This window comes from Strigops habroptila, chromosome 20 (assembly GCF_004027225.2).
Source record: "Strigops habroptila isolate Jane chromosome 20, bStrHab1.2.pri, whole genome shotgun sequence".
Lineage (NCBI taxonomy): Eukaryota > Metazoa > Chordata > Aves > Psittaciformes > Psittacidae > Strigops > Strigops habroptila.
In genome coordinates this window covers 4,831,943-4,952,818 of record NC_044296.2, presented here as the reverse complement: position 1 = coordinate 4,952,818, position 120,876 = coordinate 4,831,943, and the positions used below count along the sequence as shown (strand labels likewise).

At 52.6% G+C, this 120,876-nt stretch overlaps 8 protein-coding genes, 2 long non-coding RNA genes and 2 other non-coding genes across 23 annotated transcripts; 5 read left to right on the top strand and 7 right to left on the bottom strand.

Moving 5' to 3' along the window:
• The first annotated feature begins 1,896 nt into the window (after nucleotides 1-1,896).
• Nucleotides 1,897-8,865, top strand: TNFAIP8L1 (TNF alpha induced protein 8 like 1). Of its 3 annotated transcripts, none has more exons than XM_030509686.1 (2): nucleotides 1,897-2,127; nucleotides 7,507-8,865. In XM_030509686.1, exon 2 carries the CDS (start codon nucleotides 7,509-7,511, stop codon nucleotides 8,067-8,069), a length of 561 nt encoding a protein of 186 aa, XP_030365546.1. In that variant the 5' UTR covers nucleotides 1,897-2,127; nucleotides 7,507-7,508; the 3' UTR covers nucleotides 8,070-8,865. The 3 variants fall into 3 exon arrangements, with proteins under 3 accessions (XP_030365546.1, XP_030365548.1, XP_030365547.1); XM_030509688.1 differs by lacking the exon at nucleotides 1,897-2,127 and adding an exon at nucleotides 3,168-4,008; XM_030509687.1 differs by lacking the exon at nucleotides 1,897-2,127 and adding an exon at nucleotides 4,047-5,416.
• A 1,551-nt stretch (nucleotides 8,866-10,416) lies between these two features.
• On the bottom strand, nucleotides 10,417-14,792 carry MYDGF (myeloid derived growth factor). Its single transcript, XM_030509689.1, has 6 exons — nucleotides 14,617-14,792; nucleotides 13,511-13,561; nucleotides 12,702-12,763; nucleotides 12,322-12,403; nucleotides 11,683-11,755; nucleotides 10,417-11,371 (listed from the first exon to the last, which is right to left on the bottom strand). The coding sequence occupies exons 1-6, from the start codon at nucleotides 14,770-14,772 to the stop codon at nucleotides 11,292-11,294; spliced, it is 504 nt and encodes a 167-aa protein (XP_030365549.1). The 5' UTR covers nucleotides 14,773-14,792; the 3' UTR covers nucleotides 10,417-11,291.
• A 534-nt stretch (nucleotides 14,793-15,326) lies between these two features.
• Nucleotides 15,327-19,634, bottom strand: LOC115618276 (cathepsin L1-like). Of its 3 annotated transcripts, none has more exons than XM_030509682.1 (8): nucleotides 19,535-19,634; nucleotides 17,604-17,724; nucleotides 17,374-17,496; nucleotides 16,837-16,986; nucleotides 16,392-16,616; nucleotides 16,149-16,317; nucleotides 15,945-16,059; nucleotides 15,327-15,522 (listed from the first exon to the last, which is right to left on the bottom strand). In XM_030509682.1, exons 1-8 carry the CDS (start codon nucleotides 19,537-19,539, stop codon nucleotides 15,423-15,425), a joined length of 1,008 nt encoding a protein of 335 aa, XP_030365542.1. In that variant the 5' UTR covers nucleotides 19,540-19,634; the 3' UTR covers nucleotides 15,327-15,422. The 3 variants fall into 3 exon arrangements, with proteins under 3 accessions (XP_030365542.1, XP_030365543.1, XP_030365544.1); XM_030509683.1 differs by having other exon boundaries at nucleotides 17,604-17,783; nucleotides 19,535-19,628; XM_030509684.1 differs by having other exon boundaries at nucleotides 17,604-17,811; nucleotides 19,535-19,614.
• Nucleotides 19,635-20,254: 620 nt separating this feature from the next.
• Nucleotides 20,255-40,401, bottom strand: DPP9 (dipeptidyl peptidase 9). Of its 4 annotated transcripts, none has more exons than XR_003994773.1 (22): nucleotides 40,238-40,401; nucleotides 38,296-38,383; nucleotides 35,411-35,664; nucleotides 32,602-32,714; nucleotides 31,384-31,557; nucleotides 30,993-31,161; nucleotides 30,717-30,830; nucleotides 30,289-30,417; nucleotides 29,727-29,788; nucleotides 29,082-29,182; nucleotides 27,477-27,654; nucleotides 26,909-27,074; nucleotides 26,721-26,800; nucleotides 25,066-25,218; nucleotides 24,721-24,856; nucleotides 23,904-24,049; nucleotides 23,485-23,631; nucleotides 23,186-23,338; nucleotides 22,486-22,628; nucleotides 22,057-22,168; nucleotides 21,172-21,585; nucleotides 20,255-20,889 (listed from the first exon to the last, which is right to left on the bottom strand). XR_003994773.1 is itself a non-coding variant. In XM_030509664.1 (22 exons), the coding sequence occupies exons 2-22, from the start codon at nucleotides 38,349-38,351 to the stop codon at nucleotides 21,493-21,495; spliced, it is 2,583 nt and encodes an 860-aa protein (XP_030365524.1). In that variant the 5' UTR covers nucleotides 38,352-38,383; nucleotides 40,238-40,401; the 3' UTR covers nucleotides 20,255-21,492. The 4 variants fall into 4 exon arrangements, 3 of the variants coding, with proteins under 3 accessions (XP_030365524.1, XP_030365522.1, XP_030365523.1); XM_030509664.1 differs by having other exon boundaries at nucleotides 20,255-21,585; nucleotides 35,411-35,465; nucleotides 35,562-35,664; XM_030509662.1 differs by having other exon boundaries at nucleotides 20,255-21,585.
• A 385-nt stretch (nucleotides 40,402-40,786) lies between these two features.
• On the top strand, nucleotides 40,787-40,858 carry TRNAG-UCC. Its single transcript has one exon. It is a non-coding gene; the product is annotated as a tRNA-Gly (tRNA).
• A 313-nt stretch (nucleotides 40,859-41,171) lies between these two features.
• Nucleotides 41,172-41,244, bottom strand: TRNAV-CAC. The gene has a single exon. It is a non-coding gene; the product is annotated as a tRNA-Val (tRNA).
• Nucleotides 41,245-41,284: 40 nt separating this feature from the next.
• Nucleotides 41,285-69,568, top strand: LOC115618280. 2 transcript variants are annotated; one of them, XR_003994776.1, is made up of 5 exons: nucleotides 41,285-41,989; nucleotides 42,710-42,785; nucleotides 64,536-64,740; nucleotides 65,719-65,905; nucleotides 66,547-69,568. It is a non-coding gene; the product is annotated as an uncharacterized LOC115618280 (long non-coding RNA). The 2 variants fall into 2 exon arrangements; XR_003994775.1 differs by lacking the exons at nucleotides 41,285-41,989; nucleotides 42,710-42,785 and adding an exon at nucleotides 56,668-56,751.
• Nucleotides 42,281-43,731, bottom strand: LOC115618281. Its single transcript, XR_003994777.1, has 2 exons — nucleotides 42,927-43,731; nucleotides 42,281-42,789 (listed from the first exon to the last, which is right to left on the bottom strand). It is a non-coding gene; the product is annotated as an uncharacterized LOC115618281 (long non-coding RNA).
• Nucleotides 69,569-78,591: 9,023 nt separating the features above from the next.
• Nucleotides 78,592-82,776, top strand: FEM1A (fem-1 homolog A). Its single transcript, XM_030509667.1, is given in 9 exon segments — nucleotides 78,592-78,836; nucleotides 78,838-78,927; nucleotides 78,930-79,127; nucleotides 79,129-79,227; nucleotides 79,229-79,321; nucleotides 79,323-79,361; nucleotides 79,363-79,438; nucleotides 79,441-79,551; nucleotides 79,554-82,776. Coding segments are annotated over 9 exon segments (2,043 nt in total). The 5' UTR covers nucleotides 78,592-78,797; the 3' UTR covers nucleotides 80,852-82,776.
• A 3,851-nt stretch (nucleotides 82,777-86,627) lies between these two features.
• TICAM1 (toll like receptor adaptor molecule 1) lies at nucleotides 86,628-89,424 on the bottom strand. Its single transcript, XM_030509666.2, has one exon. It carries the CDS (start codon nucleotides 89,005-89,007, stop codon nucleotides 86,932-86,934), a length of 2,076 nt encoding a protein of 691 aa, XP_030365526.1. The 5' UTR covers nucleotides 89,008-89,424; the 3' UTR covers nucleotides 86,628-86,931.
• A 1,304-nt stretch (nucleotides 89,425-90,728) lies between these two features.
• On the bottom strand, nucleotides 90,729-96,248 carry LOC115618269 (perilipin-3-like). Its single transcript, XM_030509665.1, has 8 exons — nucleotides 96,148-96,248; nucleotides 95,476-95,671; nucleotides 94,803-94,885; nucleotides 94,019-94,480; nucleotides 93,202-93,778; nucleotides 92,604-92,800; nucleotides 92,286-92,414; nucleotides 90,729-92,201 (listed from the first exon to the last, which is right to left on the bottom strand). The coding sequence occupies exons 1-8, from the start codon at nucleotides 96,205-96,207 to the stop codon at nucleotides 91,641-91,643; spliced, it is 2,265 nt and encodes a 754-aa protein (XP_030365525.1). The 5' UTR covers nucleotides 96,208-96,248; the 3' UTR covers nucleotides 90,729-91,640.
• UHRF1 (ubiquitin like with PHD and ring finger domains 1) lies at nucleotides 92,749-120,870 on the top strand. Of its 4 annotated transcripts, none has more exons than XM_030509671.1 (13): nucleotides 92,749-92,920; nucleotides 110,781-110,943; nucleotides 113,655-113,918; nucleotides 114,661-114,833; nucleotides 115,244-115,459; nucleotides 116,324-116,430; nucleotides 116,620-116,806; nucleotides 117,503-117,626; nucleotides 117,714-117,821; nucleotides 118,503-118,607; nucleotides 119,468-119,574; nucleotides 120,355-120,517; nucleotides 120,617-120,870. In XM_030509671.1, the coding sequence occupies exons 2-13, from the start codon at nucleotides 110,791-110,793 to the stop codon at nucleotides 120,806-120,808; spliced, it is 1,899 nt and encodes a 632-aa protein (XP_030365531.1). In that variant the 5' UTR covers nucleotides 92,749-92,920; nucleotides 110,781-110,790; the 3' UTR covers nucleotides 120,809-120,870. The 4 variants fall into 4 exon arrangements, with proteins under 4 accessions (XP_030365531.1, XP_030365529.1, XP_030365528.1 ...); XM_030509669.1 differs by having other exon boundaries at nucleotides 92,749-92,945; XM_030509668.1 differs by lacking the exon at nucleotides 92,749-92,920 and adding an exon at nucleotides 107,814-109,892.
• Nucleotides 120,871-120,876: the final 6 nt, after the last annotated feature.

Genomic DNA, 120,876 nt, shown 5'->3' with positions numbered 1-120,876 from the left:
GGGGTGATGCTCAGCGTGCAGGAGAGGAGCCTCTGCAAAGCACCATTTCATTTCATTGAAAGGAGAGGAGGAGGGAAGGGGGGAGAGGCAGCACATGAGCTGGCCCAGATCCTGTTTCTGCTCTTTTTTATTCTGTTTCCGTGCAGTGCCAGCTCCTATTCCCACTGATCCGTGATGGCTGCTCCATCCACACTGGCAGAGACGCAGCTTTGCTGAGATGAGCCCTGACGTGGCCCCCAGCCGCTGCTGGGACCCTGCGAGGGTTCGGGATCCAGCTCTGGGGTTGAGAGTGAGGTGGAGAACTGTGCGATGCAGGGAACTATCCCCGAGATGGTTCTCAGAGGCAGAAAGTGGGGGTTTGTATGCTGGGCACACTGGGGTGTACTGGGGGGAGCAGGGTGCACCCCACATGCCCAGCCCAGCCTGTCACCCTCCACAGAACCTTCAGCAATGGGCTGAGCGGGGTGAGCACAGCAGCCAGGGCTGCAGGGGTGCCCCAGCAATGGGGACAAGGGATGGGACAGGGATGGGGCTGCAGAACAGGACAGGAATGGGGACATAGGATGCGAAAGCAATGGGGACAGGACAGAAATGAGGCTGCAGAACAAGGTAGCAATGAGGACACGTGACAGAGCAGGAATGGGGGCACAGGATGGAGAAACGATGGGGACACAGGATAGGACAGCAATGGGGATGCAGAACCAGGCTGTGATGGGGACACTGCCACATTCTGCCGGTGCTTCCCCAGCTCCATTCACCGCCTCCCCCCGATCCATCCCCATCTCCTCAGCCCACAGGCCCGTGCTGTGCTGTTCCTGGCTAATGGCTTGTGTCCCATCGCTGGGATGAGCTGTGGAGGGTGATTTATGCCAGGCAGGTTGATGCTGCAACTGTTTGGGAGGGCGGCAGCAGCTGCTCCGGCTGTTCCAGCACAACGGGGGGACCAAGAGGGGGGACTCGGGGCGGGAGGTGTCCTGGGGGTGTCGTGGAGGGGGGTGGTAGGGCTGAAGGGGAATGGGGAGGATGGGGGGGCTGAGGTCGGCTTCCCAGCCGCTGTGTGAGACCAAGATTCAAGTCAAGGCTCCGGCTCACCCAGACTTTAATCTGCTCTAAATCCCACCTTTAATCTGTTTAATGCCACCTTTGGGAATTAGGATCCGGAGCAGTGGCTCCTTCCCACCGAGCTGGGAGGAAGAGGAAGGAAGAGGAGGATGCTCCCATAGTCTCAATGTTGGGGAGCTGGGATGGGGGTGCACTGCTCGGTGGGACCGCGGGGCTTGGGGGTCCCCAACACAGGCCACGACTCCCCAGTTGCTGCTTCCCGACCTGGAAACTCCTGCACCCGCCTCCACGGGCCGGCAGTGGGGGGGTACCGGTGAGACACAGCCCTGCGCCCACCGCGGGGGCTCCGGCTACCCCCCACCCGTGACACTGCCTCGGCCAAGCGGAGGGGATGCCCGTTCCCGGTTTGTACCGGCCGTGGAGGGTGGATTGGGGCCGGGTGGCGGTTCTAGGGTCTGGGGCAGCCCCCTAACCCTCCCCAGGGCCCCCCACGCCGAAGCTGCCCGCATCCCCGGTAGTGGGGGGCGAGAGGGGACTTTGTGAGACAGACCCGGTGCTGCCCGTGCTCAGCTCGGTCTACCGGCGCCCTCCTCATCACCCGGCCAGCATCCCGCGCAGTACAGACCCGAGGGAGGCCCCGCACACGGAGCCGTGCCCGATCCACGCCGCGCTAACGGGACCGGTCCCCGCACGCCGGGACCCTCGGGGCCCCGGTCCCTCTCCCGCCCCGGAGGACCCCCCGCCGCGCGTTCCTATTGGCTGCTTCGTAGCAAGCCCCGCGCTGCCATTGGCTGGCGCTGCCCGTAGGACCCGCCCCCCCACCCCGCCGCCACCGCCCCGCTCGGGACCTCGCAGCAGCCGCGGGCGGGAGGCCCGGACCCGGCACCGGGCACCGGGCACCGGCTGCGGGGGCACCGGGGGCAGCGAGAGGCACCGGGGGAAGCGAGACCCCCCCGCCCGGCCCCGCCCCGTCCCGTTCCGCCCCGTCCCGTTCCGCCCCGTCCACACCGGGGGCACCGGAGCAGTCGCGGTCCCGGCGTCGCGCTCCCCCGAGGCAGGCAGCAGGTAAGGGCCGGTCGGGCTCTGCTGCCCGCCGGTGCAGCGCTGCCGGGATCGGGTCCTCCCACCCGGTTCCTCCCGGTTCCCCCGGTCCGTGGGGGTGGCGGTGCGCGGTACGTGCCTGGTTCGTGTTTCTCGCTCCGGTACCGGCAGCGGGGCAAAGGCTTGCATCTGGAAGGCGAGCGCATCCTTCCCCGGGCTATCTGCCGGGCCTCCCTCCCTCCCGGTATCACCGGGCACCGGGGGTCTCACCCCGGGGCACGCGGGGAGTCCCCGCGGGGGACCGAAGGTTTGGGGAGCCCCGAGGGGAGGGAGCTGCCGGGTGGGCAGAGCCCGGGGGTGTTCCCAGCAGCCTTTGGTGAGTTTGACTCAGTTTCCCCAGGCAGGTAAAACATGGGAAGGGGAGATCACCCCCCAAAACCGGTGGGAAAACCGAGGGGGGCTTGAAACGCCGCTGGGTCTGGTGGGTTACGGCTAACGGGAGCTTGGAGAAGGCGGTGGAGTCCTCCACCATGGGGTCATCTCTGGAGCCCCTGTGCGAGGGCAAGGATGGGTGCCCCATGTCATCACCCTGCCCTTCCTCTGCACCCAGCCAGTGCCTGTGCTTGGGTCTCTAAGGGATGAAACTCCTCCATTCCCAGAGAGACTAATCCCTTTGGTGAGGCCGGATCCTGCCTGGAGCAACAGAGTTGAATGTAAAACTTCCCAACTCCCACCAGCCAAAGCTTTATCAGCTCCAGAACAGGCAAGGATTTGGGCCATAAACATTCTTTGCCAACCCCAAGCCCACCACGGGATCCAAATTGCCCTGTGGAGCTTTTCTTCCCTCCTGGAGCTGCTTTGTCCTCGCTGATCCCGGGGCAGGAAGCATGTGATGCACCAAGGCCTCCACCACGGGACGGGTGGACGGACAGACAGTCGGTTTGGCCTCTTCCCCCCTTCCCCGTCCTCCGTTCTCCACTTCCCCATGAGTCTCTGTCTGCTCTGAGCGGAGGAGAAAGGAAGTTGCTGCCGGAGAGAGCGGCTTGATGGCAGCTCGATAAAGAAAAGGAGGAAATGGAAGGCGACACAGATGCTCCAAAATAACCCCCCCTTCCTCCTCACCCTCCTCCTCTCCACCCTGCAGCTGCCTCCCCCCCCCGGGTACGGTAATCCCAGAGGGATTCCTTGATATGGCACCAGATCAGCTCCCTCATCCTGAATCAGCACTGGGGGTATCACCCCCACCCAATGATGGAGCACCCACAGTCAGCACCCTTTCATGTGCTAGGATCCCATTCCCACGTGGTGCCGGTGAATGGGAAGCGCTGGCGGGATTTACCACCTACGCCCGGGGTTGGAGCCCCCTTGGATCCGCTGCCTGGCTCCTTGCACAGACACGTTGGAGCTGCCGGGGCAGATTGACGTTCCCAGGCATTGGTGCAAAGGAGAAACCAAAAACCTTCTGTTCCTTCCTGTAGGTGCCCGCACCGGGGCTGCATTCCTGGGCACCTACAGGAAGAAGATTATGGGATGGGGTGTTCAGATCCCAGTGCCAGAGATGGTGAGGACAATGATGGGGACTTGGCCAAGTGCTTGGCATGAGCACCAGGAGCAAGCGGAGCAAGATACAACATGTGGTGCCCGGCTGAGGCGATGCCAGCGCTTCCCACAGCATCCCCATCCCTTGCTCCAGGGAGCCCTGGTGGCCTTGCCAAGAAAGGAGTTTTTCCTCGGGCGAGGTGTTTACTCAGTGGCTTCCTCCCTGGCCTCACCCTGCTCGGCACACACGCGCCGGACCTGGCGGCTTTCGGTGCTGTTTGCACCCATGGCAACGTGCGAGCGACAGTTGTTGCAAGAGGCGGTGTGTGTCCTTCCTCTTCCTCCTCCTCTGCTGCCCCAGCGCTGGTAAAGTGGGGGCTTGAAGCTGGGAAGGCTCATGGATGGGGAGGGATGGGTGGTTGGACTCTCCGGTTACATCCCTGTGCTCTGACCCGGCTCCTGTAATCCAGCCCGGTGCAGGGTTTAATTAATGAATAGGGGTTGGAGGTACAGGGAGCTGGTGGAAAGCGATGCCAGGGGATGGAGAGCGGAGCAGCGGGATCACATCCATCACGCCGGCATGTGGCCAAGGGTTTGGAGAGACCGGGGATGCTGGGGTGCGGAGAAGGGGTGTTTTCCGGAGCAGTGTGCATGGGACGGAGGGGAAACCAGGGAGAGCTGACCATGAAATGTTTACTTTGGCTGGGAGGAAGCTCGTAGCAAGCCAGCTACAAGTTAATATGGCCCTGGTGAGGAGGAAGAGGAGGAAGAAGGAGGAGGAGGAGGCAGAGATGACTCTGCTCTCAGCTGGAGCTTTGTGGATCCCTCCCCTTGCTCCTCACGCCTGCTCCATGCCCATAAATTATTTAAGTGCTTTTGCTTCCCTGCATGAAATATTCAGCCCGGTGCTGAGTGAGATGGGGGGGTTTGGAGGGAGAAGAGCACACGGAGCCACTGGTGGGTACTGGGTGATGGGGATGGTCAGGGGTGAGGGGTCTTTGGGGTAGATAGAAATCACCCTGGGACTGGCAGGGTGACGGGGTCTTGTGTCCCCCCCTGCAGCCAGGAGCTTTCATTGATGCTTTTTAAGGAGAGGGCCACACTCTGCTCATGTTTGTGCCCACAATGGTGTAAGAGATGATTTCTGGGGTGTCCTCATTTAGATGGGGGCTGAGTTTGCAGCCGGGTGTTGGATGAGATGCTCGTAGGTGGCAGCCTGGCACGTGGCTGTCCCCAGGGGAGCCCACGGCTGTGTCACCACATCCGCACCTCACACAGGACATCCAGCCCCCAGGGCTGCAACCTCCCCATTGAAACCTGCCAAATGGGTGGAAAACCCTCCAAAAAACGGTTGTGACTCCCCAAAGCCACCATTGGGACCTCAGCTCTTCCGGAGCAGGGAGGAACTCGGCGAAAGCAACGCCCGGCTGCTCTGTTTTGGGAGAAGAAGCTGGTTTTTGAGGGCGTTTTCATTAAAAAGAAGAAGGCGGGTAGGAAACAAACAAGGCCTGAGCAGGGCTGGGAAGTTCAGCAGCAGGAAGGAAACCGAGTGGTTTATTTCGGTCTCGAGTCTGCTCGGTGGGGCAAAGCTTTGCCTCTTCCTCGCGCCGATAGCAGCCCCTTGGCGAACAATGGGGCTGCGGGGCCCTTCCCGCCAGGAAAACAGCTCGTTCCGGTGAAACCTCCCGGTTGGTGCTGAGTCAGCAGGTCCTGGTGGGACAGACGGTGCCGGGTTCACAGGCCCGGTGCCGAGTGGGAGCGGACGTGCCAGGAGGTGAGCTGGGGTTTCCTTGGGGTTTGCAGTGAGTGACCTGCACAACAACCCAGTGGGGTGCTGGGGAAGGAGCAGGTTGTGTTTTGGGGGTCCAGAAGAGACCCCTCTGTACCGCTTTGTGCCTCAGTTTCCCCCCACTAGCGAGGATTGGGTCCCTGCAGGAGAGGGCTGTGGGCAGCCAGCTCTTATTCAGTGCCAGGAGCGGAGGTTGCTCTGTTATTACAGTTGCTAATTGGGAGCTGTGGGTGTGCGGGGCAGAAAGAGCTGGTGCTTCCTATTTTGTAAGGGCTCCGTAGGTGGGATTTGCACTCCCTTTGTGGCTGCAGTCGCTCCACAGAGAGCTCAGGTGCAGGAATTCCTGTTTATCTAGGCGTTGCTCCCAGTGGCGAGCACAGGGCACCCCACAACCGCCGCGCGATGCAAGGGAAGGGACTTCCATGGTGCCAACACCTTGGCAAAGCCATGGTCCTTCTGGAAGAGGCTGCTTGCTGTGGGCAGAGCGAGTCCCCTACGCAGCCAAAGGGAGCAGAGATGGAGCCCATCCTGCCCGTCCCTCCGGGCTCAGCTCCAGCAGCATCTCCTGCATGGAGCCGTCGGCATTAAGTGATCCCGGGAGCTGCCGACAGCTCAGCAGGAGCAGCCTCTGCTTTGTCATTTGTGTCTCATGAGCTTGAGCTCAAGGCTCACGCTGGCAGAAATCAATGTTTTCACATGGAAGGAAACACTTACAAACCTCCGTGTTGTTCCTCAGGGCTGTAAATAATGCTGCATGCGGCAGCTCGCCTGGTGCCGGTGGCTCTGTTACTGCTCGCTTAGTTCATGCCCTCATGGAACCTTGCCCTCAGGGAGCCGGTGGCTGGGAGATGCCCAGGAAACCGGGGCTCAGCTTGCACCATCACCCGTGCACTGTTCCTCTTGCACGACTGGCTGCAGTGAGATGGACCCTTGGCCACAACCGGGTATCCGAGCCCTGCCGAGGTTTGCTCCCATGTGCTCCGTGGTGGTAGGAGCAGGATTGAGGATCCCTGGAGGGGGTGCAGCCACAGCGCTGCCCATGCTGGGGACAGGCTCAGTTCTGCGCTAGAATAACCACCGGGGCTGCAGGCAAGAGACTCTCCATATCCACAGCCAGTTTATCCCCATCCATTCTCACGCTAGCAGCACCGTTTAGCTTAAATAGCTCCTCTCCTCTCCCTGGTGATGTATTTATAGCGTGATCCCATCCCCTCCCGCTCTCTCTTTGCCAGGCTGACCGTGCCACGTGCAGGCTCTTGCATAAGCAGCCGCCATCCCTGCCCATCCGTCCTGGCGTGGGAGCTGCTTGTTCTCACGCTGTTCTCGCCTCCCTGTGATTTGTAGCTCTGTGATTTCCTGGGGCAAAGATGCGTCTCCAGGGTCGGTGGCTTTTGATTCATTCACAGCACTTTTTAAAGCCATAAACTGCTGTATTTGGTCCCGCCGGGGCGCAGGGCTGTGGGTGAGCAAGGGGTGAGATTTCTTACTTGTTGAATTATTCACCTCCGTGCAACGCTCAAGAGGAAGCTCAGGAGGAAGCAGAACGAGTCTGAGCTCCAGCGACATGGGTGTACCAGGCCAAGGGCTTCAATACCTGGTGGTGGGTGCTGCAAACCGGCCATGCCATGTGGCTGCGGGTGACTCAACCACCACCTGGGTCGTCCCCAGCTCACCCTGCAGGAAATGAGTCAGGGTTTCAGGAAGACAAAAAGGTTAAAGTGATGGGGCAAGAGTCCTTCCTGCACCGGGAGCAGGCGGCGCCAGGGCAGGACGGGGACCGGGATGGAGGGTCGCAGGCGATGCTCAGGTAGGGAGACCTCACTCGCCTCTGACACTGCCCGTTGCACTGTAGCTTCTCCGCAGGGTTTGGGGCCAGGAAGGTGGGAACACCCTGTAACTCATCCAACAAAACCGAGGGTGTGAGCTCAGCTCCTGCCTTGGCACCTGGGAGCTCTTCCTTGTCTTGCTGTTGATCGGAGATGCTCTTTCTCCTCCCAAAAGGCTGAGTGGGAAGAAGAGATGGGGACTGATCCAGGGCATGGGCTGAACTGTGTGTGTGCCTCTTCCCCTTGCAGAGATGGACACCTTCAGCACCAAGAACCTGGCCCTGCAGGCCCAGAAGAAGCTCTTGAGCAAGATGGCTACTAAGACCATAGCCAATGTCTTCATTGATGACACCAGCAGCGAGATCTTGGATGAGCTCTACCGGGCCACCAAGGAGTACACCCACAACCGCAAGGAGGCACAGAAAATCATCAAAAACCTCATCAAGATTGTGATGAAGTTGGGTGTTCTCTACCGCAACGGGCAGTTCAGCCCCGAGGAGCTGCTGGTGATGGAGCGCTTCCGCAAGAAGGTCCATACCTTGGCCATGACGGCCGTCAGCTTCCACCAGATAGACTTCACCTTCGACCGCAGGGTCATGTCGGGTGTGCTCATGGAGTGCCGGGACCTGCTGCACCAGGCTGTCAACGGCCACCTCACGGCCAAGTCCCACTCCCGCATCAACCATGTCTTCAACCACTTTGCGGACTATGAGTTCCTCTCGGCTCTCTACGGGCCATCCGAGCCCTATCGCACCCACCTGAAGAGGATCTGCGAAGGGGTTAACAAGATGCTGGAGGAGGACAACATATGAAGTTGGCCAAGGCAGAATGTGTGCTTGTTTTGAGCATCACCAGGCTCGACATCCTCTTCTCTGCATCACTACCCCGTTTTCTCCTTGTTTCTACACCAAACTGAACCTCTTGACTGTGTCTAACCCTTGGCCAGGGTCTGCAAACCCTGCCCTGTGCTGGGCTGAGCCCTTCCCAGGTGATCCTGGGCTTCTGGGCTCCTGCTGTACAGTTTGATTTCCTTTGTCCACGAAGTGCTCTTAGCTCCGAGTCCAAGGAACTGGACTCCTCACCTTGAACTCTATCGTAACTCTTCTGGGGGAAACCCAAACCAAAGACTCTTGGTGTGTAACGCCTCTCAGGGGTCTCTGAGCGGGTGGGCATTTGTTTGGAGGAACAGTTGTGAGGGTTGTGGAGCCCTGTGGTTTTCTTTCAGCAGCTCCACGACATGGTGGGAGCAAATCATGGTCCAGACTTTTGTTGCACACAGGGTGGGAAGGTGTTTCTGCACCTTGCAGGCCTCTTCAAAGACGAGTCCTGGGGACCAGAAGGATCCCACGTCACCTGTCCCTGGGAGCAGGGAGGGAGCTGCTCCTTCCCTACATCCCAGGTACACCCCTTCATCCAAGACACAAATCCCCCCTACCAGCCTCCCGCAATGGTACCACTGTGACGGCTCCAGTGCTGCCTTTGGTGGTTGTTCAAAGCTCTCCCAAGGATTTCATACATTTCACGTGTCCTCGACTGAGTTCTGGTTGTGATTTTTAAGCAAACTGTAGCCCTGATGAGTTACTGAAATAAACTCATCTTTTAAATGGAGATTGCTCTTGGTGAGCTGGGTTTGCACTCGCCATCCCCAGCAGCGCTGCTGGCCAGGCTGCCCCTGCTCCACACACAGCAGCTCCCAGCACTGAGCTGCTGGGAGGAAAAGTGGTGCAAACCCATACCCACAGCAAAGGTCTGGGGTCCCAGGGGAGCTGCTCCCACGGAGACACCCGCTCATGCTCCTCTGCATCCCCCTGTCCCCTCACTGCACATCTCCACAGTGGAAAGCGGCTTTGCGGGATTCAGGGATTCAGTGTGGGTGTGTTGTGCTCTCGGAGCATGAATGCACCAGCCGGAGCCTGCTCCCAGCACGCTGAGCTTGGCTTTGAACATGGGAAATTGCCCTTTTAGCAATCAAGACACGGCACAATCTCATCTGGCCTTATCTCCGCAACCTCCTTGTGCCTCCTGTTCCATGGGATGTCTCCAGGCACAGGAGGATGCCAGTGCTGATGGGCAGAGCATCGTGGCTCCCGTTCGCTGCTACCATTCCACCGCTGGCTTGAGGCACTGATAACTTTCAGCCTTTAAGATTAAATAAAAGAAATCCCCCGCCATCCCTGTCATTCCACAGGCCTGGCTCCAGATGTCACAGCTAATGCAGTTGTGTGACACAGCTCGGGGCAGGGGGTAAAGCACGTTTAGAGGTGTGCATGGGGGAGAACGCGGCCGAGCTCCAGCGAGGTGCTGGTCCCTTGGGGAGGGCAGGGTGAAGTTGGCCTTTGGCACACGGTGGTTGGGAACAGACGTTCCTGGCTTTTTCCAGCTCGTGGCAGCTGTCAGGTACGTGCTGAAGAGGAGCCGGAGCTGGAAGCAGCTCATGGAGTTGCCAGCAGATGCAGGGAGCAGGCAGAGCAGAACGGGGCTGATGGATGCGGCGGCTGCACTGACAGAGACACTTCACTGTTCTGCTCTCAAGGTGCACGTCAGCATCAGCTGCAAGATGCTCCTTAATTGCATGGAACATCCCTGCTCAGATGAGCCCCGACTCTGTCCCCAGGGTTTTGTACACGCCAGGACCACGCTTAACCCACCAATGCCTGGTGCTGGTTTGCCTTCGCATACAGGTGTCTCATCTGAAACGTCTCCCTCACACCCCATGGCAAACACCCACCTTGTTCCCAAACTCTTCCCTTTCTGTCCCAGGGAAGCCCCGGAGAGCACAGTCTCAGCTTGAAGAGCCATCTTATGGCTTGGGTATCCCATCCCAACGCTGTCCCTTCAACTCCCTTTGGTCTGGTTCCCTCCAAGTGACTGGTTAAACAGGGACTGCCAAAAAACAAAGAACTCCCCCCCAAAATGGGCAAAGCAGCCACCAGTGTCCGCAACCATCACTGGCCACCAAACTTACTTTTGATAACAGTGCTGGGTTATGCAAATTTAGAGCTGGAGCCTTGTTCTCACGTGCTGGGACTCCTCTCGGGTGGACACAACCTCTGTGAACCCTCTGCAGCCTCCAAACTCCTGTGTGACATCCCGGCTCCTCCTGCTTGCTTGCTGGGCATCCAGTTGGAGAGGGCAGGACTCAGAACGGAGCAAACTCGGGCCAGAGCATGATGCTTTATTTCTTTATTGGTGGTGTATTTACACAGGAAAGGAATTCCACTTTCCCTCACTGTTATTACTCTAGATAAGAAAAAGATCCCTTCTGTACGTAGAAAATAGTCCTGCAGTTGTACTGAGGCATGGAAGTGGTGCTTGGATTGATTCCTGGGTTGTGTCAGAATAAGCAGCTCTGCCTTCCCCATGTCAAGTTATCTCCCAACCCGTGCTCTGCACTAGGTCAGGGCCGGAACATCCTCCCCAGCGAAGCCACACTCAACAAGGAGTCCAACAGCTTCGGCCAACTCTATCCCTTCCTTCCCCCTCCCACCCAACTGAATTATTGGCAGTCCTGGAGGAATGGTTGGAATTGATGACCTTAAAGGTCTTTTCCAGCTCAGTTGATTCTGTGATTCTGATTCCTCCTGTCACGCTCGCAGAGACAGAAATCCTGTCTTTCCCTCCAGAGACTACAGAGTTAACAACTTTCCTTTAGCAAACCTTGTTGAAATCCAGCCACTTATCTTTCTGTGCTTCTCTTCCTAGCAAGGGAGATAAGGAGCCCCCGTCTGAGGGGAGCTTTACCATATTCAGCAGATCAACCAAGCAGAAAGCGGGTGACAGAATGGCTGGCTGCAGATCAGGAGTCTCTGAGGAGGTTTCAGCTGCAAAGCACATTGTTACTCTGACACAAGACAGAATGCATCTGTCTTAACACCCCCAAGCCCCACTTTGTGTTGGACCCTAGCACATTTCAATATGGAAAACATAAAAAGGTTTGGCCAACCCCAAAATAAAACCCCTGCAGTTAAGAAGTAATCCTCTTTATCTGCTGTGCTCTTCCGACCAGAACACCCTGCCCAGCGCCGGCCCCGGGGTCACAGCTCGTCACGGGGTGTTCTTGCTACAATCATGAGTTTGGACAGTTCAAAACGGAACTTGCCTTCCCTGTGAGCCACTGGAAAGAGAGAAAACAAGGACAGGATAAGCAGATGGGAAGGCATGAACAAAACAGCCCTGCTGGGTCCTTTCCAGGACCATAAAGTCAGCAAGTCGGGCATTGCACTTCCTTCTTCTGCATGCGACAGGCATGTTGTGATAAACCCCTTCTTCCCCCATGGTAATTTAACACTTAAACTGGAAAATCCAGCTATGGATCAAGAGCACTCTACCCTGCCTGCATAGCACACACTGTCACCTATCTGCATTAACTACTCATCCCCAGGCTTGTCTCCCAGCCCCTTTCTCACAGTTCTCTCAGTCACAGACCTGTTGTTTCGGTGATCTCAAATTCTTCCTGTTTTAAGGGGACGTCGCTTTGTCCACCCACTGCAGCTTGAGACTGAAATGGGAAGGAAGAAGGTTTAACCAGTTGAGGCAATGCAAGAAGCTGTTATATTTAAAGGAAACAAGCAACAGCGCGTTTTGAAAGGGAATGAATTTGTGTTTTCATCATGTGGAGCGAAAGAATTACGTCCACAAAGGAAATCTGAAGGAAAATCTCTGGCTGTTTTTCCATTTCTTATTAAACCAAGAACTTGAGACTGAAAGCCTCACCTCAGAAGACTGGGAAATGGAAGAAGGAACCAGACAAAAGCACCAGCAGAAGCTTTATTTACTTTGTCACATGGGATTTGCTGAGGCAAACCAAGCCTCCCATGCAGTGCACCCGGGCAGGAGGGTCTCTTTTGGAGCCACCAGCAAACTGAGGGTGTTGGAGGGAGCAGAAATCCAATGGCGCAGGAGGATGTACCTGCAGCTGCTCTCCTGACTGCCACCGCTCTCTAATTAGGGATGTGATGGAGGACGTTTTATTGCACAGATGTCTAATAAATGTTTTCCATGTCAAATTCATGTTTTATAGCAGCCTCCCACACGCCTGCTTCCAAGTGATCAGCTGGGACTTACGTAAGCCATGGCATACTCTATCTTGGCTCCTTTCACTTCAGCTTTAAACTGGGTAAAGAAGAGATAAGACTTCCCCTGGGGCCTGAAATGAGAAAGCAGAGTCTTTGACAGGGGCAGAGAGGCTGGAGGTGCAGATGAGCTCAGGATTCACAGCTCCCTCCCTCCACAGGCACCTCTGGCTCTCTTGTAGCTCCATCTAGTGAGGAGGGTGGAGAGGGGGACACAGCGTTTACAAACCACCCAGCCGGAGCCACGGCATCTCTTGGGAGAGGAAAACCCTCCGGCGCTGCCCTGCAGAGGCAAACCCAGCATCCCTGGCCCAGACCCCACCTGCCTCATTGTTGGTTTTGCCTTAGAGAGTTTGGGGTTAAAGAACACACCTCCAGACAGAGCAGGAGAAGAGCTGGTTGTCTTCACTGACTCCAATGTTCATCTGCCATTGCTGCAGAGGGGAAAGGCCCATAGTTAGTGTGGGTAAGAGCCTTGTACTTCTCCCTTGCCCCAGAGACCAGGCAGCTCCCCTCCAGCTGCAGGCATGGCAAGTTTGAGCCATCCTAAAATAACACGACATAACTACACAACGCTTGCTGGAACACAACATAACTACACAACACTTGCTGACAGCCCCTTCTGCTTCGCGTGGCACAAAGGTCCAAGCCTGGTTGCCATCCCCCATCCACAGTTTTGTTAGTACAGCTACAGAAAAGAGTTAAAGTCTCACTTCTCTTTATGCTCACAGAAAGGGACCTGATTCTAACAGGACTTGCGGAGAAGAAAGTACAAACTGTGTATCTGCACAGCACTTACTGCAGCAGCGACACACGCTGCAAAAAGCCTCCTAAAGAACACAGAAGTTCCTCCTACGAGGTCCTTCCTACCAAGTGGGGTATGAAAATGGCACTCCCTGTTCTCCAGACACATCCAGCCCAGAGATTTGTTCAGCATTCCAAATGTGACGGCCTCGGGAGCTGCAGCACCTTGCACCACACAAAGGACACGTTCAGGGAGCACATCCACCGAGTGGCTTTTGCAAACAGAGAGCATGGGAAACGGTGCAAGCACCATTCCTCACAGCTCCAGGGCCCTGGAATCGGCTCACCACCAGCACCGCCATCCCCAGCAGCTTCTCACTCTGTGCAGCCACAGAGAGCCAGCGCAAGGGGAACACGTGGAGGTTTCCCCGTCTCACCTCGTTCGTTCCTCCCTGAGCTGAGTACGTGAAGGTGCAGGTGTAATCCTCCTGGAAGAAGAGGAGGAGATGACTCTTCATTAGTGATAGGACAAGGGGTGATGGGTTCAAACTTAAACAGGGGAAGTTCAGGTTAGATAAGGAAGAAGTTCTTTACTGTGAGGGTGGTGAGGCACTGGAATGGGTTGCCCAAGGAAGCTGGGAATGCTCCATCCCTGGCAGTGTTCAAGGCTGGATGGAGTCTTGGGTGACACGGTTTAGTGCAAGGTGTCCCTGCCCATGGCAGGAGGTTGGAGCTAGATGACCTTTAGGTCCTTTCCAACCCAAACCATTCTATGATTCCATGATGAGTGTCCTCGCTCGAGCAGGACCTTCCCTTGGTTCACTGCCAGCCACTGTGTGGCAATGATGGGACATGTGGGAACACCTCAGAGAGTTACCGGGGTGCTCAGCCCTCACCCCCCTGGTGCTGGGGAGAGGACTTGTGTCCTGGGGGGCCCGAGGACCCACAGCCCCCTTCTCCATGGGGAGACTCCTTCCCATGGGAACCCTCTTTCCCTGAGACCCCCTTTCCCCTGGTGACCCCTCCGTCTCCTGGGGGTACCTTCTCCTTTTAGAAACCCCTTTCTTCTCGGGGGGCATTGACCATGGCAAGCCTCATTCCCTGGAGATCTCCTTACCACAGACACTGTCCCACCTTGGGGACCCATTTTCCTTGGGGACCCCCTTCTCCTTCGGGACCCCCTTCTCCTTAGGAACCCCCTTCTGCTGGAGACCCCCTTCTCCTTTGGGACCCCCTTCTCCTTAGGAACCTCCTTCTCCTTCGGGACCCCCTTCTCCCTGGACCCCTCCCGCCTTTGCCGACCCCCCTCGGGGACCCCTCTTCCCACGGGGACCCCCCTCCTCGGCCCCCATCAGAGCCGGGGTCCCCCCGCCCCTAGCAACCAGCCCCCTAGCAACCGGCACCGACCCCCCTCCCCGCAGCAAGTCCCGCCTCCCCTCGCTGCCAGCCAATCCCCATGGCGGGACGCGGGAGCGACGAGCCCCGCAGCTAATCAGCGAGCGGCGCGTCCGCTCCCTTGGCCCGTTCCCTCGGCGGCCCTCACCATGCTCCGGGAGAAGGAGTGCACCTCCCCGCCGGGCCGCACATCGAACTCGGCCGCGCTCGGCTGCTCCGCGGCCCGCGCCGCCAGGCACAGCAGCGCGGCGGGCACCAGCGCGGCCCACAGCGCCCGGCCGCTCCTCCCGCTGGGCGCCGCCATCTTGGAAAGGAAGCCTGCGCTACGGCGGGCGGGAGGGGTCAGTGCGGGCGGCGGGCGCGGCGGCGGCCATCTTGGGTGCGGGCAGGCGGGTTAACCCCTTAGGGACCGCGGTGGCGACAAGGGGGGGACACCGCGATGGGGAGCTGTGGGGATGGGGGGCAAGGAGGGGACATGGGGGACAAGGAGAGGACATGGAGACAGCAGTCTGCCCCCAGCCAGCGCTCTGCTGTGTGCGGAGCCCTTCTCAGCCCACCCAGGCACTAAATCCCCCACCTGAGTGAGGGCAGAGGGGAAATAAAGAGCAGGATGGGGGGAAAAGGCTCATTTTCTGTCTCGTCACGCAGGTTGTAAAGGGCTATTTCTAACAGAGATGTTGGCTCAGCCCCCGCAGGGTCCAGCAGAGGAGCCCCAGCCCCGGCCTTTGGGATGGAGCTGGACGGCAAAGGGGCCGCAGGAGGGGAAGGAGCTGGCCAGGCTGGAGCAATGCCACGGGGAACGCGCCGCTGGGCATCGTGTGGAGGGAGCTCTGCCTTCCCCCCAGAGAAGGCCACGGAGCCATTAGCTGTGCTGCTTTTAATTGCTTCTCATCCCAGGAAAAGCTCATTTCCAGCAGGAAACAGGCGTGGATGCGCAGGCAGCGCTGTCCCGGCTCACAGCACCGGGAAGCTGGCCTGGTTGGCCACCCCGCACTGGTTGTCGGCGCCCTTCAGCAGGCGGATGTAGCCCTGCTCGCCCCACAGCTCCGACCAGCTGCAGGAAGAGATGGAGAAGGAGCACGTCCATGAGCACGTCCCTGTGCCCGCGCCCTGCTCGGGGAGGATGAGGAGGCAGGGACAGGGAGGCTCCTGCCACACAGCTCCAACCCTGGCAGGAGAGTGGGGACAGGCCCTGTGTGGGGGTGAAACAGGCAGCAGGTTTATAGAATCCCAGCCTGGTTTGGGCTGGAAGGGACCTTAAAGCTCCTCCAGCTCCAACCCCTGCCATGAGCAGGGACACCTTCCACTAGAGCAGGTTGCTCCAAGCCCCTGTGTCCAACCTGGCCTTGAACACTGCCAGGGATGGGGCAGCCACAGCTTCTCTGGGAAAAGTCTGTGCCAGTGCCTCAGCACCCTCACAGGGAAGAGCTTCTCCCTTAGATCCAACCTGGTTGTGGGGACATCCCCAGCCCCTACCTGTTCTTTAAGATCCAGTAGCTCACGTTGCGCCCGCGCTCCTGGCTCGTGCCGTAGCCCACAGCCAACATCCCGTGGTTCACCCGCTGGCTGCAGAATATGCTGCTGAAGATACCTGGGGAGAGCAGAGCTGGGGTGAGCGGGGGCCAGCCCTGACCGCTTCTCCGGGTGCTGGATCCCCTCCCGCAGGGGCTCACACCATACCCGACTTGTAGAAGTGGAAGTGGAAGCCGCTGGCATCCACCGCCACAGAGACGGGCCCCACGGCTGCCACCGCCTGCTCCAGCGCCTCCTCATTGCCTTGGGGCACCGTCCGCAGAGCGGAGCAGTTGGCTGCCCTGTCCCGGGGGTCGTACCGGCAGCCGGACGTGTCCTGGCAGGGAGGGACGGAGTGAGCGTGGTGCTGGCACCGCTGCGCCGTGCCCCGCGGCCGCCGCTGCCCCTCACCGTGCCCGTGTAGGGGTAGACGTGCTCCGAGTTCAAGCCGCCGTTGTCGCGCACGTACTGGAAGGCGCGGATCATGTACCCGCCGCGGCAGCCGGCGTTGCCCAGCTGCCGGGAGCAGTCAATGAGGTTCTGCTCGCTCAGCACCACCAGCTTCCCCGTCCGGTTGAAGACGAGCCCCTCCAAGGCCCCCGTGGCGCTGAAGGCCCAGCAGGACCCGCAGTGCCCCTGGGTGAGATGGGGACAGCAGGAGGGTCACAGCGTCACCCCAAAACCCGCTGTGACTCCCCCCCCCAGTGCTGCTCTGCAGCTCCTCAGCTATGGGAGCTGCTGCTTGATGATGAGCAGAGGTTTCGTGGTGTTCGAGAGGGTGCTGCTGGTTGTTTCTGCTGCCCAGACTCCTGTCACCTATCACACAGCCCTGGCTGGACCCGCACCCCGAGCCCACCTGGTTCTTTACGGGTGTCACGTAGCCCTTGGCCCTCCAGTCCACCTCCACCGGGGTCTTCAGGGCCTCTGACGGTTGGAAGAGCCGCGCTGGCTCCTCCTGCCGTGCTGGGGTGAAGCCGTTCAGGAGCTGGTTAAACTCCTCATCTGTCTGCAGGTTGCCAAGGGAAAACTTGTGTGATGCCACGAGCGGCACCACGGCTCCCCCCCAGCCCCTGGGGAAGCACCTGCAGCTCCCGCTCCCCATCTCAAGCCCTGGGTGCACCAAGAGGTCCCCAGTCCCCATCTCAAGCCCTGGGTGCACCAAGAGGTCCCCAGTCCCCATCTCAAGGCCTGGGTGCATCAAGAGGTCCCCGGTCCCCATCTCAAGCCCTGGGTGCACCAAGAGGTCCCCGGTCCCCATGTCCAGCCCTGGGTGCATGGAGAGGTCCCCAGTCCCCATCTCAAGCCCTGGGTGCATGGAGAGGTCCCCGGTGCCCATGTGAAGCCCTGTGGCACCGCGGGGTGCAGGAGGTGGCCCCAGGGAGGGCTGTGGTACCAGGTCCCCGTGGTGGTTCATGGCCAGGCGGAAGCTGTGCTGCCCCTGCGACTCCTCCCAGTTGTGCTGCTGGATGCGCCACAGGTTCTTCTCCCAGACCTCCCTGCGGATGGGCTCAGCCTCCTGCCATGGGGCAGCGGGATCAGAAACACCCCCCGGAGCACGGGGACATGGGATGGGTGCGCTTGGGTACCTCTGGGTGAGACCCCCCCTCGGGAAGCAGGACCTACCCTTGGGTACTCCTTGGCGTGGAGGCGCTTCCACCCTTCCCAGGCCTCCTCCAGGGCGGGATCCAGCGCCGTGGTGCAGCCCAGCAGGGCCAGCAGCAGCCTCAGCAGCACGGCCATGGCACTGAGCCGGCGGGAAGGGTGACAGCGGGGTCAGGGGGGGCCCAGGGCTCAGCCCCACGGCTGGGAGCAGGATGAGCCCAAATTAATGCTGAGAGTGGAGGCAGAGAAATGCAAACAGAGCCAGAGGACAGACGCGCATTGGCCTGCGCAGCCATGCTACTGTTGTGACGGGAGCTTCAGGAATCAGGGAATGGTTTGGGCTGGAAGGGACACCTAAAGCTCATCTTGTTCCAGCCCTCCTGCCACGAACACCCACGAAAGGGTGTTCGACACCCTTCGGGTGGCGTTTAACTGGCCTCTTTAGGAGAGGAACGAGCAGCTTCGCGAGAGAGCGGAGCCTGCCTGGCAGGAGGCGGCCAACACGCGAGGGCAGCGGGAGCAGCAGGGATGGACCCGGCCCCTTCCTCCCTTCCCCACCCGCAGCAGCTCTCCTGCACCACCAAGGAGCAGAGCTCACTCAGCACCCAGCAGGATCAAGCCTCAAGCAGAAGGATGAGCCGGGAAGGCAGGGTCACATCCGGACCCTCCGGAGCAAGGTCTGTCTGTTCCCTGCAGACACCTCAGCCTCCCCGCTCCAGCCCGGAGCAGCTTTGGGACTCGAGACAAAGCAGAAGAGCCCAATGGAGCGAGAGTTTCACTCCAAGCCAGCAGCAAAGTGCAATAGCAGCATCGGGCCCGGGGCTGAAGCTGGAACCGGAGATACGGGGTTTCTCTGCAGAGGTGGGGACGCGGAGGAGCCGCTCCACGGCGATGACTGAAGCCTCGCATCTGTCCCAGCACAACGTGCTTCCCCCGAATCCCTCCGGGAGGACTTTCCAGTATCGATTTCCACCCTTTCTTTGTGCCAGCAAACACCCCCGGCGCTGCCCCAGCCCCGGCACGGCTCCTGTCAGCACCAGCCCCCCTCCACCGCAGCCCTGCGCCTTCCTCGCACGGCTGCCGCACGCCCCGCACCTCCCCGATGGAGCCTGGTATTCCAGAGCAACTTCAGTTATTCCCTGCGAAGGGGAGGGAGAGCAAATGCCTGAGACACCACAAAACACAAGAGTTTCCACTGACGTGGTTGTCCAAGCGCGAGAACCATCGTCACACCTTTATTCCACACGCTTTGGGAATGGAGATGCTGGGAAGTATTCCCCCGAGCATCTTCCAGGGCAAGCGGTGGCTTTCCTGAGCTAATTCCATAGCTTGAGCAGTGGGTTTGCTGTTAAAATAAGCCATCAGGAACATCTGGTCCCCGTCCCCATGCTCCACCTCTAAATGAAGCCCCAGATGATGGGTTGTGGTGGGAGAAACACCTCCCGAGCCCCTCTCCCGCCTGGTCCCAATTCCCGAGGAAGAGCCGGTTCTCCCGCTCCGGCCGTTCCCACTCGCTCAGGAAATGAACTCAGCGTCATGCTACAGCTGCAGATCCTCTGTGAGGATGAGATACCCCAAGCCCAGCTCCACGCTCCCATTACCTTTCCCATAGGACACCTCCCACATTGTTTGTGTTTCAATCCCCGACAGAGGCTGTTACATATGGAAAAGCTCCGGCGTGCGGGAGGTGATTTTCCAGTTAATGCCTCTCAGGATCCTCAATCCCCCAAAGAAGAAAACCAACCTCTTTTTACAGCATCAAACAATCCTACAGCTTCAGAAGCGAGCGTGAAGGATCAAAGGAGCTGCCACGTTTGTAAACTCTTGTAGACAAGAGCGTTTGGGAAGCGCGGCACAGACATTTTAAGCAACACTTGCTCTTTTGGGACAAGAAAAAGCAGTTTAAATTAAGGCTGGCAAGAAACAAACCCTGCAAAAAGCAAGCTGCTTACCCCATCCACCGACCCCTTCCCGGCTCTAAAGAGAGTGAGGAGAAAGGGAGCAGCTTCTCTGGCTGCTGCTTCCTCGTGAGGAAACTTCAGAGATGTGCAACTTCCTTCATTGCATCCCCTTCCGACCTCAGGAGCTGCACATGGGGCTCCCCAACGGGGTAGAAGCTCAACCACGACTGGGGTAGGACAGTTAGTTGGGAACAAGGAGCCATACCCTGAAAACAAACCACTCCAGCTGTAAGACACTCGGCATTGAGAACAGAAGCCTCCAGCCTGCGCCCTCAGGGCATTTCAGAGTGGATTCATTGATGCCTGACTCCCACATAGGAAGGGGGGCAGCAAGGCCGGGGTTTGTGAGCGTGGGGCTGCAGAGAGGACGAGCACGGGCAGCCCCTGCCCGAGGCAGCTCCGTGGGTCCGAGTGTGGGATCAGCTGCACCTCCCCAGGTCACTGCAGGTACCCGGCGCTCGTATCAAGGCCACGCAGCGCCGCAGCCAAGAGCACAGCCCGGGATTCCCAACCCGCCACCCTGCAGCTTCCATGGCCTGGATCATGCTTCCCACCCCGGAACATCAGGGATTGAACATTCCCTGCACCGCTGGGTGCAGGAACTGAACAGAGCTCTTTGCCTTCCCCACAGACCCAGCTCTGGCTATTGGGAGGCGTCTCCTCCCGAGCCCTCTCCTGCGCCCCAAAGGCAGGCCCAAAGTGGCAGCAGGACTCTTTGCAATAGTTTAATGAGTCGCTACATCTTACACTCATAATTATAAAAGAATAAGAATCCATAAAAATATTTTCTTTTCATAATACGCACTTAAAATACTCCAGGGCAAGTCAACGTGGTTCATTTGGGTGGGTTTTGTGTGTTTATCCTTTTGCCCCCTGGCAGAACCCTTGGCTTGAGGGGTGGACGTGCTCCCCTGAGGTGCGATTGCTCAATCCCCCCATCCCCAGAACGGCAGTTCCCGTTGAGCAGGTAAAATAGAAATCAGAAGAGAGCGTTTGCTGAGGAGCTGGGCAAAGGGGAACAGTCACTGACCCGCAGAGAACTGAAGCACAGCCAATTTCAGTGCACATCTGAAAGCTCGGGGCGGGGGGGTCGGGGAAGGAGAAGGTGGGACCAAGAGGCAGCACAGAGAACAGAGGGGAGGAGGGATTTGCATAAATATCATCCATCTTGTGTTGCAAAAAACCCCAATGCTGCTGTGATCTCCGCAGAGATGATCTGTGGTTGGAGCCAGCTGCTTCAGCTGCCTGTTGGCACAACTCTGCTTGTGAGCAGCCATTAGAGGAAGGTATCGGAGGACGCTGTTACCGACCCCAGCCACTTCCTCCATCTGCTCTGCAAAATTCAACTGAAAAATAGAAAAGACTAGTGTTGCCATGCTCCTGTAGAGCTCCCTCCACATCCCAGGGCTCCACGCTGGGCCAGGACACAGCAGCAGTGATCAGCTCCCCTGGGCCTTAACCACAGGTAGTTCTCTCTTCCCTCCCGCTCCTGGCTTAAGGCAGCTTGCTGCTTCAGCTCTTCCATTTCCAACACAGGCACTGAGTTCTTGCAGGTAAAGAGTATGGGGACTGCAGAGGTGCAGTGGGAGGGGGGAAAAGGATGGGGGAAGAGAAAGATGGACACAAACCTCAGCCTCGGGAGACAGACCACTGTCCATTGATTCCCAGGAGAGAGGGAGTAGCAGCAAAAAAAGCATTAACAGCCAGGCTGGAGGAGAGGAACAGGATGAGCAGCCGAGCAGGGGCAGACCTCCAGCTTGGGAAGTGAGAGAAGGTGGCACTGTCCAAAGGGAAGGTGCCCTCCAGCCTCCCCCCTCGCGCGGGGGGACACCCAGCCCGGGTGGGCACTCGGCCACGTGTGCTCTGGGTGCTGGCTGTCGAGGGAGGCGGCGGCGGGCACGGCAGGGGAGGGTGAGCTGTCAGTGTCCAGCTTGCAGAGGCTTGTGCTCTCAGAGGTATTCTTGTAGAAAGTGCAGCAGCGTGATTTCATAGTGCTCCCCTGACTCAGGGCACCGAATACTGTGTCTCTCGTTGGGGTAGATCTGTGCAGAAGCAGAGAGAGGGGCCATTAGCCAGCAGCAGCTCGTTCAGCACGGACAGCCCTGCCCCACATCAGCCCTTTTCCCTCCAGCCCGTCTCTGGTGGGAACAAAGAGGTGCCAGGGCTGGCTGCAGCACAGCCTCCCTCAGTGCCCTGCTCTGCTCGCTCAGGCTGGCGCCTCTGCTGCCACCAGCCAACCCGGACAGCAAGAGTTCCACAGAGAAGACAAGTTCCAGGCCTGGGGGCAGCAGCCCCGTTTGTACACGCTTTTAGACACAGGCCACATGTGCCAGCGATGAAACAGCCACAGTGCCACCTCCCGGCCACCCCCTGGAGCCAAACTTGGCATCTCCACTGCAACAAGATGTGGAAGCATCTGCCTCCACCTTCGCCCGCCCCCAGAACACACAGCAGAAACCTTTTTCTCTTTCCAGATCTAAGGGACCTTCCCACTTCACTCTTGTTCCTCCTACCTGCAGCTGGTAAGGTTTTCCAGCCCGGATTAGCTGTGATACCAGGAAGTTGGTATGAAAAAAGTGCACATTCTCATCCAAAAAGCCATGGAGGATCAGCAAACGATTTGGCCTGGGGACGGGATCAGAGAGAGGAGGTGAAGCCACGTAAAAAGCTCTGCAGAGGGTCCAAGCAAAGAGCTGCCAGCTGGCAAGCCAAAACAGCAATGGCCAGGCAGGCAGCAGAATAAGGCCCCAGACATGGTCCTCAACCCACCCCTGGCACAGGGGCTGGAGGGGCAATGCCCCAGCTTGCTGCAGAAGGCAGCGCCCAACCGGGAGTTGAAATTCATTGGGATGAGAATCCATCCATTCTTTTAGGATTCAGCAGAGATGCGACCGGAGCTGGGAGCAGGTACGGAGCAGATCACTCAAGCCCGTGGTACTCACTCGTTGGGAAGCTTTTCTACGTGTAATGCCACAGAGCCAGCCTCATAACCTTGCTGGTTGTTTTCTGGGATATCCATGTACCGCTCAGTGTAGCCCGTGTCATAGGCCATCCAAACTGTGACAGGAGCACCTGCTATAGCAATCTGTCAAACAAATGGGTGGCAGGAGACAGCCTCAATTATCAAGTGCTAAAGAGTTCAAGCATTCCCTGTTTTCCTGAAGAGGAAGGAAACCCAGGTTCTGCTCTGTTCTGTCACTCAGGCCAGGCTGCTTCTTCAGCAAACCACACAAAGCCCAGATTCCTCCTCCTGCTATTCCCTCTTATGGTCACAATGCGGCAAATTCCTGCACACCAGCACTAAAGGCTTCCCCTTTTCAAGGAGGACCAAGTGGAATGATCCAGAAACACCGCTGGGGACTTGGGAAGGGGATTAGGAATAGCACATCAATTATCTCATTGGATGCTAGGCTAAATCCACCCTTAGCAATCACTAGGGAACGGCCTCATCCAGCCTCAGACAGGTATAAGCTGTAAGCAGAGTGCAGGACTGCTGCCAGGAGCTACGGGCAGGCAGGACTGAGGGACATGTTCATCTGTCTGCCAGAAACATCAAGCAAAAAACCCAATTCCAGATGCCAAGAGTGACAGAAGCTGAGAGAACCAAGTGTCCCGGGCTGACAGCCCCACGTCCAGACTCACCTTGAAGACATTGGGTTTACAGATAAGCCCCATGAGGGAGAGGAACCCCCCGTACGACCAGCCATGGATGGCCACCCGACTCAGGTCGATGAACCCGTATTTCTCTGCTACATAATGTAAACCTTCCACCTGGTCCTCTATCTCCACCTGACCCTAAAAGGCAACAGAAGCAGCTCAAGTTAGTGGCTTTCTACATCTAGAAGCTCAAGGCAGAAAAGACAAGAGCGACGCTCACACAGGCAAAGCGCAGCCTTAGGAAGAGCAAAGGAGCAGAGGCACCAACACAAGTGGTTTGTTACCATTTGGTTTTTCAGGGCCCCTTCAAATTTGAGTCCTCGCTGGCACGATCCCCTCCCATCAATCACGACCACAGCGTAGCCCAGGGACGCCAGTGTGTTCAGCCGCAAGTACTTGATTCCTTTGAAGGAGTTATTCACTAGCTGCACCTGCAGGAGGAGGGAAGCAAAGAGGCAGAGCTGAGCAGCTGCCTTCCAGCACTTTCCTCTGCCTGTCCCACTGGGTCGGATCCTGAGCTGGAGAGCAGCCACTGATGGAGTCACCAGAGCCATGCGAATCATCCTAAATGCTGGCAAAACCACCTGAGGTTTGAAGCAGAGGTCAGAGCAGAGGTCCAGCGCTCATTGCTAACCAAGTGTAAGTCTTAGTGCGTAACCAAGCTACGCAGAGCTCTGCCCTGACACCAGCAGTGGATTATTACCTGAGGGCCTCCGTACACAAAGAGCACCGTGGGATGCTTCTTCCCAGGCTGGACATCATGAGGTTTGTAGACCATTCCGTAGAGCTCAACATCGGAGCGAGTGCGGAAGTGGAAGATCTCAGGTGGGATGTAATCTGGGGGACAACCTGCAGAAGGAAGTTCAGACACTAGCAGGGCAGTAAGTGGCAGCAAGCTCTGCCTCCCAAACAAGCTCCTTCTCTTCAAACTTGACTTAGTCAGGGCTCTTTCAACACCAAACCACACCAAGTCGTAGCAATGCCTCTCAGAGAAGCCTCTCACTGGGAAACACACAGCCTCTAACTGCCTGCACAGGGCAACAGGCCATGCAGAGGGAAGGGATCACACAAGAAAACATCAGCAGCTGGGTGTTCTCTCTACCCCAACAGCAAATGTGGAAGGTTAAGAACAGGGGTGGGTCAGGTGGAGAAAACATCTGCAGGAAAGGTTCAGGTGCTGCTGTGAGCTGCATCTATAGCTTGAAAGCCTGCAGCCTTAGAATGAAGCAGCCAGATGCTTGCCCCCTCCCTCTTCAGACAAATCATGAATAAAGCAACACCTAAACCCACAGCTGTGTAAACCCTGCACCCTGGAGCACTGCTTTTGCTCAAAGCAACATCTTGAAAGCCCATATACCATTTCCTGGATGAACTATCCACTAGAGGTATCTCCCTGCACGATAACACAATTCATTTTCCCTTAGAGTGAAGCCACTTGGGCCACTTCCCTCTCCATCACCTTTGGCTACTGCTAGGAGGATGAATATCACAGACATAAACCCATGTTCTCCAGGACTTACTGGCTGCCTCCATCATGCTAGCCCAAAACTTGGGCTGCTTGTGGAGCGGGTCATCATCGGGGCCACTGAGCTTGTAGACGTGCACACAAGGCGGAGTGCTCACGCTGCTGTAGTGGCTGATGAACATGTCAAAGTTCTGCAGATGGGAGACAGGAGAGTTAGGGGAAGAAGGTCTTTCATTTCCCACATCTCCTCCAGAGTTCTCAGACAAGAGCTCCCACATCTCAAGCATCCAAGTCAAAGAAGCCCTCAGGACTTGTTACTGGTCACGACTCATCAGCGTTCCTAGTTAGGAACCCTGTCAGTCAGGAGATGAGGGCATCTTGTGGCTAAGAACCAACAGACCTGGCTCATTGAGCAGCTGTGGGAGAAGCCTGGAGTCGTGAGTCGCACGATCTCGCCAGGAGACTCATAGCTGACGACGTAGAGGTGGTGCTCCAACGGGGTGTCCTTTGTGCCTTGGAAATACACCAGCCTCGTGCTCTCATTGACCCAGATCTATGTGGAGAAGAGAAAAGGATGACAACTAACTGCTGCTCTGCCAGTTCAAACAGTCTGTCCCCGGGCAGAGTCAGCTTAAAACACAAACAGACCATGACAGACTGCTCCTGGCATTAGGGACCATGCACAATGCCTGTTGGAGGGATAGGCTAGAGAACACATTCCCAGCACTCATGGAGAACTGTGCACAGTCCAGCAAAGTAACAAAAAGCAGCCACTCAGCTTTTTTAACACACTCCAAGCATTTGCTCACTAATCAGCATAAAACCTGGCTCTGTTCTAGGTGAAACCAGGAAGATTCTGTGCTGAAGTATCTCTGCATTATAAGGGTAGAGGCGTATTTTTTCCAGCACTCATGATACTGAATTCCCAGCTGTGGAAGGATCGGTCTAACAACACCAAACTTCAAGCCAAATTCAAATATGGTTTTAATGTCCAGATAAAGCTGCTTCTAACCCCCCCCCGGCCAGCCAGGAATAGAGTCTACAGCTTTTGAATGCTGCATTGATCCAGCAACACTAACTGAGCTGTTTTCCACCCTCCAGTTTCCAAATGCTGAAGTCCAAATGCTATTTCTGGCTAACCCACAGTTTGAAGACCACTGTGGACAGCAAAGGGAAAAAAACCTCTCCAACTCAGTTGGCCAGGAAAAGCAGGCAGAGCCCTGTGGAGCAACAAATGCATCCAAATAATTGCTGCTAACACAATTTTAGCCGTAAGACATGCAGGGAAAGAGCTGCGGCCAAAATCAACAGCATGTACAGTGAGAATCCACATGGGGAGGGACAGCAGGTTAATTGCAGATTGAGGAAAAGCAGCAGATACCAAACACATGGAGCTGGAGGCCTTTTAAAAGCAGAAAGTGAAAATCCAGATTAATTGGCAATGATCAGACAAGGTCTTTATTTTGACAGGAATCACCCGGGAGCATTAAAGAGCAGACTCAGTTCCTGAAGCAGGAGTAAAACTCGGTTTCTACAAGATTAATACCAATTCATTCCTGGCTGTTCTGCAAGCAAGAAGAGATCCAGTTTCTCCATATTCTAAATTGCTTTCTATTCCCCAGCTGCCTTCTTCCTAAAGGCTCTACTGAGGGATCCTAAAGGCTCTGCTGAGGGAGACTGGGCGCTAGGACATCCTTCCAATTCACAAGTACTCATTGGGGTTAAAATGCTTCAGCAAAGGGAGCAATCCCAAGCTTCTCTATAAAAATAGTTCTTTGTTGCTCTCTTGAACCTCAGACTTATGTCCTTTTTTTATGGCCTGACTCACTCATGGGATTTACCTAAGGAGCAATCTGGAGGCTGATTAAAAAGGCAATGAGTTCAATGTGCACCGGACTACAGCCCTTGTGGGGAAAGCAAAGGCAGCCATAAAAAGAGAAACAAAATGAAGCTTAGTTTTAGCTGGTCCCTGGCGTACCAGAGGGCATAGGCCAGGCCTGTGGGCAGACAATGCAGAGCTGTAACACTGCAAGAGAGAACAAAAAGAACCACTACCTTCGATCCATGCCTCGCCAACACCTCCCATTCCCCACCAGTCAGCGCGACCTCCTCTTTGATGGGACATTTGAAATCATCTAGAAGAAATAAGAGCAGGATCTATCACTGCCTTCCCCCAAAGGCAACACAAGCAAACCAGAGAGGGAGCAGCCAAAGCTGAAATGCCAGCCAAGTGCAGCTCTTACCCTCGCTGTGGACGTATGGCTGCACCCAGTCATAGCTGCCCTGCTTCAGAACCGCTGTGACTCTGTACAGGTGACAGAAACCTGTTTTGCACTCGTTGGCTCGGATAAAGCAGAGTTCCTCCTCCTCTCCCTCCGGTTGGATGAAAGGATAGAAGATATCATGAACCTGTCCCGCAAGGCAAGAGACTGGTGAGTGATTGGTATTGAGACAGCAGAGCCAAAGCCAAAGGAGGCAGTGCTAAACTACCGAGCTTTCAAAGGAAAGGCAAGGGGGGAGAAACATCCCAGATGAGTGGAAAAAAGCCATTTCCTACTTCCCTGTTCCCACAAAGAAACTCTGGACCCACGTGGAAAACCACATGCTCTGGGCTTTCCACTGCTATCTCCAAAACCAGCACCAGTCTTGCCTCCAAGCTGGACATTTCAGCTATGAGAGTCCCACTAAGTGGTTGCTATTCCAACACCTTGGTGTGGACTTCAGGCCCCTCTATCACTCCGGTACCACGATGCTTAACTGTGTGGCAGGAAGAGGCAGCCTGTGTTCTCCTCCCAGCCCCGAGCCTCTTACATTTATCCACACATCAGTGGTTTCTTCATAGATCACAAATGGCTGGACATTTTCTGGCACAGTTTTGGCAAATTCAGCACGCTGTTCCTCATTTTCTGGGACTGGAATAAAGAGGGCTGGAGGTAAAAGGATTAGCTGCAGCCGCTGCTGAGGTCTGTCTAGGAACATAGCCCAAGCACTGGGGAAAGAAGTTAGAGGTGAATGTCAGTACCACAACGTAGCTGTCCCTTTCTAACACTCAGAACATGCAACCCTTTCCCCCCGCTGGCAGAAAGGATTCAGGCATCTCAATGCAAAGCTTTTCTCATCATTGCTGCTTTCGACTCCGCTGGCAGCTTTGCCAACACACACGTCTTGCCAGACAGCTCTGGTATTTCGCTGGGGTATCGTTCAGACGAGATGTCTGACAGGTTTGCCAGAGTGTCTATTCCAAGGGAGCACTGTTAACAGAACCCTGTCTCCAGAACATAACTCTTCCTTGGACAGCCCCTCCATCAGGAAGCACTGTTTGTTTTCTAGCAAGCTCCTGCCGAGCTGAAGCGATCGCTCTAAAAGCGATCCATTTGCTTCCTGAGCGCACACTGCACTAGCAGGGAAAGGCACAGACCTAAGACAACTGCCAAGTGAAGGAGTCGCTTCAGTCTCAGCCTTGTTCCTCTCCAAGGAGAGTCATTGGAAGCGGTGCTGCACTGCAGGCCTCTCAACATGACAGATGGCAAGCCACCGCTGCATAGTGCGGCCACCCCAAGGCCTGGAAGTGCATCAAGGGAAGTTTCATCATTAAGACAGACTTTCAAAAGAGCCAGTTCTCCCCTAGCATCTCAGTGACTGTGGATTTCACGGACTGATATATTCAGCACATTTAGATAAGCTGTGGTGCAGAACAGAAGATCACCTATGGGATTACCTTCTGTAAAGCTCTCCGAATTTCGCTTCCAGAGCAGAAAATTAATGAGTTACAGAACAGAGTCTTCAAAGACAGTGCAATCACCTTAACTTGATCTGCACAGAAACCAGTTAACACTCAAGCAAGCTTTTGAGGGGAAAAATTAAGAGCTTTAAAACCTCAAACCCATCAGGTTGGTGTGAGTTGTGTAACTCTTCAGGCAGGGCTGCCTGGTTTGGAGCACTAGCAAGCTATGGGAGCACACCCGTTACAGAGCAACCCTTCCCCTCGGACACACTGCACGAAGGACTAAGCACCATGCAGACTGCCCACCTTCCCCCGGCACATTTGGCATCGATCACAAACTGGGCCAATGAAGAATGCTAAAACTGCTTCAGCACATTTTCATTTGCAGCAGGAAGCAGACTGCACTTGTGCTCAATAGCTTCAACTCAAAGGAATTCCCTAGATCTGCCTGCTTAACACATCAATGTCATTTAAATTTGCGGTTGTGACTTAAACCTCACAGCTTGTCACTCTGCTCTACACTGGATTAATTGCCACTTTTAGGATGTTTTAACAGTGAAGAAGCCAAACTCATGTGCCATTTCTGGCACTCAGGGCTTTAAACCCAGGTTTTGACCACAATACAGAGCATATTGAGGGCCTGCAATAGTTCAGCCCTTGGGAGCATTGATTTGGAAGAAAAACTCATGTACTATTTGCCATCTCGGGTCCATCCGGCACGGGCAATGTACTCCACAGTGGGAAACAACGCAGCAAATGGTTGCACCAGCTCCTTGTCCTGAGCACACACGATCTGCAGCAAAAGGAAGGTCCAATATCAAATCAGAGTGCTACCAGACCTCCTCACCTCCTCCTATGGAAGCTCAGTGAAACGGGAGAACAAGGAAGTTTAACTGTTGGCATCAGCAAAGGGGCAGGCCAAGAGAAGCAAAAGCCCTTCTGCAAACGGCAGGAAGGGAAGGGAAAAACAAGCTTCAAAGCAAAATGCTTTTGGCATTCAGCCACAGAAAAGGCTACAGCCAGGGACTGAAGCCCAGCATTAGATTGGGCTTCAACCCTCCTGCTCTGCTGTTGACAGTGTGCTATACCCCGGGCGAGCCCTACTTCTCGCCTCCATCCCCTCTCCCAGCTGCTGCTCCACCAGAACAATCCTTCCCAGCATCTCCAAGTTTTTCTGTTTCTTGGATAAACACATTAGAGAACCAGGGGTTACAAGAGGGTGAAAACAAACACTAACACTATCTCGGGTTTCTTAGTGACCTTCTCTTCACTCTAGGGAGCTTCGGAAGCTGTCAACCCTCCTATGCAATATCCCATTCCAAGTTGTTAGCACTCACCTTCCCCTTGCTGTCTGTTTTAAATTCTGCCAGTTTTAATGTAATCTTGGGGTTTTTGCTGCCTGCAGAGGAGGGAAGGAATACCAAAATGACCAACTTGAACACTCCATGGTTATACACAGTCCAGTTTCTAGAGAAGAAAAACCCTGCTCCTACTGAAATGGCTGTGTGTGAATGTACAAATATCAGATTATGTATGCGAGCAAACCCCACTGTAATCACCAGAGTCATTCTGGGCATGGGAAAAGTTTGCTTTGGCCTTGTCTAATTGCTGTATGTCCTCAGGAGGGAAAGGAAAGACGGGATTCAAAACGTATTCCACGATACGCCACCAGATAGATTCCATTTTCTCAGCAATCCTTTCATTTAAGCTCAACTTGAAATCCCATTCCTTTCCTGCAGTAGATTCTGGGCTCAGAGACTCAATTAGACCTCAACATTCACAGCTTCTACATTCTAGTAAGTACCCAGATTAATCATGCAAAGTTTAGAGCACAAATTCCACCGCTGCTGCCAGCAGGAGCCAAGAGCTGCATTAGAAGCCCCACGGTACTTCACTTACCTGTCCTGGGGTACCGATACGAGTCTGTTTTTCTCTCCTCCAAGGCAGGTGAAGGAACATGAATTATCTCCACCTCTGACTCATCCACTTCCTCATACAGGATCCGCAGTGTTTTTAAATCCTCTGAACCTAGGACAGACAGCATCATGTTTGCTACAGAGTTTTCCAGCTGCTTCTGGCTTGCCTGCAGCACTGCAGCAGTACTCTGGTGCAGAGGGTACATCTCCTGCACAGCCACAGCTCCTGGAGACCACCTGCAAACACCCCTCGGAGCACAATTCTAACCTCTCAGTGTTCTGTTCCTTCAGGTGGCCTCCCCAGAACCAGACCAAACGCAGGCCAAAGGATAAACCTTGCTCAAAATATCATTCACAGCAGGGGCTGGCAGCAGGTAGTGTCAGACTTTGATAAGCAGAACAGTGACTGACCTTCTGTGGAAGCTGTGGGACACCACCAGTAGCCCGTGAACCGATCAAACTCCTCCTGAATGACAAAAGTGGCTACACCAGCAGACTTGGGGTCATCGAGAACATTGGATAAGCCTGGAGAGGAACAAAGATGAGACTGCATTTACATCTCCTTGGAAAAAGCTGATCCAAAAGAAGAATGTACGTGTAAGAAATAAGCCACGAAGACATGAGCCCTTCCAGCCCAAATCTGTCAGAAAGAATCTTCTTCCCAACCTGGCAAGAAGCACCAGTTACCTTTATGGCAGTATGTCATTCGCTTCTCCTCTCCTGTCTCAATATTTGCTACCCACAGGTCGTTGTTATTGATGAATGAGAAGAAGGCAGGGTCAGCAGGGCAGATTTTGGGATCCATTCGTGGCCCTGTGCACTGAGTCTTGATCTCGAGAGGCTTCATTGGAGACACCTACAGCAACAGACACACAAAGAGCTCTGTACCAAACCAGCTTCCATGTTCATGTTTAAAAGGCCTAAACCACAGATACAATGCAGCACACGAAACGATGGCAAACAGAGCCCTGACAAGAGAAATGACCATCACCAAACAGATGCAGATGTGCAGCCATCTCCAACCATACCCATTAAGTCTATTTCAGGTGATATTCACAAAAATCACTATCAGACTCACCATGAAACCATTCTTGCCCCCATCTCGACAATGAAAGAGGCTGTTGCTGGCCTGGAAGAGGAATAGGCCACTCTCACTGTGGAAATCATAAGATGTTATACCAAAGACACCGAGTCGCTTGCGTTCCCTCAAGAGTTCCTCTTCTCTAGAATACATCCCATGATGAGGGGTTGCCTGGTATTGAAGGAAAGGAAAATCTCAAAGAATCTGCAAGGAGAGAAACATTCACAGACCAGGGATGCTCCAAGGCTGGCACCAGCTACTCTGTGAGTGCCCAAAATACAACATGCCAACCCAAACTAGGCAGCAGTCTGACCACACAGGCCATGAGTACTGCACTCGAGGTTCTAGGTGTGCTCCAGGAGGACTAAACCCACCAAATGCCTCAAATACAGGAGAGGGCAATTGTGAATGTGTCCCTTCTGCACTTGGCACTTCAGCATGAACTGAGGAGAGCTGCACTTGCTCTGCTTATGCAAATCAGGTGTAACAATTAGCTTAATGATATTATCTCCAGCCTTCACAAACAGTTTCCATGTCAGACACTGCAAACAAAAGCTCTTCCGGGGATCTTGAATTACCCTGAGGAGCACTAGTGATCCACATGGGATCAAGACAGCTACAAGCTTTTCTACCAGGAACCTTTTTAGTAGGGAAGAAAGACCAACACCCTCCCCTCTCTTCTTCATCAATGCTGTTAGTGACACAGGGCATTAAGATACTGGTATCAGGGAGGGGAAAATTCACCCCCTTTCTGGTTTGCTCACAATAGAGCGTAGGGCAGAGGCAGCAGTTTAAATTCAACTTTCTCAACTTCCTTAAAAGCAGGAGAGCTGACAGGCAGGCATTCCCCTGAGCACAGCAAGGAGCACAGCAAGAGCCCAGCCAAGATACCCAGAAGAAAGGTGCACTGTGCTGATAGCTTGTAATCTGGGGCAGGCTACATGCTGCTCTACAGAGCCCTCTCTGCTAGGTCAGCCCTTTGCTTGCCACATCAACTGCTCTTTCACTGCTGCTTCACTGCACAAGTGACTATCTTGTATGGGGAAGCAAAGCAATTCTTGATACAACATTCCCACCACTACTGTTCTCCATGTCTTACACCCTGCCACGTTACGATCCCTACTGCTCAGCAGAGCAGTACCCACCACCCCAGCCCACAACATCACCCCGTTTCCCCAAGCACTGTCAGCCCAAGCTCTTCACACTTCAGCTTACCTGAAAGTGATCCAGCATCTGTTTCCATGACAAGAGAAGCAAAGCCTCCTTCCGTACCTTTTTGGGAATCTCTGAATAAAGAAGGGAATTCTCTCGGCTACCATATGGCATTCCTGTTAGGAGGACAAAAGCATCATCCTACTTAAGATTAGTTAGCCGGGACAAAGAGAACCAAGAGTAAATTGAAAAGCAAAGTCTTTTAATAGAGGGCTTGGGGCTGTCCCGAGGCTTTTACCAGCAGCTCTCAGTTCAATCACAGAATAATCTCTAAATTCTTTAGGTATTCATTACTTAGAAATCTCCCTGTGCAGATGTAACACTAGCCAAGCTCTGCACAAGTGCTTCTGGCCAACCTTGCTCCCTGTGGACTGCTCAGGCCATGCCCCAGATCCCCTCTAAGAAAGGCACTCCCTGGGCGGTGACTCAACATTACTCCCCACATCGCTCAGCCAGAAATTTGCTACAGGAACCTCACCGAGGCCAAGGCAGGAGCCTGCAAGAGGGGAAGGAAAAAGCTGGGAAGCTCCAGAGAGCCCATTCCCATGTGAGACAGTACACGACGATTTCATACAGTCTTTGAGAGACTTTGTCATTTTACATAAACCTTTGACTGTGGTTCTCAAACAAGCTACTGGCCACCCTCCAACTTCCAAAACAACCATGAAAAATAAAACACCCTCACACACGATTTTGGCAGCTCCAACAAAATCAAAGACCATGAACTTGCCCTCTACATCTGCTGTAGAGACTAGTGCCTAGATCAGAATGTTGCACGGGGAAATGTGCCCTGATATTGTCTACTCTGCACAGATTCTGGGCAGAACAGAAAGATTTTGGAGCCCGTTAACCCAGCACTACAGTTACTGCAAATTAAACCTGAAATATTAATAAGGACTCAGGAAGCAAAGCAATATGTGAGCATGTAATCCTCAGAGACACAGAACCACCAAAGTGCTGAGCATGTGGTGTTTAACATAAGCAGCATCTGCCATGATACAACATAGAATCCTATGGGGACAGCCCAGGAATGATTTAAGATGTCCAAACAGGAAAAAAATGCAGATAGGAACAAATGACTATATATACACCCAACTGACACTCGTGTGAGCGTGCTCTGGACCTCCTCTCTCCTTCTATTAGTACTTTCTACAATGACCTCAGGGTGACTACAGTCCATCAGCATTCACAAGAAAAATAGTGCCTTCCTCCTCAAAAGTGAGGAATTGTATCCAATCCCTACAGTAAAGTTCTTTGGGAGCCTTCATCCTCCTCCTTGGCATGCAGTCACTAACAGTGTTCATGTAAAAACCTGACAATGTTGTTTAACGTTGGGACAGGAATAGCACTCTGATGTTAAACCCTCATGAAGTGCTGAAATGGGGTCTGAGGATTTAATAGCAACGAGTATTCAGCTCAAATAGATGCTCTTTATGGTGAAAGAATCAGGGTTTACCCTCTATTAGGAACGCCTGAGAAGAGGTACCCTGGTACTACCTGGCAGATACTGATCTTAAATGATGGATCATTGCTCTATGCCCTGTTATCTCCCTAATAGAACACTGAAAAGACACTCGTGTGTCTTCAGTCTTGGTTCTGGCTCCTGTAACAGTCACACCCGTGCTGAACCCCAACCAGGAGGAGCTGGTCTGCCTGCTATTTCATACAACAGAACTTTAAAATATCTTTAAATAAGCCACTTAGATACTTAGTTCTTTAGTCATCTAGATCAAAAACTGTATCAAAGTCAACCTGGCCTTGAAATACATTCAGCTTTAAATCAAATCTCACTGTTCAGACTCGACAAGAAAAATATGCTAACTCTGGACGCTGCCCTTTATAGTAGCACTTGTGTCATAAGAATATATGAGGAACTATAACAAATCAAGTCAGTGGCACACAGGAGCTGCTTAATGACAAAACAAATCAGCCCCTCAACCCCAGCACCCTGTGTCCTACAGTGACCTCCACTCAACAACTCCAAACAGAAGAAAGAAAAGCAGGGTCACTTCAGGAAACAGTCGCTGTGTGGAGTTGCACATCAGGCAATTTCTTTACTGGCCCAGTAAGGATCAGCTCATGCCCCAGAGCATAAAAAACTCTTTATAGTCTATAAAGCTTCCCATGCTACCAACCACAGAATTATCCAGTTACTAAAATCCAACCACTCTGTCACTAATTACATTGTGGCTCCAACTAATGAGGGACCTGGACAGCACAGCACTCTGCTGCCTTTCAATCCTGCTGTAAGGAAGAGGATATTTCCCTGTGAATACCATTAACAGTTCATTCCCACCTAATCTCTTTTTTTTTTTTAATCCCCTGCTCTTAAAAGCATTCTACCTACACAGTACTTAATAAAGCAGGGAGACACCACCACCCTGCCATTCATACCTAAAACTTGCAACACAGAGTCATTACTGACAGCAAATTCCTTGGAAAGTCGGTCTGGTTGATCAAGCAAGTAAATCCCATTTCTCCTAAGCTACAGAGGCACAAGATAGTCCTGAGTTTGAGGAGCAGCTCCAACGCCTGGCCTGACTTGGGTTGCCAAAGGACACTGCATTGACACCTCTGGCATGAGGCAGCCAACACCTCCCCTTGTCACTAAGCAGAGGGCCTTGGTTAAAGCACTTCTCTGAGGCTGCAGAGGCCTCTACCCAGTTCCAGGCTTTGCTATATACTGAGTGTGCAAACCCAGAGCAATGCTACTTAATTCAGTTCCCCCATCTCATACACAGAGAGACTTCCCAGCCTTTTCCTGGCCTGTTTTGGCTGGAAGCTCTCCTGTCAGACATTCACACTGGCTTACCCAGGTAATAGAGGCGATGAGAGTGCGGGCTGGACTCTTCTGTTTTCCGGACAAACTGGAAATCATGGGGAGCTTTGTTCACTATCATGCCCGAATACTTCCTGCTGCTGTGAATAATGTCACGCAGCCCATCCCAAGAATGCTTTTGCACCTGGAATTGGGAAGGCACATCCTCCATCTCGACCACTTCAGAGCTGTCTGATAGCGTGTCCACTGCAGTCATCTTCTCTTCCCCTTCAGAACTGGATAAAAAACTGAGGGAGGAGTTGAGGGAGAGAATTAAGCCTTAAAAATCAAGCAAAGAAAGCTCTAAGCATGCAACAAGCTTAGGAGAACAGGCACTGCTTAAACTACAGCTCCTCGGATTCTCTGCACTCAAAGATTGTATTTTAAACATACACTGATGTATCGAAGGGAAAAGTCCATCTCCCATCCCATATCAAGTGCTGTAACTGAAGATATTAACCTCAAAAAACTCACTCTCCCAGGACTAATTCTAGAAATAAGCTGTTAAAGGAAGTACAAGCAGCAGATTCTGGTGCAGAAAACAACCGGCTTGACTCAAAGGAAAACCACCCCAGGAATTTGGATGGATAAGTCAAAGCTATGACCTATTGTAAAGGCACATAAACTTCTGCTCTGGAAGACCACAGAAGCGAAGTCCCTTTCCTGTCCTAAAGGAAAGCCTGCTCAACACTAAGAGAGAGGTTTAAGCCCACTTAAGCTCTTTGCTTACCTGAAGAGCCCTTGCAGCCAGGACTGAAGCAGGGGAGATGGTAAAACAGGAAGAAACCAACAGGAAGAAGAGAGCAGCAACAGACCCTGGCCGTATCCTGGAAAATGTGGCAGGCATTCCTCACACATTTCCAAGCTGGTACTTATTGAATGAGAGTCTCCCAGAAACCGCCTCCACAACAACTACAGCACATGTTAATTTGAGGAGAGGTGGGCCAACAGACTTGCCCAAGGTCAGTGATGTCATCTATTGCAAAGCAGGAGTGAGCCTAGGACTAGGGAAACCAGTTTTTGCCAGCCCATTTGGGAAGCTGCATTTCCTTCCACAAGGACATTTTAGTTCTTTTGGAGATACCTGGAAGAATGCTGCAAAGAATTTCAGGACAAGTTCAGTTTCCTGCAGAAATCAGGCTGCAGAAGTTTGCTGCACGGGGACAGAATTGTTACCTTTGACACAACATCAAGATGGCAAACCAGTGCCTGAGATTACACCAAAAAAGGGCCTCGTCCTCAGCAGACCCAAATCTCTACCTTCTACCAAACTCTCTAAAAGGAAGCCCTCACCTAGTTTGACATCTTATGCAACTATGGCAGGAGACAAGCAAACCTAAACCAAAGCACATCTGGACTTCCTTAAACTACAGGCACATGGTACAAGGGCTGGAACTAAACCCACGTCTTCAAACTGCTGAGTCCCTAAATTGTACAAAATGCATGATGAACAGCACAAGAACAAGCTCCTGAATTAAAGCTCTAGGTACTCCCTGTACCTACTGCCCAGCAGCAAATCCACATCCTGACAATGAACAGAGAAGAGCACTTCCCAATCAAAGCCAGGCAGGAAGCCCAAATAAAACCACAAAAGAGAACGTGACGGGATGTTCTAGGGCTGTGAGTGTGGCTGTGGCCTCTGCTGCCTATAGGCAGGGTCTCCATGACAGCAACTCCAATCACAGCTGAAGGCAGAAGTGTTGCCTGTCAGAAACACATGACAGGAAGCCCACAAACCCCCAGGAACCGGGTACAATTCTCTCAACCCACCCCCACTGCAAGTCAAGTCAGTCAATTCAAATGATCTGCCTTTGCCTTGAGGTGCCTGACCCATGGGTTACACTCACTCAGGTGGTGAAACCATCTTACTCAGCCAGCTTGACTCCTCACAGGGGAAAGTTGCACCTTTAAAGGCTTAAGAAGTCCACAGATGTAATAGTGGTTACTGCCCCACAATGAACTGGAGGCTGCAGCCCCTTCCAAACTCTAGTGCCATGGGTTTATGATTCACTAGGCAAGGGAACAGCACTTTTAGCTTGGTACTGTTCTCATCCTGGTGATTTTGACACTACAACAGAGTGGAATAAGTGGGATCCCACAAAACGACATGAAAGCATTGGGAAATGCCGCCATCACACCCGTGTGGGGGAGTCTCACAAACTTCAGTCCTGACGCAATAGAGAGTAAAAAGAAAATCCAATTGCTCCATCCATCACTACAGCCATCTCTTGGACAAAACACAGAAGTATTTGGTAGTGTTGCACTATATACACTATATACCTAAGTAAACAAGTATAAGGAGGAACTTATCTAACTGACATTGCAGAGGAAGTTTGGGGATTAAATAATTCAAAGGTAAGTGGGATTAAGACACCAATTTTAACCATCTTCCTCTTAGATGGTCTTGACACTTTGACATCAATATAGCACATCTGAGATCCACACCTGGCTGGAGAAAACACAGCCCTTTACAGTCCTCACGCCAAGGCACTGACTGGGATGATTCAGTGCTGTTGCAGAAGCGCTGCTAACCCCATTCCCAAAAGCACCCAGCTATCCCTTGGAGGTCTTTTTAATGCCTTTTCTGCTCTGCCTGGCCAGATTAGATGGATCAGGAGTACATCCACCAAGCCCTCCTTCAGGGGGAGTCTGAAGACAACAAGTACAGGTGGGACAGCAGCACAGGAATTGGAAGTCAGTGAAACAAGTTGTCTTCCTGAGTCACTTCCTGACCCACAGATCCTGCCCCAGAGCTCCCAGGGAAGAACGAGATACTTGGGATTTTTCAGAACCCTCCTTCACTCCAAGAGGTGATTACTGCTCTGCCCCACACAACCCTAAAGGTCAATAAAGGCCCTGGGAGGAACCAGGACACATACCTCCTCCAACTTCCTGCAGTCTCGTTTTCCAGACGAACCCTCTTTATCTTCTGCATTAACTACTCAGCAAGCTGGGCAGGACAGGAAACTGGGAAGGAAGAGGGAAAAAAAAAGAAAGCAGATTTCATTTAGCTGCAGTTTCTCTTGTCATAGGAGCACAGCTGTAGGAAGCATCCTCCCCAGGTCACATTTCCAACCGAGCAGGGAAGCGCAAACCAACCCCTTGGTTTGCACTTCAGAGTCCAGATCTGCTCTGCCAGCACGTGCTGGGTATTAATGGCTCACAGAGAGCTGAGAGACTTCTTCACCTGAACAATGGGACGTGGTGAACCCTGCAGCCTGCCTCTTTCTTGCCTAAAAAAATACTTCTTAAAACCCGAGCATCCTCAGTACCGAACCTTCCTTTCGTTCCCCTCCCCAAATCCTGAAATTCTCAGGATTATCAAGTACAAAGAATTGAGAAAGCAGAGCTTTGGTCCATACACTTACAGGCAGGAGTCAAACAAAGGACACCATAAGGAGCCAGCCAGAGGGTCAGCAGCCCCAGTACCAACAGCGTCACAGTCCCACCTGGGACATAAAACCCACATTTGTCTCCCAAGCCGGGCTGCTGCTTCCCTCTGCCTCAGGCTGGTGCCACAGAGGAACCCCAGCTCCACACACAAGCCCATTTTCCATGAGCAAAAGAAAGCACTACCATCACTATCGTCCTCTCTACCCAAGTACACTAAAGTACAAAGATCTTTGTCTCCTCTTCAAGAGAGCTCTGAATCACAGACACACCCGAGATCCGCCACTGCCTTTTGACGAGGCCCCTGCTCTGACCAAACAGCCATTTCTCCACCAAAACTGCACTCACAGAGGATCAGGAGAGACAAAACATCACAAAGAAGCCCCAGCAGTGAAGCTCTGAAACTGCAGAGGAGAACAGAGAGGGAATGAAGTAGCAGCATCCAGTAATTTAAGGGCAATTTTCGATGCAAGCACAAAGGGCAAGAGAAGCGATGCTCAGGAATGCTGAGTAACCTGGTCTGATCTCAGAGCTGACCCTGCTTTGAGCAGGGGGTTGGGACTAGAGACTTCCTGAGGTCCTTTCCAGTCTCAGTTATTGTGTGCTTTTAATGATTCAGAGGAACATCTTACCCTCATCCCGCCCGCCACAGCTCACACGTTTCACCGAGAAAAGGAACAATAACGTCCTCTGATGCTGAACCCAGAGCAAAAGAAACTGAACAAAACAGATACAAAAGATCAGAACCCCGCATGAATCATGATATCCATTTGTCAGCAGACCCCGAGGGGCCTGCTGGTGCATTCAGGAAGAGCCAAAGCAACACGGTCACCTAGAGGAGCCCTTACAAACGCATCCCTGGGAGCTTTTAAGACCTCTTTCTCCACAAATAAAAGCAACTGAGGGTGCAATAAAGCAGCGGGGATTTCTCCACAGAGGGATGAGCTTTGGCAAAGGCGCCAGCAGCCCACGTCCACCTCCTGCCCTTGCTGCAGAGGCAAGACCGGGCCGTGCCTTAGCAGGAGACGAGTGACAGAGCACCCTGTCCCCCCCCCGCTGCTGAGGAGGGCTCTTTGCCCGTGGAGACAGAGGAGCAGCAGCTCCTCACCCGCACAGGCTGCTCGGGGGGCACCCCGCACCCGGGGCAAGGAGTCCGCGCTCACCCCCTCGCTGTGGGCACGGTGTGAGGGGGTGAAGCACCAACACCCCCCTCTCACGGCGCGGTGCGGCCGCCCCCCACACCCGGGGCGGGGGGGGACAAGTCATGGGAAGGGGCAAACACCGACCCCCCCCCGCCCCGGGGGTACCCCCCGGCCCCAGAGAGCGGGAACGAGGCCCATGGATGGGGCCGCTCCTGCCCCACAGCCCCCCCTTCACACCCCACACCCCCCCCGCCGGTCCCGGCGGGCTCCCCGCGCGCTCCTCACTCACCGCGGGGCGCGGCGGCCTCCCGCTGAGGGCGGGCGGGAGGAGCGGGGCGGCGGCGGCTCCGTCAGTCCCGCTCCATGTCCCGGCTCCGGGGAGCGGAGGGGACCGGGTGTAAGGGGAAAGGGGAGGGGGGGGCGCGGCGGCCCTGCCACAGCGGGACCTTTCACCCGGCGGCGGAAGTGTCGGGAGCGCGCAGGGCGGGATGGCGGGAGCGCGCGGAGCGAGGGAAGGACCAACTCGGGCTAGAGAGAGGGGGATGGGAGGAACCACTGAAAGGTGGGGGGGGAATGATTGCGGGAAGACGGAACTACTCTCCCTAGTGAGGGGGGTAAAGAGAGAATTGAGGCTGGCAGAGGGTAAAACAAAGCACAAGGAGACTCTTATTTCGCCGCGCAGCCGCAGAGGTGGGTCCTTGATTCATCATTTATTGACGCCGTGAGGAAATTGGGGTGATATTCTCATCCCTCGCCACGCCACACCCCCCCATCGGGAGGATGGTTGGGTCCAATAGGTGAGCTTGCAGAGGGAGGACGGGGAAGGTCTTTTCACCCGGCGTTGGTGGTATAGTGGTTAGCATAGCTGCCTTCCAAGCAGTTGACCCGGGTTCGATTCCCGGCCAACGCAAGTTGTGTGTTTTTCATTGTCGCTTTTTTTTTACCCCCCTCTCCACCGGTTCCAAAGCGGGCTCAGAACGCGCCTGCACGCCAAGGGCCACATCCCGTCGCGCCCGGCTGCGTGGTACGCACCTCAGCCCCGGCGCTCGCCACCGGGGCGCGGCGGGACGGGGGTGCTGACCGGTGCTGTGGCACATGGCGCCGTTATTTCTCTCGCGCGGGCCCTACGAACCGCCGAGGGACGGCGGGGAAAGAAAGAAAGAAAGACAAAGGGAAGAAAAGAAAGAAAAAGCAACCCGCAAACAAAGCGAAACAAAAACTCGTGTTTCCGCCCGGGATCGAACCGGGGACCTTTCGCGTGTGAGGCGAACGTGATAACCGCTACACTACGGAAACCCGCTGTAATTGTGTGTCCTGGAGGGCGGGTGATGTTCGTGCCCTCCTGCGAGCCCGCGGGGCCGAACCCCCCTCACTTCATGGCAGCCTCAGACAAAACCTGCCCAAACCTCTGAGAAACGCGGGGTGTTTGTAAGCAATTAGTGTTAATTGCACTAATTAGTGCTTCCAAAGGCCCACCCGCCCCAGAAGGAGGCTGAGGCGCGTTCCCGCGCTGCGCTGGGCTGCATGGCGGCGGCGCTCCCCTCAGAAGGGGCCGGCTCCAAAAGGGACTTTGCCGCTTCGCGCTGACGGGGAGCCGAAGGGGCTCACCCCGAACCGGCCCCGCACCCTGCCCCGAGCCGCGGGGGCCACCGGCAGACCCGGGCCTGGCCTCAGCCCCCCGGCCCGGTTAAGGAGGCCGGGACGCGGGTTAAGAAGGACGGGACGTGCCGGTGCTGGGGCCACGTTGGAAGGAACAGCTCTTCCTGAGGCAGCTGCCAGCAGATGTCGGTAGAATAGTGCCAACAGGGAGCGGAGCTCCCCGCGGAGCTGCTCGGGCGGGAGAGGAGCAGCCCCGGCTGGGAGAGGACCGGCCTCGGGGCGCTCCCTTCGCTGGGGCCAATTTTCCCTCTCTGCAAACGAAGCTTCTCTAAAGCACAAAGGGCCGGAGTCTGTTCTCGTCACCGCTGTCCCCCCGAGGCGGTGCGAGCTGTGCAAGAGGACAGGACCGAGCAGGGCGACACGGTGCCAGCATCACCCTGCGGTGAGTTTGCCATCGCCGAGGTTTTGGGTCAATCCCACATGGTTCTAGGGATGTGTCAGTCCCGCTTCCTTTATCTTAACGCACCCATGGCAGTCACTTTTTTTTGAGTAAAACCTCAGCCCTTGGAATCAGGCAGTAAGATGAGAATCATTTTTCCTGCTTTGTTTTGTCTGTTGAAGTGTTTAATGCTCTGCTGGCCGCAGAGGAGAGCTTAGAAAGGGGAAATTTCTCATAAACCCAGATGGAAGTGAAAAGAACCTCGCTTTTAATAAAACTCGCTTTCAATAAAACTTACTTTTAACAAAATCTACTTTTAATTTTACAGTTTTGTAGCTGATCTGTTCATTTGGGGCTAAAAGGGATCGAGAGGAGGTTGTACCATGTCCTTTAACTCCAGTAATTTATCCTGATCTGACTTGCAATGACATTAGAACATGACATTAAAGTCCATGACAAACCTGCAGCCTTGGGACTTGTTTGCTTCACGCTGCTGTTGAACACCCTGTGCTGGGCTCCTCTTGCCTGCAGCTGGCAGAGCCTGCAGGGGAGGACTCTGGCAGCAACCTTTGCACTGTGCGTCAGGGGAGCGCGCTGGGGGCAAACCTAATCGATAGCAGCGAGCAAAGTCCTCTCCCTTGAGCAGGAGGAAGTGGATCTGTAAGTGACCCAAAACCATCAATGGAAAGACTCAAAGGCTTCTCGTTTTGTTTTCCTCCACAGGCCCCTTTCAGTCTGGTGATCCATGGAGAAAGGAGAGCTGCAGATCAGACAGCCCCAGGCAGGAAGCTCTTGGAAGGTACCTGTGGGAGGCAGAGGCAGAAATTAGATGAAACACATTGTGCTGCCAGTGTTAACTCCCAAACCTACAGAGTTAAGATATTCTGGTCATTAAGATATGTCTGGTCATTAAGACAGCTCTGGTAGCCTTGGCACATACCGTGTGGATGGGTTGCGGACTCTAGATCCTCCTCCTATGGGCAACTCTGAGGTCACAAAGCTCCCTCTGGGTGCTGGCTGCATCTTGCTGAAATGCCTCCTGGGGATGTTCTTGCTTTTCTTATGAAGATCCGTTGATAGTGGCCACTCAAACTTTGCCCTACAGGACAAAGAGACTGGCAGCATTTAGTCTCCAGCCCCTGACCTATCCCACTTACAACCCCTGCGGTGCTGCTCGCTGTGAGAGCTCTTCCCACCTCACCCCCCCTCCTCACTGACAGTCTTTAGAGCGCTAGGAAGGACTGTCACATAAACCCCCAAGGAAAAGAAAGCAGGGGGCTTATTTGGAGGTGGAAGATGGATCTTCTCTACTATTATCTGCCCTTTCTGAAGCAGGGAACCCTCCCCCTGCCAGTCCTTTCAGCAGCGCGCTGGAGGCGGCCATGCTGGGCTTTGTTTGCCTGACACGCTGCGATGGCTGTGGAGTCCCATCTCCCCTTTCCCTCCCTCTGCTCCCGAAGCAGCCTACATGGCTGTTCCAGGAGAGCGGAGCTCGGAGCACTGCCGAGCAGGAGAGCTGACAATCAGGGCTGGGAGACAACGCTGCCTTGCACAATACCCCCCCAATTAGCCATTCATTTCTGCTCCCTCTGAAATGGGGAGCACAGCCCTTGTGCTGGGAGATAAAACAAGAACGGCTTCAACAGCACTGATTTAAATTAGGTCAGGCTAGCTTTTGTGTGGCAGGGACCACACAATAGCAGTCACACGACTGTGGAGGGGAGCAGCATAAAGGAAAAGAGGCCAAGCAAGTGGCACAGATGCTGGGAGTCAGTGGGTGCTGGGAGATGAGGGGTGTATGCACAGGAGTGATAGCAGAGGGGCAGGCGCTCCAGCCAGCACGTGATGCTAATACATGAAAGGGCGCACATGGTCAGCGGGGGACAGAGAAGTCAAATATTGCCTCTACTAAACCAAACCTATCAGCTAGTTCTGCCATAGCAAGGGTGCAAGATCACAGCCGTGCTCTCCTCAGCCTTGGGCACTGGGCTGGTTGCAATCCTCAGCACTGACCATCACCAGGGTTTGCAATTTCTTTCCCCTCCGAAGTTCATCAAAAGCCCACACCTAACCTGAACCCCTGTACCATGAAATCCTGCACTCAAGTCTTTATTTATTGGCGGGTTTGGGGAAAAAACGCACCATTTTTCCCTCTAAATGATCTCTTAAGCCAGGTTCTCAAAGACCTGTTCAGTGAGAGGTCCTGGAGACAGTTGCCCAGGAGAGTATGAGCACTGGAGACTAGTCCCAGTTCCCACCCCAGTATCATTACTATTCATATTGCTGTTATTACAGTAGTTATGCAGATCCGTGTGTATCTGACACTGGGGGAACACAAGAGCTTTCTTTAGCAATAACACTGTGCTCAGAGCTATCAATAAGAGCCTGATCTTTTCAGGCCAGGCTGAGCAAGCTGTTGTCGTGGTCTAAATGGGTTTATGCAGTGAAGTCCATGTGCAAAGGAAGGGCAGGTGAGTTTAAAAGCAAGAGTTCACCCCTGCAAGTCTCCCAGGCAGAAATCTCTCACTCTGAGTGGTCTGTTGTGACCAAGATTGGGCTTCTACAGGTAAGAACTACTGACGAGAGAAACTGTGGCTGTGGAGAAGTTGAAAGCCATAATCAGCCATTTCATATGGCATTCTTCAGCCTTGTTGAATCAAAAGACAACCTGATACTCTTTGGCAGTTGCAAGAAAGAGTTCTAAAGATAATACTTTTAATTTAAGCCAAATGTTTAGTGTATTACAAAATCTTCATTTTCTTGCCAGAATAACAATCATTAGTTTCAACTCCTGATAGTAAAAAAGTGGGGGAGCCAAAGAACTGCGTGTGCCAGCCAGTGCCAAAAGGAGAAAATGAGGTTAAACCCTGAACTATCAGTTATTCTTGTTCTCTTTCATTTGTTTGTTCCCACCCAAATGACTTTTTTCAAGTCTAAGACAAGTTAGAGTCACGCTAAGGCCATCCTCAATGGCATGAGCAGTTCACAGGTTGATTTCAACCCACCAATTCCTCCATGTCTGCAGCCAGTAGAATATTCAGTGGCCAGAAGCTGATATTGGAAAGAGACACACTAAAAATAAGTTGTCCTTTTTTAAAGCAAGTGTAATTAAGCACTGAAATAGTGCCTGTTGCAGGGAGGTGGCCCTGAAGGCACCCAGCCAACAGGAGACATCTTGCTAAAAGGTATGTTCATGTTCAGCCAGATGGTCAGAGCTTTGATGCAAGAAGCTCCAAGTGAAATTATCTCCCCAGTTTATGTAGGGAGCCCGTCTGGAGCAACCATAAGAGCCCTAATTCCTCTCCAGATACAAATAGATGGTTGCTAGTTTTCACTGCTTTACTGCTATGCATATTTTTAGCCTTTTAGTTGTGAGAACACAACTAAACCAACACAACAACAAAGTCCCACTTGGGCTTTCATTTTGGTTTACTTTCTAAAGCCCTCGTCCACACTGCAGGGAAGACTGGAGGTGCCCGATGCCAAAAGCACTTCGTGGCAGCACAGAAATCTGTTACCTCATTTGTTCTGTCCCTTTGCTCACTTACCTCTGGTGCCTCTCCCTGCACATGAAGAGGCTGAAGAGGCAGGACTCCAGCTCTTACAAGTACCTTACAGATGTGAGCACTGTGGGTTCCAAACAAGAAGACATAAAAATTGCATCTAATCATGTTACTAGTACCCACATTCATATCTATAAATAAATCACAACCATACAATTAGGTATATGCAGCTAGAGATCAGCATGCTCAAGCAAAGAGCACAATTTGGGATGTTCCTGAGTGGTGATTTTGTACATGCCAGTATTACTGAGATGGACTCTATAACCCCAAACGCTCATTTGAGTGCTTCAGCTCTCCAGCACCCACCAAACCACCGCAGAAACAAACAGGTTTTGCAGAAGGCTGGTTTATTCCCTGGAGATTTATTTGCTGTTTGGGGTATTCTGATTAGTTTTTAACATTTATTTATTATTATTCTTATTGCTTTTGTTGATTTCTTCTTCTTTTATCAGCTCCGGCTGAGACGGGCGAGGGTGGGAGGAGGGTTTTGTTCCTCGGGAGATAACAGGAGGCTGTGTGTGTGCAGCCATGGTGACAAGATCCAGGGCGCTTGCTGGCTTCCAGGCGGTTTGCTCCCCAGCCCTGGCTCTGAGGGAAAGTGGGGCAGCATCGAGAGGAGCTTTTGTTGCTCAAGTGCTTCAGCTGTTGTACTAATTAAGCAAAGAGCTCTCGTGCCGTCCCACCTCCCAGGCCTGAGGAGGATCTACTTGGGCCCAAATGAGAGTCAAGAGGCTGTGCTGCTGCTCCTCAGCATCCTGCTCTCACTGGAAGGCTCTTCTGTTTCAGCCTTGCTGGGTGACCTGTGGCCAACCCTCCGCCTCAGATTCCCTGGCTGCAGGGGGGAGGAAATGAGAGAGACCAAGCTCAGCACAAGGCCAGATGGAAACTACTACCCTGCTGTTCGAGGTGTTATTATCGCTTTAATGCAATATGTTCCCAGCTTCTCAGATGTGCTGACTATCAGCAGATTGCTCTTTCCTTCTTCTCCAGCCTTCCCTGGATGTTATCCCTTTCTCCCTCTGAGATGCCAGCCCCTTTCCCTGAGCTCTCACAGCATTTCGACAGCCTCCCCAGTGTGCCTCTTTTGAGCCCCCTCCGGTGTCTCCAGAACGTGCTGAAGATCTGGTTCATCTCCAGATGAACCCTCAGCAGCAGGTATTGGGCAACCTGCACAGGGTGCTGTGGCCAGGAGAGCAGGGTGGGCAGAGGGCAGAGTTAGTGGGAGCTACACAGCCTCTGCTTGGCTCTGCGACAGGGATTACACACCTTACCAAAGCCCTGCACGTGTGTGGAGAGGAGAAGAGGCTGGAGATGTGGAGAGAAACAGATAAATAGTGTATGGAATAGGAATGCTGCAGGAATCCAGCAGCCCATGGAACTGAGGTCTCAGCTCTGCAAGATGCCCAGCCTCCAAGGGCTGAAGGTCAAGGCTGCTCCCTGTGCTCACTGAACTCAGTGGGATCCATCCCAGGATCTCACAGGGAGAAGTTTAGGGCCTCGCTGAGGAACAGATGGTCTCCTCTTGGGCCCCATCTGCCAGGCAACACTGGAGCAGTTGGGCTCTGCAGTGCTGAGCAGAATCTTGTTTGCTTTCCCTTCGTGTCAGCAAGGTGAAACTCAGTCCTGCTGTTACATCCCAGCTTTCCAGGAGCAGCCAGGAACTCGAAGGTGTAACCCAAGAGAGGGACAAGGCACCGCGGCATCAACCAGCCCTGATGTGAGTCAGAGTCTAGCCTGAGAAGAGTTGCAAGAGGTCAGGATGTTGATGGGAAGCCCTTCCTTCATGTGCAGCAAGAAAGCACGTGGCCTAAAGGAGAAATGTGGAGTAAAGTTTCACAAGGGAGGTGCCAGGAGCAACAGGCACGTGAGCCTCATCCGTGATGAACAGGTTAGTGCCTGGACTGCTCAGAAACATGCTGAGCTTACCTGGAGCCAAGTCCTGAGCGTGCACTCACAGTTCCTGAGCTGAAGGGGGAATGCCAAGGCAGCAGTCTGCCAGCTGAGACCCACATCAGTGTGATTTTCAGGGTGTCTTGGAATCCTGGGGAGCTCACTCACTGACCCGCAGTGTTTCTGGGCAGGCAGAAAGCTAGTGGCTGCTCTGGAAAAGTTCAGCCTTAATGCTGGGAAATCTCTGGTAGAAATCCTTGTGAGCAGGAAAGCAAGCCAGGGCCTGAACTGGCCCTTGTGCTGCGCTCTTCCCTCGCCAGCATTCAGACGTGAGGCAGAAGGAGTTGGAGAGATGGACCCAGAGCTGCTCCCTCTGTCTCCACTTGGGCACAAACAGTCTCCATCCGCCGGGGATGCGAAGTGTCTCGAGACAGTATTAAGCACACACAAAAATAGCAAGCGAGAGCAGCTCCTGTTTAGCAGCACCAGCCAAGATTGCTGCAGCACGGCTGAGAAAAGAACTTCACCACTTCTTTTGTAGGTTCTGGTCCTGAAGCCCAGCATCAAGCACTGCAGAGATCATGCAGCCGTGCACTAGCGCATGTTTTCCGGAGACCTTGGCCCCAGCAGTCGGGCTGCTGAGGTCCTGCTCTCCCGGGTTGCCAGGTTAGGCAGGCAGAGCTCTAATGGTGCTCGGTGAGTAGAGGGCACGGAGCACCACTTTATCCCCTCCCCTGAGGGTTCCCATCCGCAGAGGCTCGGGCTCAGGATGCTGCCTCTGTCAGCTCTGCAGTAATCAGCCCAGAGGCAGAAAGTGGAAACTTTCTGGTCGCAGCCACTTAGTTTCATTAGAAGCATCGAAAGAGAAAACAGGCCTCAGGTTGGGCAGTGAGAGACGTGCAAGAGGAGGGGGAGAGGGGTTTGCAGCTTTGGTTTACATGTCCATTAGCAGGTAAGCTTCAGCTAAGGGCTGGAGGAGGGAAAGAGGGGCAGAGAGACAGCCTGGAGCTGGGGCTCGGCACCTGTGTTGTTGGCATTGCTATCAGGAGATCATACAGCTCTGGAAAACCTGCTCTAACTCATGAGACCAGAAACAGGCCTGAGCAGAATTCCCATCCTGCTGCCCTGAGGCTCCCTCCTGCCTCACATCCCCTCTGGAAGAATTTTGTCTGAATTGCTTTCTAAAGCCTTGCGCACTAGAAATTGTATCCCCTTTCCCAGGGCTCTGTTCCAGGGCTAAATTATCCTTATCACTGCAAAGAATTTTCCCTCATGTCTAGCCTAAGGCGTCCTCCTTCAACACAAACATGATACTCTTCAGAGGTAGAATATTAAGGGCTGGAGTCGCTTCCTAATCACATATTGATTTCAGTGAAGCTGAGCTCAATGGGGAGGAGCCTGCTCAGCCTTGCTCCATCCCCCTTGTGCCCCAGGAGAATGTTTTGTGTTAGGCTAAATGCCTCTGTAAGTGCCTCTCAGCTTTGCGCTCCCTGTGAGCCATTCTGCACAGACACATTGAAGCATCGAGCACACGAGCAGGCCTGTCATCACATTGCCTGTTGGCAGCAGGGATGTTATCCGCCTTGGTCTCCTGGGCAGTGTGTGCCTGTAGGCCCTCCTTAGCAGAGCCAGCAGCACAGCCAGGCAGCAATTCTGCCTCCAGCAACAGTGCTTTACCCCTCAGCTCCACTTTCATCCAGGTCCTCATCCAAGAGCACAAACCAGTTCAACTGCAAACCTCTGAGCCCTATTTCCCTGCTTGGATTTTCCACTGAGCCACCTTTATAAAGCAACATGTGCAGCCCAGGGGCTTTGGGAAGGCTTTGGGAGGGCTTTGGGAGTGGGGCAGAGCTGTGCACATCTGGTAGGCAGGGAGTGGTTGGGGGTTTGCTCACTGACCAAAAGCAGCAGCTCGGATCTTGAATCAGAGATCTATCATTTGATGTCTTTTGTGGTTAAAGCTGCCTCACAGTATCTCCAGAGCTGAATCCTGTATCCAGCTCCTCTTCCTCTATGGGTAGCAGCATCTCTATCCTTCTTTCCAGCTTGGAAAGGGATCTCTTTGGCTAGGAGGGGAGCCCAGATCTATAAGATGCCATAGATCCTGCAGACCAACATCTGCATCTCTAGTTCTCACTGCCTCTGCAACAGCTTTCTATCAGATTGAAAAGGAGAGCTGAAGGGTTGATGATGACCATGACATAGCAATGTGGTGACTGAGCTTGCAGTTGAACTACACTTACTGACATAGAAGGCAGGGCACAGAGTGGGGTTGTGGCTCCTGGATTCTGCCTCTCTTTCCACCAGTGGCCCTGGCCAGATCCTCTTGCCTTTATATTTCTCTTTGTTCTGTAGCAGAACAGGGATCTGCAGCCGGGAAGCAGTAGTTATTTCAATAAATAGGGCAGGAAAAAGTGACCAAGAGGTCCCCAAAGAGCAGATCCCACATTCCTATGAAAAAGTACTGCCTCTTGTTCCCGATCTGTGCCTAGTTCATGGACACGGATATTCTATTATTCCCACATGGATAATCAGCTGCTTTTACGTGAGCTCCTGTCCACGAGCTAATCTTCCAGATAGAATAGAAGGTTGGTTTGTTAACCTTGGAGTTTTCAGCAGGATTAATCCCGTTGGGAGACACCTGAACCATTCTGGAACCAGCTCTGCCCTGAGGTGAAGAGGGGCTTGGCCAGGGAGCGCGGGCAGCCGGGAGCTGGAGCAGCTCCCCTCCGCAGCATGGAGCAGCAGCAGAGCAGGGGCAGGAAGCTGGGCCCCTGGCAGGGCTCTTCTCCTGAGTGAAGCAGATGTGAGTGCTTTTTTATGCCACGACCACGGTGTGCTCGTGAAGAAGCAAAAAGGCTCACCCAGATTTGCGGCCCGGGGTTGGGGCGCAGCGTCTTTCATTTTCTTCAAGGGCTCTCGAGGAAGATCTCATTGTACCTGCTTGGAATGAATCGTGCCAATCCCTGACCTGCTCACAGACTCCCCACGCTGGAGCTCATGAGATGCCATCCATTTTCCTCCTTCTCTCTGGAACAATTGATATCCTGGGATGGAGCTGCATCAACAGCCAGGACCTGATTCTAGGGAAGGAAATAGGCTGGCTTGGAGCCTCCAGGAACTGCATTCTCCAAGTCTCCCTGCCTGACAGCTCTGTCCCATTCCCCAACACACAGCCCTGTCCCCAAAGCCTCCTCCGTGCCCCATCAGCTGCAAGTGCTGCTCTGTTTGGGGCTACCTCAGAGCTGCTGACACAACAAAGCTGTTTGGGGTTTGGGCTGAGCACTCGGCATCTGAGCTCTCCTGTGGCTGCAGCCCATTTCTTTTGCAAGAGTGAAAGCAGTGGATGAATGAGCTGCTTGTGGCTAATTTTCAGGGATCCTCAGAACTGGTGCTATTAGAGCCCCGCAGCATGTAGGAGGTAAATGGCAGCACACGGTGAATAAAGCAGTGATATAATAGGTTTAAGTAGTCCATTTCCCTTTGGAGTGTTACTGATAACATGCCCAAATGTATACAAGACCATTCCCTTTATGAATAAGACCACTCTCTGGCAAAGCACACACTGCAGCTCCTCACAAAGGGGCTATTTTCCGTCATTTTTAGTCAAAAAAAGGCTTGGGTGTTTGAGTTGGAGTGGGGTGCAGGGACAGAGACAGAGGAGAATAAATGCAGAACAGGCGTGTTGGGGTTTGGACCAATGTGGTTTCCAGGAACCCCAATAAGAGGAACTCGTACACACAGAGAGAACACTTAGCACACATTTGACCTCCTATGTTAGAAGGGACGCTTCTTTCTTTGGAAGCATCATTGTCCACTGCCAGAAGTGAACAACTCTGATGAAACCCTAAAGTAACTGTTTGGAATTCACCGTATGAGGTGATTTCCACGGAGGGGTAACTCTGTTGGGATCTGGGGGCAACAGCATCTCATTTGTAGCAGAATAAATTAGATGAGGCTCACTAAGGATCAGGGTCCTAAATGGTAAAGATCCTGCTGGAAACCCGAATTGGTGATCCGTGGTATGTTTCGGTGTATAAACGTGGTCTGACTGATCCAGAGCAGACCATGTGTACTGGGATATTGTACCTACTACCTTGTAGTCAGTAGAGGCAGATACTTAGGACAGTGTACAAGGGAATGTAAAGAATAAGGCTTCTCCTACCTGTAGTCCTGTAACTTCCAGCAATCCACAAGGACTGCCTGGACGTTGCATCCAGACTATTAAGTTTAATCGCCGCTGATAGACCAAACCTCCATAAACTTCTCTAAACCCCTTTGAACCTCCTTATACTGTCAGTCTACACAATATCCTGTGGCAAATGAGCTCCAAAATGTAATGATGTGCTGTGTGATAAAGCGCTTCTTTCTGTCTGCTTCCACCTTCCCTGGTAATTTCACCAGGGCACCAACTTCTTATATTGCGTGAAAGAGCATCTGGGATGTCGAAGGGACAGAGGATCCCAGATTTTAGTGAGAGGTTGTGTGATTTTGCCTTTTAAGTGTTAAAACCATTTCTGAGAATGAAGCAGAGGTTCTACTTGTAACGCTGATGAAAATCCTGCCTCCGGAGCTCCTGTTGGTTCTTCAGCTTGTTTTTATTTGTTTCCTTTTTTCCTTTCACCTCTTCTTGCACACTGTGCTGGTCCCTGACAGAGCCACTTCTCAAGTTCTTGTTTACTCAGTTAGCAGGGGCTTTCTCTTTACGATATTCCCCTTTTAACTGCTCCAGCAGCTGAGGGTCTGTTGCTGGAGACACGAACACAAACTCAACCAAGGCCAGGCACGTTTGTCTGAATGACCTCTCTCTCCTCATTATATTTGTGATGGTCTCAATGTCACAAGTTCAAGTGCATGCACATGGGGTTTAATACAACACAGAGATGAAGGCAGGGAGATAGACTTCCCCGCTCTCCCTTGAGGCGTGAACATACTCTGCTGCTACTTGAGTGTGCCTTTTGCAGACAGCTCATTAAAAGTGTGTTCATTACACATCCCCCCAGCCTTGTGCGTCCTCAGGCAGACGTGCTCACACACCCCGTGTGCACACGCTGAGGGACAGCTCACCCTGGCACAAACACATCTGATTCCTCACTCAGACGGAGGCCTTGGCTCTAACAAGCGGTTGTTCGTTCGTAGCCTTTCTGCCCTCCACGGAGTTGGATCTTCCTGGTCACAGTGTTAATTTTCACTTCGATGCAGTTTTGAATGTGCCACCTCTTGCTTAAGCCTTTGAGCTGAGTCCAAATACCATTCCTTCTGAGACACCTGTATCCAATGTTCTGAGGTGGTGTAAAAGTGAGGTAAGAGGCAGAGGAAGCAGACCCTTTGAATCCTTCTCTTCCCATCAGGTACATCCAGTTTGCTACATGAAGCCATTCTCATCTGGCATTCTTGCAGGCACATGCTCTAGTCTGGAATATTAGGTAAAAGATAGTGGATAAGCATCTCCTGAAAGGAGTTTGATCCAGACAGTTAGTGAGGATGCATTACCTTCCTGGGAAAAAGGACACCAAGAGGAAATGGGGTTGGAGCTGGATGATATTTAAATGTCCCTTAACCAACCCAAATCCTATCATTCTGTGATTCTGCATCTTGTGGCCTCCTCCTGCCGTGTTCGAAGCTGCGATTCAGTGCTTTGCAATGCAGCGAGTTTTGCAGGGCTTGTCTGTGCCTCAGTTTCCCTTCGCGCTGAAACCTGGTTTAGCGTTGGACTTGGCAGTGTTAGGTTAACAGTTGGATGATCTTTTAGGTCTTTTCCAACCTAATGATTCCCTGATTCTGTGCCCCGTGTGCAAACAAGCAGGAACAGCTAGAAACAAGGATGTGAGTGTAAGCCTGCAGAGTGTGGGCACAGAGGATACAGTGCAAGTAGTGCAGAGTGTGTGTAAGGACACGGGTCTGAGGGAGGTGTGAGGAGCGGCTGTGTATGTGGAAGCCACCACGCGGGCAGCACTGTGGCTGCGTGTGCGGGGCAGGGATTTGAGGGAGGAGATAAGGTTGGTTTATATGGGAGCTCTGCAAAGGTTGGGTCTGTGCATGCAGTGGTGGAAAGCTTTCTTTCCTCGGCGGCTGGCTCTCCAGCCATAAAGGTGTCTGTAACATGAAAGAGAGTTTTTAAGCACACCTCTCAGATGCATGCTCTCGGCTGAGCTGCTCTGTAAAGAGGAGACCCCCCCGGGGGCCGGGAGCGTGTCTCTGTGAGCACGGAGCTGTTGTGTTGTGTGCGAGGTGTCTCTGGGTTGATGGGGGGGAGCAGGATTGGGCACAAGCAATGCGTGTGTGGGCTGGTATCGAGCACAGCGGGGTGAGCAGAGGCAGGGCTGTGCCGCGGGCTCCGAGCATCACCGCCGGGCTCTGCCCAAAGGCTCTGCTGTGGAGCATCGCTAAATTCAGCATGGTGCTGTGTGTCTGGGGTGTTTCTCCACACACCTTTGGTCCTGGCTGGGCATCGGGCCCTCCAGAGCCGGCACTTGTTGAGGAGCATCGGCAGGAGAAGAAGCGGTTCCCTTGGAAACCTCTGGATGCCCAGCAACAAGTCGCTGGCAGCTGCCATGTGACCTGGTGCATTAATCAGACGTGGTGTATGAATCAGGTCAGCCGGGGCCAAAGTCCAGCTCGCTCCCCCTTCACTCCGTGGCTAATTACCCATCGGCGAGGGCTGCTCGGAGTAGGGGGTGGAAAAACAACTTGAAATCATTAAATCAAACAGTGACCTTTTTCCTGTTGTGGCTTCTAAGTTCATCCCAGACTTTCTCCATGGGAAAAATCTGTCTAATCCCGTCTTCCACTGAAATGAGTTGAGAATGCAAATGAGTGAGGCAGAGGAGGCTCCCAAGGTGGAAAAGCCAGAGGGAATGAGGCTGCCACAGACACAGTGAGTTTCCAGGTCTCTTCTTGCAATAAGCCCTACGTTTCAAACGCATCTTCTGAATGAGTAACTCAGGCTTCAGGCAGTTTGGGCTTGACAGGTACATCTCATGTTCACAACTTAGATCCCTTTGAAAATCGAGTTTCTGAAGTCTCAACTGAAATTGCTGGCCAAAATGCCTGGTTAGATGGCCTGGAGAGGACTTGAATCCAAAGTCCTGCCTTATACAAAAGGCTACAGCTCCCAGGAGAACAGGCAGTGCCTGTGCATTTCTCACTCCTTCTGAACAACTGCAAAATGACTCTCCTTCATGGATACAGAGCTGGAGGGTTTATTCTTCATCACCCCTCGTGGGCCATTTCTTTAACCTCAGCGGGACCTTCCTCCACTTGACTTAGGAGCAGAGACTCAAAGGCTGGGGGGAAATCAATGATGTTGTAGCTGCAGCTCTGGGCCAGGAGATAGCAGCAGTTAAGACTAAGCTGAGAGCAGGTTGGGAGAATCCTGGTGAGCAAATGAGGTAAAGGGATCCAGCCGGGGTAATAACAGCCACGAGCGCTGAGCTCGGTCCCTTGCTTTGGATTTCCTTTTGAGTAGGCTCCTCGAAGGGAGTTGGGTGCCAAGTCTCACTGTCCTTTTGATGTATGTTCTGGAGGGACTCAGGCACGCTCAGCCTTTCCCATGAGATGCTGTTTACAGTTTCAGCTCCCATTCTTTTCACATTTCCCCCCAAATTCCTCTTTGCCTGGACAAAGCCAGAGCAAAACCTTCCAGATTTGGCTCCTGAATGAAACTCTCTCACAAACACACGCTCAAGGCCAGGCACTAGCCAGGCTGTAACATCTCCTTTTGCCCGTACACCGGTTGACATTCTTTGTGCTGAGAGGAACGCATTGCAAGGTCGTGGGTCTCCATCACCTCCTTCAAGAGGTCAGTGTTTGAGCCTCCCAGGTACTCCCTGGTTCACGTCAAACACGGGGGCATTCTGCTCAAAACCATCTTTTGCCTTTGCCAACAACAGAAACGTGGCAGTGGCTGCTCGATTCTTGGCTGAGGTGAGCCAAAGGACTTGGCTGATAATCCACAAGCAGGAAAAACAAGAGTTGGAAACAGAGCCCCTGGCTTTATTCTGGTGGTGCTGTGGTCTGAATAGCAGCCAGTACCACTTGAAAATGGGCTCCCTTCACGTCATCGGCTTTTAGATCTGGATCTCAAGAGCCCAATATTCATCCCCAGGAGATCCAGCCATAGCAGGCAGCAACCTCCAAAACCAGACCTGAATGTGGATCACAAGTATTACCTTGACCAAGCCTTTAACTTTGGCTCATTTTGATTTCTATCTAATTGATGTTACAATCATTATTTTCCCTTTGGTATCGTGTGATAATACATCCTGTGCACAGGATGCAGCTGAAGACAAAGCTTTACCCCAACACACTGACCATCTAGGACAATCTAGGGCAGCCTTGAAGAATTGCTGTCTGCCACCCGTGTATTTGCAGTCTAACACAAATCCATGCCAGCTGATGCTCCCTGCTCCAAGTCACAAACCTACGCCTGTTCCTGGATGTAAGGGTTAGGAAACAGGTTTGTTTTCACTGGCAAGTGATTTGTTCTTTGGCACACTCGAGGGAATAACTGTCTGACCTCCTTGCTCTCGCAACACGAGAGCCAGGTGGATTTTAGATACTCAGATCTGGTCTGCAATTCAGCTCACTATCTCTGGGAAGAAACGGAGGGCTGGGGTTTTATGTAAGCTCCGAGAATGGGACAATAAAGGCTGAGAATTGAGGGTGAAACTTGGTTTGTCCATTGGGCTGGGAATGGAGAAGGCATGAGCAATGAAGGCTGTGGGACACTAGTAGGATGGAAAGATCAGGCTGGTTTGGGTTTGGTCCTGGGAGGTACTGAGCAACTTACATCCACAAAGCAAAGGTCCCTGCCCATGGCAGGAGGGTTGGAACTGGATGATCTTTAGGGTCTCTTCCAGCCCAAACCATGAAACATGCAGCTCCTTGCTCACATTGGAGCACGGGAAGAGCCTCGGTAGCTCTCTGGGCACAGACGCAAAGCCTGTGTCCCCCGCGGGGATACATGTCCCCCCTGGGGATACCTCCCCAGCCCTCTTCCCCACCACTGCTCTATTTCCAAGGGGTCCAGGCGCCGCCAGCCCAAGGGACAGACCTGTTGCTGTCTGCCATCACTCCTCCGGCCCGCCTTTACGCCGGGAGGAGACTCTTACACTGAAGCGCAGGCAGCTCTCCATGATGTAATCTGTGCAATCTCGGCATTTGCAAGGAAAAGCAGCCTCCCGTTGGCCGAAGCGGCGAGTCCCCGCCCGGGTGCTCCTCCCGCCGCCCCCCCGGGGGCTGATAAAAGCCCCGAGGCAGAGGCCGGGCAGCTCTCCCAGCCCCTCTGCTTCCAGAGGTGACCCGGGACAGGTGAGCTCCGCGGCTGCGGAAGCGGCTCGGCCGAGGGCGGAGCGGGCTGAGCTGAGCCGGGGGACGCTGCAGGTGCCCGGGGGAAGGCGAGGGGCACCCCGGGCACCTGTGGAGCCGGTCCCGCCTCTGCCGGGGAGCCGGACAGCTCCTCCAGCGGCAGAGGGACCCCGGGTGGCTGCAGTGTCCCGGGGGAAGAGCCCCGGGGCAGAGGGGAAGGGCGGCGGGGGTAGGCGGGCTGGGCTGCCCGCCCCGCCGGAGCCGCGGATCAGCACCACGGACAGGGCCCGAGCCGCGCGTCCCGCCGGGGACGGGGCGGGCACCGGGTACCGGGCAGGGGCACCAGGTACCGGGCAGCAGGCACCGGGTACCGAGCAGGGATACTGGGCATGGGCACCGGGCACCAAGCACGGGCACCGGCAGCGGGTACTGGGTATCGGCACCCCCCCCGGCGGGTCGCGGCAGGACTCTCCCCCCGGGGAAGCTCCGCCAGGTCCCCACCCCGAGCCTGGGAAGCGACGCTGGACGGTTCACCGGGGCCGGAGGGGGCCAGGGTGAGTCCAGTCCCGGAGGGGACAGCGGCAAGTGGTTTCTGGCGGGAGAGGGAAGGAGCTGGAACGGGGAACGGGGAGCAGGCACGGCCCCGGTCAGCCCGCACGGTGCCCGGTGGCGGGGCACAAACACCGGTGTGGTTTCGTGGTCCGGCTGCTCTCGGGCAGGTACACACAGCGCTCCAGGATCACTCACTGCTGCACCCAGCAACGCTGGGTCTGCCGAGAGCCAAGGGCTGAGCGTCGGTGGAAAGGGAGATTGGAACAGATTTACCTGCACCTCCGCGGGCAGCCCTGAGCGCCCCCGGTGAGACACACGCTCTGATGCAGGTCTGGGGTAGGGCAGGGACAGAAACACTTCGGGAAGCCAAGAATGACTCTCTAGATCTGCCCCGTCTCCTCCAGTGTCAAAGCTTTATGCTGGGAAACTCCAAATCCCTGCTTTGAAAATGTGCCTGACTGGTGGTTCATCTGTAAAGTTGCTCTTAAATTCTCTAGTTTATAGGAGAAATGGGATCTTTCACCAAGATGCTGTTGGGGGTAAATTCTTCAAGAAACAGTTCTTTGAAACCCGTTTTTCTTCAGTAGTTTCTTCTGTCTGAGCACTCAGAATTGGTCTTGCTTTAGTGGGACATTTCAGGTCCCTCAACAGACATCTTTAAGTGCTCAATGGCTATAGCATTTTCCCAAAATGCTGACTGCCAACCCCCTCCCCAAAAAATCGAGTGGAATCAAATGAAACCAAGTTTTTCTTTTCTAATTTTGATAAAACTAAAAGAATAAAGTCTTGAACTCTGCCTCAGCGCAGATATTTGAACAATACGATGTAGTTTAGAAAAGATAAAATGTGAAAAGTCTGAAGTTAATGTTAAATGTTAAAAGTCTTGAAGCCCTTTGGAAATAAAGCATTTCCCAGCACTATTGTCAGCTGAAGTGACTTTGCTGCATTGGCTTTATCTCCGTTTTTGGAAGGTGAGACTATTCCCTGTTCACTGGAGATTCTCCCCCAGCCCTGTCAAACAGATGTTCCAGCACTTTGCTAAGCAGAGGCTCAGCAGGGAGAGGTAATCCAGGGCTCAGACTGGCCCCATCTCCTGCCTTCTCACCCCTATTTCTCTTCAGTAACATGGATCTCCGAGAGGAAAAGGAAACCAACTGGTCTCCATTTTAAGGAAATTCCTATTTGCTGTTTCAGACTTAAATATTTGGGGGGAAAAAAGAAAAACACTTGAAAAGAAAGTAGCTATTTCATTTAAGGCCTTGAATATACCACAGACTTCAGAGATATACATTCTATATGTTGAACAAGCTAATGGTGGAAGTGCTTGCCTGTGGAATTGGAGTGGAGAGATAAGAGATGCCTTTGTGTTATCTATCTGTAAATCCTTTAACATCTTCCATCAGTTGGGTGGCTACACAGTGGCTCCGTCTGTGGTCGTTCTTCAGTGCAACAGAACACGGAGGCTCCGTTTGTGCAATGCCTCCTCTCGCACATCAATAAAAGGGCTTTTTCCTTTGAAGTTCAGCTGTAACGTAAGGGCAAGAAATGTTGGCCTTTAGCTCCTGTCCCCAAACGGACACACAAAAGAACATGAGGAGAAGCCAGAAAATAATATTGCACCAAATCCCTATTCCTGCTTTTATGGGTTTGTGTCCGCATCCTGGGAAACTGATCAGCTTTCAGATTTCATTTAAAAAATAGGCTGGCAGAGGAGATCAGATCCTCCAATAACTGCATTTTGCATTGTGCATCATGTATTGCTTATCAAAGTCACATTTCAATTTGTAAGGGGCATATTTTGTCACCTTGGTTTTTACTGGCAGTTCTCTGGAGCTCTCAAACCAAACCCATCTCATAGAAGGACACGAGCCTGTCTTTCTTCTGAGAAATGCTAACAGAGAGGGCTCTGAAGAACAGGGCATTCAGGGTGAGATTTGAACTGAGCTCAATGTAATTCCTAAGCCTTAAAGTATTTAGCAAAGTGCATAAACTGGAAATCAATGTGGCAGGAGGTAACCACGCTGCCTGCTCGAAGGAAACAGTCTGAGCTTTGCTAGAAATGAGCACTCTATAGATTTTTGCTATTTAATTCTGCTGAAGGCAAGATCCTCCTTCCCTTTCCTCCTCCCATCAGAGACAATGTGTTCCAGCCACTGGGCTCTCTATGCCTTGCACAAATATTTATCTGTGCGGCGCCTGCCACTCCAGTAATGAGCTGCTTTTCCACCACAATCGTGGCACCTGGTGGGGTTTTGGGGCTGGGAGTAGCTGGGAGACTGGGAGGTGCTTGGGAATCTCAGCAGGAAAAAGAAGAGAGTGGATTTCAGAGGCGAGATCTGCTTTCGAGCTTGGATAAACATGTTGAGGTTCTTCTCTCTTTGGCAGAGCTTTGTTCCGCCGCAGACACCTGAACTTGGCAGAAGACCTGGGCTCTCTCTGCCTGCTCCAGGCACCTGCACTCACATGCGTTTTACATTCAGCCTCTTCCCAACACCTGCATTCATGCACACGGAGTGTGTGCGTGGCTGGGTGTTTGTGCCATGGCCCACCACTGCACTGTGACACGAGCGCGGTCCTGCCTAACCCCATCCTCTCTGCTGGACAACAGGGGACCAGGGGCTGCCTCAGCTGGGCATTGGAGCACCCGCTTCCGTGTAAGCACCTGCAGCCACCTCAGGTCAGCAAACACTCCGCAGGGTTTAGGTACCCAACTGAACCAGGGCCGGAATGAGATCTTAGGGCACAACTCCGAGCAAAGAGGTTGCGTTTTCTGCTAGCTGAAATCAATGGGAATTGTCTCTGTTAAGTTCCTGAGGAGGACCCAAAGCACAGAGGAGATGAAAAGCAGGTGATCAGGTTGATGTAGACATTCTATATAGGCAGGGCCTTCCCTCCAAGACTGTGCTGAGAGTTGTCTGGCCTCAAAGTGGGTCATTGTTTAAAGGCTTTTTAAAACTGAGTGAGTTTAGAACAAATGTGAGGGTCCTGGTGGGAGGAGTAAAACAAGGCACATGCACCTCACCTGAAAATAAGTAGGAGTGGGGCTCCAAATTCCTTGGTAAATCCTAGTAAAATGATCTGTCTTTAGATGCCAAACTATCTTTGTAAATCACGTCCTTAGGAAAAGAGATGCTGGGATAGATAGTGAATAAAATTTCCAAAATTTAAGCCTAGAGACAAAACAGACAAAGAAAAGTTAAATAGCTAAGGAACAGTTAATACAATACTCAGTCTTGCTGTTTGTGCTTGAGTATCCTAAGGCTGCCCAGGCTATCCAAGGTGTTCAGCTTTGAAAATCCTAGTTCACTGTTGCCAGATGAGCACTGTCCTGGCTCCGCGTGCACAGAAAGCACCCAACTCGTGCCTTAAAAGAAGCTCAGTCCTGAACTTACAGGTTTGACCCTGCACCAGGGAAAAAGCCCTTCCTGCCAGGTTTTGTTTGACTCAGCAGAGCCTGGAGCACGCTACTAGCTCAGCTCCTGCTATACTACTTGCACGAATAGGGCTATTCACGTGTTCCAATCAGAACACGCTCACACCCTGACTCCAGGAGCCCTTATTTACAGAGAGCAGATGGCTCCTGCGAGGTTTGATTGGGAGATACGGCCCTTTCCTAGTGGATAATGAGTGTGGAGTTCTTAGTTTTAGCCTGTTTACAAACAGACCGTGCCGCTGCATGTGTAGAAGCGCAGCGAAGCGTCAGTGCCGCGACTTTGCCTCCAGCAGCCTCTGAGCGGGAAGAGGAGGCTCTGACCCACGCCAGGATTTCCAGCTGGGTGGGTTTTGTTTGCATCGGGGCTTGTTTGCTTTTCAAGTGCATGTTTGCAGCCGTGTGGAATCTTGCATTCATTCAAGTCCCCAGTTCCAGCCCCGCCGTGAGCACGGGGAGCAGCCCGGCTGCCTGAGGCTCTCACCTCTCTGTTTGTTCAGCGCTTAACACAGGCTGTGGCTCAGGCCTGGGGGGTTTGTGAAGTGCATAGAATAGACATTTCATGGTACAGTGGGGGGCTCTGCACGTGAGTGCATGGATGTGCAGAGAGGTGGCAAAGCCTTGCGTGTCCTACTCAGCATCCCACTTCAGGCCAGGGGTTGGAACTGGATGATCTCTAAGGCTCTTTCCAACCCAAACCACTCTGTGATTCTATGACAGAGGGGAGACTTTTGCCTTTTGTTTTAATTTAATGTGAAGAATGACTCTGAAATGTTCATCAAACAAACCCACAGCAACTCACACATCAGGCCCCACTCAAGGCAAATACTAACGCACTTGCAGAAACTTCAGCACTTACCTCCCACAGGACTCAAACACATGCCTGAAGTTAAACACTTGCCTGAACTGAGGATTAAAAGATGTCTCCATAATGTTATGCAGAGGTCTTCTTCTTCTCCTACATTACTTAAGGCTGTGCAGTCTTCCCAAGTCATGTTCGGAAACAGAACACCCCCCCGCCATGATTTTCCAAAGCATTTCATGTTTTCGGGTGCCAAGCAGGATGTATTCCCATTAGTCCTGATTTTCAGGGACCTCTAAGCACCTGCTTAGACAAATAGAAGGTATCCAAAATTGCTAACTTGTTTTGAAGATCTAGAGCCACGATGAACAGTCCACCTACAAGATGCCAGCATGGATTGAAGCCCCCCAGATCAGCAGGAATAGTCAGTACCTGCTACTGTAAGCTGACAACACACCCTGCCGTTAAAGCAGAAAGGAGAGTTTCTCTTTAGAAGAAGGAGAATATTGCCCAGTTCCCAGAGAGAACAACTGCAAATCTTTTCAGTTCGACTCCTGCAGTTCTGAAGGTTGTGGTCTGGAATTCTGGGGTCTAATCAAACATCCCATTGCTTCGTGGTGCCAGTTGAATGTAAGTGGAGAAATCAATGACATGAAACAACAACAAACTTCACTTAGGCCCTTCCAGTCGGTTGAGATGTCACCGTGTGGAAGGCAAAGGCTCCAGAGCTTTGCAGGCTGCAGACCTCGCACTGCATTTCACAAAGGGGATCTCTCCTGGGTGAGGAGAGCACAGGACAGCTCAGATGAGCCTCCTCTGCACCCAGAAAGCACCGGCAGGGTCCTGTGTGTTTAACGTGCTGATCAGTTCTCACCCACGGTGTTTAGATCTGCTCTAAAGCACAGGGACAGGAGGGAAGTGCCCTGATCCCATCGCCAGGTGCTGCTTTCCAGACCCCAATGTGATAAGGGAGCAGGAAAGCTGCAGCGGCTCCAAACACTGCCTGGCTGCTGTGCCAGGAGCTGGGGATGGGAACAGGGACATGCTGGGAAGGAGAGGACAAGGCCTGGCTGTGCTGTGAAAGGCGGCTATAGCTCTCTGGTGTCTCCAGCTTGTCTTCAGTGTGCCCAAGGCACGGGGGTAGCTAAGAGCAGACCAACAAAAGAGAACACTTGGGTTGATTTTTGCAATCCTAATCTGAAGATCAAACCTATTCCTAAGTAATTGCACCTCAGATCCCTTTTCTGTGAAGATGGGCATTGTGATAGCCATTTCCCAGGGGTACCAGAAGACCAAATGAAGTGATATTCATAAAGCCCTGGAGTTCTAAGAGCACGTGGGACTAGAGAAAAGAAAGAGGTTATTATCTTGTCATGTTTGGCCCAGGAGGAAGATTATCCATCTGTCTTGCCAGACCTATTTATCATCTTATTTTCTCCTCCTTGATCTTTTATGATCTTTCTAATCCATGTAATTCAGCTGATGTTTTATTTTAGCACAGTTCTCACTACACGCTGATGAAGGTGTGTTTGGCAACAGAGGTACAGGCAGATTTCACACAACCTGACACGGTGTCACACAGGTAGGGAGAACAATAGATGCCAACTACTGGGTTCACAATAAATCAGCTGATTTCTTTTCCTCTAAAAGACAGCGATTCTATCTTTCTGCCAGCTTATCCGTGAGAGAATGGGTTGGAAGGAACTCCTTTTCCTGAATTGTGATAGAACAGGCTCCATCCTGTGTAACATACCTCAATAATGCATGGATGTTCTGCACTCTGACATGTGTGTTTGATACACACACACACAACCTGTATTGAAGTGGATGTAACGTGTGAAATAGGTGTCTGTGGTGGGAAGTACTGGGATGCCTCATTTTAATCATGCTGGACTCTAAGATGAATTCGAGGTGGACGATGTTTTTTCAAGCACTGCTTATGATTTGGCTGAACTGGCTCAGAGAAAACAATGAAGTTCAAGGGCTTCCAGTCCCTGACAGGGTTCAACAACCAAATCACAGCATGCTGGAGGCTTTTCTCAATACCAATGCATTCTCAATACCCTTGCATTTTTCCTTCTCACTTATAATCAAACATCACTTCCCCCCCCCCCCCCCCCCCCTTCTTGCTAGTGAATGCATTAGGGTCTAAACTTCATAATCTCTGGAGCTGCTTCCTGGAATAGATGCAAGCAGAGCACTTGGTTAGGGACAGCCAGGAGGCTGGGAGAGATGATTACCTCCAGGCAGTCTCAGTGGAACATCCCAGGGTTCCTACAGGCACAGCCTAATGCGGGACTTACAGTGCTGAACAGACTTCCATTATGGGGGCTGGCTCTGTTGATGCACATCCACACATAGAGAGCTCCTTGTTAAAATGCACACCAGTGGCTCCAAAATACAGCAGCTCAGCCAGGGTTCATTAACAGCCAAATCATCCCAAGGGACATTGTTTCAGAGAGGAAAGAATTTCATTTCTGTCAGGATTGGGGTTCAGTTGCATATAGGCTGGAGATTTTGCTAAGGATTGTGTTGGAAGTCTACTCAGGCGAGGGCTGGAGCTTGCTTGTGCTGCCATGTGCCATGCTGAAGGCTTTAGCAAAGGGTTAACTGGAGATATATGTGCAGCATCTACCACAGTGGGGCCCCAGCTTACATGGGGACATGTTAAAATAAAGTGGTAATAAAGAGGTGGCTTTAAAGCCCGTGTGTATGGCAAGAATCAGCAGCTGATGTGGGAAGTGCTCAGGTAGGTGTCATAGACTTCACCCTGCTGGTGGAGGATCTCTGCCCATGACAGCAAGCGTGCTTTGTTCTGCTCTCAATAGTCCCTTCCAAGCAGGCCCACCAGCAAAGACCTGTGATGGTGAAGGGCTGCTGTGATGAGGGAATCTTGGTCTGTTTTGATCAGCAGGTATTAAGCAAACAAAAGAATTATCCCTAATAGACACAAATGGGCTGCTGCACAGCTTGAGTGTCAACTTCCTCTTCCTTGATTACCAGGGAGGACGCACTGGAACACACAAGACATCTAATGGCTCAGCAATGCACTGCAAGTAAACGCCTAATTACCAGGTCTAAGAGGGGAAGGAATAAAAACCAACCGGGATGAAGCCATCAGTCGGCATAGCTTTGATTTCTTGTATGGAGTCTTGCATGAAACATCCTGGGAGCTCCCACCTCACACATATGCTGCTGCTTCTCAGGGGTAAGTCTGGTGCCTGTTCATTCACAGCTCAGCTCTATATTTAAAATCTACTCTCTCTAAAAGGGCTGTCTTTAAAAAAAAACAACCAACAAAACCAACAAAAACTGTTCAGCAAAAGGGACAAAATTGCTCCTCAACAAAGGGGCCTATCAAAAGCCTGTCAATAATGTGCCAAAGGCCAGAACCTGCCTTTCAAAGAGACTCTGCAGCCTCCATGTGTACTTTTGAGAGCAATTAAGGGACGTGAGCAACATGATGATTATCTCATGGGTGACATTTTCATTGGCTCTTTGGGAAAAGAGAGCGATGGGTTTGAGATGGCTGTGATCAATGTTCATCCCAGTCCTACAGAAACGGCAGGAGAACATGTGGTAGATGGGCCTGGAAAGCAAAATGCACAAGAGAAGGAAGGGGGGTGGTGGCGGTAGAGGAGACGATGAAGGTAGAAGGATTTTTAAATCCTACAAGGTGAAAGAAAGCTACAGTGAGAAGTAGGACAGATTCTGAGACATGAGAGTGGGAATGTCAGGAGGGCTGGTGGGTCTGCAGAAGCTGGGAAGGGCAGCAATAGGAGAGAAAAGGACTGCAGGGCTCCTGGTGGAGCAGTACAGGAAGAAAAGGGAAACAGCTCCCCCTGAGTGAAGAGAAAGTCCAGAGGCAGGAGCACAGAACACGTGGTGCTTGCACAGGGAGAAGTCTCTTGTAGGGCACATCACCATGCCTCTTCCTTCTCCCATCATGGATCCTGTGCCAGTGAGAGGCGCCATCCCAGACCGAGCCCGAGGTGTCATGCACCTTGTTACTTCATCAGGTCACAGCTGCACTCTGAGCCTAAGGAAGGAGGACCAAAACATCCCACATGGAGACTAAAGCAGAGACTTAGGACAGAAGTGCAATTATGATTACTCTGGTTTTTAACAGCGTATTCCCATCAGTGTTATCCATCTGTCCTTCCCTCGTCTCTTCTTCATGCTGCAGGTACCAACAAAAGCCCAGAGCTGGGAGCAGGCAGGAGCACACAGAGGTGGACTGCATCGGGTGGGATGTGAAGGCCATTTGGGTGCAGAGACATGACTACACATAAGAACCTCACTCCAGTGTGTGAGTCCCATCACCTGGCTGCTAATGCCCATGGGATACGAGGAGCCTGGCTTCTAACCCAGAGGTACAAACTGGCTCAGTGGGATGGATGCAGGAGAGCTCAGCACAGGCTGTGCTGCACAGGCAGGAGGGGCAGAGCAGGGCTCTGAATTGCCCCCTGACACGGGCACTGGTGCATGCACCAGGAGCAGTACAGAAGTGGTGCCAGACAGATATTGCAGTGCCCGGATGTTTTGGAGCTAGGCAAAATATTTCATACGCAAAAATGCAGATTTGGTTACACTATTCCCCCCCCCTTTGCTGAATTGCTTGTTTAGGAAAACAAACTTAATTTTAGCAGAAGAAAATGTTGCTCAATTTGCTATAAAACAATCTCCTTCCGGCTTGTCATTCTATGAAGGAGAATTAAAAATGTTAATGTTCAGCAAAAGCAAAATTCCTTCTTGAATATTTGGAAATCTCCCCCAAAAGACACCATTCCATTTCCAGCTCCTGCCTTTTCCTGTGCTGCAGGTATCAGCGTGTGCATACATCTCTGTGTGCATCTCCATCTCTACACAAGTGCATGCTCACATGCTGTGCAGTTTCAAGCAGATCCAGCAGCTTCTGCTCTGCATTCTTCAGGCTTGTCTCTTGATGAGGATCTTAATAATAAAACTAATGCTATGTTACTAGTTAAACATTGGGAATAACTCTCCATCATAGGAAACTCTGCTGAAGGCAGGAATCAACTGAGATCTTTTCTCTGGAGGAATCCCCGGGGTACCAGCAGGATGCATTTACTGAGCATTTCTCCAGTGAGCTGTGATGGGAAGAGCATGGAGCAACAAAGAAGGTAAAGTGCTTGAAAACAACTTGTATTTTTAGACCCCAGTCTCCCATAGAGAGCTTTGGAGATGCTTCTTATTTGCAAGCAGAAATAATGTTTGAGAAGAGACTGAGACTCCCGGGTTTTTTAAATTGTCCATAATACGTTTCTTTAGACCTATTTGCCATCCTGACAATTAATCTACCTCATGGCTGGAGGGTTTTTTATCCCTCAGAAGCAGTTTTTGTTAACACAAGCAGAGACAACATGAAGCAACAATCTCTCGAAGGATGCAGCCTGACAGCAATATTGCCATTGGACTGAAAACAACTCAGATATAGGCATAATCCTCAGAAAATTCATCTCCAGCCTCCCAACAGAGCCTGGTGAGAGCCCTTGAAGTGGTAATTAAAGTCTATTGAGTGGCAACTGCACCTGTTTAGAGAGGAGAGTGCAGGGAAGAGGTGCACAAAGGGAGATGAGCAGCACGGAGAGGGAGGCGGGGAAGGAGAGAAGTGGAAAGAAGAGAGCAGAAATAGTGTTTGTTGGAGAAGTCAAGCCAATAAGATGCGTGGTTCCTGTTCTTCCCTTTCCTTGCTTTCTGCACCCCTTCACACACGCAGCCGGCTCCTACCCCACTCTCACACCCACTGATGGAAACGCCAGGGGGTTTCCCCCAGCCAGCTCTTCTGGTGTAAATCAACAGAGTTCCACTCAAGTCCTTGTGGACTTCGAATCATTTACGCCAGCTGAAGATCTGGCCCAGTGACACTCATTAACAGCCACTGGGCTCCTCAGACGGGCAGCCGGGACATGCCAGTTCTTGTCTTTTTTCCCCTAGAAGAAAGCACATCCCTTTGTGTTGGCTTTGTCACCCCAGTGCGAATCCCACGGCACCTGGGAGGAGGAAATCAACGTGTCTGAGAGCAGAGCTCAGGCAGAAACCAAGGGCAATGGGAGGAAGTAGAGAGGTGCAATGCCGTGGTACCAGCAAGGCTGCTGGTTTTGTATCCATGGCTCCCCTGGATGTCCTGAGCCAGCATCTCCTCAAACACCCCCAGGATCTATGGGTGAAGCCATCAAAGTGGCCTTATTCATAAATAATCACAGAATCATGGAATAGTTTGGGTTGGAAAGGACATTAAAGCTCACCCCCTGCCACGAGCAGGGACACCTTCCACTAGACCAGGTTGCTCCAAGCCCCATCCAGCCTGGACTTGAACACTGCCAGGGTTGGGGCTTCAGTAGACCAGTGCTGACTTTGTGCTGCCAGAGAATTGCACATTGCTTTGCTGATGGCACAAACCAGCAGATGAAGTGGTAACACCATGCAGAAAGAAGGACACACAAAGTGGTAGAGGGAAATCCTCCAGTGTCTGAGCAGGAGAGTAACAGAAAGAGGACATTCTTTGGTATAGAAACCTGGCCTGCCCTAGCAACCCGAGAGCCAGGCACCAGCCCTGCATGGAGGTCTGGATGTATGAGCCAGGGAAATTGTCAGCCTGAGACCCATGGGCTGATAGCAGAAATCCTGGCTTCTGCTGCCATAATCCCAACTTCACCTCTGATGCCAGTAAACAGGGTTTGCTGCTGTTTGCCCTACTGAGCATCTCAGATGAGGCTATAAAAACTTAGTCAAAGACCCTAACGATAGCTTTTTCTTTGTAGAAGTAAATAACCATCCCTTACACTCTCCATGTGCACCCGCACTACTGAAGCCTACTCACTGAATTCCCTTTATCCAGCCTAAACCCAGCTTTGTCTTCTGTGGTACTACGCACTTGCAAAGGCACTACAGCGATAGAAGCAATCCCTTGTCACTGCAATTCTGTATGTGCCCCAGCAACCAACTGGGCTAAACTAGGACTCCTGGGGTGAGAAGAGAAGAGGGAAGAGGTTCATCCTGAGAGCACCCTGAGGCTGAGCCGAGCAAATGATTCAGGCAGAATAATTTAACTGGTGTTTGCAGATTGTTCTCCCTGTGAATCCCTGACCTCCAGACTCTGCAGGCTGCCTGGGGTGGGTGATGTGAACCCTGTTCCCCGATTGTCAGAGCCCACAACAGCTCTGGTGTAAATGTTGTTGCATCTGCTTTCTACAAATACTATTAGCAATGCCTCTCTAGCATGTCCCGAGAGCTGTGCCAGGAAATGCCTCCTTGTGAATGAAGATAGAAAGGAACATGCATTCAGCAAAAGCCAATTCCTTTGGCTGGTCCGGGTGGGATTTGCAATTAGTTTGGTATCTGATCCAACCATTTAGCTCCAGTTAACAGAGGCAGACAGATAGCCCTGGACAACAAGTCAACCTCCCAGTCAACTCCTGTCTTAGGGTGAGATGGATTTTTGCACTGACTGCAAAGGGAGCTTACATGACTCTAACACTGAGAGCATAAGTATTAATAGGCTGAAGTTACAGGAGAAGAATCATACCTAAAATACCTCCTAAATTCTAGCCTTGTGCATTAGAAAAATCATTGGGTAGATGGATACCATAATGCCTCACTTCTATCGTTTTGCTCCCCAAACACTCCTCTCTCATTTTCCCCTCTCAGCCCTCCTGTTCCTCTGCCTTTTTCTCTTCCCACCTTCCCCCTGATTGCCGAGCAGCTTTTTGACTTTGCCATCAATAAGTCTAAAGAGCATTTGAACCACTCTGCTCCCCCCTTCTCTCCTCCCTCCACTTCCAAGTCGGGCAAGCTCATCGATCAGAGGAGCTCAGGAAATATCTGGTGTTTTGTTGTCAGGATGATAATAACATTGCAGTTGTGAATGGGCTGCTGCAGGCCTGATCATGGACACCTGCAGGGTTTGTTTAATTGCATTTAATGACAAATCCCATACAGAGGAGCATTGCCAGAGAGATTTATTATCCGCCAAAGAGGCAAAGCACAACAGCTCAAAATATAATTTGCACTGAGCATTTTTCCCCCTGCCTCTTTTTAAACCGTTGCAATAAATAACCAATCGGGTAAAGTGGGCAGCACTGCTTGGAGAAGGAGGTGGGGGGCAGAGGACAGAGATTGAAACCAAAGGAAATAACAGCAATAAGGCTGCGCTGTTCTTTCTTCCATCCCTGTGGTCTGCTGTATAGGAAATAGTGTTTGTTTAATTTACAGCCTGGAAGTGCAGCTGGGGATCACTCTGGGATGTTCAGCCTCTTCTAACATAGCTGGAGGCTAAGCCCTTGAGTCCCCACTCTTCCTACCCAGGCTTTTTTCCCTTATGTTCTGTAGCTAAGTTTAGATCCTATCTATACAAACAATTACAAAGGAACTACAGCAGCCTCTCAGCACCACGGGGTTACAAGCAGCTGTAAGCTTCCAATGGCTGAAAACGATGGGACAAACTCAAAGTGGCAGATGCCATCCTGAAAAATACCACAGTGAGAAATACAGCCCTACGGAGACAGATCCTCTATGTGCAGTCTAGACAAGAGTCTCGCACACCCTGAGCCTGGGATGTGTGTCTTCTGCTAAATACATTGCTCCAACTGGTGTAGAACCAGCAAGAGGACCTCATCCCTTGCTCACCCTGAGCAGTTTCTTCTTCTGCCTTGACTGTGACGTGATTGTCCAGCAATAATCTGTGGCAATTCCTGGACCTGGTGTATCACTGTGCTGCGCAGTGCCAGAACAAGGACTGGGATGTGTTCCTGTCACCTGAAACTCCAGGTTAGCACTTCCCAAACCATCTTCTCTCCTTCTCAAGTTTATTCATCTTTACAATTCATTCTGTCTTCTAATGGCAGAATGTTGAATGGATCTGGGCAGCTTATTTCTAAACACTGTCTCACCCCCAAAACGTTTTCATTTGAGAACACTTTGCGCTAGGGCAGACGGGAAAATACACGATGGTTTAGAGGAAATTCCTTAGTTTAGGAAACCCAAGCCCAGGGCAGGCAGAGGCAGCTATCTGAGTAAAGTGTGAGCAAGGAGTGCGCACTCACTGCTGCGTTCAGGTTCAATTTTGCACTTGAAAGGGTAGTTTGGGGGTGACGACAACCTTGTGCAAGCAAATACCACCCTCTGCAGCGCTTGGGCTCTGTTCTGCTGTAGGTGGCAAGCAGCAGTTGGCGATGGCGTTGGACAAACAGGGTGCAGGGTAGCACCTGGAGCACAGCGTTATCTGATTTCCTGGACAATGGCAGTATCACTAATACCCCTGTCAAATAAGACCACCTGGACATCTCCTGGTATCAGCTCCAGCTATCACAAACACACTCGCTACCTCGGCCAGCGCAAAGCGCTGTTATCTCCCGAGCAGCACAAATCCCCAGACTGAAACAACCCATCTGGAGTTTGATTAAAGTGCCCATAGAAAGCACATATGTCAAAAAAGGCAACGAGAGGGAGAGGGAGGGAGGGCAGAGAGACTGCGCTGCTCCCTCGGAGCTGACGTGGGGCACAACCTCTGGCAGCAGCAGCAAACCTGCTCCTTTGGCTGAATGCTCTTTCTCCTTCTATGAAAGGAGCCTTTCACCGCAGCAGCTCCGCAGAGCCGAGGCTGCTGAAGGAGACTTTTGTTTCTTTCCTTTTGGTTTGAAGACAGGGAGGATGCTGCCCCTTGTCTGACTTCAGTGGCTGAGGTACATAAGGCTCGCTCAGACAATGGCAGTCGGAAGGAATAATGGAAGATCCTTTCCACGGATGTGAGGCAGCATTGTCCTTTCCCACCTTATTCATGCCATCTGCGAGGTATTAAGAGAGAAAAGCCGGGTAGTGGAGGCAAAGCTAAACCTGGCATGAAATAAAGATTGCTCATCAAAAATTCAGAGAAAAGGCAACTGCAGTGAGGTTTTGTTTTTCTTGCTTAAATCAGTCTCTCAGTGGGATTCCAGGAAACTCGGCACTATCATTATCTTCTTCTTTGCTGATTCCTTTTCTCCAGCATTCCCGAGCCTATATTACATTTGCTTATTTCAGTCAGGCCAAAATACAACTGATAGACAGGTTGACGGAGCACTCCTGGAGAAGTTTATCATAGGGTAAGGGAAAAGGAGACCCTGCTGAGCCCTGATATCCCTGCAAAAAACATTATCTGACTTTTTATATGCATATATAGCCTCCTGAGCGAGACAATGGAGCAGAAACTCACAGGTACAGGTACAGTCATCAAATTGCACGGATGATTGTAGTGAGGTTTGACACTGTCTCACAAAGAACACTGCTTTTTTTTGCACTGCAACAGGCAGCGTCCAGCCCTGAAATGAGAAACAGCATTGAAAGCATGAGAGCAACTGAGGAAGGATAAGAGGAGGGTGTCCCGGAGGAGGAAGCGCTGCTCTCGGTGGTCTGGCTCTGTGTGGAAGACTAATGATTTTGTTGTTCTGATTTATAAAGGTGACAACAAATCATAGCCTGCCATCCAGCACAGACCTGCACCCTCGCTGTGCCATGGGGCAGCGGTCCTGCTGCCCACAGAGAGCCCTGTCTGCGATGCAGCCGCTCCGGACCTGGAGGCTGAGTATGTATTTAAGCACTTTGGTACACCGGAGGTCGTATCCTGACTTCTTCTGCTCCTCAGTTCCCTTTCCCTTGAAGGGATCCCAAATCTGGGCTCTGAGCAAAGCAGCAGAAGCGTCTGTGAAGAAGCCAAGCCGTGGGGCTGCTGCAGCAGCCCTGAGCAGCCCTCCCTAAGCACAGAACCCACCTGAAATCCACTATCGTGATGTGTCTCAACCCAAGACCCCACAGCAAACGTGTGGCAGGGTCAGGACTCACACCCCAGCTGCTGAGAGCACCGAGGTGTGCTGGGCATTCCCAGGCTCTGCTTGTACCTCGATGCCTGGAGGGGATTGTATTGAAAATCAGGCCCTTTGCTTCCAAGAGGGTTTTTAAACGTAAAAAGAGCAAACGTTCCACACCACCCAGAGCCTCTCTTCTCCAAGGTGTTTAGGGGGGAAAATGAAACTCCTGAAGTGCACCGAGGCCAGCGGTGACAGTAAGTGCTGAAGTCTTTAACAATTTGGGTTGTTGGTGCTGTCGAGCATTTTCTTTCTTTCTTAGTTTTTAATAAGCTAAACAGGAGATGCTCAGCATCACACACATCATTGTTATTATGGCATATGGAACCTAAGTCCTGTCAGCTTTACCTTCACCTAGGTCACTTAGCTTGGAAAACAGAACCCTACCTGGACAATTATCTGTGGAGCTGGTGCAGCAGAGCACCAGAGCACGTTACAGCAGATGTCTACAAGGCAAAGAGTCCATTGGCCTCCAGATCTCTGTGCTTTGTGGTTTACAAACATGCTTTAGAGTCCTTGAAGCCAGTTAATAACATCCAGGTTCTTAGAGGGTCTAATACTTCTTTGGTGAACAGCTCTTATTGAACAGCAACCGGGACTCCCAGGTTCTATTTCCTACTTGTCATGCCAGCCTCTGCCTTACTTGGTGCCTCTGTAAAAGGAAATAGTGATTCTTGCCTTTTAGGAGGATGGCTAACTTGGCTCTCTATCTGTCTAGGAGTTCATATCTCCCTCATCCTTTTGTATTGGAGCCCCTTATTCCATCATGACTCCTATGAGGCAGCCACACGTTACTCAGGAAAACTGTGGCCAGGGATAGAGGTGATGACTTGCCAAAACACACAAAAGCAACCTGAGCCTAAGGTTTAGATCCAAATCTGATTCTCCTCTATCTTACTGTTAGCCTCAGAGCCAGTCTGTTGTCTTTTCCATCTGGGAGAGGGAGGGATCCAAAGCTGCTATTATCACCTTGGCTAATCTGGGAGGCAGGAGCAGAGCAATGCTTCTCCCAGGAAATCCTATTGCCAAAAGAATTGAGCAACTGTGCAAACCGCTGCCCTTTGATGCTGGCTGAAAGAAAAGATCCACGTATCATAAAGTAAGAAGGACCCACACTCCCCCTCTCCTCCACTCCCCCACTGATCTGTTAAACCTACAAAAACTCCGAGGGCAGCAGTGCGACCATTAATGTTGGAATTGCCAGGCTGGTGTCTAATGTAAATGAAACGACGTTGATTTAGTGTTAACCCAACCTGCCTCTCTGCTTGTTCATCTTCCGCAGTCTGATCAAAATCCTTCCTTCCAGGTAGCTGTGGCCTCATGTAAAGCACAAGAAAATAATGTCATCACAAGCCTTAATGATGAAGGTAGTTATAGGACAAAAGCCCCTGCAGCAAGTTGGGGATTGGCTCATTGTTCCTCCTAATGTCATGTGGCCATTTCTCACTATTTTTAGGCTTGTTCCCTTTGTACAGCACATTTCTCATGTAGTTGCTTAAGGAGATAGCTCTTGTCTTCAGTGGGCCTGGCAGCCCAGAAACCATCATCCTCTGGCAAGTGGAGATCAGGCAAACCCCTAAAAGCTGAAGAGATTGAGAAAAACCTGGGACAGAGCTGCCTGCAAAGCTCCAGTTAAACTTGGGGAAGACGAGGCTCTCAACTCAGCCTGCTGCCGCCCCTCAGTGCAGGGACAGGCCGAGCACAAAGCCCTTGCAGGAGATTTTGCAGGGCATCTAAATCATCTGCTCACACTTTCAGAAGTAACTCAGGGATCCAAGAAATCATAGAATCACGGAATGGTTGGGTTGGAAAGGACCTTAAGATCGTCCAGTTCCAACACCTTCCACTGGAGCAGGTTGCTCCAAGCCCCTGTGTCCAACCGGCCTTGAACACTGCCAGGGATGGGGCAGCCACAGCTTCTCTGGGCACCCTGTGCCAGCGCCTCAGCACCCTCACAGGAAGAGCTTCTCCCTTAGATCCAACCTGAACTTCCCCTGTTTCAGTTTAAACCCACCACCCCTTGTCCTATCACTGCAGTCGCTGATGAAGGTCTCTCTCCAGCATCCTTGTAGCCCCCTTCAGTCACTGGAAGCTGCTCTGAGGTCTCCACGCAGCTTCTCTTCTCCAGCTGAACAGCCCCAATGTTCTCAGCCTGTCTCCATACGGGAGCTGCTCCAGCCCCTGAGCATCCTCGTGGCCTCCTCTGGACTTGCTCCAGCAGCTCCATGTCCTTCTTGAGGACACCAGAACTTGCACAGTGCTGCAGGTGGGGTCTCACCAGAGCAGAGCAGCAGGGTCACTTCCTTCGACCTGCTGCTCACGCTGCTCTTGACGTTGGCTTTCTGGGCTGCGAGCGTGGACTTTGTTCCTAAATTATCCATATGCTTTTGGAACCCTTAGCACAGATCCAAACTTTCCCACATTTGGAGGGAAGACCTGTGGAACAACGGATGAGGAACTCCTGAGCCTTTAATGCTAAAGATGTTCCAAACCATGTAACTGAGCCCTCATATTATTATCAGCGTTGTATATTGTGTTATCCCAGGCATGAATTGAAGCTTTTGGCTTTGGCTGCCCTACAAGCGGAGAAATCCAAGCTGTAAATTCCGAGTTCACAGTCTAAATAAGCAGACAGATAAAGAACAGTTATTATTCCCATGTTATTGGCAGGGAAATAAGACTGAGGAAGATTAAATGACCAGCCCAAGGTTGCAAAAGGAGTCTCTAGCAAAGGTGAAGTCTCAGCCTGGACTTCTTAAGTCCCTGCCCAATACTTTAGCCATCCATTCACTTGCTTTTTAAGTACCCTGTCATTATTTCTGTGAAGAAATTGCTGCTGCTCCTGCAGCACTGTGTAATTCAGCCTGTCTGAAAGGGAATATGAAATGGCAGCTTCAAAAAGAATTAACCCTCCTGCCACACAATCTGGCAGCCCTGTCACAACGGCTCAGGTTTTATCTTCTCTTTCCTCTGGTGGGTATTTCATTTCCCTCTATACCCTCAGAATACTGACTAAGGCTTTATCTGCATCGCCCTACAAACCCTTCCCGGGAGTCTCCAGGGCCTTGTGGAGGATATTCTGTAGATGAGGGATGTGAGAGTTCCGAGTCCTTCACTTCTATCGCGGGTGCTCAGACCCACCCTGTGTTACTCGGAGCTCTCACTCGCATTGGAAGCTTTCCTGCCTCTGCAGGACACGGAAGCTCCCTGTGGGTGGTCACCCATCCTCACTCAGCCACACTTTTGGATGGGGGGATACACACCAGCACATTCTGCTGTTCCTGATGTTTGTGTCAGTGGAAGCAGAACGGCACCTTCTGGTGGCGAACCTGGCCCAGGAGACAGCCTCCCAGCTCCAGGTGACGTCTCCATCACCCTCGTGCCCTGCTTTAGGACGCTCTTTTGGCGGTGACCTCAGCAAGAGAAGCCAAAGACGCAGGAGAACCGTGACAAAGGGATTTGATAAGGATGAAGCAGAGTCCCTCTGGATTCTGCCCCTCACATGGTCCAAATCCTGCCCCAGAGCTTTCAGGCTGATGCAGGTACAGGCGAGGGGTGGCCACAGCTCTGAAGGCCACAGCCTTTGGCTGTCTGTGACTTCCCACACCAAAGAATCCATTTAGAGCTGGGCTGGGGGTGAGCTACTGAGGCTCGAGTACGTTTCGTGTTCTCGGATCTACAGGGAGAGGCTGTTGTGACACTCCTCCTCGTGCTTTTTACTCATTACTAAGCAATTTCTTTATTCATGGAAAAACCCATTTTCATCAGCTGCATTTCTAGCCTGTGATGTTTCTGACAGCCCAGGCGAGAGCCAAAGGCAGGCTCTGAAGTAAATTGGGACCTAAAAAGCCTACCTGGTGTTCCGGTGAATTCCATCTGCATTCTATGGAGGGGAAATTAATAGGAAGCTTTAGTTAACAGATACTTCAGATAAAAGTGGAGTGCATCTGGTCACCATGGCAAACAGCAGAGAGCCAGCAGGGAGGGGAAATGTCACCGTGTCTCGCCTTGACCTGCAGCATAAACAGCCCAAGTGCCGTGGGTTTCACACACGGCTGTTCACAAGCAGCGATGGAGGCACAGCCCCTCGTGCACACAATGTGCACACAACACACACAGGTCAAAATGGGCCACACGTGCCCAAGGTCGTTGCTGGCAGCTCTTTACTTAGAACCATAGAATCCCAGCCTGGTTTGGGTTGAAGGGACCTTAAAGCTCCTCCAGCTCCAACCCCCTGCCACGGGCAGGGACACCTTCCACTAGAGCAGGTTGCTCCAAGCCCCTGTGTCCAACCTGGCCTTGAACACTGCCAGGGATGGGGCAGCCACAGCTTCTCTGGTTAAAGCCATTCCCCCTTGGCCTGTCCCTCCAGGCCCTTGTCCAAAGTGCCCTCTCCAGGTTTCCTGGAGCCCCTTTAGGCACTGGAGCTGCTCTAAGGTCTCCCCTTCAGGAGCCTTCTCTTCTCCAGGCTGCCCCAGCCCAGCTCTCTCAGCCTGGCTCCAGAGCAGAGCTGCTCCAGCCCTCGCAGCAGCTCCGGGGCCTCCTCTGGCCTCGCTCCAGCAGCTCCACGTCCCTCTTGTGCTGCTGCCCCAGAGCTGGATCAGGACTGCAGGGGGGGGCTCCCCAGAGCGCAGCAGAAGGGGCAGGATCCCCCTCCCTGAGCTGCTGCTCACGCTCTGGGGGTGCTCCCAGCAGACGGGGGGTTCTGGGCCGGGTCATGGGGAGCTTCTCCTCACCCAACACCCCAAGTCCTTTCCTTCCAGGCTGCTCCATCCCGTTCTGCCCCAGCCTGTGTTTGTGCTGGGGCTGCCCCTGACCCAGGGCAGGACCTTGCCCTTGTTGAACTCCATGAGGGTCCCACCAGTCCCACCTCTCCAGGTCCCTCTGGATCCCACCCCTTTCCCTCCAGCGTGCTCACACAGACACACAGCTCAGTGTCACCAACCTACTTAAGAGAACACAACCGTTATCTTGTGACCACGGGTGTGTATTCACGGGTGTGTGGAAGGGACACGGGAATACTCCCTGTATTCCAGCACAAAGGAACCACACTCACACAACACGGATACACCAGAAATGCTCCGAATACATTTGCTCCTTTTCCAGCATGGAACTGCTGCATCCTGAGCACATCACGCACGTCAATGACAGGTTCACATGCAGCCCAGAGCTTGTGTGGGAATCCTGCCATGGACATTCCGGCTCTCAGGAGCTGCTCCTGTTGACTTCAACAGCTGCTGAAGGGAAAATGAGCCGTTGATGCAAAAAGCAGTTTCTTAGCAACAAAAATGCTATTCTATGTGAAGGCAACATGCATTAGCAGGATAATCCAAGGTAATTCAGACAGGACCTAAATGGGTGGATGGCCTGAATAATAATAATGACAGACAGAATAATAATAGTGGCAATAACGAGGCTGATTTGTTTTCCTGGAAAGGAGAAGAAACACCTATAAATAAAACACAACAGGAGGAACCCGGTGCCAATTCCCATGGAAAGATTAGAGCTGCTTAAATTCAACTTATGCCCTAAAAATAGGTTCTGGTAACTAAAGCTTGGCTCAGCTCAGCCTGGCTATTTACTGCAGGCAGGAGCAGGGGCAGGGACAGGGTTAGGGGCAGGGGCAGGAGCAGGGCAGGAGCAGGGGCAAGGGCAGGGATTAGGGGCAGGGCAGGGCAGGGGCAGGGTTAGGGGCAGGGTTAGGGGCAGGAGCAGGGGCAGGCAGGGCAGGCAGGGTTAGGGGCAGGGGTAGGGCAGGAGCAGGGGCAGGAGCGGAGGGTTAGGGCAGGAGCAGGGGCAGGGATTGGGGGCAGGAGTAGGGGCAGGAGCAGGGGAGCAGGGCAGGGTAAGCAGGGGCAGCGGCAGGAGCAGGGCAGGGGCACGGGCAGGGGCACGGGCGCACGGTCCAGGGGCAGGTGACCCCGGGCCCCCCGCTCCGCCCGCCCCGCCCCCGCCCGCGGCGCCGCCGCCGCTCGGTGCCGCCCCTCTCCCTCCCCGGGACTACACTTCCCATGGTGCCCCGCGCAGCGCCGCGGAACCGCCGCCGCTGCGGCCCCGCCCCTTTCCCGCTGCCTTGCCGGGAAGCCCGAGTTCCGCGCGGGGCCGCACCTGCGGGGCGGCCGGCGTTGCGCGGGGACTCCATTTCCCATCCTCCTCCTCCCGGCCCGCCCCTCGCCCAGCAGGCGCCATTTTGTTTTCGCGGTCCAACCGTAAGAGGCGGCCGGGCGGAGGGATCGGAGGTTGCTGCGCTGAGGTGAGCGGGTTCCGGCCGGGCGCCTCCGGCCTCGCAGGGCTCCGTCCCCCCCGCCCCGGGGCCCGCCCGCCGCCGCCCCTCGCCCCGGGCCGAGTTGGGAGCGCGGAGGAGCAGCTGGTCCATGGCCAGGAGGTGCCCGGTGCGGTCGCCATGGACCTGCGCACGGCCGTGTACAACGCGGCCCGCGATGGGGAAGCTGAAGCTGCTGCAGAAGCTGCTGGGCAGCCGGAGCCGGGAGGAGCTGGAGGCGCTGACGGCAGGGCCCGGCGGCGGCGATGGCCCCCGGCGGAGGGGAGCACCCCGCTGCTGATCGCCGCCCGGCACGGGCACCTGGAGGTGGTGGAGTACCTGCTGGATCACTGCGGAGCCCGCGTGGAGGAGGGGGGATCCGTCAACTTCGACGGGGAGACCATCGAGGGGGCCCCGCCGCTGTGGGCAGCTTCTGCCGCCGGGCACCTGGGGGTGGTTCGCAGCCTCCTGGGATCACGGTGCCTCCGTGAACCAGACCACGCTGACCAACTCCACGCCGCTGCGGGCCGCCTGCTTCGATGGGCACCTCGAGATCGTGCGTTACCTGGTCGGGGGAGCGCGGGGCAGATCTGGAAGTAGCCAACCGGCACGGACACACTTGTTTGATGATCTCTTGCTACAAAGGGCACCGGGAGATTGCACGGTTACTTGTTAGAGAAAGGGGCTGATGTCAACCGCCGGAGCGGTGAAGGGGAATACAGCCCTGCACGACTGCGCCGAGTCCGGCAGCCTGGAGATCCTGCAGCTCCTGCTCCGCTCCAAGCCCGCATGGAGAAGGATGGCTACGGCATGACCCCTCTGCTGGCTGCCAGTGTCACCGGGCACACCAACATTGTGGAGTACCTCATCCAAGGAGGGCTGCAGCAGGAGGACGAGGGTTGCGGGGAAACCAAAACGGGACCTGTGCATCAGGTGGGAGCCATCAGAGGTGCTGTGGCGCTGGCAAGGAAGCTCCTCAGGGCTGTGGTGAAGAGACGTGTGAGAGATGTTGTGCCTCAGCTTCCAGTCAGGATGAGCAGCAGGTCCCTAACGTGTTCTGCACTCGAGAGGCTGCTGTGGAAGCGCTGGAGTTGCTGGGTGCCACGTTTGTGGATAAGAAACGAGACCTTTTGGGAGCCCACAAGTACTGGCGAAGGGCGATGGAGCTTCGCTGTGAGGGGGGGCAATACCTGCCTAAACCTGAGCCCCGGCAGCTGGTGCTGGCCTATGACTATTCCCGGGAAGTGAGTTCTCTGGAGGAACTGGAAGCCTTGATCACTGATCCGGATGAGATGCGCATGCAGGCGCTGCTGATCCGAGAGCGCATCCTGGGGCCTTCCCACCCTGACACTTCCTATTACATCCGTTACCGAGGAGCCGTCTACGCTGACTCCGGCAACTTCGAGCGCTGCATTAACCTGTGGAAGTACGCCCTGGACATGCAGCAAGGCAACCTGGAGCCTCTCAGCCCCATGACTGCCAGCAGCTTCCTTTCCTTCGCTGAGCTTTTCTCTTACGTGCTTCAGGACCGCTCCAAAGGCACTTTAGCTACTCACCTGGGCTTCTCAGACCTCATGGGAGTCCTAAGCAAAGGGGTCCGGGAGGTGGAGAGAGCTCTTGTGCATGGCAAGGACCCTGTAGTTGACTCAGCACAGTTCACCAAGACACTGGCCATTATCCTTCACCTGGTTTTCCTGCTGGAGAAGGTGGAGTGCACCCCGGAGCAGGAGCACCAGAAGCGCCAGGCCATCTACCGCCTGCTCAAGTGCAGCCCCCGGGCCAAGAACGGCTTCACTCCCTTGCATATGGCTGTGGACAAAGATACCACAACAGTGGGACGTTATCCCGTGGGCAAGTTCCCGTCGCTCCACGTTGTGAACTTGCTGCTGGAGTGTGGGGCTGACCCCGACAGCCGTGACTACGACAACAACACCCCGCTGCACATTGCTGCCCGCAACAACTGCCCGCTCATCATGAGCGCCCTGATGGAGGCTGGAGCCCATATGGATGCCACCAATGCCTTCAAGCAGACTGCTTATGAGCTGCTGGATGAGAAGCTGCTCACCAAGAGCATGATGCAGCCGTTCAATTACATCACCCTCCAGTGCCTTGCTGCTCGCGCCCTGGACAAGCACAAGATTCCCTACAAGGGTTTCATCCCCGAGGAGCTGGAAGCCTTCATTGAACTGCATTAGAGAGGGAGAGCTGGAGTCCCCAGCCTCTCCCATCACCTCTTCCACCCCACGGAGGTCGTGCAGCCTGAGATCTCAGGCCGTCCTTGCCTAGCTGCCGAAGGCCGTTGCTGTGCTGAGGTGGGATGTGAGCTTTGTCCTCAGCTGTCACCATGAAGCTGGCGTGTGCAGGGCTAGGGGAAGAGGAGGCTCGAGAGCCCATGGCTGCCCCTCGGTGGTGTCATCTGCAGGTACCAGATAGCTCCAGTGCACTGTATCCAGAGAAGGCTGCAGCCCCTGGCCTCTCCCATGCCAACCGTCTTGTCCTGAGAAGGAAGGACCATGGAGATTCCCTGGGACCTGCTGCCTCTCCCGTTAGTGCCGGATTAACTCAGCATTAAGCTTCGGAGCAGCTACCCATCACACATGTGCTCTAGCCCTTCCCATCCCACGTACCGAGCAGATAGGAATGCAAGTGAGGAATAAAACATCTTCCAACTAATTCTTTTCCCACCCCCTTTCTCAGATTTGGGACAGGCCGAGCGGAAGAGCCGAGTGGCTTGTGCTCTGCTGAGGTAGTCGCCTTGCATGGCAGTAGGGCTGGGTGTGCTCAGGATGGGGTTTGTTTCTCCCTTGGTTGGCCAAGTAGCAAGTGGTGGTAAAGGCCGGAGATGTCCACGATGGTGCATAAAGCTGGGTTATTTTTTCTCTTTTAGAGCCAGGCCCTATCTATGCTGCAAGACTTCTTCAATCCTGTAAGATAGAGTAAGGTCAGTTCTGGTTATAGAGTTTCATCAAGAGATGGTGGGTTTTATGACTGGGGAGGGAAAGCTGCTCCCTTCAACACACAACATTACCGTGGCATTCAGGCTCGTGGCTCGCCCGTTCTTGCAACGTTCCCTCCCTCCCCTGCCCCGAGGTCCTTTAGCTCCCAAGGGCAGCAGGGATCGAGGTGGATGTGGCCAGGTTCAGAGCCAAACCAGTGCACCTCGAACCATCTTTGAGGATGTGCTTTGGCAAACCCTCCAGGATGGGAGGGAGCTGTGGGTGGGGTGCTTGGATGGGTGTTAAAGCAGGTGAGTGTTGCTGGCACGTTTACATGAGGGTGGTCTGAAGGAAGAAACAAGAAAGAAATGAAAGTTAAAGGTGCCTCCTTGTTCTGCTGAGGTTTGTTGGTATCAATCAATTGGGCTCTTCCTTATCCCAGTCTGGAACCCTGCCTGGGGGGGGTTGTTAGCTTCTGCTTTTGGCTTTTGATTCTTTTTGCGACTTCACTGAGGATGGTGCTACTTCAAAGGTTGAATTTGGAATCTCACTTGGCTACTGTTTGGGCAAACTCCTGCTTGAGTTAGGATGTGCACCCAGCCCGGTCTCCTCTTGAAGCCCTCCCTGTCGGGGTGGTGGTGGCCTCTCTGAGCAGCACCCTCCTTGGTGGTAAACACCCAGTGGTGGGGAACATGAGGCTGTTGCAGCAGTTGATCTTGCAGGGGGAGAGACTGGGCTTTGGCAGCCTGTGGCTCAGTGCCTGGCCCTGGGCAGGCTGGAAGCCACAGTTGGGGGTGAAGCAGCTGCTCTGAGCTCGGAGAAAGGTCAGGAACTGGGAGAGCAGAACCCTGGCAACCAAGCATGCACTAGATGCTACGGAAGCTTCTCTGCTTGTATTTATAAGCCAGCCTATCCACATGCCTCACTAACCCAACGCTCTGCCCCTTCGAGCTGTTGTAGATCTGCCGTTACAGTTTTGCAGTGTTCACTATAACCTTTATTTATAAAGCCAGGAGGTCTCACTTGTCTGGAGCTGTCAAGTGCAGAGTTAGTTGAGCTGCCTTCTAGTTTCTGTTTCCTTTTGGCTGAAACCTGAACTCGACTGCAGGAATGGAAATTTGTTCCTTTGTGAGCTGATGAGCGCTCTTAACTTTAAATAATAAACCAACAAATGGCTGCTAGAATGCAAGTGCCTTGGCGTTCTTGGTGGTGAGCCTCCCTTTTCACCTTGTTTCCTAAGGATGCTACACTGGTGGCTGTGGAAATGCTGGGGGTTTGCAATCAGCAGATGGGATTGTTTCATGTCATCGTTCCTCCTGGGAAAAGCCAGTCTGCCCTGTGATTGCAGGCATCTCCCTTGGCAATGACACTGAGGTGACACCTCTCTTCATGTACTTGCCTTATCTATATCCAGGACTTGTAGCAACAGGACAAGGGGTGATGGGTTTAAACTGCAACAGGGGAAGTTCAGGTTAGAAATAAGGCAGAAGTGAGGGTGCTGAGGTGCTGGCACAGGGTGCCCAGAGAAGCTGTGGCTGCCCCATCCCTGGCAGTGTTCAAGGCCAGGTTGGACACAGGGGCTTGGAGCAAGCTGCTCTAGTGGAAGGTGTCCCTGCCCGGGGCAGGGGTTGGAGCTGGAGGAGCTTTAAGGTCCCTTCAACCTAAACCATTCCGTGAAGCTGTTCTGCTTCCTCAGGTGTGACCTGCCTCAGCTGGGCACAGCAAGCAGGAAGAGGGCTTCATCAGTTCATGTTGCTCAGCCCTACCTCTGTCAGTGGGAGGTATGAAGCAGACAGAGGAATCAGAGGTGCTGGAGTTAGTTCCACACAAGGATTTGCATTTCCAAAGATCCACTCGTGTAGAAGAGCCTCAAGGAGGAGAGAGTACTTTGTGTGATAGAAAATGGCTTTAATTTTTGCTCTCTTTTAACACATAAAGGATCTGTAATGACACAGGAAGGACCCAGCAATCCAACGTTGATGGTGATTACTGGCTGGGAGAAATGACTGCATGAATTCAGGAGTAATTTCAATGAACAGTCCATAGTTCTTGTAGGTGTTGTCTGGGCCAGCTCCAGTCCATGGGGCAAACCAGAGGCTTGTGGGGAGCAGGGAAACGTTTCAGGCATGGTTGTATCTGAGTAACTCTCTTGGGCAGAGAGTGGAGGGTGGTTTTGTGCTGAGGTGGCTGCACACCCTCCTGTAGCTCTCCAGGAGCCCTGCCATATGCTGCCATGGACAAACCAGCTGCTTTTTGTTCCTTTCTTCAAACCCAAGATGTCCCTTTTCTCTCTTGGATCCCGGTGATTGTCCCTTGGGAAAATAAAGCCTCTCATTGATGCAGGTTTCCTTAGCAATGCCACAGGGGTGAGGGATTCACTGGGCTTTTCCTGCAGGCAGTTGCTGGTGCCCTTCCATGGATGTCTTTGGAGCCTCCTAATGCCATGAGATCCCTGTTGACAAAGTGGCCTGGAGCACAAAGCTGGAGGTGCCGTGCCTGCACTTCCCATGTTCCCAGAGAAACTGGGGAAGGACGAGGGGGGGTCACAGGCACACGTGCGCTCTCCCGCTGAACACAGGGTGGCAAAGCTCCTTTCCAGGGTGAGCAACAGCAAAGAGGGCCCTGAAAATGTGGGAAGCTCTTCAGTGGAATCTGCTCCCAGCAACCTTCGATCTCGTTGAACACACAGAGAGGGCTTCAAACCCCAAACCCTGCAATCCTTTACGGTCTGCTGCCACGGCTTTCCCTGGCTCCAGGGCAAGCAGGCTGGATGTGACTCTGCCGAGGTTGTTTACAAGCTGGAGCAACTTCCAGTTGCCTTGTTTTGCATGAGGTTGTATTAATAGAAAGCTGAGGAGCGGGGAAGGAGTGAGGGGTATGTCTGCTCCCCACGGGAGGAGCACAGCAGCAACTGCAGCGTGACGGGGAGAGCAGTAACACAACACCTACAGAGCAGGGGTGACGTAGAGGAGGCTAAATAGGGATGGAGAAGGAATCCAGGCACTTGGAGGACTCCAGCAGGCTCTATGTAAAGAGTAAATGGGTTAATCCATTGTCACTGGGTCCTTCCAAGTTAAAAGCTGAACTGGTTCAAAGCTGGAAGCCAACAACTGATGGCAGGTTTTAAATAGCAATGTTGTATTTATGGGGTTCTTGTTCTGCTCAGGACAGAGAGGGCTTGGATTTGTCCAAGCCTGGCCTTTTGTTCTCTACCAAGGACGTCCAGGAGGAGTTCAGCCTCCTTGAGCTGCTGGGGAGGGAAGCAGAGAAACCTGTGGCCAGACCCATGAGGAAGGACCTGTGGCCTCTTGAAGAGGAAATGCTGTGGGACTGAGCTCCAGAACTCTTGCCACTTATTTCCTTGTTGCAGTTTAAGAGCAGGGGCACATCAGCTCTGAGCTCCTCCATCTGGTGGTGCCCAGGAGCTTGCTCTGAGGTTGGGTCAGTGCCTGGGCTCTCCAGCAGCACCCTGCAGACACCCTCAGCCCCTCCTGAGGGGCAGGAGCTGCTGGGAAATAGAGGCAGCAATTGCAGCTTTCCCCAGGGCGGGTGGAGGGGACTGTCCCCCTCATGGTTACCTGCTGTCCTCTGAGGAGCCAGGACTAAGCAGAGACTCCCCTTGTGTTCTCCTCTCATGAATGCGGGGATTCATGTCTTGCTGTGAGCTTTCTTTAGTAGGCTGGTACTTGCTTGGGAGGGTGCTCTTGGTGCAGAATGAGCTTGAGGCAGACGGAGCCAAAGAGGAAGAGGAGTGGGAATTGGACAGTCTTCAGCCCCGTGAGCAGTCTCCCCGAGAGGGGATTAACATCAGCTCCACAGTCTTTGCTTCAAGGGCTTAGTAACGTCTTACATAGGTGTTGGGTGTAAGGCGTGGATGGTTCTTGGGCACAAGACTCCAATCCAGAAGTGGGCCCTGTGAGTGCCCACCGTGGGCAGTCCCAGCTCCAGCCTGGCCTGTAGGAGCCCTGTGCTTTGGCTGCCAGACCCTGGTGACTCCTCTCCCTTTGAAACCTTCGGGACAGGGTTTCAGAGTGACCTGAGTGCACACACCCCTGCAGAAATAGCCCAAATGGGGTCCCCTCCCTCTTATCAGTCACACTGGCCTTTGAGGTCCACCGTGGTGAGGACCTGGCAGCGCCGGGGCTCCTTCCTCACAGCGGGAGTTGACTCCAGAGCTCTGCGGTCCCATCTGCAGTGGTGGCTTTGGGCTGACCTCTACTGACGGAGCAGGCAAACGGCTGCAGCAGAAGCTGTTGGAGGAGGAGTGTGGGGCTGGGGCTTTGCTTCAGCTGCCTCCTTGTGTTAAAAGCTCAGGAGATACCTGCCAGGTATATCCCTCCCCCAGGTCCTGCAGGATACCTCCCCCATTCCTGCCTTTCTCCACCCCTTCTGCATTGCTCCGCTCAACGCTTTCAGTTTCTGCTCAACGCTTTCGCTTTCCTCACAGAAGCTTCCCCTCAAAGGAAGTTACACAGAGGGGGGGAATGTGCACAGAACACTCCTCTGTGCACCCCCAGGCTGAGAGCACCCTGCTCCCACCTCTGACTTGTACAAGCAGGTGAGAATGGAGGAATGGACACGCAGCTTCTGCCTCAAACCTCCTCCACATTTCCCCCTCTCATTCCACCTTCATGAAGTAATTGTCCTCCCTCCTCTCCAAGCCCTGCTCTGCTGTAAAGATCCTTCTTTCCCCTTGGTCCTGGTGGGTAATCCCAGTTCTTTGATAGTTTTCTTCAATACAAAACCCTTTCAAGCCCTGCCGAAGGGGTCCTGGGCAATTCCATCTTTCACCACCCAAACTGCTCTCGCTGCAGTTCCTGAGGGGAACCGGGAAGCGATTCCTGCTGCCCCAGGCGGGGGTCTGCAGCCCCTTGGGAGTCGGAAGCTGCTTTCCTGAACCTCCCTGGCTCTGATGTGAGCGTGTGCCATGTCCCAGCCCCCTCCACCCCCGAGGTACAGACACACACCCCAGTTTTCCAGCTATTCCTGGCTGCCCCTTTGGGAATTCTACAGGGAAGAACTGGAGAAACACAAGTCAATTAATTAGAATTTATTTCTAAACCCATCCAGAAGCCTCAAAATCAAGAGTTTTCTCAGTTAAAAAGTCTTTTCTCATTTACTTACAAAGAAGCAGAAGGAAAATAGTCTCAGGAGACTGCAGCCTCTTTCGTCCAACACAAAAGCAGGTCATTTTCTCCTGTGCTCCAGGAACGTGGCACTTTTAACCCCCAGTGAAATAAAAGCAGTGCCAGTCCCAGCAGAATCACTCATTTTGGGTTTAAAACTAAGCGTGAGCAGCTCCAGCCTTGGCTGACTTGCTGCTCCTCTGATCAAACACTCTACCTGGAGTCTTCCTCAGTGGCCTTTGGACCTGGTGTGACAGTTTCGACCTGCATCACGTTGTGGTTGCCGATCTGAACCATGCGGGCGTTCTGGATGATGAGGGGTGGGATGCCTCCTGCACCCGGCAGCACGTTGTAGTGGCCTGAGGGGGGCTGGCCAGGAGGAGAACCCATGTGAGCAGGCCTGTGGCCACCTCCAGCGGGGGGGCACCACTGGTGGGGTGGGTGCTCCAGCAGTGGGGGCCGTGTTGCCGATGGAGGGATGGAGCCAAGGTTCAGGGCAGCCACGTTCGGCAGCGTTCGGTACCGCTCCTCTCGCAGCTGCAGTTTCTTTCTCTGCAGCAGGTCCCAGGAGTCTTTCTTCTCATTGATCCTGCTGGTGGTAAAGGTGTTCCGCACTGTCCGGGAGAAGCCAGGAGATTTCTCATCCAAAGGTGTGAGCCCACCAAGCACAGCAGGAATCTGGCTCCACTGCAGGGGGTTCTCCTCGGGTATAAAAGGGATGACTGAGTCGCGCTTGGCTGGATTCATGATGGACTCCATCAGAGCAGTGTTTGTCTGAAACATACAGAGGTCGCACGGGAAGTTCTTGGTCAGCAGAAGGATGATGAAAGCAGAGTTTTCCATAGCATCCTGGAAGCAAGTCATATGGCTGCGTCCAGCAATGGCAAAGTTCTCACAGAGTGTAGCACCGTTGGGAACCCCCATGTTCTCCAGCAGGTCCTTGACCCGATGGGCAACGATCTCATCTTCACTAGCATGCAGGACAACAAAAGTGAAGAACTTTCCACCATCTGGCTCTGATGCGGGACCTGGTTCTGCAGTTTGGAGAGGAGGAGGCCAGGCAAGAGAGGGGGATGAGTGGGAGCGTGGGGGATATGGCAAGTTGGAATGAGGTCCCTGAAGAGGGGGAAGGGTTGAGGAGAAGGAATAGGTCGGAGGAGGAAGTGAACGAGTTGAAATGGAAGCAGATGCAGAGTTAGAAGGAATGCCTCCTGGAACATGGGACTCCTCCGTGAACACGTGGGCAGGACCAGTACCCACTGCAGCCCTTGAGGCAGGAAGACCTGTAGATGATTGCTTTTCCCCTTGCTTTCTGTCTGTGTTTTCTTTTGGCACCTGAGGTTCTGCTGCCACTGTGCTGGAGACATCACTGCTTTCAACAGGTTGGTTCACAGCACCCATCGTGGGGTCAGGAATGGGGACAGTTGGATGACGTGAACCGGCCTGTGGCGCGTTCTCCGCTGGGAGGACTTGGGCAGGATGAGAGCTGGGTCTGGTGCAGGTTGTTCCCTGCAGGCCACGGCTCTGCCTGTCCCCGTCAGGCTGTTGTGCACGCGCCGGGGGGGGGGTCTGGCTCTGAAGAACGACTGTTGGTGACGCGCTGATCTCGAAGTGACTGGGGAAAGAGGGATCCTCCAAGGAGCACGAGGGGCTCTCCGAGGAGCGCAAACTCCGCGGGCCTGAAAGGCGTGACAGGTCTGAGTTGATGCCTGTCTGCACCGGAGAACTTCTCACCACGTAGTTTGGGGTGGCTGGAAGGAGAAATCCTGCGGCCGCATCAGATCTCAGCGTCTGCCGTTTGTCACCTGAGGCCCTGCTGGCAGCAGGGCCGTGTTCTCCCTGCTCCCTGGGTGGAATGCTGCTGAGTGGTCCCGGTGGAGTTTCCTTGCAGGCTTCGCTGGCAGCCTGGCAGGCTTTCTCCATGGCTTCATGGCTGCACAGTTTCTCCTTCACCAGCACTGTGTAGATCTGGGCCAGAAGCTCCATGGCACCCGCATCCAGCTCGGGAGGCTGCAAATCCTCCCCATCTTCCTGCACTCCTGCAGCGCCCAGTTTGGTCTGGTGGACATACTGGGCTGCCCGGTTATCTCCCAAGGCATCCAAACAAATTCTTGCTTCCGTTTCTTGCCCCAGAGCAAGCAGAACCATGGCTTGCAGCAGTTTGCTGCTGGGCCCAAATACCAAGTGCTTCAGTTTATGTTTGAGGTTCAGGAGTTTTTCTTGAGGGATCTGGGATAGAATATGAAAAACGTCCTCAAAGCTGGGCTGGAGCTGGGTGCTCTGCGCCATCTCCTCAGCTGCTGGCCTGGACCATTGACCAAGGCAGCATGGATGGAAGGGGGGTTTCACAGCACTTGAAGGTTTGTTTCTCTGTGATGCTCTGGCCACACGTCACGTACTGCCCAAGCGATGGCTCTTTGCTGCTCAGGAGCTCATCTCAGAACTGGCGTGTCTCTGTCCTGAGGAACCTGTGAGAAGAACACAGGACAACGTTCAAAACTCGTGATGTGGGGCGCTGGGGGGATGCTCCAGCTCTCCCTCGCAGCTTTAAAGTACTTTCGCATCTCTTCAGCGCTTGCAGGTCTGCCGGTGCTCCACACGTTATCCCAAGCCTGTTATTAAGCAATGAGCACGTTCTCTGCGTTCAGGTCACGTTAATTACAACTGTTTTGAACTAATTGCTCAACTAATAATACATTGAGGTAAATCCAAGTGTCTTGTCTCCTCCAGGCAGCTGGTTCCAGGGGCCTCGCAGGCTCCTTGTGGTGGGCAGTGAGGAATAAAGCACACTTACAGGAAACCCTTTCAGATTGCTCCTGCCGGGAGGGTTGTAACCTCTGCCAGGCGGCCTCATGTAACTGGGGACTTTGTATCTCCATCTGCTCCCTGAGCCCTGTTAAACCCTTGCACTCACCAGAGGCCTCTGCCCAGGGTTGAATTAAACAGCAGGATGTGCCTGGAGCGGGGCAGCGGGTGCCTGGAGGGTCCCTGCTCACAGGCACTGACTGAGCCGGGCAGAAGAGTTTTCCCTATTTAAAGGGAAGGGCAGCAAACGGGCCGGAATCGCTCGGGACGGCGGAAAGTTTGTCATTTCAAATGGCTTCTTTTTCCCGTCTCATAAAAATCCTCCCATTGCCCAATGAACGAGCTCAAGCCACGCGTGAGGAACTTGCCGGCTCTTCCCATGAAAACCTCCCGGGTCACTGAAACGGTGGCAGGAGGCGAGGGCGGCCCCGGGACCCCCCCACCCCCGGCAGCTCGGGGCTGCGCTTCCGCCCGTTGACTCACCGCGGAGCCCCGTCCCCTTCCTTGTCCCGTTCCTCGCTCCGTGTGCCGGGCGCCCCCCGCTCCCGGCCCGGCTCCGGGGCTGCCCGCGGGGGGCCGTGTGGCGGCGAGGCCGGCTCCCCCCGGTGCCCGGGCCGGGGCCAGGCGGGAGCGATCCGGGCGGCCGGAGCCCGCAAGCACACGAGGAAGCGGCGGGGAGCGGGGCGGAGCGTGCGCGGCGGGGCCGGGCGGGCCGGCACCCGGGTAGGAGCAGGTCGGGCCCGCGGGAAGGGACCCTCCCCCCGGAGCCTTGGCACCGGCTTTTGCCTGTAGCGAGGGGCTGGCGGCGTTACCGACCCCTGTGTCCAACCTGGCCTTGAACACTGCCAGGGATGGGGCAGCCACAGCTTCTCTGGGCACCCTGTGCCAGCGCCTCAGCACCCTCACAGGGAAGAGCTTCTGCCTCAGAGCTCATCTCAATCTCCCCTCTGGCAGGTTAAAGCCATTCCCCTTGGCCTGTCCCTTGCCCGAAGCCCCTCTCAAGGTTTCTCAATGAAGATACGTTTCTGCTCAAGCCTGAGGCAGAACCTGGTACCTCCTGAGAGCAGTGGGCTTGGATTTTCCTCCAGCAAGATCAGGGAAACAGCAGCTGTCCAGGGAAGTGATTCATTAAATGCAAGCTTGCTCACACCTCAGGCTAAGGGAGAACACAGCACTGCATCTTTAGACACACACAGACACAGGTATTTCTTTAGACACAGGTCATGCTTTATTCTGACGCCTGCTTGCCATTATTCCAGCCTTGGCATAGGGACCATGCCAGGATAGGAGTTACCAAAATAAGTTACATTAAAAATGATGACAAAGCATTGTTTGCTAGGAAAATGCCCAGCACTTATCAGCCCTATTTTAATAGTAGGATATCCTGTCACTGTGCAGAGTAACTCCTGGCAAAAGCTGCCTCAGTTACCAGCTTCCCGATGGCTGCAAAGCGTGTCCTGCATGGCGTTACTCACACACAAACAGATCATCCCTGAAGTCAAGATAATCCCCCTGCAAATTGCCATGCTTAAAAGAAAATCCCACCTTGCTCAGTGTTTCTCTATGAAAGAAAGTGTTTGATCCATAAGGAGAAGCCCCTTTTTGAGGCAGCCTCTTCCCCCCTCTGCCCCAATCTGGGGCTGAGCCTCGCTGGAAGCACAACAGGCAGAAAGGAAGTTAACCTGTAACATGGATGTTTAAAACTTGCAGGAGGAGGGAAACTCTCCAAGGTGAAGCACATCCTCCCCAAGAGCTCTGCAGCTTGGATGAATTAAAACCAAACCCAACATTAACCTGCAGCTGAGATCACTGCTTCTCTCCCACAGCTTGTTTCAGCAAGAAACCCCCATTCGCACACATCTGGGCTGACTTAAGAAGCCAAAGTAGAGGGAGGGCCCCATCTTCCCTTTCAGTGCAGCAGCAGGATTTACAAAGAATAGCAGATCAAGATACAGAATCACCCCACTTTGCTTTGAGTCTCCTTCCAGACTACATCTTACTGTAAGCTCAGTGAGGGAGCAGGAGGCACTTCTGGCACGATTGGCAGTTGGGCACATGCTAAAGAGACAAAAGTGGTGTTTTAGCCAGGGAGCCATGGCCAGGAGAGCTGGAATTGTTCAGAGATCCTCCTCTGGTGCTTTAGTTTTTACCTCCTTTGCAGCCAGTGCCACCTCTGTGTCTTTCTCTGCCTTCTCTTCCAGCTTCTCTAGCACCTCACACCCTTCCCCCAGGATCTCATGTGCTCCCTTTGGTTCTTCAGGTGTCTTTGCCCCCTCCTTTGGTGATGTGGCCTTTTCCAGCACAGGTGATTTTATTGGAGTTGCCAAATCCTTCTTCTTCTGCTTTCTGCTCCCCTGTGACACATTAGCTATTGCCCTGAAGGGCCCCACAACCCAGTTTAGAGGAGTGTGCTGAGTTACATACTCAAAGAGTTCATCTAGGGACCTCCGGGCTTCTGCCACACGGTCCTGGCTCTGGGTCAGGGTGGTGCTGGAGAGGTCCTGGAAAGACACAGCACTGGAAAAAGATCTGTGGAGCTTGTGGATGTTTCGAGTGGCCTGATACACAGCTTCTTGGATGTTGCTGGGGAGGCCTTGGATGCTGGCTTTCAGGTTCTCATAAACAAGTTGTAGCTGCTGGGTGATGATATGCAGCATAGCTAGAGTCCGTGACTCTACCTGATGGGAAAGAGATAGAGCTCAGTTACTAGAGCAGGTGAGAGGCATCAAGAGGCCTGGTTAAATACACCCTTCTAGGGATACCTCTACTTGGGAGGCAGTTTTGACTTGGTTTCCTTTGGGTTGGGTCAGGCTCCAGTCCACCCACAGCCGATAGAGCTTCTCCTGCGCGTCCAGAAGCTTCTGGCCAATCTCCCCTTTCACAGATTCAATCTGAGGGGAGAAAGTGAGAGGAAGAGCCTGGATTGCAAGCACACACAATCAGAGCAGCACCAGTGCTTCCCTCCCAGGGAGGGATCCAAGGTGACATACAGCTGGTACAGGATGGAGGAAGAGCTTCCAGCTGGAGAGTAGGGCAGGAAGGCTACAGACAGGAGGAAAGAGGGAAGAGCAGGGTTGTACCAGTTTTATTGTGAGCTGGAGCCGTGAGAGAGTGTCCTGGGTGCTTTGCCTGACACGCTGCAGTTTGGCCAGGGAGAGGTGGTAGGCTCGGCGCCGCACTTTGTTAGACAGGGAACCCAGGCGCACAAAGTAACTCTTGTTCTGTCTCTGCTCCTCCACAGAAGCCATCCCAAATCCCTCAGAGGTGGCCAGTTTACCTGGAGGAAACAAGAAGAGAGCTGTAGCTGTGCTCCGCTCGCCCAGCTGGAAGGGGAGGAAGAGGGAAGATCACCCATTGAAAATCACGAAGGCTGAAGCTTGCTGTGCAAACAGGCGAGGTTTGTAGTTGCTCAGATGTTAAAGGTAGGTTGGTCCCTGCTCAACGTGTTCTCTTCAGATAAGCAGACTTGACAGATAGGTTGAAGCATGTACCCACGTGTGTATTTGCCTTGAGGCTGATGGGCAAGGACCAGCTAGCAAATGCTTGCTCTGTCCCAGCATTGGTGACAAACTCAGAGCTACCTGGCTACTTCAGAAGATGAGCCTTGCAGTGTCAGCTGCTCTCTAGTCAGCCTCTCAAGGCCTTGCATTTACAACCGCCAACCAAGCATTTTCTCACCTAGTTCCTCCTCTGTCATGGGGAGGTAGTGATCCACCAGGTCTTCTGATATACCCAGGACAGCTTCCACACCACCTCCCACTGCTTGGCTCACTGCCTTGGCTTTGCTTATGCTGTTGGTCACCACTGAGTTGGTCATTTCCACACCCTCCTGGAGAGCCTCTCTGCCCTGCTCCAGGGCTGTATTTATTTTGTTAGTAATGGTGCCATATGCAGCATCCAGAGCTGTACCGACTGTGGAAGTGACCACTGATTTGGTCTTCTCAACACCATCTTGAACAGCCTCTTTGGTTAGGTCCATGGCTTCAGTCACCTTGTTGGTCACAAGGTCCTTGGCACCCTGGGCAGCCTCCACAGCAGCAGTAATAGTAGAAGCTACAGCAGACTTGGTCTGTCCAATGCTGTCCTCCACCATGTGTTTACTGAGGTCCACTGCTTCAGTCACCTTGTTGGTCACAAGGTCCTTGGCACCCTGGGCAGCCTCCACAGCATTGACAATAGTGGAAGCAACAGCAGATTTGGTCCGTCCAACACTGTCTTCCACAATATGTTTACTGAAGTCCACTGCCTCTGTCACCTTGTTAGTCACAAGGTCCTTGGCACCCTGGGCAGCCTCCACAGCATTGACAATAGTAGAAGCAACGGCAGACTTGGTCTGTCCAATGCTGTCCTCCACCATGTGCTTACTGAGGTCCACTGCTTCAGTCACCTTGTTGGTCACAAGGTCCTTGGCACCCTGGGCAGCCTCCACTGCTTCAGTCACTTTGTTGGTCACAAGGTCCTTGGCACCCTGGGCAGCCTCCACTGCTTCAGTCACCTTGTTGGTCACAAGGTCCTTGGCACCCTGGGCAGCCTCCACTGCTTCAGTCACTTTGTTGGTCACAAGGTCCTTGGCACCCTGGGCAGCCTCCACTGCTTCAGTCACCTTGTTGGTCACAAGGTCCTTGGCACCCTGGGCAGCCTCCACAGCATTGACAATAGTAGAAGCTACAGCAGACTTGGTCTGTCCAATGCTGTCCTCCACCATGTGTTTAGTGAGGTCCACTGCTTCGGTCACCTTGTTGGCCACAAGGTCCTTGGCACCATGAGCAGCCTCCACAGCACTGTTAATAGTGGAGGTGACCACTGACCTGGTCAGCTTGACACTGTCCCCAACAACATTTTTAGTGAGGTCCACAGCTTCAGTCACTTTATTGGCCATTGCTTCTTTTGCCTCGCAGGCAGCATCCATAGCAGATGTCACTTTGGTGGCAACCAGCTGCTTGGTGTCTGAGATTACCTACAACAGGGAGAGGCAGAGAAAGTGACTTTGTTTTTCCCTGAAATAGGTTTTCCCTCCCTGTAGTAGCTTTTCCCTACAGCTAAATTGTGCTTGCAGCCTTGTGGGAGAGCGGGGAAGTCTGTACACTGTATTTACACGGACATGCTGAAGGCATCTCTCCAGCTTTCATCAGTTCACAGTGCCTCCTCTAGCCCATCCCAGGGCCTGAGCTGACAAAGCAGTGCTGCTGAAGTTTGTTTCCCCATATTCTGTACCCATAACAGTTCCATCAAGCAAGAGACAAGTCATGGCTTCCCATAAGGAAAAGCCTTTCATTTACCTTATCTGCTGGCTGTTGAAGAAAAGGCAAGTTCTCCTCCAGCTGATCCAGTCCTTTACAGGCATATTCATTTACAAGTGCAACTAGAAAATACAACAGATATTGGTTTATTCTTCAGTTGGGAGAGGAGCTTTTGACCTTACAATGGCCAACACTGGATACTCATGAAAGCAAGCTCCCCCTCAGATCATCTTTCCGGGGTGGGGTGGCTTGTTGGAAGAGTGAACAAACCCTACAATTAGGCAGCTTTAAATAGCCTCCATTTTGCCTTCTCATAGCTATTGGCAGCACACTGCTCCAGCTGGAGTGTAATACTTGCCCTGGGTGGGTAGGACAATCAGTCTTAAAGGGTTGAGAAGTGCTGGGATGGGACAGACTGAGCTATATCCAAGGCAGACACTGCTACTACCAGTTGGGATGCTCATAGCTTAGAGAGATAAAGAGCAAGGAGGTTTTGGTTGGTGATTTAAAGGAAGCACAGACAAGAGGCCAATCTTTGTTTCGGCTGTTAACAATGTTGTGTCCATTGAGCAGCTGGGAGCTGCCGAGTGGAAGACTCAGTGCTACAATTAACTAGAACAATGTGCTATAGGAGATGGATATCACCCAACAGGCACATGAAGGTCCCCTCCCCACCTACTTGTCTGTGTAGAAAGGGTCACTCTTCACTTACTTTGGGGCTCAAGCTGGTTCAGGATGGGCTGTGCCCCACCAACCACGCTACCTACTGCAACAGCAGCCACGGTCTCAGCCACGCTGCAGACACCACTGAGGCAAGGATGTGTCTCCTTGGTGTAGTTGTAGGCAGATGAGACCAGGTTAAATGCAGAGTTGAACAAGGGCAAGCTGGTTACTCGATTGACAGCACTCTAAAACCCAAGAGAAATAAATGACATTAGAGACCCCAGCCTCAAGCTGTGAGTGAATACAAGCCATGTGCCTATGCAGAAGGGTCCTAAGGAGATATCCAGTTCATCTCCTCATCCTTCTTAAACTCAGAGTTGAAGAGACTCATCCAAAAACTGACAGCACGTCAGTGAGAAGCCAGGATTAAAAGTTCAGGCTCCGGGCCCATGAATTCTGAGTCACTCTGAGTTTCAGCACCAAACCCAGATGTGGAAACAGGACCTGTAAGAGCTCATGTTTCAGAATTACTTGAGCCAGCCCTGAAGTTCTCTTGAGCTTCTCTATCAAGTGAGTTTAGATTTAGCCACAGCTCCATATGGTTAATCTTTCTGTTACTCCCAGCCTGGTTTTGAGGTGCGGACAGACATGAGCTCACTCGTGTATCTCAGCAGGGAGTTTAACTGTTGCATGTTAGAGTTCTATCTGCCCTGGCACCTACCGCTTGCTGCTGTTCCTCAGACTTCAGCACATCCTTTTTTGTGGTCTTCTCTGATGCCATACTGAATTCAGCTGCAGCTGAAAGCAAAACCAAGAGTAGAACAGCGTGAGTACAGCTTCATTTCCTCCAGTGAATTCAAGTCCTAGCAAAACTGGTGAAAAGCAGAGAGCACCAAAGTTGGGATCCATCATTCAGCATGTCCTAGGAACATCAGTGTGGCATCACTCACCTTTCTTTGAAGGGTAAAGATGTTTAAGAGGCTCGAGGATTTGTGATGTGCACATATTCATGTAGGACAAGGAGTATACTCAGTCGCCTCCCTCAATCCCCAAGCAGCCAAATACTTTAAATAACCATCCTACTTATTTTATTGCTGATAACATTTACCTGGCTTCAAAGTAGCAGCTTAGAAGTGGGTGAGAACTCTCTTAGCTGTCCTGCATTTTGTGTGTGGGGGGTTGACCCTGTCTGGATGCCACATGCCCACCAAGCTGCCCTATGGAGAGCAAATCTAAGTGAGGAATCACTGAATGTTGTCTCACTCAATTACTGTCCTTCTACAAGCCCTGCTGAAATGGAGCTGCAGCAGGGCAGGTTGTTACAGTAATCTAAATAGGTTTTGTTTTTAACAGGTGGCAAATTCAAACAGTTTAATAATGGAGCTTAAACCCAGAAATATTTGTTTTGAGAAAAGCTAAACCTGTCAAAACTTGCTTCATCCCCTTTAAGGGGCAAAAGCTCTCAGAATCCCCCCACTTTGTCTGAAGTAGAGATGGGTTTTCAAATGGCTTCATCCCTTTTCCTCTTTGGGAGAAAAAAAAGAAGAGACTGGCAAGACTTCAGCTCCCCTCCAGAAAGGTGGCAGAGACTGCCCAGAGATGCTGAAACAGCAATGGGCTTATTTCACCTGATTTCACCTTCAGTGTTGATAGCCCCTTTCCTCTAGAGGATCCTTTGCAAAGGATGTTTAGCTGAGAGTCATTTAGTCACCCCACTGCGCCCGTGTTCAGGGTGGGGAACTTCTGTCAACTTCCCCACCACTACCAGCTCCAGCAACAGGGGCAGACGCAGCTCAGGGAAGGATACGAAGATCCTTTGAAGCTTTCCTGGTGTTCTCATCCTGCTGCCCAGCGAGGCAGGAAATCTCTCCTCACTTCCTGTGAAACCAAACCTCAGAAGTGTTCTCATGACATCACGGGATTAAAGAACTTCAAGTATAAAAATGATGCAGTATCTTGAGTGGGTATTGGCTTCCCCAGCATAGATTTAGGTCGGTATCTGGACATTCCAGTATCGGGTGATAATCCAGAATTGCTTCTTACCCGTAGCCAGGCACAGCAGGGATTTCAGCATATTTGTTCTTCAGTGCAGCATCTGCTTTTCTCTCCCATGCCAGTTAATCCCTATTCTTAGAACTGCTATGGCATTTTCCAGTGGAAAGCCCCCAAACCAAAATTCCTCACAAACTGGATTCCCAAGGCAAGCACTGCTCCAGGCTCACTGGAAGACTCTACCCCCCAAAACTTGCCATCTGACTCAGGAAGAGACCATTGTCTCGTTTCTTGTGTTCTTTGACTTGCATAAGGGTTTTATTTTCCTGTGGAAACAGGAACAGAGAGCTGGGGAAGAAGTAGTGAAACAAGCATTTGTCAGCCCTGGCCTTTGGCTAGAGCCAGGGGAGGCTTCTTAGGAGGTAACTTGGCAGGATGACAAACACTGCTGCATGATCCATGCAATTAGTCAGCATTTTAGTGGGACACAGAGCGCTCCATGTCTACAGCAAAGTGGTCCCAAAAGCTGGGACCTCCAGCATCTCAAGTGAGAGGCTCTTGTGGTAACCACCCTGCCCAGGGTGCTCCCGGCTTTAACAGCACTGCAGAAACACAGCTTGAACTTTATCAGCCTGGGAGAACTGCTCCACACAAAAGCAGGGCTTGAACATAGTCCCAAAGTCCACAGGCTTTGCTCACTCAGTGCTTATTCCTCTTGCTCTGCTTTAGGGCAAGTTTGTTGGTTTTTGGAAGCCAAGGCGGCTGGATCAGTCTGCAGCCCTGTCGCAGGGCAAAGCACAGCTATTTCCACACCACTGCAAACAAACCCTTTGGTCAGAGTAAAACACTTCTAGATAGGTGGGAGAAACTCAACGGCAGAGCATCTTCCTGGCCTTGGTGTCAGGGTTAGCGCCACAGCAAAGAAAGGAGAGGACTCTGGTTGCTAGCAGAAGTCAGAAGTAACTCCTCACCTGGTGGAAAAACTAGTTTAAGGTTAGAACCAACCTCTGAAGTACTAGGAACCTGTCTTAATTATGGATGCAACTGTGTCTGATAATCCTTGCAGCACAGTCATGTTAGAACATGGTTTGCTCTCCACGTAGGAGGAATTAGGTGTGTTGCAATGCTAGTATCTGTGGTGCATGAGCCCACAGCATGGGTTTAGTTTCTTTTTTCCCTGCAAAAATGCTGAGCAGACCTCGTTTTCCTTTCGAGATCACAGGAAAGCACAGTGCTTGGTACTTCTGGTGGGTTGCTTCAGAATCCTTTGGAGGAAGGCACAGTTTCAAGCCAGGGTAGTTGCAAGTGGGAATCCCAACAGAGAGACCCCACACATGTGGGGGAACCACAAGGCAGGAGAGCAGAAACAGCATCACCAGTTGCTTTGGTTACAGTTTGCTTTGGATGTAAAATGACAAGCGGATGGTTTCATACCATTGCTCCATCAGAAATACTAGGTCACTACTGGAGAAAGTTGAAAGTTGGGAGGAGGGGATGTTGCTGGAATATGTGTAGTCCGCAGTGTGTGCATGTCTGGGCACGTGTGTGTGTGCTCAGGAGCATGTGTATCTCTATGGGGAGACATGTGTGTATGTCTATGTGCATTTCTGAACCGGCGTTGCACGCCTGTGAGACTGCAGCATCCCTTTGCTGCGGCGTTTCTCAGCATGTGCAGCCTAATGAGCCAGCACAGCAGAGTTAATTGAGGGGACAGACAAGCAGAGCTTGTCATTAAGGAAAGCACTGCGGCAGGTACCGGTGACAAGATGCTGCCTGTCCCCCCAGGCTGATGGCAGCCCCTGCGGGGGATGATGACAGCCTGAGTCCCCAGGAAAGACGGCTGAGAGCATCCCACATGCTGCAACCCTTGCCCAGGGCTGGCTCCATTAGCAAAAGCAGCCGGGGAGTGGGAATTGCTGCTGCCTGCATGGAGGAATAAATCTGCCAGCCTCAGCAGGACAGGGCTGTATCCTGCCCACAGCCCTGTTGGCACCTTCCACATGGAGCATGTTGGTGCTGACACACACTTGTGCAGCATGATGATGACCTGGCAGTCAAAGCTGTCCTCTCAGCTCCCACCATCTTTTTCATCTTCAGAAAGATGAAACTCTTCAGCACACATTTCTAGCATGGCAAAATAGCTCAACTGCTGGTCATTGCCTGAACTGGGTGAACCAGCAAGAGCAGCAGGTCCGACTGTCACAGCCAGTGCCACGCGTTAGCCTGGCAGCAGGACAAGTCCCTTCCTGCTGGGGCTTGATTCCTGTCACCCTGACGATGACCATCACGCACACAACTAGTCCTTTAACTTGGGTAAGGCTTTTCTTTTCCTCTGGAAAGAAGCTCTGCCCCATGAAGATCAGATCATGTTAGGCTGGGCTGCAGACCGGGGGTAGGATCTTGTTGTTTAGGGAGCTTTTCTCCTTTCCAAAAGTGTTTTACCTTGGGAAAACAGATTGAGCCATAGCTGCATGCCTGCTCAATAGCTTAACTGGCAATTCCTTAATGACCCTTTTGGAAAACAAAGCTGAAGGAGTGCTTTAGCTATGAGCAGGGAGGGCTAATCAGGGCTCATTGGTGGTGAAAGCACTTATTTACATTCTTTTCGAGATTTGCCACTGATACCCCACTTACTAGAGCTGCAGAACTGGGTCACAGGGTGTCTGCTGCAGTGGGAATGGCACTGCCCACAGCCAAGGGAGGCCTCTGGAGATGCTCTGAGGGCAGAGCTTGCTTTAGGAAGAGGATCAGATCATCTTCAACCTTGACCTTAGGACATCCGTTTTGGAATTGCTGGCGGAGGTGCTCATCTAACCTTTCTGGAAAGCCATCAGCATTAGGGAACCTCAAAGATTAAAGCCACACTTCCAAGAGAAATCAAGCACCACAACCAGTGGCTGTAGGTCAGTAACTCCTTGGGACAGAGTTACCATAAGCTACTAGAATTTGGAGGTACTTTAGGAAAGAGGAAAGGGGGTTTAATTAAAACAGCTTCTCAGCTTCCCAGTGCTTCCCATTTCCCATCTTTCCTTGAGAACAGACCTCAGCTTCAGGCAGAGGCTGTAACTTGCAGAGCAAGCAGCACGCTGCTCTTTAACACGCATTTCCATCTGGAAGTTTCAGCAGAACCAGCTTCGGTAATTGAAGCCCTTTGCAGCCATACACAGTTTCAGGTAGTCACCAAGCCACATTGAAAACCTTGTTGGTCTTGAGAAACACAAAGCTAGTTTGCCAAGGGCTCCCTGCAGCAGGCGGGCAGAGCCACACGCGGATGCAGCCTCCGTCTGCAGACATCCCGTGCTCTTGAGCAAGAGGCGCCTTGTCACTCCAGCCACCCCCTTTGTGAGCTCTATTATCATGCCTGCACCGAATGATCATGTGAAATAGCTACAGGCAGGGCTGGAAGCACTGTCAACAGGAAGGGAATGCCCAACTGATCAGCTGCCTCCTGAAGTACATACCGCTTCCCCCAGCATCACCGCGGGTCATGGCCGGGGTGCGCATCCCACACTGGCTGGGGGAGAGAGCTGCCTCCAATGCACCCCCTCGCATAGCTTTGATCTTCAGCAGACAACAAGCAAAAAAGAGCTTTCGGGCCCAAAGCTGCTCAATCACAGACACATGGCATTATCAAGAAGTCTAGGAAGCCTTTAGAGAAGGCTCTGAAGCCTTTCAACTCTTGCCCAAGGCACAGCAGATACAGCATGACACCATAAGATGTCACCTTTGGCCTCAGAAAGCCAAGACACCCCCCACCCACAGATGGGGAAAGCAGCAGAAACACAGCACACAGCTCTGTGCTTCCCCAGGGAGCTGGGAAAGCCCCTCGGCAGGGGCAGTTCAGCCTTAGCGCAGCCAGGAGATCTAGGGATGGAGCCAGCTCCAAGCCCTGTCCCCACCATCCGTCCCTGGGAGGGCTGCAAAGAGCCACCCCGGGCAAGAGGCTGCAGAGCCCCTGGGTAAACAAGGAGCATCCTGGGGGGGGGGGGTCCCCCCAGCCCGGATCCAAGCCACAGTCCCACATGCACCACCCCACAGCCCAGCCTCACCTGGCTCCTCCGCTCCCAGTGCTGACAGCACAGGTAGTGCTGCACCTCGCCTGCATAAATACCCCCGAGGGCTGATGGGCAGCTCAGGGAGCCAATCGAGACGCTGCAGGTGCTGCCCTGGCCAATGGGGAGGGGAGGGCAGGGAGAGGGGCGGGAGCTGTGGGTGCGGGAGGCAGGTGGGGGCCCCTCCAGGGTGCTGCTGGTGTTGGGGTGCTGCTGGTTGGTGCCCCCAAAGAGGGACATCGCTGCCGGGGTGTCCATCCTCAAGCACTGCAGGGGCCATGCGATGGGGTCCGTTGCCCCACAGCAACCCTGGACAGGGAGGTGGTGGTGGGGGATGCAGGTGATGGAAGTCTGTGGGAATCCAAGTTGTGGTTGTGAAATGGGCTCAGCCCGTCACCCTGCAGGCACCGCTCCTGCTCCCATGCCTCGGCTTACTCTCTGAGTGGGGTGATCCTGCTTGCCACCATGCCAGCCCAAACACTGCCGCCTTCTTCAGGACACCAAGAAAGGCTTGGCCAGAGAGCGAGCTAGTCCTGACAAGGGAGCCTGTATGAAAGATGGGACAGACTTTTAGTAGGGCCTGTAGCGATAGGACAAGGGGGAATTGTTTTAAATTAAAGGAGGGGAAATTCAGGCTTAGATGTAAGGAAGAATTTTTATACAGTGAGTGTGGTAAAACAATGAAGCAAGTTGCACAGAGAGGTGGTAGAAGCCCCATCCCTGGCAGTGCTCAAGGCCAGGTTGGACACAGGGGCTTGGAGCAACCTGCTCTAGTGGAAGGTGTCCCTGCGTGTGGCAGGGGGTTGGAGCTGGATGAGCTTTAAGGTCCCTTCCAACCCAGACCAGTCTGGGACTCTATGATTCTATGAAACACCATCGCAAAGACCTGCTCATGAAGGTGTATCTGTGATTGTAGGGACACGGACCCAAGAGTGGGCCTTGCCTGTCATCCACAGTGGGGATGTGAAACACGTCCTCAGCCTGGGCTTCACTGCAGCGCTGGAGCTGCTTGGAAAGAGGGTGCTGGGGCAGGAGCCCAGCCCCGTTCCCCAGGGCAGGGGCCTGTTCCCTGGGTGGGTACGTGCAGCTTGTGCTTGGCTTCTCCCCCAGAGCGGCTGCGTTAGCAGCGAGTGGCGCGGTTGGGGAGTCCATGCGCGGGTGGTGGAGCTTATCAGGCCAACGGCTGCTCCTCCTGTCGGCATCACAGATATCATCAAGCAGTTCCAGAGAAGTGGGACGTGGGGTCTGTGATGTGGAAACATCACTCGGCTCCGATGTGTTCTTGGCAGAGCTCTCCTGCCCTGCAGCGTGGGTGCTGTAACTACCCAAGGAGCAGGACATGCTCTCTCACTCTCAGCCCTTGCCTGGCTACAGCAGATAAGCGATGGCGAAACATGCTGCTGCTCAACTTTGCTGTGATTTTCAAGATAGGAGCCCCAACAATGCAGGAGTCTGCCTGGGGGAGGCTTCAGCTTTTTAATTAGCAATAACAAATCATTTAAAGTTTAGTTAATGTTTTGCTTTTCCATTTGTGCCTTTTCATCTCCAGATCTCAAAACCTGGTTTGAAACCATCAATTAAGCTTCCTGTTGTCTGTTCTCAAGATCAGTGGGGGAGGAAGCTGAGGCATGGGGAAGAATGATCTGAAGTCTTCTAAAGCTATTAAACTGATTGAGTCACCTTGTTTTTGGCCAGTGAATGCAGGAGATCTCAGGTCCCATTTCTGTAAGCCGTGAAGGCAGAGCAGGAGTTGTCAATGCTGTTTGAAAACGTGCTGTTAAGCTGACAGAAATGTAGGCAATTATCAGTGCTCAGCTTTGAGGTGGGAAGGAATCTCCCTTGAGCCAGGCTTAGCATGGAGCTGCTGGCTGGAAAGACCTCTGGAGGTCAGGCAGCCCAACCTGCTGCTTGAGCCAGGACTATTGGCAATGCCAGGTCAGCTCTGCTGTGGGCTTCGTCTTGCTGAGTCTTGAAAACTCCCAGGGATGAGGATCTCTCACAGCCTCTCTGGGACGGGGATCCAGCCTTGCGTTACGCTCCTAAGGAAGAAGCAGTTCTCAGTGTCCACTCTGACCTTCTGCAGCTTCTATTGTGGCTTTTGCCTCTTGTTTTACCACCTGCACTGCTGAGATTTTGTGCATTTGGCTGCGTGACATAAACTTTCTATTCTAGCATCACCTGGGAACCCTTCACCCAACCAACTCCCTGGCAGCGCATGGTCCCTCCTGTCATCCTCTTCCCTTCACAGGGGGAACCGTGCTTGTGAAGTGTTTCATGTCTTGTGTTAGAACTGAAGCTGTTTAGCAGATGTCACGCGGTGGCTTTTAGAGGTTGTGATGAGTGAAGGGGAAAAAATGGATGTTCTTGTCCGTCCTTTGAAGATCTGATGAATTGCTGGGGGGTTTTAGGAAGCAAGATCACTCCTGTGTTGTCTGAATGTTGGCCTGTATATGGAGAGCAGCTGCATCCTCAGGTAAAGCGTCAATGGTGCAAACTGTCAGTGAGTTCATGGCTGTGAAGTGCCTGAGTAGGCCAGTTGTGGTGGTGATGGTGAAAGTCCCATGAGGCAGGTTGTATTTCATCACCCGAGCGGGTAAACCAGCACTATCTGCACGGAACACCTTAATGTGGCTTGTAAGGTGGCACAGGCCAATGTGAGCACAAGTGGCAAGTGGTTTGCATGAGATAACCAATAATTATAATTAATGAGACAATGTTTAATATCTAAAGTGTGGCTTTAGCTACTAGGTCAAAATAGCAATGCCTGGAGCTCCTGCTTGATGGGAGACCTGCAGTGCCAGAACACTGAAAACCTGGAGGTTGCAATTTCAGAGCAAAGGTTTGTATGCTCATTTCTGTGGTTCTTGTTACGTATAAGCATAACGAGATATATTATATACATAAGCTGTGTATAAGCACCACACATGTGGTGCTTATACTGAACCAAGATCAGTTCTAAGGAGTTTGGTGGGTGCGGGAAAGACGTGGGAGGAAGCAGAGAAACATGTTTGGGGAAGGGAAGGGGAGTTGTGTTGGCTGCGCAACAAGCCCTGTGGCACTGGGCGATGCTTCCTCCAAGAGGCAGCATCCCATCAGTAACTCCAGCCTTTGTCCAAACCCTACATCATCATCAGGACATGGGGCAGAATCCTCCTGGTGATCCCCAGGCGTAAGCCCCATCTCCTGTGCCTGTGGGCAGCCAGGACACCCCTGCTGCCAACCCACCGCTCTTGTTTCAGCGTGGGGCTGCACGGGACGAGGCCTCTCCAGCGCCATCCTGCTCAGCTGTCCCAGTGCTGGTTGGGTTTGTTGAGCATGTGGAGGATTTGGAGGATGTTGGGTCCCCATTGTCAGGTGCAATTCCCTTCCCTGCTCTGTTGGTGCGTCACAGCTCAGCATCGTCCCTTTGGGGACCACACGTGCCACTGAAGCGCCACATCTACAAGTGTTCATCTGCTGCAACGGAAATGGTCTTGTTGCTCTTCCGTGGCATTTACTGCGTTAGTAACCTGCCATCATGCCATGGTCACCTCCCCCGGGGCACACAGAGGCACGAGAAAAGATGATTCAAGGGTGAGGAATGTGTTGCTTTGATTTCTGCTCCTTGGCTCTGTCAGGGAAAGCCCTTGGACTTCCAGCAGGCTGCTGGAGAGGCTCAGTGCTGCTGAGCTCCGGCGGCCTTGGTTTAGGAGCTGCAGCACCGTGTTGTCTGGAGCCCTCTGAGGGGACAGGGCAGCCTGTGAGCTTTGCCATTCGTTGCTGTGCAAAGTCCACAAGGTGTTTGCTGAGCGCCCTGTCGCAGCAGCCCTGCCCAAGGCCACAGTCTGATGGAACATCCTGTGTCCTTGAGGTAGTCCTGGGTGTCTGGATCCAGAGCACAGTGATGGAGGCAGGGCTGTGGCAGAAGACAGCTCCTTGCTGGACCGTGCCCTACGCCACCCATCGGTCAGTCTCTTTCACCGGTGTTTGCATGCGGATCTCGGCAGGCACCAGCCTGCTGTGACCTTCCGCAGCCGTACCCAAAGCTTCAGCCCGGCTCCTGCCTCCGCGGGGCTCTCCGAGCCTCCAAAGCGCTCTCCCACTGCAGGACGTGCTGCAGCTCTCTGCTGCCCTCACCCCGCTCCAGCGCAAACAGGACTTGCCCGGCTGCTGCTGCACATCCCTGGAGCTTCCCCGGCCCCTGCTTCCCCTCCAGCACCTCTACCCCAGCTTAAGGACAGGCAGCGGCAGCGGCTGGGGCCGGTTCCTGCCCTGAGCCCCGTCCTCAGGCTTTGCCCTGGCTGCAGGGAGCAGCCTCCTGGCTCCTTGGCTGCTCTCCCAGTCTCCCCGTTCACCTTTCTGCTGCTTTTCAGGGTGGTTTCTCCACACCCATCTGCTCCTCCCTCTGCTGCTGAGCTCTACCTCATCCCTTAGGTCAAGGTGGGATGGGTTAGCGCGGTGCTGGTTGGTTTTTGCTAGATGACAGATGTCTCCTGGCCCAGCTGAGTGTGTCCTCTCCATCTCAGCCCGTTGCTGAGACTCCTGCTCTTGCTTCCCCAGTAACCAGAGACACCGGCTTCCTTTGCGCTCCCCAGTCTTGGAGTTTGGCTACCTTCATGCCAAGTAGTTTGGAAATTGGAGGAAATACCTTTTTGCTCCCATAAAAGCACAACTGCAAATGCTTCCCCCAAAACCAAGAGGTTAAAAGTGGTATGTTGGAGCTATCTCGATTTTCCATAACCAACTGCCCTGGTTCAGGGAGTCCCGGCTCTCGGAGCACTTCCCATGGCTTGGGGATTAAGCCACACAACGTGTGCTAGAAGGGAAACATCATGCAAACCCCAGGACAGAGGTAGCAGAGTTTAGTTAAGGCATTGCTTAAACATTGGCAGGAGGAAGATTCAGCAACGGGGTGGAAGTTCATGGATGTTGAGTAGGAGAAAGTGAAGGATCTGAATGGCAACGGGAGACCTCTGTGTTCCCAGCTCAGATGGTTTTGCTTTGGGACCTGTTTCCCTGCACTGGTTTCCACATCTGAGCATTGATTTCCAAGCTCCACAAACCCCAAAGGATTTCTCTTAGGGAAGGTGGAAGCCAGAAGTAAGTTATTTGCACGTAAAGCAGCAATATTCCATCGGGACACTGAGGAGGGGAGGCCGCGCAGCGAGCTGGGGCCGAGGGTCGCTTCTTGGCGTTTTTTCCACCTCTATCAGGTAGAACAGTCCATTTCCCTTCCCCTGCGTGTGTCCTTCATGGTTGGCAAAGGATCTTCTCCTGTAGCTGCTCCTCTACAGCTTCCCCATCGCTGGGATGATTCCAGCGCCACGGCCAGTCCCTTGGGCAAGGCAGATGTGGCCTCTTGAGCTGGTGGGATCCAGGGGGTTTGCAGAAGGAGAAGCCAAAGGTGCACGTTCCTGAACCCGGATGGCTTCCCACAAGCTGAACAACTCCCTGTTAAACATATAGAGGGTGTTGGGATCTCTTGTGATGCTTCCTGTGGCTTCATGGCACCAGCGCCCTGCTATTTTTCCTGGCAAGTGCTATAAAGGCATTGTAAGGGATGGACTGGGAATCGTGGGGACTCCAACAGCCCACCCAAGGATACATTTGCCTCCGCTTGGAATTGGTAAGAGCAGCTCTCAATGTTTCTTCACCCAAGCCTTGTTTTAATGATGTTTATCAGCTGCCAGTTCTTATGTCCGTGCCTGGACTCTGGATTCTCCTAAACCATTGTGCCCAAACTTCACGTGGAACAATATTTCCATGGGCTGGAGACGGTTGGAATTCTTTTCTTGCTAACTGCATCTTTTTGCAAGTTAATTCACCAATTCTTTAGGTTTTCATAAGCTGAACTGGCCATCCCTGCTGGCAGAGGACCGGGATATTGTTTCCTCCCAGCATGGGGCATTTACCAGATGGCAGAACAGTGTTTTCAATCAGAATTGCAACTCCAAAGGAAAGAAATGCCTAAAATGAGCCGAAAGGGAGGAAACTAAAAATCCTCAGCCTCTGGGATAACTCCAATGTAACCAAGTCATGTTCTTTTCTTGCTGACAATCAATGGAAACCTGAGGCTTTGTCTCTCCAGCGCCAAGTTCTCTGGGAGCTGCCCTGGCAATGTTCTTGTTTAATCACAGAATCCCAGCGTGGTTTGGGTTGGAAGGGACCTTAAAACTCCTCCAGCTCCAACCCCCTGCCAGGGCAGGGACACCTTCCACTAGAGCAGGTTGCTCCAAGCCCCTGTGTCCAACCTGGCCTTGAACACTGCCAGGGATGGGGCAGCCACAGCTTCTCTGGGAAAAGTCTGTGCCAGCGCCTCAGCACCCTCACAGGGAAGAGCTTCTGCCTCAGAGCTCATCTCAATCTCCCCTCTGGCAGGTTAAAGCCATTCCCCTTGTCCTGTCCCCATTCCCTCTTGTCCTATCCCTTAATGGAAGGGAGGACCTTAAAAGGAGAGCAGGTATCATTCGACTCCTAATGAGAGCAACATTCCACTACTAGAATGACCTAGAATTGGGCCTTAAGTGCTCTGTAGACCCAAGCGAGCAGTGTGTAGGCTGCAGCATGGTTTTTGCTCTATGTGGATTCACTAAATGAGTAGAAGCTTCTCTAGAAGGTGGTGGCTGCTTGTTCTAACTCTGAGTTGACACTGGTCACAGGCAGCCACTGCCTGAAGCCTTTGCCTTGAGCAGCCTGTGTCCTAGAGGAAGCTCCCCACGCTGCGGGGGGAACCGCTGAGGGTAAAAGGACGTGTGTGCATGTCGCACGCTTGGATGCATATGGGTAGTTCCTAAATGGATGTGAGATGGGACCCTAATGGGGGGGGGGGGGGGGCAAGACCTGAAAGAGGGTAGTAAAAATCTGTCATTTAACTGTCCTGCATCTCAAAATCATGAGGGGTGTGGATTCTGCACTCCTCTGGCAATGGGATGTATGTGGGTGGTGGGATACGGATCCAGGTGTGCTGTTAAGCAAAACTAATTGGAACTTTAAGCCAGGACATCCAAACCTGAGGCGCTTCAGACTTGCAGCCTGTCCTTAGAAGGGTGAAAATATGTTTTCCAATTTTTCCAGTGTTTTCCAATGAGTTTTTCCTCCTTCTCTCTACAAGGTCTGTAGCATCCAGGAGCCCCCTCAGGCTGCAGGGCTTGCGGCTGCCCCTCAGGCTGCAGGGCTTGGGGCTGCCCAAGGGCAAGGGTAAGGCTCCAGTGCATCCAACAGGGAAAAACTGCCTTTCTGGGAAGGCAAAGCCCTCGGCTCTGAGAGGAAACGGAGCCTGAGTGCTGCAGGTCAGAGCCAAGGCTGTTGTGCGCTGACACACGCCTCACCTTTGGGACTAACTGAATCTAGGCCAGCGACTTCCAACCTGTGATCTCTGCCTTAACCGAGGGATCCCAAATGGATCCTGAGACAGGACAGGAGCAACGCTGAGGTTCCCTTGTGCATCCGTGCTCACTGCAGCAGCCGGCAGCTCGCGCTGGGGCCGGGAGGCTGCTGATCCCCCCCAGCCCGTTGTTTGGAGGGCGAGAGGTTGGGGGTAACCGGGAGAGGCCGCGTTGCCTTTCTCTTGGCGCGCCTCGTGTTCTCTTTGTCCGCAGGTTGCAGGGTCAGCGGAGCTGTTCCGGCAGCGCCCAACCCGCCGCCATTCCCGCTTTTCCCGCCCCGGTGTCTTCCCCCCCCCCCCCCAACCACCAATTTTCATGCTTTTAGACTCATTTTGAAGCTGAGTTTTCTCAGAAACCTCTTGGTAACCCCCTGCTCGCAGTTTACTCCATCCCACACCCGTCTGAGGCAAAGTTTACCATGCGCAATTTACTTGTAGTTGTAGTTTTGGGGGAAAAACATCCTCCCAGAGCAGCGCTTCCCATCGGCTTCGCTCTGCCGTGTCACCCAGGCCACGGTGTCACCAGCGGGGCTGGACGGGAGCCCCTGGAGCGACCTGGATCTAACGGCCCGGGGGGGGTTAGAGGCCTCTTGCGGATTGTTTGGATTATTCGGATTATTCTGGTTATTCAGTCCCGAAGGGCTGGGGAGCCCCCGCTGAGGAGGTGCATTGGGTGGCTGTGGGAGGGGGGGGTCACTCGGGTCTCCTCTCCCACTGGGCTCTCCGTGGCCCGGTTTGTGGAACAATAACGGGTCCCGGTGGCCGCGGGGCTTTCCCGGCACCGGACCCCGCGCTTTGGGAACTGCGGGATTTTGCGTCTCCCGGGTCGCGGATCCCCGGTGCAGCCCCCGGGGAGCGCCGGTCCCAGCGGGTGTCCCTGTGCCCCCCCCACCCCGGACCCCGGCTCCCGGGAGGCGGTGGCGGGGGCTCCGCCCCTCCCGCTCGTTCCCGCCAGCGGCGGCCAATGGGCGGGCGCCCGCCGCGCACGGGGCTTTTCCGCGCCAAACTCCAAAGCCCGCGGAGCGCAGCGCGGCACCGGCCTCCAGCACCGCCACGCCGGTGAGTCCCGCCGCGGCACCGGGACCGGGAGCGGGGGGATAGCGGGCGGAGGGGCTTTTCCCCGCCGTGTCCGTGCCGGGGCTGTTGCGGGAGCGGCTCCGCGGCGCCCAGGCCGATGACAGCTGCCGGGCCGCGGGTCCGCTGCTCCCCACACCCCGGCTCGGGGCCGGTCTCCGCGGGGCGCGGCCGCTCTGGTGCCGATTGGCGGGACGCGGCGCTCGGGGGTCACGGCAGCGGGACCGACCCCCGCTCCGTGCCCTGCAATGGGACCGTGGGGTGCCGGTCACCAGCGGTGCCTGGGGGGGGGCATCGCCCCGTTTGGCTTTCGGGGGTGATGCGGACGGGGCTGAGGGCACCGCTGACACCCGCGGGGTTTAACGCGGTCGGAAGGGAAGGAGCTGCCCCCTCCCCGGGTGAGCGCGCGGGTCGCGGGGCTGCGGCCGCCGCCCCCCCCCAGCCCGTCCGGCGCCGCGGGGAGCTCGCTCGCACCGGGCCGGCGGGCGGTGACGGGCCCCTTTAAGACGCCCAAATGCATCCCATTTGCATGATCTCGCGAGACTTGGGGGTGGGGGCGGTGGGCGGGGCCCCCGCGAGAGCGGACGGAGCGGTTTCAATTGTGGCGCGAGATACAGTTGGCGCGCGCCCGCGGAGCGGCACGGGCGCAGCCGGGAGCCGTTAGGCTTCGGCGTGGGAGGACTCGGGGGGCGGGACTAAAGCCGCCAGTAACCAATCAGTGCTGGAACCGGCCGGGCTGTTGACCAATAGCGTGTGGGGGGGGGAAGAAAGGGGGCGTGGCCGTAGGTTGCGCGGTCCCATTGATGCGGTTCCCGGCGGGCCGGTACCGTGGTTCTGACCCCGATCGCTTCTCGGTGTCCCCGGTTCGAGCAGCACCGGCGCCATGTGGATCCAGGTACGCACCATGGACGGGAAGGAGACTCACCGCGTGGATTCGCTTTCCAAGCTCACCAAGGTGGAAGGGCTGCGGCTGCGGATACACGAGGTTTTCGGTGTCGAGCCACACCGGCAACGGCTCTTCTACCGCGGCAAGCAGGTACCGGCGCGGCGGGGGGCGTCTGACAGCCCCGAACCCCCTGCAGCGGGGGACGCGGGAGGGCGGGAGGGGGCTCCGCAGCCGCTCCACTCACCCCCCCCCAACCATGTCCCCGCCATCTGGGGAGCGGTATCTTCATTTATTCTGTTTAATTGCCCAAAACCGGGGTGTTCTGCTGCCATCTAGTGTCTCCCCGCGCTGCGGGGCCTCACTGCGAGGGTGGCCCTTTAGTTGTTTCGAAGGTGTTTTTCTTCTTCTTTATCATCTAACCTGTCCCTTTTCTGCCTTGACACCGCTGCTGGGATGTGTCCGCAAACACAGTTGTTCCAGGGGTTCTTGCCTTATGAATTGTACCCCTTGGAAAGCCACCAAGAGCCGATTTCCCCCCTTTTTTCCTTGTAAATTGGGATAGCAGCTTGTGGGTTTTAAGTTGTTCTGCTCTTAAATGGAAATCTTACGAAGTAAAGATCTTGCTGTGACATTTCGAGTATGTTCTCGGCAGTATCGCAGTTGGACGACAACTATTTTCTTCCACCGAGTTAATAATCTCTCAAAATTAATCTTAAAACCAACCAAACCTGTTTTAAAATACGTTTTCAAGTACACTTTTTTCCAATACGCTGTTTTTAGACCCATTTTTCAAACTTATTGTCCGAAGAATCCTCTTTTCAAACACCTTTTTCCATCCCCTGCGCTGCTGAACCTTCCCACTCAAGAAACTCCGCTGGCGCTTGGTTGTTCAGGGACATTTATGGCAGAGATAGCAGCTGCTTTGGGCTGCAGCCAAATCCCATGGGATAGGTGGTGTTAGACCATCTCTTCTAGTCTCTTTTTCCCACCTTTCCCTCCATTTTAGGGTGACTAGAGCTGGTGGTGGGTTAGAATTAGCAGGTGTGACTGGAGGATATGGAAATACACCTGGATTAGCTTTAATCTGACAAATTTGGGTACCAGTAGCAGTATAAGAGGCTTGTAGGAACGTGGAGCATCTCCGAAGGGCTTGTGCCACCTCTTTTCTGTTGCATTAGTGTAGTTTTGGGTGCAGTAATTGCCCATTTGTGGCTGTAGATGAAGTGATAGGGGAGGGTTGGTCCAGGGTATGGCAGCGCCGCGCTGAAGCCTGTGCAGAGGAGCAGATTTTCAGTAGAAGTGATAACTTGTTTCGGCGAGGATGTTCTTGCCTTACAAAGACAATTCCTCTTTGTGCACTTCCAGTATCCTTCCTTTAGGCGTGGTTTTCGACAGAAACATTCACCCCGTGGGTTTTAACCTCCCTTGGGCATCCTTCCCCCGCTGCGCTTTGCCTGCCCTTCTCAATCGTTAAGAAATCTCCCACTTCTTCTTTGGGAAGCTTTTAAAATGGTGTTGGGAAAAGCCTTGTTCATGGAGAGACCCATGGCCTTTGTTCGAGGTGCGGCCGCGGCTGCTGGCGCCTCTTCCAGCCCATTCTCCGAGCCCCCGCGGGTTTGGGGCCTGTGCCCGGGCTCGGCTTTTCCGTCCCTGTCAGCACCTGCTGCCTCTGGTGCTCCTGGGTGATAACGACACCATGTTCAATGCTAAGTCTTGGTGACCCCGTCTCTTTGTTGAGAAAGAACCAGGTTCTGGTTTGTTCTTGTGTATCTCGAGGGGTTTTCATCTCGAAAAAGCCCAGATCTCTTCCTGGCCAGTCAGGTTTCCAGGGATTGTTCCACAGCTGGTTTCTGCCATAAATCAGAACTGAGTTCTCCTGGCGATTCCTGTGAAGGGTAAATTTTTGTGGTTTTGCTCTGTTTCCCCCCGATAGAGAACAAAGCTCGGGGGATTGCTTTTTCTGGTGCTTTGGGCTGGAAGGGGATGATCATTTCCTGTATAATTTCTTAGTCAGACCTTAAATATGTGGTGAAGCTTGTCTAAACGTCTGCCTGCGCTGTGGGCTCGAGGGTTACAGTTTAACTCTAAAATGGAAGCGCTCCTCAGAGTTCTGGGAAGGTAACTGAGAGACCTCATGGTTGTCTGGCCTTCTTGCAGGGGTAGGATCTACAGCCGATGCCAGACTTGCTGGTACACTTAGAGAGGCTGTGAAACTAGGCCGTGCTGTGCTAAAAAGTGAGGGGGTAGTTTCAAATTGAATTGAATCTCTTTTGATTTTACATTCAATGGAAAACTTGTGTGCTTGCCCAGAGAGAAGCAAGTGATGAGCTCTTTGGCTTCTACATAATCCCATGTTTAACAGAGCGATGCTGTAACTGTCATCCGGAATGTACATGATTCCAGTCTAAAGATTAGTCCAAGTTGATGTTCCGATGTGTCCGAATTAAGGAATAAAGAACTTCCTTTTGAGTTAGCAAGTAGTGTGGAATTACCTTTAAATCCTGATAGGGAGCGTAGGGGATCTGTAGTTCTTTAAGTCTTCCTTCTTCCCAGAATTGATACCTTGGGAATGTAATGCAAACCCTTTCAGATCTCCTAGAATGCTGTGGCTTACTCTGGGTAGTGAGTCTACCGCAGCGTGGAAGTCTTGTTCTCCTGCCTTGCACAGTCTGTTGAGGAAAGAACATTTCTATGGTAAGAATAACAATCCATAAGGAACTGTGGTGCTGAAGTTCATGCCAAGTTCCTTGAGTGCTCATGGTTTGAAAGCAACGTGCTCTGTCTCGGCGCGTAGGGCCGATCACGGCGCGATGGGTGGCTCTGAACTGGAATAACCAGCTGCTTTCGCTGCTTTCCTGCAGATGGAAGATGGTCACTCCCTTTTCGATTACAGCGTCGGCCTGAACGATATTGTTCAACTCCTGGTGAGACAAAGCCCCGCGGTGCTTCCCGCTGTTAGCAAGGAAAAGGATCCTGAGCTCTCGGACACAGACTCTGGCTGCGGCTCAGGCCAAAGCGAATCTGACAAAAGCTCTCACAATGGTGAAGGTGCCCTGGAACTGGAGGGACAGCCCAGCACCGCGGCACAGCCCGACTGGACCGACCCGGGCTTCGGCCTCTATAAGGTGAGGTGTTACAGAGCTGAGGTTCCTGGGAACTGCACCCGCAGGGGAACTGTTCTCTGGAGTTGGGAATTTCTGGAACTCTTTTATGCCCTCATTCTGTGGGTACTGGTTTTTTCTTTCTTAAACCCTCCACCACCAAACAAAAAAATACCAACCAAGCCACAAACCCACTCAATGCCACATGCTGTAGGCCAGAATGTTTTATTTTTCATGTTATCCTTTTAACTAAAACTACAATACGTGAGTTGATTCAAATAAAAAGCATTCAGAGTGCCTGTTTTGATTTAAAAACTCTGAATCCTTTTTGCTCGGAGTCACTGCATTTGTCAAAGCTGAAACTTCCTTGAATGAACAAAAGAAAATCTCAACCAGCTGTTCCAAATCCTTTTACTTGCCTGTTTCAATGGATTTTATTACAGATCTAGTGATGCCTTTGCCCAGACTATGAGCTAGCCGCTCTGGAAGTCCGTTACAGACTGCCTGATAAGGGTCTGTGCTAGATAAGAAGCCTGTTTGTGCTCATGCTGGTGCAGAATGGATATTTAGCCTTAGTGGCTCAACCTGAGAAGACTATTTCAATTGGGATTGGGAAGGTGAAGGCGAAGGAAATTTAATTTTTATGATGATCTGTTAAATATCTTGATACTGAAGTTCTTGGGATGATTGAATTTTTAACAGACTTGGAAACGAATGCTTAATTGGAAAGCCCATTTTAGCGAGCTGTGTACTTTGCTTTGTGTAGATCAATGACCTGGTCGACGCTCGAGATATGAATATGGGGGCATGGTTTGAAGCCCAGGTTGTAAATGTAAGCAGAAAAAAACCTGCAAGTGCATCAGCTGAGAGCTGCTCAGATCCTGACCAGCCGACAGCCATTCCTGAAGAAGACGTAATATATCATGTGAAATATGAAGAGTGAGTTTTGTTACGTTCTTGGCTAATAAAGTCATTTGGATCATGATGTTGATGGGAAATTTGATTGTAGAGATCCACAGGGTAAAACAGAACTGGGCTGATGCAGTAATAGAGCCCTGTTAGCTGTAAGTTTGTCTTACAGCTGGAATTCCAGGGGGCTGGAGTCATGTTTTTACAAATATGGAATGCTGCTATCCAAGTTTTTAGTGGGATACAATAGCAGCAGAGCCAGGTTGCCCCATGCTGGCTGTGGCTGAGTGGGAAAAGGAGATTTTGTTCTTGATGATATTCTTGCGTCTTGCATCAGTTCATAAATTGACCTGTCTGGATAAAATTGATCACTTGTAACAACTGTGATGTTGAATCTGATTTTCCTTCTCTGTCCCTCCCTGCCTTCCTTCTGCTCCAAGTTATCCAGAGAATGGAGTTGTACAGTTGAGTTCCAATGATGTACGGGCTCGTGCACGGACTATTTTGAAGTGGCACCAGCTGGAAGTGGGGCAGGTGGTGATGGTCAACTACAACCCCGACGAGCCGAAGGAGAGAGGGTTTTGGTACGATGCAGAGATCCTGCAGAAAAGGGAAATGAAAATGATCAAGGAGATAAATGCAAAGATATTACTTGGGTAAGCAAATTGTAATGTGGAATCAACTGAATTCACTGCTTAAGCTTCTAAGTCTGAGTGACTGTTGGAGAACGGATGCAGCGAAAAGGGTGTGATGGAGATGCTGGGGGAGGTGAGAAGCGGGACTGTCCTTTTGGGTGGCTGACTTCCTTGTCCTGCACTTCTGGTCAACTGCTGCTGCAGGAATCGGGCACTCTGAGGAGTTGCAGGGCATGAGCAACGTGAGCTCTGGAGTCGTGCAGTGCCCCATATTTGCTAGGAGGCAAAGAGCTGTTTGCTGTGGTAACTACCCATAATGGCTTTACAAAAACTGCAGTGTACTATTTTGTGCTAGATATAATAATGTAGACTGAACCCTCACTTTATAAAGATGATGAAAAATTACTCCAGTTCTCTCCTGAAGGAGTAAGTGAGCCCACATATAAGGGAATCTAAACTTTAGGGAGACAAAGTGTGTGTGTGTGTGTGTGTGTGTGTATATATCTTTTTAATTTTCAGTAATTTTCACAGGGTTGCCAGAATGTTCCTCTTTTTTCCTCTCACCACAGTGATTTTGACTTTTAAACTATAAAATATGAGGAGAAGTAGTCTGAAATACATTTTTGGGGTAGAAGAGTCACTGGAATGCTACAAGTGCTGGAGTTTTCATTAAGACAAAAGGGGTTACACTTGAATTGCATGAAGATGGTGTGACTCGTGGTGATGCTGTCATGCCACTGGCCCAGCTCACACGGTGCTGGAGCAGGTTTTGTGTGATACAGGACTAAAGCCAGATCATGCACATTGCTGAGGAGCCTCCACAGCTGTGAACTCTGATCCTTTCACAGTCTGATCTTTCATCCTGTCCTCACCTTCTCCTTACAGGGATGCTGGTGATTCCTTGAATGACTGCAGAATTATATTAGTGGATGAAATTTATAAAATAGAAGAACCAGGCAGTGCTTGTCCACTTACTGCTCCTCCAGTCAAACGTGAGTCTGTTGCATAGTTCTTGTGTGTCTCAGAGACACGGGATATTCTGGGATATTCTGATTGTCGTTGTGAGGATCAAAGGTCTGAGAGTTCCAGGACGCCTGTAGTTGTGACACCTTTGTCTGTTTCCAGTGTATCTTGGTGCTTTCTGGAGCCTGAAGGGGGCTGTGGTTTCTTTCTGCTCGCAGGCCAGAATGGACCTGTGTGTAAAGCTTGTAAGGACAACCCGAACAAGACCTGCAGAATCTGTGCTTGCCATATCTGTGGAGGCAAACAAGATCCAGATAAACAGCTCATGTGTGATGAGTGCGATATGGCTTTCCACATCTACTGCCTCAACCCTCCCCTCAGCAGCATACCAGACGATGAGGACTGGTGAGTTCTCTGTGTGCTGTTGCAATTACTGTCTGATTAGGGGCAGAAAGTGAGGGCTTCGCACTGCCCTTAGGTGGCAATATCGTGACTGTAGAGCTGAAGAGCTGCTTGTGTGTGTTTGGGTTTTTTGGTAGGACTTCGTAGCTTTCCTCAAGCATCAGTTTAGTCAGAGCATCTTTTAAGCCAGTGGCTTACAAACTTCTTTTCCTAGTTTTGGGATCTCTATACCTGTCAAAGAGAAGTGGAGCTACCTGTAAACTGCAAACCTGATGCCAAGAGGCTTAACTTGTGTTTTTATGGGTTCCTTACAAGTAGCCTGCTCCATCACCATATTAGGCTGGTGATATGTACTCTTCTATGAAATATATATCGTGATATCTATACAGAGATAGATAATGAAATACACCTGTGTCTATGCATATAGATAGTGAAATACACTGTTTTATTCCTTGTCCTGTTTCAGCATTTTATACAAGGATTTTATGGTACAGCTGATTTCCTGACACATCTGCAATGGCTCAGGAGCTTGTGTAGAACACTAGCTAATCCCAGTGTAATTCCTGTATGGAGAGTTGTTTTGGTGTCCTGTCTAGTTTCACGTGGGAAAATTGTAACATAACTCAGTGTGTTTTGAGGAAATTCTCTTTCAATTTAAGGCTTTGCTACTAGTTAATTTTCATTGACTGGTGACTTTAGGTATTGCCCTGAATGTCGAAATGATGCAAGTGAGGTGGTTTTAGCAGGAGAGAAATTAAAAGACAGTAAAAAGAAACAAAAGATGGCATCTGCTAATTCATCCTCGCGGAGAGACTGGGGCAAGGTCAGTTCAAAAGCCGTTTTCTTTTGAAGAATAGTGTGTGTTAGTTCCTTGTCATTCTTGCCTGATGGGTCTTGCTCCTTGGAACAGGGCATGGCTTGTGTCGGTCGCACAAAGGAATGTACCATTGTCCCCTCGAACCACTATGGACCAATTCCTGGGATTCCGGTTGGCACCATGTGGAAGTTCAGAGTTCAGGTAGGAAGCTAAATCCTGAGCACTGTAGGGAAAAATGGGAACGATCCAGCTCTTAGGAGAAACCTGAAACAGTTGATCTCGGAGTGTATGGTGCTGGATATGGAAGTGCAGAAAGGAAAGAATTCTGGCTTTGTGTAGCTCAAGTGGGCCATAACTAATGCTGCATTGTCCAGGCGTTTCAAGGGTGTGTTTGGGTGTTTTAGTGGTTTTTGGTTTTGATAACTCAGAACCCCAAACCTGTCTGTTTCCAATAGTTTGTCCTGGAGGTGTGTGGTATCTCCCACTTGTTCTCCTGGGAAGGGTCTCTCAAACACCCAGCCACATTAAAAGGTGGTTTTCTCATCCTGTTAGAAAACTGGGGAAGAAAATCACTGGCCTGGCCAGATCCTGTTTTCAAGTGTTAGTTACTAGAAGTCTTCCAAAACTAATCTCCTCATAGAAACGTTTCATTTTCATATCTATATTCTATTTCTATTTCTGTAATTTTTTAATAAGCAATCTCAGTGAGAGAGATCCAAACTTCTAAATTCATTACAGTGTTGAGAACGTGCTTTCATGCTGTACCAGATGCAAACCAGATCTGTAGCAGTACTGTTAGTAAACTTGGTTCCAAGACCAGTGGGTATCTGTGCTGGCTGGAGCCTGTGGGCAGCACTTACCAAGCAAACGTTTCCCTTTCAGGTGAGTGAATCTGGCGTTCACAGGCCCCACGTTGCAGGGATCCACGGCAGGAGTAATGATGGTGCCTATTCCTTGGTTCTGGCAGGGGGCTATGAAGATGACATAGTAAGTGAATCTTGCTTATTTTTGCCTGAGAACCAAACTAACTTGTTGTTCAAACAAAGACTTGGCCTTAGTTATGTTTTTACATTCTCTATTGGGTGCTTCCCCATCTTGATGATACTTAAGCAAAGCACAATCCAGTCATATGTGCCAACCTGAGAAATGGGGTCACTGGAATGAAGTTTAATATGTTTATGTCAGCTTTTATTCCAAGAGTCCTCAGCTGCCTTCTTAGGGTCTCTGTCACACCCACAGCTTGAACAGTCTCCTGGTATATTCTGCCGGATCTTTGTGTGTCAGGGGAGTGTTCAGAACTAAACCAAGGACAAAAGTCCTACTTCTGATTACACAGCTTGGTTCTGCCAGTCAAACCAAGCCCTCGAGAGGCTGTGCCAGGCTCTGCTGCTCATTCTTGCAGACACTGCTGCATCCCAAGCCTGTGCTCCCTTACCCTGACCTGGTAAAGCTCATGTAAAACAGCCACGGATCTCTGTAGCCATTCTAAGTGTTAATTCTGAGTGCAAGGTCATGTAACTTGTGCCTCAGCGCTTACACTGTTACGTGATCCTCATGTGGAACATGCCCCTGCGCTTCCAAGCTGGTTCTGTGCGAGCAGCATACCGCTCTCTTGGCAGAGCTCTTTTGGCACTGTTTGGGTGTGTGACAACACAACAGTTGTCACCCTGACTCTTCTCTCTGACAATCTAAGGGAGCGCCACAGACTAACCGAGTCTGGCAGTTAAAGGGAGGAAGCATCTTTCCTTTTTTGAGAATACCACATTAAAGCTGCTTGATTAAAAGACTCATCTGCTTCTATTGAATGATCTTTGTGAATGTGTCGAAACCATCCATATACGTTTCAGGATCATGGAAATTCCTTCACATATACAGGGAGCGGAGGGCGCGATCTTTCTGGGAACAAACGCACAGCGGAACAGTCTTGTGATCAAAAACTCACCAACATGAACAGGTCAGTGCCGTTAGTGCTCCATTTCTGACCTCGGAGCTGGCAGTGTGTCAACCTGGAAAACTGTTTGTCCTGTTTGTGTCAAAAGGAATTGGCTAAGTGGAAAAACCTGTGAGAACTGGGTTTCAACTGCTGTCTTTAGGCTGCAGATCAGTTGCACAATGGAAATGCTTCTTGCAGTACACTATAAATGAAACAGGATTGTAAATGGTATTAGGCTCAGATTTAATATTGACTGAAACTTAAGAAACGGAGGAGTAAATTAGAGTAGAAGTTTTCATACTGTCTCCTGAAGACCTTTGCAGCCACTGGTCACTTGTAATTCTGAACGATTGCTCTTATGAGTAACTGTGGACTCGAGTGGAGGAGGTTGCCCATGCAATGTAATGAATAATCAGCATATTTAAATGTGGTCCTCACTGAGGAGGCTTAATTACTGCCTCTCTCAGTGTTATAGAAGGCACTTGAAGGTGTTACAAAAAGCCTGGCTACATCCTTTTTCCTTGGAAGAGATTCAGAAGAGGCTCTTTCTGTATCTCCAAAGAGGCAGCAGCAGCTTCCAGTTTCTTGGTAGTCATTGCTGTGGCTCAGCACAATGCCAGTACACTGCTACTCTCAGAGGTGTACTCGACTCTATCCATGTGTTGCTCTGAGTAAAATCGTAGTTAAGTTTATTACTTCTTAGTAGCTGGTTTACTGTGTGAGCTTTGCTTTCTCCTCCTTCGGACTCTTAAGGAGTTCTGCCTGGTAAACCCTCTAAGCTGACTGGACTTTCTTTTCCAGAGCTCTGGCTTTGAACTGCAGTGCCCCCATCAATGATAAAAATGGAGCTGAAGCCAAGGACTGGAGAGCTGGAAAGCCAGTCCGAGTGGTGAGGAATGTGAAAGGTGGCAAACATAGTAAATACGCTCCTGTGGAAGGGAACAGATATGACGGAATATATAAGGTAAGAAGGATCTGAAGTCGCCTACTGAATTAGGGGGAGATAATTTGGTTATCAAAGCGTTTTTATAGCATATAATGGACCTGACTCTGACTTTTTTAGGTTGTGAAATACTGGCCTGAGACAGGGAAATCTGGATTTTTAGTGTGGCGTTACTTACTTAGGAGGGATGATGAAGAACCTGCTCCTTGGACTAAAGAAGGAAAGGACAGGATGAAAAAGCTTGGCCTAACCATGCAGGTACTCTTTTGGAACATTCTTGGGGTTACCCGGGGCAATGAACTTGATGGATAGAAGGAACTTTTTGATCATATGTTCTTACTGAGGATGACCCTTGTGTAAGAATGAAGACAGCCCACCCT

Excerpts from the sequence above, each read along its gene's own strand:
- UHRF1 (XM_030509668.1), top strand. The coding sequence starts at position 109,798 with ATGGGCGGGCGCCCGCCGCGCACGGGGCTTTTCCGCGCCAAACTCCAA. Across the intron at positions 109,893-110,780 it reads CCTCCAGCACCGCCACGCCG|CACCGGCGCCATGTGGATCC; the intron begins GTGAGTCCCGCC and ends CGGTTCGAGCAG. Across the intron at positions 117,822-118,502 it reads TGTGGAAGTTCAGAGTTCAG|GTGAGTGAATCTGGCGTTCA; the intron begins GTAGGAAGCTAA and ends TTTCCCTTTCAG.
- TNFAIP8L1 (XM_030509686.1), top strand. The coding sequence starts at position 7,509 with ATGGACACCTTCAGCACCAAGAACCTGGCCCTGCAGGCCCAGAAGAAG.
- LOC115618269 (XM_030509665.1), bottom strand. The coding sequence starts at position 96,207 with ATGGCATCAGAGAAGACCACAAAAAAGGATGTGCTGAAGTCTGAGGAA. Across the intron at positions 95,672-96,147 it reads CTGAGGAACAGCAGCAAGCG|AGTGCTGTCAATCGAGTAAC; the intron begins GTAGGTGCCAGG and ends CTTGGGTTTTAG. Across the intron at positions 94,481-94,802 it reads TTCAACAGCCAGCAGATAAG|GTAATCTCAGACACCAAGCA; the intron begins GTAAATGAAAGG and ends TCCCTGTTGTAG.
- TICAM1 (XM_030509666.2), bottom strand. The coding sequence starts at position 89,007 with ATGGCGCAGAGCACCCAGCTCCAGCCCAGCTTTGAGGACGTTTTTCAT.
- DPP9 (XM_030509662.1), bottom strand. The coding sequence starts at position 38,351 with ATGCAGAAGATAAAGAGGGTTCGTCTGGAAAACGAGACTGCAGGAAGT. Across the intron at positions 31,558-32,601 it reads AGATGCTGGATCACTTTCAG|GCAACCCCTCATCATGGGAT; the intron begins GTAAGCTGAAGT and ends CTTCAATACCAG. Across the intron at positions 23,339-23,484 it reads GGGCCCTGAAAAACCAAATG|GGTCAGGTGGAGATAGAGGA; the intron begins GTAACAAACCAC and ends GTTGCCTTTTAG.
- MYDGF (XM_030509689.1), bottom strand. The coding sequence starts at position 14,772 with ATGGCGGCGCCCAGCGGGAGGAGCGGCCGGGCGCTGTGGGCCGCGCTG. Across the intron at positions 12,404-12,701 it reads TTCTCCTGCTCTGTCTGGAG|GCCCCAGGGGAAGTCTTATC; the intron begins GTGTGTTCTTTA and ends TTCTCATTTCAG. Across the intron at positions 11,756-12,321 it reads TAGAGTATGCCATGGCTTAC|TCTCAAGCTGCAGTGGGTGG; the intron begins GTAAGTCCCAGC and ends TTCCCATTTCAG.
- LOC115618276 (XM_030509682.1), bottom strand. Across the intron at positions 16,617-16,836 it reads TGACACCCGTAAAGAACCAG|GGGCACTGCGGGTCCTGCTG; the intron begins GTGGGCTCGGGG and ends CATCTCACCCAG. Across the intron at positions 15,523-15,944 it reads TACTGGATCTTAAAGAACAG|CTGGTCGGAGCTGTGGGGCG; the intron begins GTAGGGGCTGGG and ends CTCTTCCTGCAG.